The 122,809-nt window shown below is 38.0% G+C and overlaps 2 protein-coding genes across 2 annotated transcripts; both read right to left on the bottom strand.

Moving 5' to 3' along the window:
- Positions 1-6,896: 6,896 nt before the first annotated feature.
- On the bottom strand, positions 6,897-66,788 carry LOC127648417 (LIM homeobox transcription factor 1-alpha-like). The gene is made up of 9 exons (XM_052133085.1): positions 66,606-66,788; positions 64,157-64,242; positions 63,463-63,646; positions 15,225-15,457; positions 14,779-14,942; positions 14,619-14,696; positions 9,072-9,189; positions 8,844-8,999; positions 6,897-7,817 (listed from the first exon to the last, which is right to left on the bottom strand). Exons 1-9 carry the CDS (start codon positions 66,647-66,649, stop codon positions 7,660-7,662), a joined length of 1,221 nt encoding a protein of 406 aa, XP_051989045.1. The 5' UTR covers positions 66,650-66,788; the 3' UTR covers positions 6,897-7,659.
- Positions 66,789-70,711: 3,923 nt separating this feature from the next.
- Positions 70,712-110,303, bottom strand: LOC127648414 (GEM-interacting protein-like). Its single transcript, XM_052133083.1, has 21 exons — positions 110,083-110,303; positions 103,585-103,678; positions 103,346-103,439; positions 103,159-103,222; positions 94,236-94,361; positions 91,009-91,073; positions 90,809-90,916; positions 88,410-88,490; positions 88,161-88,322; positions 87,680-87,817; positions 86,516-86,706; positions 84,533-84,636; positions 84,320-84,382; positions 84,118-84,207; positions 83,848-84,008; positions 82,175-82,351; positions 77,675-77,812; positions 77,301-77,503; positions 74,686-75,013; positions 73,159-73,261; positions 70,712-71,735 (listed from the first exon to the last, which is right to left on the bottom strand). The coding sequence occupies exons 1-21, from the start codon at positions 110,129-110,131 to the stop codon at positions 71,149-71,151; spliced, it is 3,126 nt and encodes a 1,041-aa protein (XP_051989043.1). The 5' UTR covers positions 110,132-110,303; the 3' UTR covers positions 70,712-71,148.
- Positions 110,304-122,809: the final 12,506 nt, after the last annotated feature.

Below are 122,809 nucleotides of genomic sequence, written 5' to 3'. Positions count from 1 at the left end.
GGCCCGCCTATTTGTGACGTAATTATAAAATTGACCAATAAGATTGGAGTAAGTGGAAACACTGACCAATCGAATCCCTCCTACGGGAGTGCGAACGGTCTCTTCGCACATGTACGACCAAGTATCCCTGGCTGCAACTTGCAAAACGGGGCGGTGCAACATATACGGGGCGTGGCTACATGTATCACCACGCCCATAACTTACTCTCATTGGCTCGGTCATCTTTTAGGAGATGCATTTTAAAATTGTGTAAAATAATTTAGATTTTTGTGCTTTACCTCACGGTCATTTTAAACAGATGTAATTAGGAGTCAGACTGAGCAACCTGTTGTTATTTCAATCGTGTTAAAAGCGGAGGGCAAAATTACTAATCCTACTATGGCGAAGATTCAACTCTAATGCGATCGTAGTCAGTGTTTAAATAATTAGGAAAGATCATTTTGGTTTTAGTGCTATGACTCGTAAGTGACTTTTGTACCTCACGTGTCATTTCAAACAAATGTAGTAGGACTGAATCGCATTGACTGATTAACAAATTGTGTTGATGAAATCAAAAATTTGTTCATTTTAACAAAGCCTTCATTATTATGCATGGTTAGAGAACTGAATTATGAATAAAAAAATATAATTTTTATATTTATATCACCATAGAGTGAAAATGAAAAAAGTGTATCAGTGTTTTAATTTAAAACCCAATATATGGGTTATGATACCAATAGCGCCATCTACTGTAAATTACACTCCAATTCACACTAAAGTTAAGAAGATGTTCAGTCATTCGTTCATAAAGCACGCGCTTGTATGAAACGAGCAATTCTCGAAAAAACAGAGAGCATGCATGCACATTTACTCTCATGGTTTCTGCCAAAACAGATCATCATCATGAGTGATTATTTTGCATGATGCAAGTTTGCTTTATGCATGCCGTCTGTATCTGCTTGATCTATTGATTTCTCTGCATTGTAGGAATTTAGTCGTTTTAATGTATGCCCTCAGCAATAGCAAACAAGAGGCTGATTAACTGATGGTAATAGTTTTTTTCATTCTTGAGATAGTTGCGGTGCTTTCACTCATATTCTATATTGATTCATCAAAATTTTTTGAAGGAGTGTAACTGGAGGAATATGGTACCTGTGTTGCCTCCAATCCAACATCATGGCAACTGAAGTGTCAAGAAGGAAGCAAGTTTTCTTCCAAGATAACCTTGTACATGGCTTGATTCATGCGTCCTTCACAAAGACGAATCTGCTTGATTCCAGCCTTGCTGAAGCACCCCCAGGTCATCACTGATCCTCTACCAAATTGGGTACACTGTGGCTTGAAGGCCTCTCTAGGTCTCCGTCTAACTATTAGAATACCAGGAGGAGGATCGATGATGATCTGGGGGTGCTGTAGCGAGGATGCAGTTTGGACAGTCTTTGTGAAGGGCGCTTGAATCAATCCACTTACAAGGTTATCCTGGACTTGCTTCCTTCTGCTCTGACAATGTCCCCTACTCTGAGGATTGTTTTTGCAGCAGAATAATGCTCCATGCCACACAGACAGGTCAATCAAGGTGTGGATGGAGGACCACCGGATCAAGACCCTGTCATGGCCAGCCCAATCTCAAGACCTGAACCCCATTGAAAACCTCCGGAATGTGATCAAGAGGAAGATGGATGGCCACAAGCCATCAAACAAAGCCGAGCAGCTTGAATTTTTTCACCATGTGTAGTGAAGCCCCACTACAATTTAGATTAAGCGGATTGAGGTGGCCAAATATGGACTACATTCCGGTCAGAGAATCAAGAGTTGGTGAAGAGATTCTTAGTTTAGATACATTTATTGAACAGTCTTGATTATTATGCTTCTGTGATATGGTCATTTTGCATAAGCGCATTACACAGAGCAAAACAAACAGCTGCATAGACAAAGATCAGTACTCATCTCTACCCGTGTGCAACACTAAATGGAATGTCCTAGGAAAAAACGATTGGACTTTGGTTCCTATGACAGGCTTTCAGACACCAGGAGTGGCATAAAGTCACCCAACAGCAATGTGGAGAGCATGCCTAGACACATGAAAGGTTTGATTGAAATTCAAGGTTATTCCACCAAATATTGATTTCTGAACACTTCCAAAGTTAAAACATTAGTATTGTGTTGTTTATAAATTAAGATGAACTTGTTTTCTTTGCATTAAAATACACTACATCAGAAAATGCTGCATCTTTATAGTTATTTTGCCCATTTGTCATTTTCTGCAAATAAATGTTCTAAATGACAATATTATTATTTTATTTTTATTTTACATTATCAGTAATTTATAGAATAAAACAAAAATTTTCATTTTACTCAAACCATACCTAATTTTTCCTGGCCTGTGTTGAGACAGTAGACCTTTCAGGACTCGGTGAGCAGAAAAGACACCGTGCTTCTATAATTATACTTTTTCTTTTAAAGATTATGAATGTTGAAAATATTATCTAAAACATATACGTATTATGGGTTTAACGATTCACCTTTCTCACAATTCGGTTCGGTTCATTATACTGAACTCATGGTTCCATCAGTTCACAATTCTTTAAATCAAGAAAAGTTAAGATTGAAAGTTGTTTTTATTATTATTATTACTTTAAAGACATATGCAAAACAGTTTCTTTCCTTTAAAATATAGCTAAAAGTACTGTTCTCAAAAATGCTATGGTCCATCAGATGTACTGGCCAAAAACAGGGCAGTGGTGACTATGAATGGAAATATGTATAAATATTCTTTTCAAAAATACTTATTTAATGGAAGTGCATTCTTATCCAGTTAAATAATAATAATTTACTGATGAAGTCAAATTTGACACTTTGACATTACGATTATATTCCCCTATACAATCATTATAAATAATACTCAGCATTATTTATACAAGTCCAAAATCCTCATAAAAGCAGTATAAAAGTAATCCATAAGACTCCAGTGGTTAAATCCATGTCTTCAGAAGTGATATGATAGGACTGGGTGAGAAACAGAGAAATATTTAAGTCATTTTTGGCTAGGAATGCATATAGTTGTTATGTATACCTTGTCTTGTTTCACTGTTGCCCTTTTGTTTGCCATTTTTGTCACTTTTGCATTTCTTAGTTTTCACTTTAGTCCCTTATGTAACTCCATAGTCTCTTTGTTAGCGTTCGCGTTTTCTGTCATTGTTTTCACCTGCCCTTGTTAATTTGCCTTTTGCTTCTGTTAATCACCTTGTTATCTTGTTTGAGTTCTGTTCTTTCATTGGTCCCTTTTTTCCCTGTCTGTGTATTTATACCCTGTTTCTTTGTTCAGTCCTTGTCTATCGTTGTTTGATGTTAGCCTGGTGTGTGTTTCCTTCCCGAGTCCTCTGTTTGGTTACGGCGTGTTTAGTTTACAGTTTTTATGTTTGATTTCCCCATTGTGGGTTGTTCCTTTGTGTTTACCTGTTTGTTAAAGTTTAGACTGCGTTTGGATCCTCGTCTGCCTCGTTACTCAAGCGTTACAATAGTAGGGGCGATATGCAAGAAGAATGTGATTCACCAAAAATACAAGGAGAAGTGAAAGTTAAAATGGAGATTGACTGAGCAGGGAGGAGAATTTATAGTAAACAATGACTTCAATATTGATCTTTTTCTCACCCACACTTATGCTATCACTTCTAAAAATATAGATTTAACCACTGGAGTTGTATTGATTACTTTTATTTTGCCTTTATGTGCTTTTTGGAGCTTCAAAATTCTGGCCACCATTCACTTGCATTGTATGGACCTACAGAGGTGAAAAATTCTTAGAATCCTTTAAAAAACCAAATAGCTTTCAACTGTGTTTGATATAATAGCAAGAGAGTTTCTAGTACCAAATGAGTAATTTATCATGATTACTCAAGGATAAGGTGTTGGAGTGATGGCTGCTGGAAATGGGGTCTGTCTAGACTTTATCAAAAATGACCTTTTTTAAACTGTGATTTTATTGTTCTTTTGTCACAATTTCAGGCAATTTAAGATAAATATTTTTGCATTTATTTATCATGATATGAAATAAAATGCGCTCCATCTGCCCCTTTGAAGATTGATTCCTATAACAGCAACATGTTACCAAAAAGCAGCATTTTCTAATTTAGAACGTTATTTTTTTATTATGCACTAATAAGTTTAAATCTCTCAGGATGTTTGCCAGCCCTTTAAATCCACAACTTTCAGATTTTCTTCACATGATACCAAACATGTTTTCAATAAAAAAAAAAAATCTCTTTGACTACAAAACATAGAGAAAAGAGGCCATATGGGTAACCATGTGGTGAGAGGATGTCTATCCTGCTTTTAAAAGATTTGAAATTCTATATGAGAATCTACCAGGGACGGATCCAGAATTGGAACTTTGAATATTGTACGTTTATAGGAAAAAAAACAAAACAATTAGGACTCTTCTTAAATGGGTCTTTTATACATTTTGAATATTTAATTAGGACTGTATTACATTTTTTTTAATTCTAAATGGTTGACTTTGTGACAATTTGAACTTAAATGCATTAGAATTTCTATCAAAGTGATACATTGCTTTTTGGATCTTTTTTTTATTTTTTTTTATTATACCCATGTCAGTAACCTGTAGTGAATTAGAAACAGATTTTAGTCCAAAATAAAAAAATACTGTTCTGATTGCTGGCTGATTCATTTGTATATTACATTTTCATATTTATGTCATTTTTAATTGCTTTCTTTTTCTTTGTCAAAAGGTCTGTATACTCTTAACACACCACTACCAAGCCTCACACAGTGCTGACGTAGTGTTTTTCTTCTTACCCTGGCGTTCCTGTATTACATTCAAGTTTAAACCAAAGAATGCAGGCATGAAATTTCCCCTCTCACATGTGCACCGGCTCCCTGCATCCAGGAACAAAAGACTGTGTAGGAAGGCATTAGATGAGAATTTCTTTGACAGCTCATTAAACTAGTGGGAGGACACGGGGTTTGAAGTCTTTGACCAGGGAGCCGAACAGATCTTTCATTTTTTCATGTATCAAAAGTGAGCACTGGCCAAAATAGAGAATTGTGATGTCTCTTACCAGCATTAGGATCACGCCCCCATCAGAGTGTTGTGCATGAGCCATGAATCACATAGCCAGGTTTGTGTCAGTAGTTGAAATGACAGGTTATATTGAAAAACTGATAGCAGCATACACAAATACACATTCGCTGAAAGTGATCATGCCAAAGGAAAAGGAAACATGACAGTATGTTGTGAGACATACCATTCATCCACGAACAGCTGTCATCAATCAGTGCAGTGCTTGGAAGAAATATTATCACACTGTACATTACTATGAAACAGTCCAGTTTCAGCTGCACACTTGATTTACCAATATGTCATGTCCAGTGTACTAAAAAGAAAACTACATTTCAGTTTGTCAGGTTTTTGAGAATGTTATAAGCAGATGGCGTTATAAGTGTGCAGTGCATTCTTCAGTATAAATAATACATTTCACATATACAGTTTATCATGCTGCAACATAAATATTCCAATGCTGGAGTTCTGCCATCAAAATAGTCAACAACAACATACAGAGTAAAAAGAGTCAGTAACTACACTCATAACAATAGTGGCAATTACAGCAACACTCCTTCGACAAACACTTTTAGTATATAACAATAAAGCACAAATAGCAACACTTTGCCAAGTGAACACATCCCGAAACATTTAAGGGGGAATTCTTAATATTTAGTGCTATTGTTCTTCTGCCATATTTGCTATTTTCAACCCTGTAAGGCTCAGTAACCCTGTAACAGCAATAAACCTGATTATTTCCTCAAAGGCCACATCCACACTTATCTGTTTTAGTTTAAAATACTCCAGTTTTAGTTTTCACTAAAGCCAGTTTTTAACTAAAGCCAGTTTTACTAAAGCCAGTTTGCTAATATCATCTTTTTTCAAAGTATGTGGTAATAGAAGGCATTTTCAGGGGAGAAAACCCCTTTTCAAGAGTGGATGAGAGGAGTCATTTGAAAGAAAATGTATTCGTTTTGATGTGGCCTTAGATTAATCTCTGCTTGAAAAATGGAGCAGAAGATATTAAAGAGATTTAACAATCTAAAACTCCTGGCATAAACCCAGCATAACTTTGGAGCAATGCTACTGTAAAAAATACAAGGTCAACAAGGTTGATCATTTTCAAATTTTTCTCTCTTTATATTTTATCAGAGGAAACCTATAAGTTGTTTTTACCCTGTGTCCACATAGTATACTGCTGGACTTAAACCAAACTAACCTGAGATCTAATCAGTATCCTTTCAAACAAAATCAATCTTTTTATATATGCACTCAAAAAAAAATTTGGCCTATCAATTTTTAAAATTTACACATTTCAATTTAATAACACAATCCCATCAAATTGAATTGTGTAATGTTTAACCAAATTAAACGAATAAACCTTAAAATGTTTAGGTTTTTATAAATAATCTTAAAATATTTTTTTGAGTGTAATATATATAAAATAATGCATAAATGTACCATACGTGTCAAATCAAGCTTTAAAAGATAAGTTTTCATATAATCAAGTATGTTACAATGTTTTGTTAGTATGTATTTAGTCGCATGTTCCTCTTTTTTTCTACGATTATGAACCCTGTCATGATTTATTTTCTTTCCCTTCTTCGATTTGTTTTGCCTATTAATTTTATTGGTGTATTGTTTATATATATATATATATATATATATATATATATATATATATATATATATATATATATATATATATATATATATATATATATTATCTTTATTTTCTGTTGTATTTAAATTTTCTAATACACAGTTAATGCGGCTTGCAAACAGGGACAAAACCCACTTCTACTGTACCAGCAGAGCATTTGCCAAAATAAAAAACGTTTTTAAGAAACTGCAAATAGTTAAACAATCTAAATGAATTACACTATTAAATGACTTAATGTGTATAATGGTTATCATTCAAATTATTAGAAACAGATGTTTATTTTGTAACTAGTACAGGCTAAATTATAGCCAGTGTATTTTTTAATTACTGCAATGTCATTTTGTGTGTGTGTGTGTGAAATAATTAAACAACTTATTATAAATTAACATATTCATAAAAACAATCTGATCAATTTAATATACTGTATATTGATGTACAGCTGACGTCGGCCAGCATTAATTTTTTGTTTTCTTTAAATTTGAATGGAAGTTCATTCCTATGCAAAAATGACATTATGCAAAACATACTGAGTGAAAGGCAATTGTTTAGGAAAGTAATATATGAATTACTTATCTTTGTTGGCTGTGTAGTGAAATAAAATTGAGGTAACACATACTTCACGAACAAGCTGCCTGTCAATGTCTGTAATATCCCAATGTCTGTTACATAAAACGTGTACATGTGTAATATACTCCAAAATTGTGTAATTTCAATGAAACTGCCTTGTGCTGCAAACTCTGCCCATTACTTTTTAGGATATGATCAAATCCTGTATCATTTTAATGGTTGTAGGCCCTTTGTCAGATCTTTTTTGGCACAGTTAAGATATTATTCTTGTGTTTGTGGTGTCCAGGTAGGTTTGGTGATAAGATATGCTTCAGTGAGAGTCAATCTATCGTTTGTCCCCTATAGTGATGATGGAGCTGTTTAGGTTGGTGGAAACAGGGTTGTGGAGGGGTCATGAGGTAAAGTAGGAGTTTTGCATGGAGTAGAGGCGATCAATGGGATTTCCTATTCGGCCAGCAAGAACTCCAGCTTCTGCGGTTGGCAAGAGACAATCACCAAGGTGACTGAGACTTCCATCGCTGTCCAAGTCATGAAATACTGTCTCTGAGTCTGAAATAAACAAACTCATCAATTAGAGTTCATTTTAACTTAAAGGGATAGTTCACCCAAAGGTAAAAATTTTTGTCATTATTTACTCACCCTCATGCCATCCCAGATGTATATGACTTCTTTCTTCTGCAGAACACATTTGAAAATTTTTAGAAGAATATTTGAGCTCTGTTGGTCCTTACAATGAAAGTGAATGGTGACCAAAAATGTGAAGCTCCAAAAAGCACATAAAGGAATCATAAAAGTAATCCATACAACTCCAGTTGTTTAATCCATGTCTTAAGAAGCAGCATGAAAAGTGTGAGGGAGAAACAGATCAATATTTTAACTTTTTTAATATAAATCTCCATTTTCTTTTGTTTTTTTGTCGATTTGCATACTTCGAGCATATTGCCACCCACTGGTCAGGGCTGGTCAAAGGTGGTTTATAGTAAAAAAGGACTCAAATATTGATCTGTTTCTCACCAACACTTATCAAACCACTCGAGAAGATATTGATTGAACCACTGGAGTCTTAAGGATTACTTTTATGCTGCCTTTATGAGATTTTGGAGCTTCAAAGTTTTGGTCACCATTCACTTGCATTGTTTGGACCTACAGAGCTGAAATATTCATCTAAAAATCTTTATTTGTGTTCAGCAGAAGAAAGAAAGACATACACGTCCTGGATGACATGAGGGTGAATAAATGATGAGAGAATGTTAATTTTTGGGTGAACTACTCCTTGCATCCATGACATGGAATGCAATGTTAAGGTGAAAAGAGTGAAATAGTTGCATATTGTAAACTTTTAGACATGGTTCTGTCATCCTGCTTGCTAAGCTTTTGTTATAAGTTTATTTACTGATTGGGTATTTACTATACAAGTCAAAATTATTTTCTGTGGTATTCAACAGCATGTTAGATTCAATCCATAGACTGTAGCTTGAAAATAACATGGAATATTTGTTTTATTAAATAAAAAATCAATATAAAAAAAAAAAATGCTTATAAGGCTTCCGTTGGTGACTTGTTTCCATGTCTTACCATAGGAATGCATCTGCTCAGGGCCTAGCTGTGGTGGCGTGAGGCCGTGTCTGAACTGCTCACCCCCGTATATGTTTGGATCCAAAGCCAGCAGTTGCTGGCGTGGCAGAGAGGAATATGAAAGCAGCCCATCCAATCCATGACTGCTAGAGCCATCTGTGGACAGACAGAGAATAGTTCACACCTTCTATCAAGCCACTTCAAACAGTTGTCTGGGCCGTGTCTTACCCTCACTGTCATCATTACTCTGGCGACCCCCTCTGCTCGACCCCCTCCTTGTCCCACCCATCTGCTCCTGATCCTGCTGCTGTTGCTGCTGCTGCTGTCTGCGAGCAATCTTCTTCATCTGAGTCACACACAGAAAAAGTGCCCATGATACATTGCATGATGTGATTTACCCAAGTAGGACACATTCCTGACCTTTGTTGGTCCTAAAGCAGCATTCCTATTCAACGGTCATGCACATATTGTAACCCCTAACCTATCCCTGATGGAGCCGGAAATCGTCAACTTGTTGCTGCAAATTTCTGTCAGTGTAAACGATGCATAAATATGTTCAGGTCCCTAACACAAGCCAGATGTGTTCGCTATCCTTTTCTGCATATCACGGCGCTGTTTTGTGGTCCGGTCTGCATAATGTGGCGACTCATTGTTGCTTATCGCGGCACATTTGGCACGTTTTGCGGCCGAACCACAGGCCAGCTCAGTTGTCGCGATGGACATTCCGCACCTGATTGGCCCAAAAGTGTGTGGCCCACCAGGAAAATGCCCGGTATGCCAGATTAAAAAAGTTTTACTCCTAAAAAAATTAATTGTCATTTTGAAACATATGCATAAAATCACGAGCGCTCATTTACATGAGATGCAGTAGCGTAGTGCAAATGGCAGTGGCCCATCCGCGAGAAAGGAGGTGGGGCCCCTTAATAATTAGTACCAAAATAAAATTCCCATTGTTTCACGGAATTGTTTAATTTTAGCATATAAGCTATGGCCTGTTTATTTGGGTCCAACATTAGGTAGCCTTTAGATTTGCATCTAACAGTCTAAACATCAATATCTTCTGAAATGATAGAATAGGTGTAGGTGAGAAACAGATCAATATTTAAGTCTATGTTTGCTATAAATTCTTCTGCTCAGTCAATCTCCACTTTCACTGTCTTCTTCTTGTGTTTTAGTTGATTCACATTCTATATGCATATCGCCCCCTATTGGGCAGGGAGAGAATTTCTAGCAAAAACTGACTTAAATATTGATCTGTTTCTCACCCACACCAATAATATTGCTTCAGAAGACATGAATTAAACCACTGGAATTATATGAATTGCTTTCATGCTGCTTTTATGTGCTTTTTGGAGCATCAAAATTTTGGCACCCATTCACTTCCATTGTATGGACCTACAGAGCTGAAATATGCTTCTAAAAATCATAATTTGTGTCCTGCAGAAGAAGGAAGTGAGTAAGAGTAAGTAAATTATGAGATAATTTTTGGGTGAACTATTCCTCTTAGCAGCCGCCCTGTTGTTTGACACTTGCTCTCATGGATTTAATTAATCATTGCTGACTGTGAATGGTGAGTTTCTACAATGGCATCTGAAAGGGAAAACTAGTGATTTTGGTCTCACTATTAGTCCTAGAGGACACAAACAAAATACAGTAGTTACTGAGTGCACCTTTAATGCTCTATCAAATTTTGAATGGACAAAACCGACCACCCTAACTTACCCTAAACCCTAAACCTAAGCTTAACTTATAGTGACAGAAAAAACTAATGTGAGATGAAAAACATAATTACTGAAGCAACCACATCATTTTCTGGTGCTTCTATGACACTTTTGACTTCAGGACACATACCCCGGTCATGGGTATGAGTCATGCGCTATAGTAAAAGTGTTTAGATGTCATAAGATAGCATTATGTGGAGAATAGTTAAAAGAAAGTACTTAATGCACACGTTTTTCTGTTTATTTGGTTCTGGGGGAAGTTCGGGTTTTGATTGTCGAACTAATGTTGGAATGTGGTCTTTATAATTTAGTTTTTGACACACAATCTATTTTTTCCTAATATGTCAAAATATCAAATGTTAATATGAGTGGATTGTATCTCTCCACGTGGAATGTGAATGGGTTGGGGCACCCCATAAAAAGAAGGAAGGCTATTTCTTTCTTAAGCATAAGAAATATGATTGTGACAGGGCGGAGGGCTGCCGGGTCGTGATTCTACACACCCGGTCCCTTATCAGGCTAATCAAGCCTCCGAGAGGGATAAAGGCCGACTGCGGACGGTGGTGCGACAGAGAGAGAGAGAGCGTTTACAGGCAGCTGACCGTCATATGTGTGTGTTTGTGTCTTTTCGTTGGGTTTTATATTAAAACTATTATTTATATCGTCGAGGCGGTTCTCGCCTCCTCCTTTCCATGAATCCCTTTACAATGATATAGTGTTTCTTTAGAAAATAATTTTTCTCAGCAGGAAGCTGAAAAATTTGGAAAGATATGGGGTGGGCATTTTATTTTTATAATGCTGGCTCAAGTAAGAGCAGGAGAGTCATTATTGTTTTAGCTGAAATTCAGGGACAGTCTTATTTTGGCAAATATATATGCACCTAACGTTGATGATCAGGGCTTTTTTATAGATCTTGAAGGGATTTTGCAAGCTGCTGGCACCCCTCATGTATATTGGTAGGAGACTTTAATCTTTTGATGGACATATAATATTGGGAGGAGACTTTAATCTTTTGATGGACAGATCACAGTGAAGCAAAAGTGTGTAATCCCCCTAGAGCAACATTGACGCTTCACAGTATGTGTAAAAATGTTGGCCTTACAGATATTTTGAGACTTTTGAACCCATCTGATAGGTACTATAAATTTTTTTCATCAGTCCATAAGATTTATTATAGAATAGATTTTTTTAAATATCTAAGTCCCTCATTTCATCTGTTGTGGCTTGGGAGGCACTTAAGGCGGTTCTCAGGGGCAGGATCATACTGTATGCCTCATTCATAAAACAAAATCCAAAACACGAGAACTCTCGGAATATTAAAAGTGTCAAGGAACAGCTGAAACACAGAATGCCGCCTGATGACCTCAGAGAATTTACTCGATTGAAATACAGATATAATACTCTTGTCACGGAAGGTGGAGTTTTGGCTATTCAGGGCAAGACAGTCATACTTTGAGTCGGGGGACAAAGCAGGGAAGCTTCTGGCTAGATATATAAAACAGAAAGAGTCTTTTTCTACCATTCCCTCAGTGAAATCTGCTGGTGGGTGGTGAAATATTTACCTTAGCCATTGATATTTATGATGCTTTTAAAGAATTTTTATCTTTTATCTTGATCACTATAGTTTCACATCTTTGTCTATTGATGAAGATATTTGAAACTTTGAGGAACCATTAGAACTCCCTACATTGACGACTGAGAAAAATAATTATCTTGATTCTGAGATAACATTGGATGAGCTTGACGAGGTAATTAAGGCAAGGCTTTGTCCCAGACGGCTTTTGTAGATCTTATGCTACAGAACTGGCTTGGTCTTAAAGACACACCCACCTGCTGGCAATGCCAATCAGAAGATGGAAACACAACCCATGTTTTTTGTTGGTGTGTTAAGATCCAAGAATTTTGGTTCTGGTTTCAGTATATTTGTGACGTATTGGGCACTCAAATTGTATTTTGCCCCAGACAAATTGGGTCCTATCCAGTGTTATGATCGGCAGGCAGTAGCTGTCATGCCATCGTCAGTCTCTGTTCCCTCAATTCCATCTCACTCTCCTCAATACTAAATACGCACACCTGGTATCCATCAAGGAAGCATCTAGTAAAATAAATATCTCTCCACAATCTCTCACTCTTTGTCTCATCATTCTCAGGTCTTCCTTGTGTATTCTTCTTGTGAGTTGGTTATTAGTTGGATGTCTCATTCCTCTTTTTTACCCGTAGTAAAAAATGTGAGTTTACCCGTATCTACCCGTGTTTTCTTTGTATCACTATCGTGTTTTCTGCATCTAGGTTCAATCCATTTTCTCGGCTTTGTAGCGGCATTTGAGGAGATGCCTGTTTGGTTTGTTGTATGGAATCTACTTGTGATTTGTGTGAAAGGAAATAATCGTAATGGTTGTTTTAGCACCTCTGTTTAATCACTCTGGACCCCAATCACTCTGAGCAGCAGAACCATCAGGCACAGGAACAGCTTTTTACATCAGACTATCCATCTCATGAACATTTAAAACTGCCCCATTGAGCAATAATTATGTGCAATTCACAGTTTTGTCTTTTTATATTTATCCAACATATCCTACCTCTTCTGCCATTACATTCCCTTGCACTGTATTTGACAGATTTGTATTAGATTTGCACAACGTATGTGTGTATGTATGTGTGTTTTTGTGTATATATTTGAATATATATGTAAGTATGTATGTATATATATATATATATATATATATATATATATATATATATATATATGTATGTGTGTGTGTGTGTGTGTGTGTGTATTTATATGTGTGTGTCTGTGTGTGTATGTATATATGTATGTATGTATGTATGTATGTGTGTATATATTTGCATATATGTGTATGTATATGTATATATATATATGTGTGTATGTATGTATGTGTGTATATATTTGCATATATGTGTATGTATGTGTATATATGTATATATATATATATGTGTGTATGTATGTGTGTATATATTTGCATATATGTGTATGTATGTGTATATATGAATATATATGTGTGTGTATGTATGTATGTTTGTATGTATGTATATATGTATATATTTGCATATATGTGTATGTATATGTATATACATACACATATACATACACATATATGCAAATATATGTGTATGTATATGTGTATGTATATACATATACATACACTATATATGCAAATATATACATATATGTGTATGTATATGTATATATATGTGTGTATGTATGTATGTGTGTATACGTTTGCATATATGTGTATGTATATGTATATATATGTGTGTATGTATGTATGTATGTGTGTATATATTTGCATATATGTGTATGTATGTGTATATATGAATATATATGTGTGTGTATGTATGTATGTTTGTATGTGTGTATATATTTGCATATATGTGTATGTATGTGTATATATGTATATATATGTGTGTGTATGTATGTATGTGTGTATATATTTGTATATATGTGTATGTATGTGTATATATGAATATATATGTGTGTGTATGTATGTATGTGTGTATATATTTGCATATATGTGTATGTATGTGTATATATGTATATATATATATGTGTGTATGTATATATATATATATATTGTCTTATTGTGTATTCTATATATACTTTAGTTTCTATTAAATTTGTATTTATATATTATTATTGTTTTATTATTAAATGTATTTATTTATTTTTACATTTGTAAGTATTTTTTATTATTATCTATGTCTTGTTGCTGTTTTGTATAGTTGTGCACTGGAAGCTCCTGTTACCAAGACAAATTCCTTGTATGTGTAAGCATACTTGACAATAAAGCTGATTCTGTTTCTAGTGTTCATTTCACTTGGAAACCGCTGCAAGGGTTTCTATGAGTCCAGGTTGCTATATATAAACCTACACCTAAAATCTGATTGGTTAAAAGTTGTTGTAAATGTTGTTCCAGGACCAAAATGGACTTGGGTGAATCAAGATGGTAAATCATGATGGTGTTTCAGATTGGGAATAAATGTTAGTCCCTGTTTGATTTATTAAATGTGTGAAAAAGAGTTAATAACATTCTACCTTTGCTCTTTGATTTTGGAACCACACCTGCACAACTCTCACAGTCAGTCCAGTCTCAGCTGCAAGAGTTTCTCTCACCTACAATGCAAAGACAGTAGATGCACAAGGTGTTCTGTTGAACATGAGTGCTGTTTGCACATGCATGTCTGTGATTACGGACCTTTCGACAGGGTTTGGAGGACACTTCGAAGGAGGCCTTAAAGGCACGTCGCTGTTGTGTGGTTAAGATGGTACGTGGTCTCTTGGATCGCTTGTGCTCCTTCCCATCATCCCCGCCTTTCCCCCCAACAGATATACCACCACTCTCCTCGTCCTCACTCTTTACTGCACGGAGAAGGTGAGCGTAAGGACACAAGTGATGAAGTTTGTAATTTCAGCACCACAAGCAAACAGTATTGCAAAATAAACAGGTTTGGAAAAATATAAACTGTGGTTCTGCACCAAAGTTCAAATTTGCCCCACTGGTTGAGCCAAATTTTGTATTTGTTGGAACGCTGGAACATATAAAATATTTTAAAAGTACCATAGAGAGATTAATGTATTTTCACAATTCACCTTTACACATAAAGGACATTGATACAGTGGAGTTGTGAAGGTCACTTGTACCTGACTCAGTAGGAGTCGGACTGAGGGCAGCCAGCATCTCTCTCTCCTTCTCATAGTCTCCCCGGCAGAGCAGCTGTCCCTCCTTCAGCACAAACTCATCACCTCTCTGCAGCCGGCGCTCACACTCGCAGCAGCTGAAACAGCCCAGGTGGTACACCTGCCCCAGCACACGCATGATGAGCTCCGAGCGGCTGATCGCCTGCAGACACGCACTGCACTTCCGCACAAACATCCTGGAACACATACACACATGTTCCTCAGTGATGTTCTTTGAATGTTCACTTCATGCAATGTTTTGACTAGAACACTGGGTGGCAATATTTGACCACAGACCAGGTGTCACACAGTGACAACTAAGTAAACAAAAAGATTTCATTTAATTGACATTAATCTGGAAGGCACTATTATCCAAAGTGACATACAAATAAGCAATTTTTCATACATAACCCAACAATATCTGCAGTATCACACAGCCAAGCTCCAAGATATACATACAGTACATACAGTATATTTGGGATAGTTCACCCAAAAATAAAAAATTCTGCCATCTCTTATGTCATTCCAAACCTGTATGTATTTCTGTCTACTGTAGAACACAAAAAGATCATTGGATGGGGCTAAAGTTGTCAGTCCCTAACATTCTGCCTTTCATCTTCTTTTGTGTTCCACAGAAGAAGGACTTCGGGCTCTATTTATGCGATCTAGCATACATTCAATGTCATTGGGCTTGGCCAGAAGTATTGGAATTTTCGAGCAAGTATGCGCTAAGTCTAGGTGCATGTGGGTTAACAAATTGGGCTGAGTCAATGCAATTTAGTTCTCCGGTTTTCTCCAGTTATTGCGCCGTCTGCGTCCTATTATATTCCATTCCCTGTCAAGCAACGTCGATAAAAAAGAAGACCATTCATCCATTCCACTCATAAGAATTTGGTGTAATTGGCATGTAATACATTAGAATAATAGAAAAATTGACCATTTGTGTCTTACGTTCTTTTGCGCATTAACTATGAATGTTATTATTATTATTATTGATCTACTGACAATCAAATCATGGCTAGTATTAAAATTGATCGATAGCTCTTTGATATCATCTGCTGGTGAAAGCCAAAACTGCAAATGCAGGAATTTTAGACTTTGCACCGAGATTAGATGAGGTTCTCAGACGTCTTAGCACAATATCCTATTTCTCAGGAAAACTACAAATTGTGCTTTGCGCCACCTCACAGTTTGCACATGTACACCCACAGATAGCGCAAACACTTCCAACCACACTCACTTGCACTTTGTGTTGGCACAAAAATTGCACTTAAAATTAGCGCTCTCAAGAAAATTGGACAACACGTAGCGCAAATCGAAGTGTGTTGCACTGTACTTAGCATGCTCACAATGATAGAGCCCTTAAAGTCATACAGGTTTGAAACAACAATATGGTTAGTACATTTTGACAGAATTTTCATTTTGGGGGTGAAAAACCCAGTTAAAGCTACAAAATGTAACTTTGGCCCACTAGCATTTGAAGCAGAAAACGGCAAGTTACTAGCGGTGGAACACTTTACGTCAGTTGTGATTTGGCACTACTCTTGTGGTGGATGAATCTCATGGATTGAGGAGTCATGACGAGCTATTTCCATGTTGATATTATGTTATTCACATAAACGTTTAAAACTGATATTATTAATTACTTTGAGGAAGCTAAACAGCACTCTTAATTAAATTTTAATATGATCACTAAAGTGTTTTATCCACTACACAATACACATTAATGTTTTGTATTGTAGCCTACTACACATATCAGTTTTAAACTTGTGAAATGGCTGATATAAGTTCAATTGAAGACACTTTATTTTTATATTACAATCGAAAGCCTCAGTGGAGAAAGCGAGTGTCCCATTATACTGCAATAGTAGGTCTATGCAATGCAAACAATAACACTTTAATATAAAAACCCAAAACAATGATTTAATAATGTTGAAATACATTCTTGGACTTGAAAATTATTCACAGAAATATGCAATATCACAATTACAATAATAAAATATAGCTGCAAGCAGCAATGCGGATTCCTCCTTAAAATGGCAAATCATTTAAAATTGATCAGTAGAGGGTTGGGGTTAAACCCTCTCAATGGATGAATCCAAAAAACATGTATTTCTGTCTGAATCCTAAACGAAACATTTTCAGTGTACAGGAAAATCCATCATCGGACCTTATGGATCCTTGAGGCTTTTTGTTCCCAATGAGAAATGAGGCATGTACACCAAGTTTCAGAAGAATTGGTTAAATGGCGTGGAAATGGTATCACTTTGAAAATATTTTTTTGGAGCGTGGCCTGTAAGCGCCTCCTATGGGCAAATGTGGGTCATTCTTGGTTTGTGGGTTCCTGTTGGCCTGTAGTATCAATGTACATAATTAGAAAATATTTGACCAGAAAATGGGACTTTTGGGAATTACCTGTAAGCGCCCCTAGGGGTGAATGTTGGCCATTCTTGGTTTGAGGGTTCCTGTTGACCTGTAGTATCAATGTACCAAATTAGAACATTTTTGACCATAAAATGGGAATTTCAAGTGGCCTCTAGTGCCCCCTAAGGGCGAATGTTAGCCATTCTTTGTTTGTGGGTTCCTGTTGGCCAGTAGTATCAATGTACCATATTAGAAAATTTTTGACCAGAAAACGAAATTTTGGGAGTGGCCTGTAAGCCCCCTAATGGCGAATGTGGGCCATACTTGGTTTGTGGGTTCCTGTTGGCCTGTAGTATCAATGTACCAAATTATAACTTTTTGACCAGAAAATGGGAATTTCGAGCTGGCCTCTAAGCCCACCTAGTGGTGAATGTCGGTCATTCTTGGTTTGTGGATTCCTTTTGGCCTGTACTATTAATGTACCAAATTAGAACATTTTGACCAGAAAATGGGAATTTCGGCATGGCCTGTAGTGCCCCTAAGGGCGAATGTTAGCCATTCTTGGTTTGAGGGTTCCTGTTGACCTGCAGTATCAATGTACCAAATTAGAACGTTTTTGACCAGAAAAGCGAAATTTTGGAGTAGCCTGTAAGCCCCCTAAGGGCTGAATGTGGGCCACACTTGGTATGTGGGTTCCTGTTGGCCTGTAGTATCAAAGTACCAAATTAGAAAATTTTTGACCAGAAAATGGGAATTTTGGCTTGTCCTGTAGTGCCCCTAGTGGCGAATGTCGGTCATTCTTGGTTTGTGGATTCCTGTTGGCCTGTACTATTCTTGTACCGAATTAGAACATTTTTGACCAGAAAATGGGAATTTTGGCTTGTCCTGTAGTGCCCCTAGTGGCGTATGTCGGTCATTCTTGGTTTGTGGATTCCTGTTGGCCTGTACTATTAATTTACCAAATTAGAACATTTTTGACCAGAAAATGGGAATTTTGGCATGGCCATTCTTTGCACAGTACTTCAGAGTGATGTCATCTTTAAGCATGTTAGGTTTGAAAAACCATCAGTCAAAATTACATTTGATTTATTGACACGTATATATTGTTAAAATTTGGACATTTACATAAACACGCCCCTTTCAGCCATTTTGTATCGTATTCATTTTTCCTAAGTAGCGTTTTCAAGGATGTCCATTCTACACATGTGTACCAAATTTCAAGTCAATTGGAGCTACGGTTCAGGAGAAGAAGAGTTTTGTAGGTTTTTGCAAATTTTTCAGCGTCTGGGAAAATCCATCATGGCGGAAGTTATGGGTTCTTGAGGCTTTTTGTTCCCCATGAGGAATGAGGCATGTACACCAAATTTCAGAAGATTTGGACAAATGGCGTGGAAATTGTATCACTTTGAATTTTGTTTTTTGGGCGTGGCCTGTAAGCGCCACCTATGGGCGAATGTGGGCCATTCTTGGTTTGGGGGTACCCGTTGGCATGGAGTATCAATGTGCCAATTTAGAAAATTTTTGACCAGTGACTTTTTGAGCTATTGGGGCTCAAGGAGAAGAATAATAATAATAATAATAATAAATATAGCTGCAAGCAGCAATGCAGATTCCTCCTCAAAATGGCAAATCATTTCAAATTGATCAGTAGATGGTTGGGGTTAAACCCTCTCAATGGATGAATCCAAAAAACATGTATTTCTGTCTGAATCCTAAGCGAAACATTTTCAGTCTACAGGAAAATCCATCATACCTTATGGATCCTTGAGGCGTTTTTGTTCCCAATGAGAAATGAGGCATGTACACCAAGATTCAAAAGAATTGGTTAAATGGCGTGGAAATGGTATCACTTTGAAAATATTTTTTTGGAAGCGTGGCCTGTAACGCCTCCTATGGGCAAATGTGGGTCATTCTTGGTTTGTGGGTTCCTGTTGGCCTGTAGTATCAATGTACATAATTAGAAAATATTTGACCAGAAAATGGGACTTTTGGGAATTACCTGTAAGCGCCCCTAGGGGTGAATGTTGGCCATTCTTGGTTTGAGGGTTCCTGTTGACCTGTAGTATCAATGTACCAAATTAGAACATTTTTGACCATAAAATGGGAATTTCGAGTGGCCTCTAGTGCCCCTAAGGGCGAATGTTGGCCATTCTTTGTTTGTGGGTTCCTGTTGGCCAGTAGTATCAATGTACCATATTAGAAAATTTTTGACCAGAAAACGAAATTTTGGGAGTGGCCTGTAAGCCCCCTAATGGCGAATGTGGGCCATACTTGGTTTGTGGGTTCCTGTTGGCCTGTAGTATCAATGTACCAAATTATAACATTTTTGACCAGAAAATGGGAATTTAGACATGGCCTCTAAGCGCCACCTAGTGGTGAATGTCGGTCATTCTTGGTTTGTGGATTCCTTTTGGCCTGTACTATTAATGTACCAAATTAGAACATTTTGACCAGAAAATGGGAATTTCGGCATGGCCTGTAGTGCCCCCTAGAGGCGAATGTTAGCCATTCTTGGTTTGAGGGTTCCTGTTGACCTGCAGTATCAATGTACCAAATTAGAGCGTTTTTGACCAGAAAGCGAAATTTTGGAGTAGCCTGTAAGCCCCCTAAGGGCGAATGTGAGCCACACTTGGTATGTGGGTTCCTGTTGGCCTGTAGTATCAAAGTACCAAATTAGAAAATTTTTGACCAGAAAATGGGAATTTTGGCTTGTCCTGTAGTGCCCCTAGTGGCGAATGTCGGTCATTCTTGGTTTGTGGATTCCTGTTGGCCTGTACTATTCTTGTACGAATTAGAACATTTTTGACCAGAAAATGGGAATTTTGCTGTCTGTAGTGCCCCTAGTGGTATGTGGTCATTCTTGGTTTGTGGATTCCTGTTGGCCTGTACTATTAATTTACCAAATTAGAACATTTTTGACCAGAAAATGGGAATTTTGGCATGGCCATTCTTTGCACAGTACTTCAGAGTGATGTCATCTTGAAGCATGTTAGGTTTGAAAAACCATCAGTCAAAATTACATTTGATTTATTGACACGTATATATTGTTAAAATTTGGACATTTACATAAACACGCCCCTTTCAGCCATTTTGTATCGTATTCATTTTTCCTAAGTAGCGTTTTCAAGGATGTCCATTCTACACATGTGTACCAAATTTCAAGTCAATTGGAGCTACGGTTCAGGAGAAGAAGAGTTTTGTAGGTTTTAGCAAATTTTCAACGTCTGGGAAAATCCATCATGGCGGAAGTTATGGGTTCTTGAGGCTTTTTGTTCCCCATGAGGAATGAGGCATGTACACCAAATTTCAGAAGATTTGGACAAATGGCGTGGAAATTGTATCACTTTGAATTTTGTTTTTTGGGCGTGGCCTGTAGCGCCACCTATGGGCGAATGTGGGCCATTCTTGGTTTGGGGGTACCCGTTGGCATGGAGTATCAATGTGCCAATTTAGAAAATTTTGACCAGTGACTTTTTGAGCTATTGGGGCTCAAGGAGAAGAATAATAATAATAATAATAAATATAGCTGCAAGCAGCAATGCAGATTCCTCCTCAAAATGGCAAATCATTTCAAATTGATCAGTAGAGGGTTGGGGTTAAACCCTCTCAATGGATGAATCCAAAAAACATGTATTTCTGTCTGAATCCTAAGCGAAACATTTTCAGTCTACAGGAAAATCCATCATACCTTATGGATCCTTGAGGCTTTTTGTTCCCAATGAGAAATGAGGCATGTACACCAAGATTCAAAAGAATTGGTTAAATGGCGTGGAAATGGTATCACTTTGAAAATATTTTTTTGGGACGTGGCCTGTAAGCGCCTCCTATGGGCAAATGTGGGTCATTCTTGGTTTGTGGGTTCCTGTTGGCCTGTAGTATCAATGTACATAATTAGAAAATATTTGACCAGAAAATGGGACTTTTGGGAATTACCTGTAAGCCCCCTAGGGGTGAATGTTGGCCATTCTTGGTTTGAGGGTTCCTGTTGACCTGTAGTATCAATGTACCAAATTAGAACATTTTTGACCATAAAATGGGAATTTCGAGTGGCCTCTAGTGCCCCCTAAGGGCGAATGTTAGCCATTCTTTGTTTGTGGGTTCCTGTTGGCCAGTAGTATCAATGTACCATATTAGAAAATTTTTGACCAGAAAGCGAAATTTTGGGAGTGGCCTGTAAGCCCCCTAATGGCGAATGTGGGCCATACTTGGTTTGTGGGTTCCTGTTGGCCTGTAGTATCAATGTACCAAATTATAACTTTTTGACCAGAAAATGGGAATTTAGAGCGGCCTCTAAGCGCCACCTAGTGGTGAATGTCGGTCATTCTTGGTTTGTGGATTCCTTTTGGCCTGTACTATTAATGTACCAAATTAGAACATTTTTGACCAGAAAATGGGAATTTCGGCATGGCCTGTAGTGCCCCTAGAGGCGAATGTTAGCCATTCTTGGTTTGAGGGTTCCTGTTGACCTGCAGTATCAATGTACCAAATTAGAGCGTTTTTGACCAGAAAGCGAAATTTTGGAGTAGCCTGTAAGCCCCCTAAGAGGCGAATGTGGGCCACACTTGGTATGTGGGTTCCTGTTGGCCTGTAGTATCAAAGTACCAAATTAGAAAATTTTTGACCAGAAAATGGGAATTTTGGCTTGTCCTGTAGTGCCCCTAGTGGCGAATGTCGGTCATTCTTGGTTTGTGGATTCCTGTTGGCCTGTACTATTCTTGTACGAATTAGAACATTTTTGACCAGAAAATGGGAATTTTGGCTTGTCCTGTAGTGCCCCTAGTGGCGTATGTAGGTCATTCTTGGTTTGTGGATTCCTGTTGGCCTGTACTATTAATTTACCAAATTAGAACATTTTTGACCAGAAAATGGGAATTTTGGCATGGCCATTCTTTGCACAGTACTTCAGAGTGATGTCATCTTTAAGCATGTTAGGTTTGAAAAACCATCAGTCAAAATTACATTTGATTTATTGACACGTATATATTGTTAAAATTTGGACATTTACATAAACACGCCCCTTTCAGCCATTTTGTATCGTATTCATTTTTCCTAAGTAGCGTTTTCAAGGATGTCCATTCTACACATGTGTACCAAATTTCAAGTCAATTGGAGCTACGGTTCAGGAGAAGAAGAGTTTTGTAGGTTTTACGCAAATTTTCAGCGTCTGGGAAAATCCATCATGGCGGAAGTTATGGGTTCTTGAGGCTTTTTGTTCCCCATGAGGAATGAGGCATGTACACCAAATTTCAGAAGATTTGGACAAATGGCGTGGAAATTGTATCACTTTGAATTTTGTTTTTTTGGGCGTGGCCTGTAGCGCCACCTATGGGCGAATGTGGGCCATTCTTGGTTTAGGGGTACCCGTTGGCATGGAGTATCAATGTGCCAATTTAGAAAATTTTGACCAGTGACTTTTTGAGCTATTGGGGCTCAAGGAGAAGAATAATAATAATAATAATAAATATAGCTGCAAGCAGCAATGCGGATTCCTCCTCAAAATGGCAAATCATTTAAAATTGATCAGTAGATGGTTGGGGATAAACCCTCCCAATTAAGGAATTCAAAAAACATGTCTTCGTCTGATTCCTAAACAAAACATTTTCAATGTACAGGAAAATCCATACCGGACCTTATGGATCCTTGAGGCTTTTTGTTCCCAATGAGAAATGCGGCATGTACACCAAGTTTCAGAAGAATTGGACAAATGGGGTGGATATTATATCATTTTGAAAAAAAAATTTTGGGACGTGGCCTGTAGCGCCACCTATGGGCAAATGTTGGTCATTCTTGGTTTGTGGGTTCCTGTTGGCCTGTAGTATAAATGTACAAAATTAGAAAATATTTGACCAGAAAATGGGAATTTTGGAGTGGCCTGTAAGCCCCCTAGGGGCGAATGTGGGCCTTTCTTGGTTTGTGGGTTCCTGTCGGCCTGTAGAATCAATACACCAAATTAGAAAATGTTTGACCAGAAAATGGGATTTTTGGAATTACCTGTAAGCGCCCCTAATGGCGAATGTTGGCCATTACGTGGTTTGTGGGTTCCTGTTGGCATGTAGTATCAGTGTACCAAATTAGAACATTTTTGACCAGAAAATGGGAATTTTGGCATGGCCTGTAAGCCCCCTAGGGGTGAATGTTGTCCATTCTTGGTTTGTGGGTTCCTGTCTGCCTGTAGTATCAATGTACCAAATTAAAAAAAATTTGACCAGAAAGCGGGAATTTTGGCGTGGCCTTTAAGCCCCCTAGTGGCGAATGTCGGCCATTCTTGGTTTGTGGGTTCCTGTTGGCCTGTAGTACCATTGTACCAAATTAGAACATTTTAGACCAGAAAATGGGAATTTCGACATGGCCTGTAAGCGCCCCTAGAGGCGAATGTCAACCATTCTTTGCGCAGTACTTCAGAGTGATGTCATCTTGAAGCATGTTAGGTTTGAAAAACCATCAGTCAAAATTACATTTGATTTATTGACAGGTATATATTGTTAAAATTTGGACATTTACATAAACACGCCCCTTTCAGACATTTTGTATCACATTCATTTTTCCTAAGTAATGTTTTCAAGGATGTCCATTCTACAAATGTGTACCAAATTTCAAGTCAATTGGAGCTACGGTTCAGGAGAAGAAGAGTATTTTTAGGTTTTAGCAAATTTTCAGCGTCTGGGAAAATCCATCATGGTGAAAGTTATGGGTCCTTAAGGCTTTTTGTTCCCCATGAGGAATGAGGCATGTACACCAAGTTTCAGAAGATTTAGACAAATGGCGTGGAAATTGTATCACTTTGAATGAAAAATCACTTTGAAAATCTCTACTTTCACTTTCACTTCTCTCTTAAGATTTTTTTCTGTTTTTTTGTGTGATTTACATAAGCATATCACAAGCAATTTTATTTGAAAGACTATCTAGGCACATAATAACACTGTATAGCTGTGACTGTTTATAACTATTTCAAAATGTAGCCTACAAGCTCACACTTTAAATGGTCAGTGCTTTGATTTTTAAATCATTAAAATAGCAACAGATCCAGTGAAAAAAATGGAGTGATTGTGTTTACATGCCATTCAAAAACGTGGCATTTTACAAGGTAGAGAGAAATAAAAAAACTTAAAATAATACCATTTGTACTTCTCAATTACTTGGGAATGTCTATGTTCAGGGCGAAGGCTAAATTGTTACTGTCTCTTTAAGAGGCTTTTATCGCATGATACGATACTTAAGGCACAGTTCAGTTTAATCTTTTGAGAACTGAGAAGTATCATTATTTTCGTTTTGTGCCATGCTTGTTGCATTTGTATTCATTGTGAGATGATAAAATACAGACTGCGTGAATGGTTGATTTTGTTCACTTGAATTTTGTGGCGTGTTTCAGAAAAATAATCGCGAAGACAGAGACTGAGCACCCTGTTTATTTATTTTACAAAAGCACAAGGTTTTGTTGTTATTGTAAGTGTACACAAATAAAAGTACACATTTCATAGTTCAGTAATGATGTCTTGCATGTTTCTGTATGGGCAAAAATGGCGCAGTATTTTGTTTAAGTTGTTTCCGCTGTTTGAGAGAAAAATATAGCAGGGCGTCATCTGGAATAATGCCAGAATAAAATATAATTATTCCAGATTTCTTTCTCAACTGTTTGTTCACTTGAGACATAACAGACTCCTCAATATATCATGTATTTTGACACTCTGTTGTATGAAATTGTCCGTTCAGGCGCAAGCAGCAGCGAAAGACATCGAGTCGCGTGAGTTAGGCGCGACGCGGCTCGCTGTGTCACACAAACAGCTTCGCAAACATGTATTTGAGTTGTTTTGACATTTGTTGAGTTGAATAGTGTAAAATCGGCTTGAATGTTCAAACAGGCAAACATTGTATACAACCGACAAACCTTCATGATGATCGCGAGCAAAAATGATCTACGCCTCGCGGTTTTGCGTGTTGTCAGAGACAATTAAACAACATCATTCTCGGAAGTTTTGATACGTTAGGATTGATCAGCCCATCCCTACTTTCTTTAGACATATGTTTCATGTTTGTGTAAGTTTTTGTGGCGTGTTTCAGAAAGATATTAAGCTTAGACAAAAGAGCACACGGTTTATTTTCTTTATTTTACAACAAATAAAAGTACAACTTTCATAGTTTGTGACGATGTATTAAATGTATCTGTATGTGCAAAAATAGCGCAGTATTTTGTTTAAGCTGTTAGCAGCTGTTTCGAGAGAAAAATCTTAACAGGACACCACAGCGGCATCCGTGTTGTTCACAATAATTCATAATTAAATATATTGATACCCAATTTCTTTATCAACTGTTTGTTCACTTGATACATAACAGACACCCCAATATATCATGTATTTTGGTGTATGAAATTGTCCGTTCAAGCGCATGAAGCTGTGGCGAACTCTCATCGGCGTCGCGGCGTTAGTCGCGACGCGGCTCGCTTCGCTGTGTCACACAAACTGCTCGAAAACATTTATTTGAGTTGTTTTGCCTTTGTTGAGTTGAATAGTGTAAAATCGGCTTGAATGTTCAAGCAGGCAACCATTGTACACAACCAACAAACCTTCGTGAAGATCGCGAGCAAAAATGATCTCGCCTCGAGGATTGCGTGTTGTCAGAGACAATTAAACAACATCATACTCGGAAGTTTTGATACGTTAACGCTGTCTCGATAGAGAAAAATCTAACAGGACATCACAGCGGCATCACTAGACCCCTTCAATAATTCATAATTCAATATATTGATACCCGATTTCTTTATCAACTGTTTGTTCACTTGAGATATAGCAGACACCCCAATATATCATGTATTTTGGTGTATGAAATTGTCCGTTGAAACGCATAAGAAGGAAGCGAACTCTCATCGTCGTGCGAGCGTTAGACGCGTGCGGCTCGCTTCGCTGTGTCACACAAACTGCTTCGAAAACATTTATTTGAGTTGTTTTGCCTTTGTTGAGTTGAATAGTGTAAAATCGCTTGAATGTTCAAACTGGAAAGCATTAAGACACACAATTGATTTGACATACCTCCATGCAGGCATAAAATGTCTTCTGTAGTCTAAGTCTGGAGCTCCACCCACTAGGAGACCGAAATGCTTCATTAGAGATTGCTACAGAAGAGCTGCATGTGGTAGACAGAGTTACTCCAGTAGAGGGAGCCTCTTTGCTCAGCCAATGTAAGTGAATGGGATTTTACATGTGGACCATATTTGTCCAGTAGAGGAGCACTTTTGCTCAGCCATTGTAAATCAATGGGATTTTAAAAATTTTGATCATCTTTTGTGTGTACATTTACATAAACACGTCCATTTCAGCCATTTTGTATTGTATTCATTTTTTGCTAAGTAGCGTTTGGAAAGACATACATACTACACACGTGTGCCAAATTCCAAGTCAATTGGAGCTGAGGTTCAGGAGAAGAAGAGTTTTGTAGGTTTTCCAAAATTTTCACTGTACAGGAAAATCCATAATGGCAGAAGTATGGGTCCTTGAGGCTTTTTGTTCCCCATGAGAAATGAGGCATGTTTACAAAGTTTCAGAAGATTTGGACAAATGGGGTGGAAATTATATCACTTTGAATTTTTGTTTTTTGGGCGTGGCCTGTAAGCGCCACCTATGGGCGAATGTTGACCATTCTTGGTTTGGGGGTACCCGTTGGCATGGAGTATCAATGTGCCAATTTAGAAAATTTTTGACCAGTGACTTTTTGAGCTATTGGGGCTCAAGGAGAAGAATAATAATAATAATAATAATAATAATAATAATAATAAATATAGCTGCAAGCAGCAATGCTGGATTCCTCCTCAAAATGGCAAATCATTTCAAATTGATCAGTAGAGGGTTGGGGTTAAACCCTCTCAATGGATGAATCCAAAAAACATGTATTTCTGTCTGAATCCTAAGCGAAACATTTTCAGTCTACAGGAAAATCCATCATACCTTATGGATCCTTGAGGCGTTTTTGTTCCCAATGAGAAATGAGGCATGTACACCAAGATTCAAAAGAATTGGTTAAATAGGCGTGGAAATGGTATCACTTTGAAAATATTTTTTTGGGAGCGTGGCCTGTAGCGCCTCCTATGGGCAAATGTGGGTCATTCTTGGTTTGTGGGTTCCTGTTGGCCTGTAGTATCAATGTACATAATTAGAAAATATTTGACCAGAAAATGGGACTTTTGGGAATTACCTGTAAGCCCCCTAGGGGTGAATGTTGGCCATTCTTGGTTTGAGGGTTCCTGTTGACCTGTAGTATCAATGTACCAAATTAGAACATTTTTGACCATAAAATGGGAATTTCGACGTGGCCTCTAGTGCCCCTAAGGGCGAATGTTAGCCATTCTTTGTTTGTGGGTTCCTGTTGGCCAGTAGTATCAATGTACCATATTAGAAAATTTTTGACCAGAAAACGAAATTTTGGGAGTGGCCTGTAAGCCCCCTAATGGCGAATGTGGGCCATACTTGGTTTGTGGGTTCCTGTTGGCCTGTAGTATCAATGTACCAAATTATAACTTTTTGACCAGAAAATGGGAATTTCGAGCGGCCTCTAAGCCACCTAGTGGTGAATGTCGGTCATTCTTGGTTTGTGGATTCCTTTTGGCCTGTACTATTAATGTACCAAATTAGAACATTTTTGACCAGAAAATGGGAATTTCGGCATGGCCTGTAGTGCCCCCTAGAGGCGAATGTTAGCCATTCTTGGTTTGAGGGTTCCTGTTGACCTGCAGTATCAATGTACCAAATTAGAGCGTTTTTGACCAGAAAGCGAAATTTTGGAGTAGCCTGTAGCGCCCCTAAGGGCGAATGTGGGCCACACTTGGTATGTGGGTTCCTGTTGGCCTGTAGTATCAAAGTACCAAATTAGAAAATTTTTGACCAGAAAATGGGAATTTTGGCTTGTCCTGTAGTGCCCCTAGTGGCGAATGTCGGTCATTCTTGGTTTGTGGATTCCTGTTGGCCTGTACTATTCTTGTGCGAATTAGAACATTTTTGACCAGAAAATGGGAATTTTGGCTTGTCCTGTAGTGCCCCCTAGTGGCAGTATGTCGGTCATTCTTGGTTTGTGGATTCCTGTTGGCCTGTACTATTAATTTACCAAATTAGAACATTTTTGACCAGAAAATGGGAATTTTGGCATGGCCATTCTTTGCACAGTACTTCAGAGTGATGTCATCTTTAAGCATGTTAGGTTTGAAAAACCATCAGTCAAAATTACATTTGATTTATTGACACGTATATATTGTTAAAATTTGGACATTTACATAAACACGCCCCTTTCAGCCATTTTGTATCGTATTCATTTTTCCTAAGTAGCGTTTTCAAGGATGTCCATTCTACACATGTGTACCAAATTTCAAGTCAATTGGAGCTACGGTTCAGGAGAAGAAGAGTTTTGTAGGTTTTAGCAAATTTTCAACGTACTGGGAAAATCCATCATGGCGGAAGTTATGGGTTCTTGAGGCTTTTTGTTCCCCATGAGGAATGAGGCATGTACACCAAATTTCAGAAGATTTGGACAAATGGCGTGGAAATTGTATCACTTTGAATTTTGTTTTTTGGGCGTGGCCTGTAGCGCCACCTATGGGCGAATGTGGGCCATTCTTGGTTTGGGGGTACCCGTTGGCATGGAGTATCAATGTGCCAATTTAGAAAATTTTTGACCAGTGACTTTTTGAGCTATTGGGGCTCAAGGAGAAGAATAATAATAATAATAATAATAAATATAGCTGCAAGCAGCAATGCGGATTCCTCCTCAAAATGGCAAATCATTTAAAATTGATCAGTAGATGGTTGGGGATAAACCCTCCCAATTAAGGAATTCAAAAAAACATGTCTTCGTCTGATTCCTAAACAAAACATTTTCAATGTACAGGAAAATCCATACCGGACCTTATGGATCCTTGAGGCTTTTTGTTCCCAATGAGAAATGCGGCATGTACACCAAGTTTCAGAAGAATTGGACAAATGGGGTGGATATTATATCATTTTGAAAAAAAAATTTGGGGCGTGGCCTGTAGCGCCACCTATGGGCAAATGTTGGTCATTCTTGGTTTGTGGGTTCCTGTTGGCCTGTAGTATAAATGTACAAAATTAGAAAATATTTGACCAGAAAATGGGAATTTTGGAGTGGCCTGTAAGCCCCCTAGGGGCGAATGTGGGCCTTTCTTGGTTTGTGGGTTCCTGTAGGCCTGTAGAATCAATACACCAAATTAGAAAATGTTTGACCAGAAAATGGGATTTTTGGAATTACCTGTAGCGCCCCTAATGGCGAATGTTGGCCATTACGTGGTTTGTGGGTTCCTGTTGGCATGTAGTATCAGTGTACCAAATTAGAACATTTTTGACCAGAAAATGGGAATTTTGGCATGGCCTGTAAGCCCCTAGGGGTGAATGTTGTCCATTCTTGGTTTGTGGGTTCCTGTCTGCCTGTAGTATCAATGTACCAAATTAAAAAAAATTTGACCAGAAAGCGGGAATTTTGGCGTGGCCTTTAAGCCCCCTAGTGGCGAATGTCGGCCATTCTTGGTTTGTGGGTTCCTGTTGGCCTGTAGTACCATTGTACCAAATTAGAACATTTTAGACCAGAAAATGGGAATTTCGACATGGCCTGTAAGCCCCCTAGAGGCGAATGTCGACCATTCTTTGCATGAGTACTTCAGAGTGATGTCATCTTGAAGCATGTTAGGTTTGAAAAACCATCAGTCAAAATTACATTTGATTTATTGACAGGTATATATTGTTAAAATTTGGACATTTACATAAACACGCCCCTTTCAGACATTTTGTATCACATTCATTTTTCCTAAGTAATGTTTTCAAGGATGTCCATTCTACAAATGTGTACCAAATTTCAAGTCAATTGGAGCTACGGTTCAGGAGAAGAAAGAGTATTTTTAGGTTTTAGCAAATTTTCAGCGTACGGGAAAATCCATCATGGTGAAAGTTATGGGTCCTTAAGGCTTTTTGTTCCCCATGAGGAATGAGGCATGTACACCAAGTTTCAGAAGATTTAGACAAATGGCGTGGAAATTGTATCACTTTGAATGAAAAATCACTTTGAAAATCTCTACTTTCACTTTCACTTCTCTCTTAAGATTTTTTCTGTTTTTTTGTGTGATTTACATAAGCATATCACAAGCAATTTTATTTGAAAGACTATCTAGGCACATAATAACACTGTATAGCTGTGACTGTTTATAACTATTTCAAAATGTAGCCTACAAGCTCACACTTTAAATGGTCAGTGCTTTGATTTTTAAATCATTAAAATAGCAACAGATCCAGTGAAAAAAATGGAGTGATTGTGTTTACATGCCATTCAAAAACGTGGCATTTTACAAGGTAAGAGAGAAATAAAAAAACTTAAAATAATACCATTTGTACTTCTCAATTACTTGGGAATGTCTATGTTCAGGACCGAAGGCTAAATTGTTACTGTCTCTTTAAGAGGCTTTTATCGCATGATACGATACTTAAGGCACAGTTCAGTTTAATCTTTTGAGAACTGAGAAGTATCATTATTTTCGTTTTGTGCCATGCTTGTTGCATTTGTATTCATTGTGAGATGATAAAATACAGACTGCGTGAATGGTTGATTTTGTTCACTTGAATTTTGTGGCGTGTTTCAGAAAAATAATCGCGAAGACAGAGACTGAGCACCCTGTTTATTTATTTTACAAAAGCACAAGGTTTTGTTGTTATTGTAAGTGTACACAAATAAAAGTACACATTTCATAGTTAAGTAATGATGTCTTGCATGTTTCTGTATGGGCAAAAATGGCGCAGTATTTTGTTTAAGTTGTTTCCGCTGTTTCGAGAGAAAAATATAGCAGGACGTCATCTGGAATAATGCCAGAATAAAATATAATTATTCCAGATTTCTTTCTCAACTGTTTGTTCACTTGAGACATAACAGACTCCTCAATATATCATGTATTTTGACACTCTGTTGTATGAAATTGTCCGTTCAGGCGCAAGCAGCAGCGAAAGACATCGGAGTCGCGTGAGTTAGACGCGACGCGGCTCGCTGTGTCACACAAACAGCTCGCAAACATGTATTTGAGTTGTTTTGACATTTGTTGAGTTGAATAGTGTAAAATCGGCTTGAATGTTCAAACAGGCAAACATTGTATACAACCGACAAACCTTCATGATGATCGCGAGCAAAAATGATCTCGCCTCGCGGTTTGCGTGTTGTCAGAGACAATTAAACAACATCATTCTCGGAAGTTTTGATACGTTAGGATTGATCAGCCCATCCCTACTTTCTTTAGACATATGTTTCATGTTTGTGTAAGTTTTTGTGGCGTGTTTCAGAAAGATATTAAGCTTAGACAAAGAGCACACGGTTTATTTTCTTTATTTTACAACAAATAAAAGTACAACTTTCATAGTTTGTGACGATGTATTAAATGTATCTGTATGTGCAAAAATAACGCAGTATTTTGTTTAAGCTGTTAACGCTGTTTCGAGAGAAAAATCTTAACAGGACACCACAGCGGCATCCGTGTTGTTCACAATAATTCATAATTAAATATATTGATACCCAATTTCTTTATCAACTGTTTGTTCACTTGATACATAACAGACACCCCAATATATCATGTATTTTGGTGTATGAAATTGTCCGTTCAAGCGCATGAAGCTGTGGCGAACTCTCATCGGCGTGCGGCGTTAGTCGCGACGGCTCGCTTCGCTGTGTCACACAAACTGCTTTCGAAAACATTTATTTGAGTTGTTTTGCCTTTGTTGAGTTGAATAGTGTAAAATCGGCTTGAATGTTCAAGCAGGCAACCATTGTACACAACCAACAAACCTTCGTGAAGATCGCGAGCAAAAATGATCTCGCCTCGAGGATTGCGTGTTGTCAGAGACAATTAAACAACATCATACTCGGAAGTTTTGATACGTTAACGCTGTCTCGATAGAGAAAAATCTAACAGGACATCACAGCGGCATCACTAGACCCCTTCAATAATTCATAATTCAATATATTGATACCCGATTTCTTTATCAACTGTTTGTTCACTTGAGATATAGCAGACACCCCAATATATCATGTATTTTGGTGTATGAAATTGTCCGTTGAAGCATAAGAAGGAAGCGAACTCTCATCGTCGTGCGAGCGTTAGGCAGCGAGCGGCTCGCTTCGCTGTGTCACACAAACTGCTCGAAAACATTTATTTGAGTTGTTTTGCCTTTGTTGAGTTGAATAGTGTAAAATCGGCTTGAATGTTCAAACTGGAAAGCATTAAGACACACAATTGATTTGACATACCTCCATGCAGGCATCAAAATGTCTTCTGTAGTCTAAGTCTGGAGCTCCACCCACTAGGAGACCGAAATGCTTCATTAGAGATTGCTACAGAAGAGCTGCATGTGGTAGACAGAGTTACTCCAGTAGAGGGAGCCTCTTTGCTCAGCCAATGTAAGTGAATGGGATTTTACATGTGGACCATATTTGTCCAGTAGAGGGAGCACTTTTGCTCAGCCATTGTAAATCAATGGGATTTTAAAAATTTTTGATCATCTTTTGTGTGTACATTTACATAAACACGTCCATTTCAGCCATTTTGTATTGTATTCATTTTTTGCTAAGTAGCGTTTGGAAAGACATACATACTACACACGTGTGCCAAATTCCAAGTCAATTGGAGCTGAGGTTCAGGAGAAGAAGAGTTTTGTAGGTTTTCCAAAATTTTCACTGTACAGGAAAATCCATAATGGCAGAAGTATGGGTCCTTGAGGCTTTTTGTTCCCCATGAGAAATGAGGCATGTTTACAAAGTTTCAGAAGATTTGGACAAATGGGGTGGAAATTATATCACTTTGAATTTTTGTTTTTTGGGCGTGGCCTGTAGCGCCACCTATGGGCGAATGTTGACCATTCTTGGTTTGGGGGTACCCGTTGGCATGGAGTATCAATGTGCCAATTTAGAAAATTTTTGACCAGTGACTTTTTGAGCTATTGGGGCTCAAGGAGAAGAAGAATAATAATAATAATAATAATAAATATAGCTGCAAGCAGCAATGCGGATTCCTCCTCAAAATGGCAAATCATTTCAAATTGATCAGTAGAGGGTTGGGGTTAAACCCTCTCAATGGATGAATCCAAAAAACATGTATTTCTGTCTGAATCCTAAACGAAACATTTTCAGTGTACAGGAAAATCCATACATGACCTTATGGATCCTTGAGGCTTTTTGTTCCCAATGAGAAATGAGGCATGTACACCAAGATTCAGAAGAATTGGTTAAATGGCGTGGAAATGGTATCACTTTGAAAATATATTTTTGGGGCGTGGCCTGTAGCGCCTCCTATGGGCAAATGTGGGTCATTCTTGGTTTGTGGGTTCCTGTTGGCCTGTAGTATCAATGTACATAATTAGAAAATATTTGACCAGAAAATGGGAATTTTGGAGTGGCCTGTAGCGCCCCTAGGGGCGAATGTGGGCCTTTCTTGGTTTGTGGGTTCCTGTCGGCCTGTAGAATCAATACACCAAATTAGAAAATGTTTGACCAGAAAATGGGATTTTTGGAATTACCTGTAGCGCCCCTAATGGCGAATGTTGGCCATTACGTGGTTTGTGGGTTCCTGTTGGCATGTAGTATCAGTGTACCAAATTAGAACATTTTTGACCAGAAAATGGGAATTTTGGCATGGCCTGTAAGCGCCCCTAGGGGTGAATGTTGGCCATTCTTGGTTTGTGGGTTCCTGTCTGGCCTGTAGTATCAATGTACCAAATTAAAACAATTTTGACCAGAAAGCGGGAATTTTAGGCGTGGCCTTTAAGCCCCCTAGTGGCGAATGTCGGCCATTCTTGGTTTGTGGGTTCCTGTTGGCCTGTAGTACCATTGTACCAAATTAGAACATTTTAGACCAGAAAATGGGAATTTCGAGCATGGCCTGTAAGCGCCCCTAGAGGCTGAATGATCATAGCCATTCTTTGCGCAGTACTTCAGAGTGATGTCATCTTGAAGCATGTTAGGTTTGAAAAACCATCAGTCAAAATTACATTTGATTTATTGACACGTATATATTGTTAAAATTTGGACATTTACATAAACACGCCCCTTTCAGCCATTTTGTATCGTATTCATTTTTCCTAAGTAGCGTTTTCAAGGATGTCCATTCTACACATGTGTACCAAATTTCAAGTCAATTGGAGCTACGGTTCAGGAGAAGAAGAGTTTTGTAGGTTTTAGCAAATTTTCAGCGTCACGGGAAAATCCATCATGGCGGAAGTTATGGGTTCTTGAGGCTTTTTGTTCCCCATGAGGAATGAGGCATGTACACCAAATTTCAGAAGATTTGGACAAATGGCGTGGAAATTGTATCACTTTGAATTTTGTTTTTTGGGCGTGGCCTGTAGCGCCACCTATGGGCGAATGTGGGCCATTCTTGGTTTAGGGGTACCCGTTGGCATGGAGTATCAATGTGCCAATTTAGAAAATTTTTGACCAGTGACTTTTTGAGCTATTGGGGCTCAAGGAGAAGAAGAATAATAATAATAATAATAATAATAATAATAATAATAATAATAATAATAATAAATATAGCTGCAAGCAGCAATGCGGATTCCTCCTCAAAATGGCAAATCATTTCAAATTGATCAGTAGAGGGTTGGGGTTAAACCCTCTCAATGGATGAATCCAAAAAACATGTATTTCTGTCTGAATCCTAAACGAAACATTTTCAGTCTACAGGAAAATCCATCATACCTTATGGATCCTTGAGGCGTTTTTGTTCCCAATGAGAAATGAGGCATGTACACCAAGATTCAAAAGAATTGGTTAAATGGCGTGGAAATGGTATCACTTTGAAAATATTTTTTTGGGAGCGTGGCCTGTAGCGCCTCCTATGGGCAAATGTGGGTCATTCTTGGTTTGTGGGTTCCTGTTGGCCTGTAGTATCAATGTACATAATTAGAAAATATTTGACCAGAAAATGGGACTTTTGGGAATTACCTGTAAGCCCCCTAGGGGTGAATGTTAGCCATTCTTGGTTTGAGGGTTCCTGTTGACCTGTAGTATCAATGTACCAAATTAGAACATTTTTGACCATAAAATGGGAATTTCAAGTGGCCTCTAGTGCCCCCTAAGGGCGAATGTTAGCCATTCTTTGTTTGTGGGTTCCTGTTGGCCAGTAGTATCAATGTACCATATTAGAAAATTTTTGACCAGAAAACGAAATTTTGGGAGTGGCCTGTAAGCCCCCTAATGGCGAATGTGGGCCATACTTGGTTTGTGGGTTCCTGTTGGCCTGTAGTATCAATGTACCAAATTATAACTTTTTGACCAGAAAATGGGAATTTAGGCTGGCCTCTAAGCCACCTAGTGGTGAATGTCGGTCATTCTTGGTTTGTGGATTCCTTTTGGCCTGTACTATTAATGTACCAAATTAGAACATTTTTGACCAGAAAATGGGAATTTCGGCATGGCCTGTAGTGCCCCCTAGAGGCGAATGTTAGCCATTCTTGGTTTGAGGGTTCCTGTTGACCTGCAGTATCAATGTACCAAATTAGAACGTTTTTGACCAGAAAGCGAAATTTTGGAGTAGCCTGTAAGCGCCCCTAAGAGCGAATGTGGGCCACACTTGGTATGTGGGTTCCTGTTGGCCTGTAGTATCAAAGTACCAAATTAGAAAATTTTTGACCAGAAAATGGGAATTTTGGCTTGTCCTGTAGTGCCCCTAGTTGGCGAATGTCGGTCATTCTTGGTTTGTGGATTCCTGTTGGCCTGTACTATTCTTGTACGAATTAGAACATTTTTGACCAGAAAATGGGAATTTTGGCTTGTCCTGTAGTGCCCCTAGTGGCGTATGTCGGTCATTCTTGGTTTGTGGATTCCTGTTGGCCTGTACTATTAATTTACCAAATTAGAACATTTTTGACCAGAAAATGGGAATTTTGGCATGGCCATTCTTTGCACAGTACTTCAGAGTGATGTCATCTTTAAGCATGTTAGGTTTGAAAAACCATCAGTCAAAATTACATTTGATTTATTGACACGTATATATTGTTAAAATTTGGACATTTACATAAACACGCCCCTTTCAGCCATTTTGTATCGTATTCATTTTTCCTAAGTAGCGTTTTCAAGGATGTCCATTCTACACATGTGTACCAAATTTCAAGTCAATTGGAGCTACGGTTCAGGAGAAGAAGAGTTTTGTAGGTTTTAGCAAATTTTCAACGTCACGGGAAAATCCATCATGGCGGAAGTTATGGGTTCTTGAGGCTTTTTGTTCCCCATGAGGAATGAGGCATGTACACCAAATTTCAGAAGATTTGGACAAATGGCGTGGAAATTGTATCACTTTGAATTTTGTTTTTTGGGCGTGGCCTGTAAGCGCCACCTATGGGCGAATGTGGGCCATTCTTGGTTTGGGGGTACCCGTTGGCATGGAGTATCAATGTGCCAATTTAGAAAATTTTTGACCAGTGACTTTTTGAGCTATTGGGGCTCAAGGAGAAGAAGAATAATAATAATAATAATAATAATAATAAATATAGCTGCAAGCAGCAATGCTGATTCCTCCTCAAAATGGCAAATCATTTAAAATTGATCAGTAGATGGTTGGGGATAAACCCTCCCAATTAAGGAATTCAAAAAACATGTCTTAGTCTGATTCCTAAACAAAACATTTTCAATGTACAGGAAAATCCATACCGGACCTTATGGATCCTTGAGGCTTTTTGTTCCCAATGAGAAATGCGGCATGTACACCAAGTTTCAGAAGAATTGGACAAATGGGGTGGATATTATATCATTTTGAAAAAAAAAATTTGGAGCGTGGCCTGTAGCGCCACCTATGGGCAAATGTTGGTCATTCTTGGTTTGTGGGTTCCTGTTGGCCTGTAGTATAAATGTACAAAATTAGAAAATATTTGACCAGAAAATGGGAATTTTGGAGTGGCCTGTAAGCCCCTAGGGGCGAATGTGGGCCTTTCTTGGTTTGTGGGTTCCTGTCGGCCTGTAGAATCAATACACCAAATTAGAAAATGTTTGACCAGAAAATGGGATTTTTGGAATTACCTGTAAGCCCCCTAATGGCGAATGTTGGCCATTACGTGGTTTGTGGGTTCCTGTTGGCATGTAGTATCAGTGTACCAAATTAGAACATTTTTGACCAGAAAATGGGAATTTTGGCATGGCCTGTAAGCCCCCTAGGGGTGAATGTTGTCCATTCTTGGTTTGTGGGTTCCTGTCTGCCTGTAGTATCAATGTACCAAATTAAAAAAATTTGACCAGAAAGCGGGAATTTTGGCGTGGCCTTTAAGCCCCCTAGTGGCGAATGTCGGCCATTCTTGGTTTGTGGGTTCCTGTTGGCCTGTAGTACCATTGTACCAAATTAGAACATTTTAGACCAGAAAATGGGAATTTCGACATGGCCTGTAAGCCCCCTAGAGGCAGAATGTCGACCATTCTTTACGCAGTACTTCAGAGTGATGTCATCTTGAAGCATGTTAGGTTTGAAAAACCATCAGTCAAAATTACATTTGATTTATTGACAGGTATATATTGTTAAAATTTGGACATTTACATAAACACGCCCCTTTCAGACATTTTGTATCACATTCATTTTTCCTAAGTAATGTTTTCAAGGATGTCCATTCTACAAATGTGTACCAAATTTCAAGTCAATTGGAGCTACGGTTCAGGAGAAGAAGAGTATTTTTAGGTTTTACGCAAATTTTCAGCGTCACGGGAAAATCCATCATGGTGAAAGTTATGGGTCCTTAAGGCTTTTTGTTCCCCATGAGGAATGAGGCATGTACACCAAGTTTCAGAAGATTTAGACAAATGGCGTGGAAATTGTATCACTTTGAATGAAAAATCACTTTGAAAATCTCTACTTTCACTTTCACTTCTCTCTTAAGATTTTTTTCTGTTTTTTTTGTGTGATTTACATAAGCATATCACAAGCAATTTTATTTGAAAGACTATCTAGGCACATAATAACACTGTATAGCTGTGACTGTTTATAACTATTTCAAAATGTAGCCTACAAGCTCACACTTTAAATGGTCAGTGCTTTGATTTTTAAATCATTAAAATAGCAACAGATCCAGTGAAAAAAATGGAGTGATTGTGTTTACATGCCATTCAAAAACGTGGCATTTTACAAGGTAAGAGAGAAATAAAAAAACTTAAAATAATACCATTTGTACTTCTCAATTACTTGGGAATGTCTATGTTCAGGACGAAGGCTAAATTGTTACTGTCTCTTTAAGAGGCTTTTATCGCATGATACGATACTTAAGGCACAGTTCAGTTTAATCTTTTGAGAACTGAGAAGTATCATTATTTTCGTTTTGTGCCATGCTTGTTGCATTTGTATTCATTGTGAGATGATAAAATACAGACTGCGTGAATGGTTGATTTTGTTCACTTGAATTTTGTGACGTGTTTCAGAAAAATAATCGCGAAGACAGAGACTGAGCACCCTGTTTATTTATTTTACAAAAGCACAAGGTTTTGTTGTTATTGTAAGTGTACACAAATAAAAGTACACATTTCATAGTTATGTAATGATGTCTTGCATGTTTCTGTATGGGCAAAAATGGCGCAGTATTTTGTTTAAGTTGTTTCCGCTGTTTCGAGAGAAAAATATAGCAGGACGTCATCTGGAATAATGCCAGAATAAAATATAATTATTCCAGATTTCTTTCTCAACTGTTTGTTCACTTGAGACATAACAGACTCCTCAATATATCATGTATTTTGACACTCTGTTGTATGAAATTGTCCGTTCAGGCGCAAGCAGCAGCGAAAGACATCGGAGTGCGTGAGTTAGACGCGACGCGGCTCAGCTGTGTCACACAAACAGCTTCGCAAACATGTATTTGAGTTGTTTTGACATTTGTTGAGTTGAATAGTGTAAAATCGCTTGAATGTTCAAACAGGCAAACATTGTATACAACCGACAAACCTTCATGATGATGCGAGCAAAAATGATCTCGCCTCGCGGTTTGCGTGTTGTCAGAGACAATTAAACAACATCATTCTCGGAAGTTTTGATACGTTAGGATTGATCAGCCCATCCCTACTTTCTTTAGACATATGTTTCATGTTTGTGTAAGTTTTTGTGGCGTGTTTCAGAAAGATATTACAGCTTAGACAAAGAGCACACGGTTTATTTTCTTTATTTTACAACAAATAAAAGTACAACTTTCATAGTTTGTGACGATGTATTAAATGTATCTGTATGTGCAAAAATAACGCAGTATTTTGTTTAAGCTGTTAACGCTGTTTCGAGAGAAAAATCTTAACAGGACACCACAGCGGCATCCGTGTTGTTCACAATAATTCATAATTAAATATATTGATACCCAATTTCTTTATCAACTGTTTGTTCACTTGATACATAACAGACACCCCAATATATCATGTATTTTGGTGTATGAAATTGTCCGTTCAAACGCATGAAGCTGTGAAAGCGAACTCTCATCGGCGTCTGGCGTTAGTCGCGACGCGGCTCGCTCGCTGTGTCACACAAACTGCTCGAAAACATTTATTTGAGTTGTTTTGCCTTTGTTGAGTTGAATAGTGTAAAATCGGCTTGAATGTTCAAGCAGGCAACCATTGTACACAACCAACAAACCTTCGTGAAGATCGCGAGCAAAAATGATCTCGCCTCGAGGATTGCGTGTTGTCAGAGACAATTAAACAACATCATACTCGGAAGTTTTGATACGTTAACGCTGTCTCGATAGAGAAAAATCTAACAGGACATCACAGCGGCATCACTAGACCCCTTCAATAATTCATAATTCAATATATTGATACCCGATTTCTTTATCAACTGTTTGTTCACTTGAGATATAGCAGACACCCCAATATATCATGTATTTTGGTGTATGAAATTGTCCGTTGAAGCATAAGAAGGAAGCGAACTCTCATCGGCGTCGCGAGCGTTAGACGCGACGCGGCTCGCTTCGCTGTGTCACACAAACTGCTCGAAAACATTTATTTGAGTTGTTTTGCCTTTGTTGAGTTGAATAGTGTAAAATCGCTTGAATGTTCAAACTGGAAAGCATTAAGACACACAATTGATTTGACATACCTCCATGCAGACGCAAAATGTCTTCTGTAGTCTAAGTCTGGAGCTCCACCCACTAGGAGACCGAAATGCTTCATTAGAGAATTGCTACAGAAGAGCTGCATGTGGTAGACAGAGTTACTCCAGTAGAGGGAGCCTCTTTGCTCAGCCAATGTAAGTGAATGGGATTTTACATGTGGACCATATTTGTCCAGTAGAGGGAGCACTTTTGCTCAGCCATTGTAAATCAATGGGATTTTAAAAATTTTTGATCATCTTTTGTGTGTACATTTACATAAACACGTCCATTTCAGCCATTTTGTATTGTATTCATTTTTGCTAAGTAGCGTTTGGAAAGACATACATACTACACACGTGTGCCAAATTCCAAGTCAATTGGAGCTGAGGTTCAGGAGAAGAAGAGTTTTGTAGGTTTTCCAAAATTTTCACTGTACAGGAAAATCCATAATGGCAGAAGTATGGGTCCTTGAGGCTTTTTGTTCCCCATGAGAAATGAGGCATGTTTACAAAGTTTCAGAAGATTTGGACAAATGGGGTGGAAATTATATCACTTTGAATTTTTGTTTTTTGGGCGTGGCCTGTAGCGCCACCTATGGGCGAATGTTGACCATTCTTGGTTTGGGGGTACCCGTTGGCATGGAGTATCAATGTGCCAATTTAGAAAATTTTTGACCAGTGACTTTTTGAGCTATTGGGGCTCAAGGAGAAGAATAATAATAATAATAATAATAATAATAATAATAATAAATATAGCTGCAAGCAGCAATGCGGATTCCTCCTCAAAATGGCAAATCATTTAAAATTGATCAGTAGATGGTTGGGGATAAACCCTCCCAATTAAGGAATTCAAAAAACATGTCTTCGTCTGATTCCTAAACAAAACATTTTCAATGTACAGGAAAATCCATACCGGACCTTATGGATCCTTGAGGCTTTTTGTTCCCAATGAGAAATGCGGCATGTACACCAAGTTTCAGAAGAATTGGACAAATGGGGTGGATATTATATCATTTTGAAAAAAAATTTTGGGGCGTGGCCTGTAGCGCCACCTATGGGCAAATGTTGGTCATTCTTGGTTTGTGGGTTCCTGTTGGCCTGTAGTATAAATGTACAAAATTAGAAAATATTTGACCAGAAAATGGGAATTTTGGAGTGGCCTGTAGCGCCCCTAGGGGCGAATGTGGGCCTTTCTTGGTTTGTGGGTTCCTGTCGGCCTGTAGAATCAATACACCAAATTAGAAAATGTTTGACCAGAAAATGGGATTTTTGGAATTACCTGTAGCGCCCCTAATGGCGAATGTTGGCCATTCGTGGTTTGTGGGTTCCTGTTGGCATGTAGTATCAGTGTACCAAATTAGAACATTTTTGACCAGAAAATGGGAATTTTGGCATGGCCTGTAAGCCCCCTAGGGGTGAATGTTGTCCATTCTTGGTTTGTGGGTTCCTGTCTGCCTGTAGTATCAATGTACCAAATTAAAAAAAATTTGACCAGAAAGCGGGAATTTTGGCGTGGCCTTTAAGCCCCTAGTGGCAATGTCGGCCATTCTTGGTTTATGGGTTCCTGTTGGCCTGTAGTACCATTGTACCAAATTAGAACATTTTAGACCAGAAAATGGGAATTCGACATGGCCTGTAGCCCCTAATGTGCCATTCTTTGCAGTACTTCAGAGTGATGTCATCTTGAAGCATGTTAGGTTTGAAAAACCATCAGTCAAAATTACATTTGATTTATTGACAGGTATATATTGTTAAAATTTGGACATTTACATAAACACGCCCCTTTCAGACATTTTGTATCACATTCATTTTTCCTAAGTAATGTTTTCAAGGATGTCCATTCTACAAATGTGTACCAAATTTCAAGTCAATTGGAGCTACGGTTCAGGAGAAGAAAGAGTATTTTTAGGTTTTAGCAAATTTTCAGCGTCACGGGAAAATCCATCATGGTGAAAGTTATGGGTCCTTAAGGCTTTTTTGTTCCCCATGAGGAATGAGGCATGTACACCAAGTTTCAGAAGATTTAGACAAATGGCGTGGAAATTGTATCACTTTGAATGAAAAATCACTTTGAAAATCTCTACTTTCACTTTCACTTCTCTCTTAGATTTTTTCTGTTTTTTTTGTGTGATTTACATAAGCATATCACAAGCAATTTTATTTGAAAGACTATCTAGGCACATAATAACACTGTATAGCTGTGACTGTTTATAACTATTTCAAAATGTAGCCTACAAGCTCACACTTTAAATGGTCAGTGCTTTGATTTTTAAATCATTAAAATAGCAACAGATCCAGTGAAAAAAATGGAGTGATTGTGTTTACATGCCATTCAAAAAGCGTGGCATTTTACAAGGTAAGAGAGAAATAAAAAAACTTAAAATAATACCATTTGTACTTCTCAATTACTTGGGAATGTCTATGTTCAGGACGAAGGCTAAATTGTTACTGTCTCTTTAAGAGGCTTTTATCGCATGATACGACACTTAAGGCACAGTTCAGTTTAATCTTTTGAGAACTGAGAAGTATCATTATTTTCGTTTTGTGCCATGCTTGTTGCATTTGTATTCATTGTGAGATGATAAAATACAGACTACGTGAATGGTTGATTTTGTTCACTTGAATTTTGTGGCGTGTTTCAGAAAAATAATCGCGAAGACAGAGACTGAGCACCCTGTTTATTTATTTTACAAAAGCACAAGGTTTTGTTGTTATTGTAAGTGTACACAAATAAAAGTACACATTTCATAGTTCAGTAATGATGTCTTGCATGTTTCTGTATGGGCAAAAATGGCGCAGTATTTTGTTTAAGTTGTTTCCGCTGTTTCGAGAGAAAAATATAGCAGGGCGTCATCTGGAATAATGCCAGAATAAAATATAATTATTCCAGATTTCTTTCTCAACTGTTTGTTCACTTGAGACATAACAGACTCCTCAATATATCATGTATTTTGACACTCTGTTGTATGAAATTGTCCGTTCAGGCATAAGCAGCAGCGAAAGACATCGGAGTCGCGTGAGTTAGGCAGCGACGCGGCTCGCTGTGTCACACAAACAGCTCGCAAACATGTATTTGAGTTGTTTTGACATTTGTTGAGTTGAATAGTGTAAAATCGGCTTGAATGTTCAAACAGGCAAACATTGTATACAACCGACAAACCTTCATGATGATCGCGAGCAAAAATGATCTCACCTCGCGGTTTGCGTGTTGTCAGAGACAATTAAACAACATCATTCTCGGAAGTTTTGATACGTTAGGATTGATCAGCCCATCCCTACTTTCTTTAGACATATGTTTCATGTTTGTGTAAGTTTTTGTGGCGTGTTTCAGAAAGATATTAAGCTTAGACAAAGAGCACCACGGTTTATTTTCTTTATTTTACAACAAATAAAAGTACAACTTTCATAGTTTGTGACGATGTATTAAATGTATCTGTATGTGCAAAAATAACGCAGTATTTTGTTTAAGCTGTTAACGCTGTTTCGAGAGAAAAATCTTAACAGGACACCACAGCGGCATCCGTGTTGTTCACAATAATTCATAATTAAATATATTGATACCCAATTTCTTTATCAACTGTTTGTTCACTTGATACATAACAGACACCCCAATATATCATGTATTTTGGTGTATGAAATTGTCCGTTCAAGCGCATGAAGCTGTGAGCGAACTCTCATCGGCGTCGCGGCGTTAGTCGCGACAGCGGCTCGCTTCGCTGTGTCACACAAACTGCTCGAAAACATTTATTTGAGTTGTTTTGCCTTTGTTGAGTTGAATAGTGTAAAATCGGCTTGAATGTTCAAGCAGGCAACCATTGTACACAACCAACAAACCTTCGTGAAGATCGCGAGCAAAAATGATCTCGCCTCGAGGATTGCGTGTTGTCAGAGACAATTAAACAACATCATACTCGGAAGTTTTGATACGTTAACGCTGTCTCGATAGAGAAAAATCTAACAGGACATCACAGCGGCATCACTAGACCCCTTCAATAATTCATAATTCAATATATTGATACCCGATTTCTTTATCAACTGTTTGTTCACTTGAGATATAGCAGACACCCCAATATATCATGTATTTTGGTGTATGAAATTGTCCGTTGAAGCGCAAGAAGGAAAGCGAACTCTCATCGGCGTCGCGAGCGTTAGGCCGACGCGGCTCGCTCGCTGTGTCACACAAACTGTTCGAAAACATTTATTTGAGTTGTTTTGCCTTTGTTGAGTTGAATAGTGTAAAATCGGCTTGAATGTTCAAACTGGAAAGCATTAAGACACACAATTGATTTGACATACCTCCGTGCAGACTCAAAATGTCTTCTGTAGTCTAAGTCTGGAGCTCCACCCACTAGGAGACCGAAATGCTTCATTAGAGGATTGCTACAGAAGAGCTGCATGTGGTAGACAGAGTTACTCCAGTAGAGGGAGCCTCTTTGCTCAGCCAATGTAAGTGAATGGGATTTTACATGTGGACCATATTTGTCCAGTAGAGGGAGCACTTTTGCTCAGCCATTGTAAATCAATGGGATTTTAAACATTTTTGATCATCTTTTGTGTGTACATTTACATAAACACGTCCATTTCAGCCATTTTGTATTGTATTCATTTTTTGCTAAGTAGCGTTTGGAAAGACATACATACTACACACGTGTGCCAAATTCCAAGTCAATTGGAGCTGAGGTTCAGGAGAAGAAGAGTTTTGTAGGTTTTCCAAAATTTTCACTGTACAGGAAAATCCATAATGGCAGAAGTATGGGTCCTTGAGGCTTTTTTGTTCCCCATGAGAAATGAGGCATGTTTACAAAGTTTCAGAAGATTTGGACAAATGGGGTGGAAATTATATCACTTTGAATTTTTGTTATTTGGGCGTGGCCTGTAGCGCCACCTATGGGCGAATGTTGACCATTCTTGGTTTGGGGGTACCCGTTGGCATGGAGTATCAATGTGCCAATTTAGAAAATTTTTGACCAGTGACTTTTTGAGCTATTGGGGCTCAAGGAGAAGAAGAATAATAATAATAATAATAATAATAATAATAATAATAATAAAACCGACAAATACAATAGATTCCCTCCTTACGGAGGAATCTAATAATAATAATAAAACCGACAAATACAATAGATTCCCTCCTTACGGAGGAATCTAATAATAATAATAATAATAATAATAATAATAAAACCATCAATTACAATAGATTCCCTCCTACGGAGGAATCTAATAAAACCAACAAATACAATAGATTCCCTCCTTACGGAGGAATCTAATAATAATAAAACCATCAATTACAATAGATTCCCTCCTACGGAGGAATCTAAAAAAAATGAATTGCTTTTTTGGAAGTAAAGTTACAACAGATGTTATGTTATATGTTATAAAATACTCTTAGTACATTATTTATAATTAATTATATTAACGTTTGTAAACATGTAACAGAAACTTCACCGGAAAAAAGTAAACTTACTGTATAAATGCATAACACAGCATAACAACCCCACCAGAAATCATACCCACGCATTACAGCAGGTAAACAACTTCACCAAACAGTTAAAATACATGAGGAGAGTGATTTCACACTGCTGCTGAACAGCTGTTCTATTCGCTTGACGCTCCTCAGATACTCGCGCGAGTCGCGCCACAGCAGGACCTTCTTACGGACATGACGTAACATGGAAGAACGAATGACGTATGCCTGCTGTTTTGCGTCAAATTTGTCACGGCAGCTCTAAAAAAAAAAAATTTAATTGTAAACTTGCCATTTAGTGTATTGGGGAACGGCAAAAACATGGTTTAGAAGACGGGTTGTTGGTGTGCTTGCTCATTAATGAAATTCTGTTAATTTAAAAATAAATAAATAAATCGTACATAGTGACATTTTTTGTAACTTATATGAAAAAAAAAAAGGTCATTTGCCACTACCCCAGACTGATGGTGTATTCAGAAACAGTAGTTCACTTTTCTTGAGTTAAAATCAGTCTGTGCTTACCGAAGTTTAAAGCGCTGCCCCCAGTGGCCAAAGTGGGAAGTGATTTTGAACGTACAGGCAAGTGTGAGCTTCAGTTTCCATTAAATGTCCACAGAGGGGTGCCAGTGGCAAAACAAGTTGTTTATTTATTAACCATATTCCCAAACCCCAACCCTAAACCTAACCATCAGAGGAGTAAAAATGTAATTTACATTTATGCTTTTATCCAAAGCGACTTACAGTGCAATTATTACAGGGACAATCCCCCCGGAACAACCTGGAGTTAAGTGCCTTGCTCAAGGACACAATGGTGGTGGCCGTGGGGTTTGAACCAACAACCTTCTGATTAACAGCCCTGTGCTTTAGCCACTACGCCACCACCACTCAATCTTAGAGTCACTGATTATGTGAACTTCCTTGTTTCAATGCGAGACAAGAACCCAGGTCTCCCATGCTGCTAAAACAATGTGCTCTTGAACGCACCACAGGAGAAGGTTAACTCACTTGAACTGATGCAAAAATGTCTGATAGAAAGGGGCAGATTTTAGGGTACCGGAACATTTGGTGATTTTCCGTGTGATCATGTTGGCTACCCACACCCCAAATAGCTTGTACTCTCTATAAACTACATTTCCCTTCCACCTTGCTCATCAACATCAAAATGTTTTTAAAAGCACTGCACTTTCAGTCTGAACTCCTTGCCAAACCCTTCATTTTTCCTGCTCTCTATCCTCCCACCCTGGTTGATATTTTCTGCCAGAATTCCCTCTCCTCCCTCTCTCCCTCCCGTCCTCCCTCCCCAGCTCCGTGAAACTAATAAAGACAGGATTAATTAGATTGTTGTTTAAACAGAGCAATGCCTAGACAGACGCTGTAAACTCATAACCAGGGATTGAGGATAGCGTGGGGTTAATCTCTCTGCTCTCTTTTTCACACACTCAAATAAGCACACCACACATGTGCACGCACACACACACACACACACACACACACACACACACACACACACACACACACACACACACACACACACACACACACTTACTTTCAGGAGCATATATACGGCCATGCACATGTACTCTCATTAGTGCTGACAGGTACCCACAGATGTATCTGTAGATGCTCATATAGTGCAGATGAGAGTCTAATCCTTGTGCACACTTCATTGACCCAAAGCAACAGTCACCATTCACTGGAGACATGTGGCATAAAGTGCTATTTGTAAGCAAAGTTGCTGTCAAAATCCTGAAATGGACAAGAATAAAATTAGAATTTTTTTTTTCACTTTCTGAAGAAAATGGTGCTGTCCAGGGAAATCTCAATGACCCAATGCTAAGGTGTTCTGAGTGGTTGCAAGCATGTTGCTCTGCTGTTGCTAAGGGCGTTCAGGTTGGTTGCTAGGTGGTAACTTACTGGTCTGGGTCAAAACGAGCCAAAGTCTCTTTGATATTCTATCAAAACCATCCCTGAAGTTGGAACCATCCAACAGTGAGAGTTTATGGAAGTATTTTTTTGCCAATTCTATCAACTACCAGGTGAAAATAATAAGTCTGAAAACTTAGTAAAGTAACAGCACTCCTCAACAAGCTGCATGATTTGAGGTATCAATTCATGTCAGTAGCACAAACAGTGTGGGACAAATGATATGCCAAAGTTTAATCCTTAAGGTTAAAGGTTTTGAAAAAACCCTAATCCTAAAAATGAGCAATAGTAAGAGTGATGCTTGTACAACTAATGAAAGTAAAAGCGAAGAAAGACAGAGAGGTGGTAAATGTAAGGAAGGAACTGTGACACTTATAAAGATGCTTTGGAGGCGAGACTCTATGACAGTTCAGTGCTGGATGGTGGGAAATCTGTTGAGTGTCTGTAGTGTTTTAAATGTGTATGTGTGTCTGTAGTGCGTTTTTGAGGAACCTTGATTGCATGAGATGAAGGGGTCATGGCAGAAATCTGGTGCAGTGACAGGCAGCCAGGTCCGCACATTACAGCCTCTAATCTGCACAGATATGATGATCCTGTCCGAAACGCAGCTGCTACAGTTAATCTGTCTCAATCCATCTGCCAAAACTGCCAAATTACCCAAATCACCACCTACTAAACCCACAACCAAGAACACCAACACCAAAAAACCCTCAGCAGAATTCATGCAGCAACTTACTGAAAGGGTGAATCTCATTAAACCTGTCCTGGTCAAAATCAAAAGAGAGATATAAGAAAACTATACTAATATAGGGGAATTACAAAGCTCTCACAATGGAGGGTAAAGTCTTTGAAGGAAATAGGGTGTAGGGATGATCACTTCTGAATGGAACGCAACCCATCATTCAGATGAGTTAGAAAAGATTTAGCACAGAACCACCAAACCCATAAGTACATACTGTAGGATTCTATTTGTTAAATTCTTCATATTTAAAGTGTTTGATGGAGTTAAAATATGTCATATTGTATTATTGCCCCTCTAAATATATGCATGTTTACATATTTATTACACATTTTGTTACATTCTTATTTTTTGTATGCTAATTTGTAGTATTTACATTGAGTTTAAATTATGTATATCAAACGTTAAAATGCTACTGTCTCTTTAAGAACAGGGGCTGTTCAGCTTACTTGTTTCTTTACCATAACCGTGCTGTATGTTTGAGTTAATCTGAATGTAAATAACAGAACGGGTATTAAAAGAGACTTAAATCAATGAAAAATGACCGTGTGGATCTCAGCTTTGAAAGATAATTGGACCGGGGTGCCCTAAAATAAAATTGGCCACAGGGCCCTTGATAGTCATAATCAGCCAATGATAAAACATTTTTTGTAAAAGAACTAACCCTAAAATATATGTATACTGTACTATATATTTACAGTATATATAATATTGGTCCCTAAAAATAGGCATTTCTTTATGCAAACAATAATTTATTTTCTCTTCTTGTTTTTCTTTTTTATTTAAGGGTGAAATCTGATCTGGACATGTTTTTATGAGATTCACCCACAAACAGTTTAAAAGCAGATGGGGGAAAATTTTCAACTGAAAGAAACATTGCAAGAAGACACATAACACCTGATGGTAACCAAGGTAATAGCAAATAACGTATTTTAACGTGTACAGATCTGAAAGCCAGAGAAAACTGAGGATAAACTGTTATTACAACCTCTGAGACGGTATGAATCTACCTTGAGGGGAAAGGAATTATTGGTGCAAGAAGGGAATCAGGTAGAATGGAGCCACGAGCTGTGTTGATGATGTCAATTGAACAGAGCTTTACATGAATCTATGGTAAAATCTTTGTGTGGGTGCCTGGTCCATGCATGAACACACATTTTTACATAATTACACACTTACTGTCATACTTACATGAGACTTTGGTGCATCTTTGTTTATTTGGAAGCCATATGTAAATCATCCATGAACATATAATTGCATGGGTTGGTGCTGTGTGTGTGTGTGTATGTGTGTGTGTATGAGTGAGAGAGAAATAGAGAGAGAGAGAGAGAGAGAGAAAGAGAGAAAGAGAGAGAGAGACAGCGGATATTGCTGTGAGGGAAGGTGGCTCAGAGCCAGGGTTCAGTAATCACATCATCTTCTTTTATTAAATCTCACTGCACTGCTTCTACGTTATTAAAATCTCCCAGCATTCCCCACAACCCGCCATCCTCCCTCCCCGACACGCACACACACTAATATTCACAACAATGAAATATGAGAAAACCAACAGGTAACTGATAAACGTACATCAGACCACTCGTATACAAAAGAGAAAGCACAGGTGAGAATCTATCTAAACTGTTCAGTGCTGATAAACATTACACTGTCCCAGTCTTGTCATTTACACACTTGAGTATATTTTTGATAAAACTTCAGCTTGATCATTGTACCAGTCACTATAGTGTACTTAACATTAAAAAAATGTACTGAAAAACCAACTTTAATGATCTAATTATGTTTAATTGTGTTGAGGAAGATCATTACGTTCAAGCCTGTGCTAATGGAGAAACAAAAAGTGTCATATCTATCCAAGGGGCTGTGAAACTTGCAATGAAATGACATTACCAGTCTCAGCTGGATTCTAATGTGTCATTTATGTTTTATTAGTCAAATGAAAAAACACTTCAACAGACTCATTAGGGCATAAAGCCTACTGTCTCATCTTTATGCGTTCTCATCTGTAATAAAAACACAACATAATTGTAATAGAGTATATTATTTTTATTTTTATTATTATTTTTATTTTATAAATTTTTTTTTGGTAAAAATGCAGTTATTTACACCAACTGCAGTCCGTACTGTGAAAAAATATATTGATGAAATCCTGTAATAATGTGTAGACAGTCTTTGAAAAATACACTTCAGTGGGCATGATGGCATATTTCTATTTACCAACCCAGTTTTATAACAAGTCATAACAGCAGTTCAAGATGGCAAAACCTAACCATGGAAAGCTAGGAGTCTACCTAAAATTTGACAGTTGTACTGTATAGATTTTAAATTCTATTTGTTAATTGGTTGGTCTCTATGGGAATAAATGTTGTAAATTTTTGCTCATGGAAAATCGTATGATGTCGCCATCTCGTACGAATTATGGTAAATGGTCTGCACTTATATAGCACTTTTTTAACCTTAGAGGTTACCAAAGCACTTTACACTGTGTCCCAATCACCCATACACACACATACTCATACACCAATGGCGGCAGAGCTGCCATGCAAGGTGCTAACCTGAAACTGGGAGCAACTTGGGGTTCAGTGTCTTTCCCAAGGACACTTCGGCATGTGGAGTTGTGTGGACCGGGAATCGAACCACGATTGGCAGCCGACCCGCTCTACCACCTGAGCCACAGCCACCCCATTTTAACGAGTTATCATGTGTTAGACAATGTAATTACTAATACCATTTGGATACCTTTTGTACTACATTGTTTTGAAAATGTATGTATAAGATCATTATCTGTTCCTATGGACTTGATTCTCACTGGATAGAATAAAATAAAATGCCATTTTCATGTTGTAATTGATTTTGTAATGGAAAACATTTTCTGGATGAAGAGAAAGGATCCGCATATAACAATCTTTTAGTCTCGTATGATACTACTGGATGACCTGGATGGTGTGCTTCATGTGGTATCATCTAAATTAAGTAGTTTCATCCAAGTCAAAACTGGTTTTATCCAAGTCAAAATCAATTTAATAAGACATAATCAACCTGAGAACACATACTGATAAATTCCTTGAATGCACTGTAAGTCACTGAGGATAAAAGCATCTGCCAAGTGCATACAAGTGAATGTAACCTGACTAATTAGGATACACCAACAAAAGTAATTAAGTGTCAGGTCAGGCAGAGCTATTCTCTTAAGGTAACAACTGCCCATTTTCACTTATTATATTGTAGCAATGACTGACCACAATTCTACAATGAATACAAGTATTTTGAAGAATTTTCAAAGAGCTTTGGTGTTGCTTGTCAACAGACCAATCGTTTGATAGAAAAACTGGTTCTGATCGCCAGTGCAGACTGACCTCGGAATTCGAGGAAATGGTAGATTGACTTTTCTTGAGCTAAACTTACTGAAATTTGAAACACTGCCCCCAGTGGCCAAGGCAGGTGTTTTTGAATATTAGGGCATGTGTGAGCTCCTATTTCTGCATGAAATTCCCACAAAAGTTGTTTATTATTAACTATGCCCAAACCCCAACCCTAAACATAACTGTCAATGGAGTAAAAATTTAAAAATCATACAGGAAAACAATCATATCAATGATTATGCGAACGCAATTACTTCCTGGATTCAACACGAGACAAAAACCCGGGTGTCCCACATGCCTGACACAGGAGGAGGTAAATCCACCTATACCGATGGAAAAAAGTGTGATGGGAGATGGTGCTTGTGGGAAACTTGGCATGATGCCGATGTCAAGGTACTGGAACATTCGGAAGCAACACTTTGACTTTCCGTGTGATAATGTTGGCCAGTATGAAGTAACCTATGCTAAGCCCAACATAGTCTCATGACAACTTGTAATAATTCACTATAATTGGTACAGAATTTAAAATCAGTACAATACAGGCATTACATTTTCACTAACCTCCTATCCAACACTTTACTTTAAGAAAGGAAATATAAGTGATATAATAGCCTGCATAATAAAAATATGCTTCCCTCGTCTCGTTCCAAACCCCACTGTTTCTTTCTACCGTGGTCGACTAAAGTTATTATAGTATTAAAATCATGGTTCGGTGCAAGGGGTTAGACTTTATGGTTGGACTACGGTTTGGGTTAGCTGTTAAACTTAGGAAAAATTATAATAATAAATGATAATAGTTGGAGTAAAAGTTGTACATTTTTTTACAATTTCTTATGATTTTGCCATCGCGTACTATAATTACGAGTTGACATGAGACCGGGTTGGATTGACCTCAAGATATCACACCTACTATCATCTCATCTAGAACATTTCACACAATACTACACAATGAATATGCAATACGCACCATGGATGTGCTCATTCCTTATTGTGATACATTTACTGATTGACAGCATTAACTGTCCACACCATTGTGTTTACATGGAATAGATGCACAAGGATGCACAAACCGACAGAATCGATGTGTTGTGTTGTGTGGAGCTAGAGTGAGTCTGTGAATGTATGTGTGTGTTTGGATAAAACAGCTAATCCCCAGGCCACCAGAACGCAATATCCTGTCAGCCAGATTCTCATTTCCTGTCTTTCTGTGGCAGAGCGGAAAAAAAAGACGTAGGGTGGGGGGACTGGGGAGCTCGTTGCCCCAGAAACAGAAGATACGGCAGCCCTGTTTGAGAATATCTATGGCATTCTTCCTATCTCTCACCCAACCACCCCCCACCACCCAACTATCATTTTTTGCCATTCTTCTTTTATTATCTCAGATTTAATAAAGCCAAGGTGAGCAGCTTGTTCTGTCATGAAACATTTATTAGCCGTCTGTAATGAAATTGTTGTGTGAGAGGCGAGGTGATGGGGACTCATCACACATTATGCAAAAACAGTGGCAATATCACAAGAGGAGACACCTCAAGCTCATCTCTGCTCTTTTACCATCATCTTCCTCTCTCTACATCTGTTTGTCTCCTCCATGGCCTTCTGATATCCCCCACTCTCCCTGCTGTCCCGTCCATTTCCACTCATTCCCTTAGAAATGTGATATGTAGGGGTTGAAGTGGACCAATGGGAAAATTAGGTGTAGACACCAATGGCGTGTGGCTGCAATACATGTTTTCCAAAAGTAGCACAGCAAATATTACTGTAAAATGTATGAGGTATGAGTATCATAATGTATTTCTCACCTCATCTGCAACCACATCTAAACAGATTCAACAACAGGACCAAACACATTTCTGCCAAAAACAGGTTTGAAGTGACTCAGTGTCATACATTTTAAACTAGAAACTAGATTTATACATTTTCTGTTAAAACTGTTTGTATTGCAGGCAACTCGCGGACACTATGCTAGGATGTTGTGGGTGGGTTTCTGGGTGTTATAGTTGCTCTGAGTGTTTTAAGCATGTTGCTATGGGTTGCTAAGGTGTTCCAAATGGGTCATTGACAAATAAGGCTGCCTGCGATGATACAAATGAGAAATCTGCTATGAATCTAGAACAAAACACACATACTAAGTTTGTATACATGTAATTTTTGTGTCTATGTTGGTTTCATAGAGTTTTGAAAAACCTTTATAGCATTTTCGAAAAAAAAAAAAACTAAAAAAAAAAACTGTAATGTTGTGTGACCATCAAGTAAAAGTTTTGAATACACTCCTTGAGTGAACTTAATCAATCATTTAAAAAATGCAAATAAATTAAAGAAATATATTTTTTACAAATATATAACATTTAGTCATGAATATCAGGAAGTGTTTCAATAAGTTTTCTAAGGGTTACTCCATTTGACCTTAAGTAAATGTGCATTATATTCCAAATGTCAAAATATCTTCACACACATACAAAAAGATCTAAAGGGCTCTTTTTTTATGGTTTTATGGTTTTCTAGTCACATGGCAAAAAAAGGGCTACCTGCATGGTGGTTACACCACAATGGGTGAAAGGTGCCATCCGTTGTTCCTGGCAGGTTATTCTGTTTTACAGGCTTGATATGGTTAGGATTAGGATGGTGACGGGTTAGAGCATCTGCTGCTATGGGCTGGTTACTCCACCTGACTTCGATTTGATAGACAAAGGTTTTTTTTTATTATGAAAAATAAAAAATGTCAATGCTTTCTACTCTCCCCAAGCGGGGTCTAATACTCTTATAGATAAAATATTAAAATGGCTTTTGAAAGCATGTTTATCTTTGTTTTTGGGTGAATTGCATTTGTAATGTATTTTTTGTAGCTGTCAATTGATTAAATATTAATCGAATTAATCGTAACTAATTACATGTCAATATTTGCTTAGAAAGGCCCCCAAATAAACATAATTAAATATAAATAATACATAACAACTATCATATAAATATTATAGGTCTATAATAAATTTAATTATTCCGATTTTATATTGCTTTATTGCGGCAGGTGATTAAAGCATTGATAAGACAATATATAGTGGCTTTAGATGTCAATATGTTGTTTGTTTTATTCCCATAGGATTGATCAGTTGAGCAATCCATTTTGCAATTGAGTTGGCCAATCTGTCCTGTTCTCATGCATTCTTGCCTTCATCTGTGCTATTTGTAATTGACAGTCTATGTACATATGCGTTAGACAGAGGCTTTTGAATTGTCTTTCTTGTTTTCAGTGTCATAAATGTTGCGTTTTTTGTTAAAAGTAGTTGAAACTTTGAAAATCCCATTACGAGATGCATTCTGTTGTGCTTCGACCAGCTGTCAAGAGTGCCTACTACCCATGCTGCTGCTGCCTTACCACAACTATGGCAGAAAGAGTAAGGGTAGTTTGATCACGGCTGCATTTCACTTCTTATTTTAGATCTTAGTGCTGCCTTCAACATCATAGATCTTGAAGAGGCTAGAGAATTATGTTGGCATTGGTGGACTTGCAATAGCTTGGTTTAGGTACTATATAGCAGACCGCTATCAGATTGTCTTTGTAAATGAGTAATTGTCAAATAAAACAAAAGTTTAGTATGGAGTACCACAGGGATCAGTTTTAGGGCCTCTGCTTTTCTCAATATATATGCTTCCCCTGGGAGATATTATCAGGAATCATGGAATAAGTTTCCACTGTTATGCCGATGATAGGCTAAAATATAATTTGACTCTCGATGGATGTACTGTTACATCATCTTCTACAGTGAAGATATTAGGTGTTATATTTGATACCAAGCTGTCTTTTGAAAATCAAATTACCAATGTTTGTAGAACAGCATTCTTCCACATTAGAAATATTGCTAGTTACAACACATGCTCTCTGTTGCTGAACACTAAAAACTAATTCATGCATTCATGACCTCAAGACTAGATTATTGTAATGCATTACAGGGAGGATGCGCAGCAAGTTTAATAAATAAACTTCAATTGGTTCAAAATGCAGCAGCCAAAGTGCTGACGAGAACCAAGAATATGATCATATTAGCCCCATTTTATCATTGTTACATTGGCTACCTGTTACATTTCATATTAATTTTAAAATTCTGTTAACTACGTACAAAGCTTTGAATGGTCCAGCTCCACAGTACTTAAGTGATCTTCTGCCACGCTATATTTCATCACCTTCATGATTGCAAAATTCTGGCCTGTTAATAGATCCTAGAGGTAGATCCTTTTCCTATTTGTTTCCAAAACTATGGCATAGTCTCTCTAACACTGTTCGAGATGCAGACACACTCCCTCAGTTTAAATCTAGACTAAAGACTCATCTATTTAGTCAGGCATACACCTAATTTATCCTTCAACCCACAATTAGGCTGCTTTAGTTTAGTCTGCCAGAAACAGAAACATTTATCATGATCAATAACTGCAAAATATTTAATGGCTTCTATGCTTATATAATTCTATTTGTTTTCCTGTCTCAATCTTGGGATTCATATCCCGAGGTTACCAGAGCCGGCCAGATCCTGCTTCGTGTTGGACTCCACTGCTACGTGTCGCTGTGTGATGATGACCAATAGCAGCTGGTGCCAGCCAGACATCACTTAAGTCTTTTACGATGGACATCAGGGGATGAACTGATGCCAACTCAAACCATAAGACATGGGATACTTCATATGCCACTACTTGAACCTTGGATTTAGGATTGACTTCAACGAAATTACCGGCCAGTTGAACTGCGATGCACCTCACTGATCTCTGCCTGCATCTCCTTTGTCTATTGATGGACTACACTCTTGAAATGGAATACATAGACTATCAATTAATTTTCCAACAAAAGCCATAATCAGCCAACTAACAAATGACAATTGTATATATATGAACTTCTCCAGTTAATCCAGGATGAACTTTAAAGATATTAGGCATTAATCTTACAGTTCTTACAAAATCTTTGTTTGAACACTGGCCCTTAATACTTACTTAGTTAAATAATTTTAAACCATGACTTGCACTATAAATAATTCATATTGGCATTATATTCATGATGTTAGCCAGAGGGGAACTGGCCCCCACAGTGAGTCTGGTTTCTCCCAAGGCTAATTTTCTCCATTAACCAACATCTTATGGAGTTTTGTATTCCTTGCCACAGCCGTCTTCAGCTTGCTCACTGGGGGTTATAAATAAAATTATTATTTAATGATTTCTTTTATACACAATTTACAATCATATTTAATCAAACTATACAATGATGACTCAAAGAAATTTTAGATATTACAGTTTCATTTTCTGTTCAAGCATGATTTTCTGTAAAACTGCTCTGAAATGGTGTGTTTTGAAAAGGGTTATACAAATAAAATGAGTAGTTTGGTAGTATGCCATTGAGGAACTCAGCCCGGCTCTCATTCTGTGTGGTTTGTTGAAGTGTGTTGACTGCCCCCTGCTGATGCGGCTCATAAAAACACAAAGTTGCATGTATTTGAAGCCTGAATTAATCTGATGGTTGGCAAATAAATATTTTTATTACAGAATATATATTCAGGACAGGGGGCTTGATTAATTATGTAAATTGTTTAACATCATTTTTTATACAAATAACCACACTAAATTAACGTGTTAAATCGTCAGCCCAAATACATTTGAATCGCCTTAATGACCCTTTAGCTTGATGCTGTGTGGTTGCAAGGTGGTTTGCTTACTGGCCCAAGACTCAACTACATTTCCTTATTTCCCTATGTCTCTCTTTCAATGTAAGTGTATTGTAAGTGTAAGGATTTTTCATGTATTTTCTCATCCACCAGGTGAAAATTGCATATCCAATCACTCTGAAAAGTAATAGCATACCTCAACAAAGCTGCACGAATTTAAGATATCATTCATGTCCTTAACACAAACAGTGCAGGGCAAATGGATGTTTAATACCCATGCATTTACAGTACACACAGTATATGAGCGAATGTTATGCTTGCCTTTGCTTATCAAATGCAAGGTACAACAACATCCTCTCACAGAGTCCATGTATCATATTCCTCTCTGACAGTACAACAATTCTCTAACCACAACACAGCTTGTAGTCATGTCTAGGAACATAATTAGCAGCGTTCCCAATCAAGACCCCTCCACCCCCCTCCCCATCCCACAAACACAAAGAGACAGCGAGCTGCAAGATGATTAAGCGAAAATGTGGGATAAATGGAGAGATAAACTGATTGGTGTCATCGCAGCTATAAATCTCAACAAGTATGAAATGAAGTTTGGAACAGAGAAATATTATTAGAAATGAGACAGTGATGGACGAGGTAAAGGCGAGATCCACAGAGGGGAGAGAAAGAGAGAGAGGGAGAGAGATATAAACATAACAGTAATCATCAACCTCAATACTCTTGCTACTATGACTCTGACTGAACAGATAGGTAAAATCTTTTAAATGGTGATTCCCAGAGGAAAAGTTTATTGCTCATTGGTTATTTTCATAGCTCAGACGATCTTATTGAGATCTCAGTTATGTTTAATTTTAGTATCATCTTTGTCTAAGATGTCGCTATTAAAATTCCTTTGGAGAGCTAAAAATAGACACATTTTAGACGGTTTTGGCCATTCAAGTATGGAGCTATAAACTGAGATCTTATTTGTTTTTTTTCTTCTCTACGGGTTCTTTGCATATCTTTACACACAAGGGTCTGATTTCGGCGGGTTCTGTTTCCCACCCTGCAGAGCGATCTATTAAATGTAGGGTGTCTAAAATATCCCATCTCAGTTCGCCTTTGTGGAGGAAGAAGGGTCTTGGGTAAAGGAGGGGGCTGATAGGCACGTACCCTGAGGCTGAGAGCCTTTATTGGTCTGGGACTGGTTTCATTAGGCTGGGTTGCATGGTTATCTACTGGCACTGTGGTGAGGAAGTAAAGCCAGAAAGACAACTATGGAGAGATTTCAACCATTTCAGGGATGTTGGCAAGTGTGTGTGGGTTTAATGAATAGATGTTTGGCTTTGAGTTGGGTTTCTGAATGTGTGTAGGTGTTGCTGGAATGATCAAGAAATTAATAGTCAATAAGAGTCAAATATTTGATGACAAGGACATCAGGGACAGTAGAAGAAACAGATGCAATGTGAAGGTAGGAAAGTTAGGATGGAAAGAAATCAGGAATCTCAGCACACCCGGCACACTGTAAATTATTGAAAGATTCATCAGTGCATGTTCTTTGATGTTTGTAATCTTTTATCAAAATCGACTAACTTGACCCGCCGCTGATGCAACTTTTATTGACTGTGTTTACGTGCACACAAATACGCTGATAAGTATCCAAAATCAACTTACTCAAACTCTGAAGACCGTTTACATGAGACTTGAAATCATCAGGTTATTCTCTGCTTTTAACGTCAAAACATAAATAGGCATGTGCGCAGCACTTGCGCACATTTACATGAGCGAAATCAGGGTAATCTGCAAAAATCTACCTCTGCCGATCTGTTTTTGCTTAAATCGTTTATGACCTAACCATAATAAAAGAAAACTGTTTAAGGCGTTTACATGACCTTAAGAGTTGTCAGCTTATTAAGCATAATCAATGTAATTTTGGGCTGACATTATGAATGCCTCTTACTTTTCAACCCCTCTCCTCCATTCACCTGCCTCCAATCTGGTATGTAACACCCACTTTTCACAATCCAATCAATTCTTGAGCGATAAAGTCAAGTTCCGCTGTGCATTTTTCTTGTTTCACTCAGAGATATGTCAAATACAGAAGAAAAATGGGTTGTGAGCAACATTTTGTGTTGACTTTAATGAGCTAATTTGACCTCACCTGACCCCAAAAAATTACATTCATTAGGCTGGACTGGAAGATAAATCAGCGTCCTTTTCTGCATATCGCGGCACCGTTTTGTTATCTGTTATGCATAACGCGGCGGCTCATTTTAGCTTATTGTGGCCCATTCGGCACACTCCCGATGGCCAGTCCACCCCTGATCGGCCCCAAAGTGCGTCGGCCCACCGGGAAAATGTCCAGTATGCCAGATTACCAGTCCAGCCCTGGTATAACCTAATGTAGTCGGGTTGATTCAGTGCATATTCCTAACATTCAGTCATATGTAAAATATATATATATATATAAAGAATCATGAATCATAATACAAATGCAATACACTGGGAAAAGTGAAAATGTTTAGTTATTAGGTGCAGTCAGAATAAAAACAAAAATTGCCCTAACTGTATGTAGGGCAATAATGTAATACATACATAATAATGTAAAAGGAATGTTGCGGGTTCAGTATAAGTTAAGTAAGGGTAGTTTGATCACGGCTGCATTTCACTTCTAGTTATTTTAGATCTTAGTGCTGCCTTCAACATCATAGATCTTGAAGAGGCTAGAGAATTATGTTGGCATTGGTGGACTTGCAATAGCTTGGTTTAGGTACTATTTAGCAGACCACTATCAGATTGTCTTTGTAAATGAGTCATTGTAACAAAAGTTTAGTATGGAGTACCACAGGGATCAGTTTTAGGGCCTCTGCTTTTCTCAATATATATGCTTCCCCATGTGGCATAATGATGATTGCCACAAACATTTATTTAGAATCTTCTGTCCTTTTCTTTAAATAAAGAAAAAAATCAAGGTTACAGTGAGGCACTTACAATGGAAGTGATTGTGGCCAATTTTTGTTTAAGGTTTTAATTTAATTAAAGCACTCACATACTTCTGTGAAAAAGGTTGTTTAAGTTGTCATTTTTACAGTTGTTTCAGGGTTCTAGGGTTTGTTGACATTAGATCGTCATGGCAACACATTTTTAATATTGGCTATAACTTTACATAGAATTGGTTAATAAGAGATTTTATTACACTTAAATCATGTTTACATGCATATTGTTTGCTTCTTGTGGCTATACTTTTTAAACGGTATTTTAACATTTATGGATTGGCCCCATTCACCTCCATTAAGTGCCTCGCTGTAACCCAGAGTTTTGCTTTTTTTAAAGGAAAGGAGGGACGAGTCAAGTGCTTATCAATATTATGCCACAAATGCTGTCCATTGAGCTTAACTTGTATTGATCCTGCAGTATTCCTTTAATGCACGTTCCTTGTCTAATTGAACATCATTCAATGTTGTACATTATTCCAAGTGAAAAAGATTTGTTTTGTGTCAATTTTACTCAAAATATATTAACTTTTTACTTTATATGCACCTTTCATTGTTCAACCCCTCCCCTGCAATCACCTGGCACCAATCTAGTGTGTAACTCCCACTTTTACAATCCAATCAATTCACATTGGATAAAATCAAGCCCACCCTATTGTTTCCAAAAGAATATCCCCTATATTGCTAAGAAATATGTCAGATTATGAAATATAATGGGTTGTGAAGAGTACAACAATGCACGGCCACTTTCTGGTTCTGCTTTGTCTGGGTTCCGGAAGTATTTTCCACATTCATTTCTTCCAAATTCTTTTCATAAAATCCTTCATTAAAGAGTTGTACGCCATGAACCAAACCAATCAGCTCTGAGGTGAATCAAAATATTAGAAGCTTTGTTCTCAGGCAAAAAAGTATTTTAAAATCGGACACGATGTAAAATATTCTGATATATTCATTATATTAGTAGTACAAAAGATTTTTACCACGTACTTTCAGCACAAGATAAGAAAAATTATTTGATTCCCGAATTTTATTTTCTACACCACCAAAGATTCCTAGGCACCCCCAAAATGGAGCAAGCACCTGCTGTAGACTGAGCAGTGGTAACGGGCAGGAGTGGTGGGTGCTGATGGACAGACAGCAGAGAACACAAGAGACATTGTTTTTGATTCACTCAAGGTCACTGGCATAAGACTGTGCCAAGTCTCCTTCACAAATACAGTACATACCATGGAGCAGACTCAATAATCACAAACATTATCTGCAAACGATTTGCATCCAAGCTCTGCAAAAAAAACTTTTGTTTTTAAAATAAAAATTGCAACTTTCTGTACATACTTTCGGTATAAGATGAAAACTTATAGCTTGAAAGGAAACCCCTCTTTTGGAGATGTGCTAGAGGAAAAGGTTATAATAACTATATTCTATGTATTATAAATTGATCAAGCTACAGGGTATTACATTGCAGACATACACTATACAGTTAGCAGCAAACACATAAATAATATAAATGATTTCACTGATAAATAATGATCCCAGAGCAGTCATCTCATTTGTAATGGTTGATCACCTTTAGCCTTATTATGACACCTTTGCTGCCAGCCTCCATGCAAGACTATTATCAAATCAACGGTTCAATTTTTCTTCGGTCTGAAGAAAAATGATCTGAAAAACATTGCCAATTAATGCGGTCATTTCATACCCTAAAATCTCAGACTCTCGGGTGATTTATCTTCCCAGGAACATTTATAGAATTATCTTCAAATTCATGGTTGGAATTCTTCCACCTTACATTTCCTTCCTCTTTAATTCTCTCATGCCTCTTTTGTCTTTTGTTTCTTTCTGTTTTCTCTCCTCCTTGAGGTCGGCTGCAGTGGGAGTGTCCACACAACTCAACGGAGTCTAGCACTTCTCACAACAGTGATAACCGGACACAAAATTGTCCTTCAACTGTCCGCACTCCCTGTGATGTCACTGGGGAATTACGGCTGCTCGGAATCTCCCTCTGACAAACATTGATACTGACTGATTCACCAGTGAACCAGCAACCCTGGTTCACTACAATTCACAGATTTGAACCCACAACCTTAACCTTATGGTTAAATATTGATCTGTTTCTCACCCACACCTATCATATCACTTCTGAAGACATGGATTAAACCGCTGGAGTCATATGGATTACTTGGCACCCATTCACTTGCATTGTGAGGACGTGCAGAGCTGAAATTTTCTTCTAAAAATCTTAATTGTGTTCATACACATCTGGGATGACATGAGGGTGAGTAAATGATGAGAGAATTTTCATTTATGGGTGAACAAATCCTATTCCTTTAATTCCTTTAAGTCTAACTTAAAAATGTCTGAAAGTCTTTGCATTAGATGTAAAAGCAAGTGTCTTTTTTTTTAAAGACTCTTTTCAAGTAAAACATTTCACATTACTCTGGTAGGACACCTGTGTGAACCTGAGGGCCGCTGACTTCATATATTCACAAAAAATTACCTTGACACTAGTTGTTTAAAATTCATAGTAAATAAGGCTCAGAAAAGTGTTCAGTTTGTTCTGAGAAATGTTGTTATCTATGCAATAACATTCAGATTTGTATTTTTAAGTGTGATATTTAAGTGTCCAAATACTTTATTGGTATAATACATCCACATATATAAATAATTGCTGTCTTACTTCTCATAATCATGCTTGCAGTAAAGCAAGCGGTCCCGACAGTAGCAGGTCCCACTCAGCGCGCTGCGACATACTGTACACTTGACACAGGTCTCATGCCAGGACAGTTCATTCACACGCAGGAGGAAGCGGTCTGCGATGGGAGACTCACACCCTGCACACACCTCACCTCCTCCCAAATGCTCTAATGGGAAAGAAAAGAGAAGTGATATTAACAGATAATGATTTACCGAAATAATGTTAAATGAACTGATGACTATTGAAGCTGATGTGTGTAATTTTTTCAATGTTACATTTCTTCTCACATCCCAGTTTAAAGTGTCAAGTGTCAATATGTAAGTAATTTTTGGTTGATTTTGCCTAAAAGCGTTGCATTGCAACACTCTGTTTGTTTGAGCGGCCTGCGGGTTTGGGGCAGGACTATCTGTCTGTGCACTTAAAAAAAGAATAACACAATTAAATTTGAAATTTAAAGGAGTAAATCTTCAAAATAGAAAATTACACACTTAACTGAACATTTAAAGCATGAAAAATCAATAAAAGAATATTTGTTATTTTATATTTTTGCTGGTATTTGTTAATATGTCATGGTGTGAGCCATTTGTTTAAATAAGCTTTGCAAAATGGAAAGACTTCTGTTGATCTGTATGTGGTATGATGCTGTTGAATAGTCAGAATAATCATGGTGTCTCACCATAAGGAGTGGTGGAGGGGGCCTGCTGAAGACATGATTGGTTTTCTTCTGTTTTCATTCCGTTCCTTCCTTCTTTGGAGTGCTGACTGAAGTCAAACAACATGTCAAAGAATTTATTTATAAATAAATAAATCAGATAAACACAAAAAACATCCATGTTCGTGCAGAAGGTTGCATTTTATATTAGTGTTGATGTTACAACTACATATGTAATAACTGAAGAATAGTCTACTAATGAATGTGTACTTACACTTACAAAAGTGGCGGTACTATGGTAGGCAACAGTGATAATTATCAGACGGTAATATCATGGTACTTCAGTACATATAGGCTACAGGGTAAGCACAAACATACCACACATGGTACTTAATAAAGGGATCACAAAAGATCGCATTATGGTGATGTGCCCCTTAAAACCTTTTGATTTTTAATAACATAGGCTAATTTTGTGAGTTGGGTTATTTATTAATCACGAGCTTATAGGCTAATTAGTCTAATATATTTTAGTGTAACATGGTAACTGTAATAAAATGTTACCGCGAAGGCTTAAGTTTCAAAAAGCCCGTGTTCTAGTCAAACGGATCCATCTCGCCGTGTTGTTTTTAATTGGTCTGATGTGCTTTGAATATTGTTCATTAGATTTGATTCTGCATTGCGCTCAAAGCGTGAAGCGCGCGCCGACAGTGAGCAGACACCTGAGATAAATCCATCCCATCCTCTTCGTGTCTTCATCAGGAGCTCGATCAGCACACATTTACGCTTTGTTATGTGATCAAACGAAACAATGCAATACTACTAATAATAATGATTAAAAAAAAATCTACATTTTGCAAACCAACCCAAGCCTATGTGGAAATCAAATCCAATCCAGCGTAGACTGGAGTCGGCCATCAGATTTAAAATAGGAAAAGGTCTAAACCGTTTTGAAACAATATGAACATCATTTTTTCATAATTTGCCTGCATTTTTAATGTGTGATCAAAGCATTGGTTTTATAGGCTTGCCATATATTTACAGAATTAACAAATGTATTTGAGTCAAGGCAATATAGTAAACTGGGTTGACTAAAAAAACGGACGACTAGTTAAATAAAAAAAAGAAGAAAAAAGAAAATGTAATCTGAACTGCAAATATAAAATAAAATAAAATATTATATGAAGGCTAGAGTTATATGAAGGCTAGAGTCATTTTAATTTATTATTAAAATGTATTATTATTATTATTATAAACTTCGTTTATTTACAAAAAATTAATAACACAAAATCTTGAAGATTTAAGCTTGAATGATTTGAATACTTCATGATTAAAAATGTCGATTATCTTTCTCTTAAATGATGCAGTAAATTGAATAAAAACGCAGGCTGTACACTCACTGACGGATCATTGAATCATGACATTTGCGTTTAATGTTTGTGCGCTGATTTGTAGTTTTTAAATTTGGGTGAAAAATGTGTGCTAAATAATCAAATGTACCCTATAATAATGGGAGTTCAACTGATGTGTTATAAAACCTTCAATCCTCTTTTAACGGAATATAACAGGCTCCAATAGGCTATAACGGAAGGTCTGATATCTTGAAAAGAAAAAAGGCTCAAATGCAGCATTCAACTTAATATTTAAATAAATAAAAACTCTTAATCTACTATAACACTGAAAATCAAGGGATGCTTGTGTAGCATTACATTTAATTAAACTGTTTAAATAATAAAATAATGTTTCGCATATAAATAACAGGTTTTTGAAGATACATGCACGTGTCGAATGAGATTCCGGAACTCTCTGATGTGATTATGTGATGTGTCCGTGTTATCATTTAAAGTGTAATGTAAATACGAACTGTATGTCTCTAATAGCAGGCCTATTTTATTTCTTTTGAACAGAACAACGTCATTCTGATCATCGAGAACAGATCTGTGGGATAATGGAGCTTTAGATGATCAGATTTATCCTAAAGATTTTTTTTTTCATCCAGATGAATTAAGTAGTCTAATCTTTAATAATAATAATAACAATAACAACAACAACAACAACAACAATAATAATAATAATAATAAAATATCCCACTAATAGCCGAATGCCTGTTTTACTTTAAACGTATAGGCTAATGTTTTGTTTGGCATTGTTGATATTAACGGAACTCAAACAAAAGTTTCTTCTATCTCAACTTATAATTGACAATTTTACTACATGCAAACGCAAAATTTAAATATCAAATATTTATGTTTATGTAACCAAGAACAGAAACTATGCACTACTATTCTGCACAACCAAAAAGTGTGCAGTTCAGTAAAATTACAGAAGTCGACAGCATGTAAAAGTGTTTATTAAAGTGGTGAGAAAATATTGTAGATAATGTGAGCACAGCAGTCCACATAGAAAGTTGTCATGATGAGACGTACTGTAGCAGACGCAGACTACCTGCTCATGCGTCCCGTCTGCTCGCACTTACCTTGTGCTGAAACACACTCCACCTGAGATTTCTGTTGGTAACATCAAAATACCTTTGAAGAAAAGGACGGTCAGCGATGCTCCAACACGTAAATGTTAGTACTATATTCCCAAACTCACGCAGTGGCACGTGAATAGCGAGATACTGAGGTGATCTCCAGGGCGCGAGCGCTTTATAGCAGTGATGGACCGATGAGTGAAGGCTCGGGGCTGCTCGTGCTAGAAGAGGAGAGCAGGGAGGGGTAAGAAGAAGTAGAAGAAAAAGACAGACATCTCAAGCACATGGCCTATTGTATCAGAGCAACTAGTCTACTCTCTCTCTCTCTCTCTCTCTCTCTCTCTCTCTCTCTCTCTCTCTCTCTCTGTGTTTCAGATAAACAGTTTATTGTCTGATAAGGCTATATGTAATATAGCAATTATCATTAAAGGAATAGTTCACCCCCAAATTAAAATTCTCTCATCAATTTAATCACCCTCATGCCATCCTAGATGTGTGTGACTGATTTACTTACTTCTGAAAAACACAAATGAAGGTTTTTAGAAAAATATTTCAGCATGTCCATACAATGCAAGTGAAGGGTGACCAAAACTTTGAAGCTCCAAATAAATAAATACATAAATATAAATAAAAAATAAAAACACACTCACATAAAGGCAACATAAAATTAATCCATACGACTCCAATGGTTTAATCAACATCTTCTGAAGCAATCCAGTCAGCCAAAATATACCTCCTTTTTCACTGTACATCTTGCCATTGCAGTCTCAAGGCACGATCATGATTTCAAGCTCGATTACACTGTGCTTAATGCATGTGCAGAGCACTAGATGGCGCTATAGGAAGTGTAATCAAGCTTGAAATTATGATTACCAATGATACTATTGTCAAGATTTATAGAAAAAAGGAGATACATTTTGGTCTGTTCTCACTTAAAACCTATTGGATCACTTCTGAAGACATGGATTAAACCACTGGAGTCTTATGGATTAATTTGATGCTGCCTTTATGTGATTTTTGTAGCTTCAAATTTCTGGTCACCATTCACTTACATTGAATGGACCAACCGAGCTGAAATATTCTTCTAAAAACCTTCATTTGTGTTCTGTAGAAGAAAGAAAATCAGACACATCTGGGATGGAATGAGGGTGAGTAAATGATGAGATAATTTTCATGTTTGGGTGAACTATCCCTTTAAATTTAACATGACAGAATTTATTTTAAAAATTTTTGCCCTATTGTACTTTAAAAGAAAGAACATTTTAGATGTAGAAGAACGCATGCACTTGTCAGGGCACAGGCCCTGTAGCTCACATCAGTGTCAGCCCCCACATTTTAAATTCTGAGGACATTATTGGTGGCATTTTTTGTTCTGAGTCCCCCTTTCTAAAGCTGGCTCACACATAGGCGATAGATCATCAATGAGTAAAATGTGTCCATTCGTCTGGCAATAATTCAGGCATCGAGGTTTGAGGACAGAAAAATAAACAAGCGTGTTTTAAACGTACACAATGTGCCAACGTTTAACTTTGAGATTTAATTTCCCAATGTTTTCCTCCACATAAATCTTGTCTAAACGTTTTACAGACATTTTACTTTTTACAACTTCTGCCATCTAGTGGCCAAATACAGACACCAGCGTATTGCATCATTAACCTTAAATTAAAAATAGAAAAAGCTTGCCAGCCCATTTGAGCTTATCAAAAGTCACTTAATGTTCAGTAAGGGTGACGCAAAAGAGTCTTCTTTGATATAAAATGCAATATATTTAACAAGAAGTGTAATAATAAGCCTATTCTGCAAATGTTCCAACGTAAAAACCAAATTGTTTCAAGATTTTCTACTGGGAGTCTTTTATTGAGAGTATAGACTGGAAGAAAGCATGGTTGTTGCCTCATAAGTAATGTATTCCCAATAAGGCCAAAGAAGTCCACTTTAAGATTTTGCAAAAGATATGTCATGTCTAAAAATGCGGATGCTGACAGCACCTGCTCATTTCTGTGAGGATCATGAAACATCAATACGCTTATTTTTTTTCAAAGTGAACTCAGAAGCTTTGGTCTAATTTATATCCTCAAATAGTTAAGCATCCTGAAACGACCCAATGCTTTCATTTATAAATGTGATGTCTTTTTTAAATTCCCAACAATTTACTAAAAACTATAAAAGTGGCAGATTCCTGAAACACTGTGAGAAATGTTTTCTTAATTCCACTGATTTTTTTTCCCCTCTCTGCATGTATATATGTTATTTATTTTAACTTATTTATTTATTATGTATTTTTGGGCATGTGTGTTTCATCCCCCTTTACTTGATCATAGGGATAGTTCACCCAAAATTAAAATTCTCTCATCATTTACTCACCCTCATGCCATCCCAGATGTGTATGACTTTCTCTCTTTTACAGAACACAAACAAAGATTTGTAGAAGAATATTTCAGCTCTGTTGGTCAATACATGTGAATGGTGGCCAAAACTTTGAAGCTCCAAAAGGCACATAAAGGCAGCATGAAAGTAACCCATAAAACTCCAGTAGTTAAATCCATGTCTTCAGAAGAAAATCATTTGGATTTTGGATGAAAACAGACCAAAATATACCTCCTTTTTCACTATAAATCTTGACAGCAGTCTCCTTGGTGATCGTGATTTCAAGCTTGATTACATTTCCCATAGTGTCATCTAGTGCTCTGTACATGTATCACATTTTGGTTGGTTCTCACTCAAAACAGATTGGATTTAACCTCTGAATTTGTATGGAGTACTATTATGTTTCCTTTATGTGCATTTTTGAGCTTTAAAGTTCTGGTCACTATTCACTTGCATTGTATGAAATATTTCACAGAGCTGAAATATTCTTCTAAAAATCTTTGTTTGTGTTCTGTTGAAGAGAGAAAGTCATACACATCTGGGATGGCATGAGGGTGAGTAAATGATGAGAGAATTTTTAATCTTTGGATGAATTTTCCCTTTTAATGTAAAATTTTTGAGCTCATTAGTTTTCCTGAATATATTTGTATAATTTATGCTTTAATAATAATAATAATAATAATAATAATAAATGATTTAGCCCTTTAGTTCTCTAAATGATCAGGTAAAAATAGGTTTGCTTTGATTAATTTTTAATTAATAAAAAAATAGGTTTGTTTAATAATAGCGGGTAGGCAAGGGGCCTTCTACCCCACACTTGTTGTAAAAGCCACCCAGATGGAGACATATAATGGGAGCAAAAGTTATATGGCAAAATTTGTCAACTAATGCAAATACTTTTAAGACAGCAATATGCTTTTTTGAGTAACAAATTAAAACAATGCTTATTATTATAATAACCACTACCTGTGTTAATTCCAGTCATATTTGGCATTTCATAACATCTCATTCCATTGTGATTGGATCAGTCAGCGTGAACCAACTTTAAACATTCTTCATAGCAAATCTACAGTATTCTTTTCATGAGAGGCCATTAGCCCCTGAAACAAGGGGACTACTTTTCTCCTTTAAATTGGACAGTTACTGAAAAACCTTTGATTTAATCACATTGAACAAAACTGAAAAGGTCAAAGAAGTCAAATAAATGTGATTAGCAACATTAAATTGCAAGTTATTGTTAAGTTATAAGTTTTGCAGTGCATAGTGACAAAACTTTGCAAAGTGTTTAGGAAAGTACTGTGGTGGTTTTTAATAGCTATTTAGTGTTTTGGAGGAAAATAATATCAAAAGTGCCTTTTACTCCAGAAGGCCTTTATCCCTGTTGTACCCTACCAATAACAGTTTGATAAGGATTCTTTATTTATTTATTTTTTTAATAATTTTCAGAGATTGCTGGGTCAGATTTCCATTTATACCAATGAATAGATTTAAATGATTGTACTTTTTATTGGAATACATTTTGGAATATTGGAGGATTTAGCTTTCTGAGCCCCCATTCGCCCCCTGGAGGAAGATAACTTTTGATAAAAGGAATTCCATCTCTACTATGCTAGAAAGCCGTAAATAATAAATTACAATTCATATTTTATTGCATACAGAATTCTGATTTGGTAAGAATACTATTTAGGCAACGTTTGCCCCTATTTAAGTGACAAAGGTTACTGCGAATTTCAGTCTAAATGTTTATTAGTATATACAGGAAATGATTCTAAAGATTTATACAATATTATAAAACACTCAAAATTAAGACTGTTTCATATACAGACTGGTTAGTTAAGGATGTAACTTTTTATTTAAAAAAAAGAAGAAGAAGAAAACAATATATGTTTCCATATTTTGCATGTTCATCCCAAGGGAGTCATGTTCCAGCATCATATGAACAGGAGAGGTCGAGGAACAGTACTTTGTCTATGTATTACACAAATAAACAGGTAAATCTGTGCCTTAAATGTCCAGTGAGAGTGGTGTTATTTTTGACTACGGTGCATTTCACACACCACAAAGCAGGAAAACAAGCGTACTCAAATATTGTGACTTTACAGCCTGAAATGGGATTTACTCCAATGAATTTGTGAAACACCATCAGCAGGTAAACACTTTAGCTTTGCTTCAGTCAGTGTCAAACAAAATGGAGCTGCTCGCCCTTCTCTGAGTCACTGCGTTTCAGCTTTAGTCCAGACAGAAACTTGTGGGCTGTTTTCTCCTCTGTCGGACGCCTCCTTAGGGATCGGATCAAAAGCTGTCTCTCTCTCCCCCCTAGGGTGTTATTCGATTGGTTGGTATTTCGTTTGGCCATTTGGTCCAAATGTTCCTGGGATGGAGAGGCTACTGCTTTAACTACTTCCCCTGATTCTGTCCCTTTCCTCCCTCCATGGGGTGCAGTCTGACTTTCAGGGGTGTTCCCAGTCTTTTTCTCCAGGCTGGGAGACTCTGGAGTGTGTAGACGGCAGTGAGTTTTCATGGGGGTCTCGGGCTCAGGAGAGGAGCTGTGACTGCTGTCGGCACTCTTTGACTGTTGTACTTCCCTGCCATCAGAAGTCTCCTCCTCCATTGGAGAGTCTGCTTTGAGTAATTGTGCTCCTGTCGAGCCCTGTCTGTTGTACTTCACTGGCTGCCTGCTGAAGTGACCCCTCGATTGACTTTGCAATGTTTCTGCAGCCCATTCCAAATGCCCCTGAGGAGATGCGACAGCCCTCATAGCCAGGACTGAGAGAAAAAAGCAACAATGAGACAGTGACTCTATACCAGATCCTTGCTGTCTAGTGCCTACATAGGCAGCTGCCTTCTAAGGCAGCATACTAACTGAAATAGAAACTCAAAAGTGAATTATTTGGAAAGTTTTACTGTATTTTTGCCTCTGAATGCTCTACATAAGCCTGCAGAGGCAGCACAAGCATGCACTTGGGGTCATTCAGTGTCGACTCAACCAAAAGTCCCAGCTCAAAATTATTATTATAATTTTTTTTTTCATTTTTCTGAAATCTATAAAGATATAGGTGTTGCTTATCCTTAATAAGCAAGTGTATTTGTGGACTCCATGCGACCCACATTTGGCTTTCTCCCATTAAGGAATATTCCGGGTTCAATACAAGTTTGTGGCTTTTTAGCGTTACGTCGTCATGGCATAAAAGTTTTCAAATTGGATATAACTTTACACAGAAAAGGTTAGCTAGTGATTTTATCATGCTAGAATCAAGTTTACATGCATATTGTTTATGTATTTCTGCTATCATTTTGAAATAGTGAGTATTTTACAATTTTGGATTGGCCCCCATTCAATTCTAGTGCCTCACTGTCACTGACATGCACAGAATGGGGGCTACAGGGGCGGAGGTGCCTTTAAGAGCACGCAGAGATTTAAGCAGACGTGTCTTTACTACAGCACAACCCCCATTTAATCATTTCTGTTTATCTTTCTTCAGAAAAATCATAAACAAAATAAAAAATTTCAGCTGGGAACATTCCTAAAATTTGGTTGATTTGACCTGACAGAATGACCTTCTGGGATTGTCCTTTCTGCAAAGGATACATGTGATGCTGCTTTAGAATTTGGCTATGGCCAAGGATGCTTTAAAATGCTGTCTATGCACACTAGGTTTTGGAACAGAGCCATTTCTTAAAAGAAGAAGAAGAAGCGTTTATTAACAAATAAATAAGATTTGATTAGTTCTAATTACAATAGTTCACGTTTATAGATTGTAGCAAGTGTAGCCAAAATTATGAAGACAGTAGAGAAAATAGTGCAGACATAAAAATGTTTAGGTTGCTTGGCATTGCCGCAAAAACACCAAAGATTTGTGCAAGCAGCCAGCTGATTTAGACTTAATGAACGTCACTCAAAACCAACCTTACAAAAAAATCTAGAGTTCTGGCAAACTTGCTGCTAACTTGCTGAAAATTTGTCACTCATCATTTTCACATGCAAATGAGCTTGCGATTTGATGCATATGTTTGCCAGAAGTTTGAAGCTCTACACCGGTAGTGGTGAACCTGCAACAAACCTGTGGTAACAATGAAAAGTTTACCACAAAGCTCATTTGCATGTGAAAATAATGAGTGTTTGCCAGAAAATGTGCAAGCTTGCCAGAACTCTCGATTTTTGTTAAATGTCTTTTGAAAGCCAGCCTACCTGCTCTGTCACTGGCTTCTGGGCTCAGCTGGTCCATTGCCTCATTGGACGATGACTTGTCAGAAATATAACCCTCGCTTGAATCTCTCTTGATACTGCGATTCTGTTAAAATGAAACATTCTGAATATAGAGCCAATATGGCAGGGGCAAACGATCATTAATATTTGTAGGTTATTGTAATAGCATTATACTGTCAATAAATTGTCAGTGAATTAAAAGTAAGATGTATTAGTAAGCATTACAGTAAATATACTAAAAGGCTGTAACCACTATAGACAATCATGACGTTTAGTTTAGTGCCTGACCGAAATAGGTTTTTGCCTTGAACATGTGCATAAATCCTTGTCCTATCATAGTTTGTTATATAGGAATGCTTTTATAAGGATTTATAATAATAATATTAATAATAGCCAATGTTGGGAATGTTAACTGTGTTGATCGAATACTGTGGGATTTGAGTATTTTGCAGCTAAATACAGCACTAAGACAGTCTTAACGTGTGGAAAACGTTGATCTTTCTGTTCTGTTTTGGTTCATGCTTATCCAAATTCTTAGATAGTCGCACTGTTCCTGTTAAAAGAGCGCTGCTATTAGCATGCTCTTTCCTCTAGTCCTTCCTGAAGTAACTAAGCTGGTCAGGGGTCAACTCTGGCCTGACAAGCACAGTGTAAGAGGGGTAAGACTCTGCTTAAAGCACAAGCAAACAGGCAAAGCACAGTAATCTTCACAGCATAAGCGCTTAATCCCTCTAGGCCTTTCCACGGGCATGACAGGACAATTTAAGGCACACAAACAGGAAAAAAGAGGCTCAAGATGCTCGAGATCCACCTGAGGTGAGCTTTTACTATCGTCATGACAACAGCTACCTCAAAGCAAAGACTGCTCATGGAGAATTAAGCCCTGTTCAAACTGACAGCGACATGTCGCAACAAAGTAACCAAAAGTCATTCATTTTAAACGAGAGTTGGCGATTTCCTGTTACATGAGTGACAACGATCAGTGCGGATGCTCTGTGAGCTAGTAGAGTTTCGTTTGTAATCAAATAAGTGTTTTTGAATGAATCTATTAAGCGAATCATTCTCGTTTACTTCCATTGTTTTGGTCATGAACGACTTGGTGTTTTTTAATATATCAGACCAATCAAGGATTCAATGACTCACTCATAACACATTAAAGATGCACATTTGTCGCCACCTACTGGTGTATACTGTATAAGCAATCTGCAGAAATAGTGACTGAAGGAATCAGTGAACGAACTCCATTGTGAGCATGTCCAGCTACTTATATTTTCTTCGTGTTCATGATAACATGCATTATGCACTGCAGCAATTTACAGTATATAAAATCGCCCTACACCCTACCCACCAATAATGTTCGGGGAACTAGCAGCACGAAATGCCCTACTTACGACCTCCAGTTGAGTTAATGTCAGTGTGAACAGGGCTTTATGCAGATTATGCAGACTTAGCAAAGAATTACTTTTTGTGCAAAGTAAAACGAAAGGTCCATGGGCTGTTATTTCCTACCTCTAAAGAGCGTGGACGTTCTCTGGATGAGGCTCCAGGGTCCTGAGGGGAACTGTTGGTAGGAGAAAGGGGGCATGAAGCTCTGAGTGGGGTATCTGGGAGGGGTGCTGTGGGGGGAGGTGGAGGGGGTGTGCTGGATCTTGTTGTGGAACCAAATACTGTGTCATAGTGTGAGATCATGAACTCCACAAGAAGAGCCTGATAGCTGGTTTCCAGAAGTGCAATCATTGACACGTCCCCTGACACCAGAGGCCGCATGAGGGTGGGGCCAAACACAATGCCCAGGTTTCCTGGAGACATCTTGTTATCTTCAAAATGTTCTGCCACCCTAAACAGACAATGCAAGAGTCACAGATTAGTAGAATTGAATGCAATGTAGAACAGTTGTTCTCTACTGGTTTTGCTTCAGGACCCAGATGTTACATAGGACATCAAATGGCGACCCAACATTGTCCCAAAATTGTTTGTTGTGCCAAATTGAATTTCTATGGTTTCATGTTCTCAGTAGCCAATAACTGTGCAAAACACACTGTGTTCACCATAATCTATGTTTATCTGGCATGTAATCTGGCCTTTAAAGGAGAGTGAGAGAGAGTGAGAGAGTGAGTGAGTGTGTGAGTGAGAGAGTGAGAGAGAGTGAGAGAGTGAGAGAGTGAGTGAGTGTGTGAGTGAGAGAGTGAGAGAGAGTGAGAGAGTGAGAGAGTGAGAGAGTGAGTGAGTGTGTGAGTGAGAGAGTGAGATAGAGTGAGAGAGTGAGAGAGTGAGTCGCACACAACTGTCTTCGTGTGTTATGCTGGAAAGCATATTTTGATTTATGTTTAACTAAAGAGTGTAAAAATAAAAATCTTTGCATTGGATTGTTTGACCGGCTCCTGTTTCCTCCTTGGTAGAGAATTACGAACCTGCCCCTAGAGTTGGGGTACTCGAGTTTGGACTCGGACTCAAGTCTGAGCCACGAGTCCAATTTTTCCAGTTTTTCTTAGTTGTGAAGTTTAAAATAAGCTTAAAATATTGAAGTTGAGTTTATGGTTACAATTTTTATTCAGATTCATTAACAAATTAATTCGGACTTGGCCTGTTATGGACTCAGTCTTGAGTCTGACTCGACCACTTTTGGACTCAGACTCGACTCGGACTCAATTGTTTAAAGACTCAGACTTGACTCAGACTCGACTAAGGTGGGCTTGATCCCAACACTACCTTCCACAGTCTTGTCACACTAACATTAACAAAGATTAATGAATGCTGTAAAAAATATATTGTTAGTTGTTTTTTCATGATACCTAATGCATTAACTAATGTTACACAATGGAACCTTTAATATGAAATATTACCATAAAGTGTAACCGAATAGTGTTACCGTTTTGTTTGAAGGGTTTTGAGTATGAATGCAACCTGTCCATGTTTGCACCTACCTTAAAGGGATAGTTCACCCAAAAATGAAACTTCTCTCATCATTCACTCACCCTCATGCCATCCCAGATATGTGTGACTTTCTTTCTTCTGCAGAACACAAATTATGATTTCTGGAAGAATATTTAATCTCTTCAGGTTCATACAATGAAAGTGAATGGTGACCAAAACTTTGAAGCTCTAAAAAGCACATTAAGGCAGCATAAAATTGATCAATACATCTCCAGTGGTTTAGCCCATTTCTTCTGAAGCGATATGATTGGTGTAGGTGAGAAGCAGATACATTTTATCTCCACTTTCAAATTCTTCTTTTGTTTTTGACAATTTGCATTCTTTGTGCATATTGACACCTACTGGACAGTGAGGAGAATTTATAGTAAAAAAGAACTTATCATATCACTTCAGAATATATGGATTTAAAAACTGGAGTTTTATGGATTACTTTTATGCTGCTTTATGTGGATTGTGGAGCTTCAAATTTTGATCACCATTCACTTTCATTGTATGGACCTACACTGAAATATTCTTCTAAAAATCTTTGTTTGTGTTCTGCAGAAGAAAGAAAGTCATACACATCTGAGCACTTTCCTTTTTGGGGGAACTACCCCTTTAGGTGACAGATGAATTTGCACCAAAATACTTTGACGTCAACAACAGTCAAACAGTCAAAAAGATATGGGGAGGATTGTCCCCTCCCTTTTTATTTTATTGTAATTATTGTCTAATTACTTCATGATTTCAAAATTGTAATCAAATAACACTATTCATTACTTCATGGGAAAAGTAATCAATTTACTAATTACTTTACTTTTAAGTTAATTTCTAAAAATACTTTCACAGGAATGTTTTTCCGCTGAACAAGTTGAAAATAACGTCTGTATTTCCTCTTTGTTCACTGTCGCACTAAAGTCATACACTCAACACCACATGTTTCCCACACATCAGTGACTCTTCAGATTTCACAGAAACTTAAATAGACATACATAATGAACATAATTCATATTTTATATGTATTCTACATAAGTAATATTATTTCAGGAATATATATATAATGTACTTATAATGACATAGTAATGTACTTTAAAGTAATTAACCTAATTAAAATTCAGTAAATGTAATCTGATTACTAATTTAAAGTGTAATATGTTACATAATGTTTTGAGAACCATTGGTTTACAAGAGTGCCGTTTCACATGCAGTACCTGTTTAAGTGGGCCATCATGTGTTGCACTGTGTTGTAGTTGCACAGAGGTAATCGTCCAATAAGCTCTTTGAGTTTGACCACAGTCCTCTCCACAATCCCAACAGTCTCAGCTGCGTGGTCCTTTTCACTGAGCCTCTGAATCTCCTTACCCACATTGATAAAGTCATTATAAAGATCAAAGGTCAGTAATGGGTCTGGAAGCTGTAAAAGAGGAAGATGAGGTGTTGGCCATGTGAGGGTTTTCTAGACCATTAAATGTGCTTTAAGTAATCTAAAATATTAGACACTAAATTCAAGTCAGATTACATAAAATCCATCTATTTTACAAAATGTAAACTATACACAACAAATATAAAACACTTTTTGTTTTACCTCTTTGAAAAAGTGCTTGAGAACAGAGGTGATGTCATGAGGTGAGAGGTCACCAAGGTCAACTTGGTCTTTCTGGATTTCAAAGGCCTGACATAACTTCAGAATCCTAGGCTTGGACCCACTGATTCTGTACACGCCCTTGGAGGCAAGAACAAGAGGGTAAACACAACTAGAGTTTTACAATTTCTGAAAAAAGTGAGGGTTGCTTGCTTGTGTAAAACTCGCCAGCACGATGCTAGTGCATTGATAAGTGGTTGCTAAGGTGTTCTGAGTGCTTGTAGTTGTTGCTTACTGCCAGTGGTGGACAGTAACGAAGTAAATGTAATTCGTTACTGTACTTAAGTAGCTTTTTTGCGTATCTGTACTTTACTGAAGTATTTAAATTTGGGGAGACTTTTACTTTAACTCCACTACATTTCAAAGTGAAATATCTTACTTTTTACTCTACTACATTTTCAAAATCAGTCGTTCCTTTTTATTTATGAGTGGATAAAAACGTAACTGGTCAAACGAGCCACCAATCACAGTACAGCGCGTGCGCTTTGTTTTGAACTTGCCTTGGCGGCATCTACTAAGCGCGAACCAGGGGTGCGTTTCCCAAAAGCATTGTTAGCCAACTGTGGTCGCAAGTTCCGTCGTTATCATCATAGGTCAGGGTATATTCTGGCAAACCGTTTGCCAATCGAATACGTGGAACGTGAACGAATACGTGGAAGTGACCGTACACTTTGGATTTATAATGTTCCAAATATAGCCAGCAGATTGTTTGTGTTCTACTTTAACACTGGATTTAGCTATAAACAATCAATATTTATTGACTAAAACTTGTCTATTAATACCTGTTTGCGTGAACTTTAACTTTGAAATGTTTTAACTGGTGCCCCACCTCTTACTTCTCACCCCTCTTTATGCCGTTCTATGGTATCGTGCTGGGAAAACGGGAAGGAACATCGTGCTTTGCGAGTTACCCATCGCTTGTTGGTAAATGGCGTGTGCCACATTTTGCTTTGCCGATTGCTAGATGTGATTGGCAAACGGTTTGCCAGAATATACCCTGACCATCATAGTTCAACGAGTCGGTGTTTCCCGAAACCATCATTCCAACGAACATTCGCAAACAGCATCGCAGAGTTGTGTGGTTGGAACGACAGCTCTCGACCTGAGGTTAGAAGCAGAGGTTCTTGTTATTATAACATGTGGGCTTAATAAATTATTATCTTGAGCCAAATAAGCAAGATGACATTCAGTACAATCAGTATCATTTATTTAGAAGACATACAAATGTCCTTTATGTCTTTTAGTTTGTCAATAGATTTAAAGCACCGTTTTTGAAGAGTGCGCATGTGTGAACGTGCTCTAGTGCGTAAGAACGAGCCTATGATTGAATCTGGAAATAAAGCAAATAACTGAGAAAAATATGAGATAGTCCTCAGATGACATGTCCGTAATTTATAGCAAAACATCTAGCATTAATTCGATCGCAAACAGATTCATTAAAAGTAGTTTTTACTCCACCACATGTGTGACATCATTAACCAACGTGGTTGAACAACCAATTTGCGGTTTCGGGAAACAGTCGTGACTAGCAAGTTGATTTCTTCAACAGTGCATCGTACTACGGTAGTGGAGCAGCAAGTTACGTCGTTGTATGGGAAACGCACCCCAGAGCCGTTAAATATGAGAGTTGCGAACATAGACGGTTGCGACAGTGATCTCGCCGCCGCGCGGTCACGTGATTCGTGTAGCTCTCAATAGTTCCAAACAAATTGCATTGCCAATGATTTTAAGCGGGGCAGAGAGCAGCAGCTATTATTGCAGCAATTATTGGTACGCATAATGTACATTGCTTATTATGTTGACACTAAAATGACTTACATATAATAGCATTTTTTTTTCTGGGGAGTAGCAGAAACACTGCATTAATACGTTTTTGTGTTTAATTTTGAGAGAAATTGGCTGCTCCCATAACATAGATATATATATATATAGATATACACTCACCTAAAGGATTATTAGGAACACCTGTTCAATTTCTCATTAATGCAATTATCTAATCAACCAATCACATGGCAGTTGCTTCAATGCATTTAGGGGTGTGGTCCTGGTCAAGACAGTCTCCTGAACTCCAAACTGAATGTCAGAATGGGAAAGAAAGGTGATTAAAGCAATTTTGAGCGTGGCATGGTTGTTGGTGCCAGACGGGCCGGTCTGAGTATTTCACAATCTGCTCAGTTACTGGGATTTTCACGCACAACCATTTCTAGGGTTTACAAAGAATGGTGTGAAAAGGGAAAAACATCCAGTATGCGGCAGTCCTGTGGCGAAAATGCCTTGTTGATGCAAGAGGTCAGAGGAGAATGGGCCGACTGATTCAAGCTGATAGAAGAGCAACTTTGCCTGAAATAACCACTCGTTACAACCGAGGTATGCAGCAAAGCATTTGTGAAGCCACAACACGCACAACCTTGAGGCGGTTGGGCTACAACAGCAGAAGACCCCACCGGGTACCACTCATCTCCACTACAAATAGGAAAAAGAGGCTACAATTTGCAAGAGCTCACCAAAATTGGACAGTTGAAGACTGGAAAAATGTTGCCTGGTCTGATGAGTCTCGATTTCTGTTGAGACATTCAGATGGTAGAGTCAGAATTTGGCGTAAACAGAATGAGAACATGGATCCATCATGCCTTGTTACCACTGTGCAGGCTGGTGGTGGTGGTGTAATGGTGTGGGGGATGTTTTCTTGGCACACTTTAGGCCCCTTAGTGCCAATTGGGCATTGTTTAAATGCCACAGCCTACCTGAGCATTGTTTCTGACCATGTCCATCCCTTTATGGCCACCATGTACCCATCCTCTGATGGCTACTTCCAGCAGGATAATGCACCATGTCACAAAGCTCGAATCATTTCAAATTGGTTTCTTGAACATGACAATGAGTTCACTGTACTAAAATGGCCCCCACAGGCACCAGATCTCAACCCAATAGAGCATCTTTGGGATGTGGTGGAACGGAAGCTTCGTGCCCTGGATGTGCATCCCACAAATCTCCATCAACTGCAAGATGCTATCCTATCAATATGGGCCAACATTTCTAAAGAATGCTTTCAGCACCTTGTTGAATCAATGCCACGTATAATTAAGGCAGTTCTGAAGGCGAAATGGGGTCAAACACAGTATTAGTATGGTGTTCCTAATAATCCTTTAGGTGAGTGTATATATATATATATTCTATGTATGTGTGTGCGCGCGTGTGTGTGTGTGTGTGTGTGTATATATATATATATATATATTTAATGGTGTTGTGCAGGTTTTTGTGAATGTATCATGACATTAGGATGTTAATAATTATTAATATTTAATAAATTAATATTTATTAATAATTAATAATAATTATGACCATAGACACTCGAGAAAAATATATACAGTAAATACTGTAAATGTATTATACCTTATGGGAACAGTCCCCTTCCCTCCAAAATTAAACACACAAAAAATGTATTCAATTCAAATATATATATATATATTTACATTTACATTTATGCATTTGGCAGACACTTTTATCCAAAGCGACTTACAGAGGCCAATTACAGGGACAATCCCCGGAGCAACCTGGAGTTAAGTGCCTTGCTTAAGGACACAATGGTGGTGGCTGTGGGGATCGAACCAGCAACCTTCTGATTACCAGATTACCAGTTATGTGCTTAGACCACTACATCACCACCACCACCACCACTCCGTCAGTATATATATATATATATATATATATATATATATATATATATATGACTAATTAATGTCATTTTATTAATAGATTGGTGTGCCAAGAGTGACATTAGTCTTCATGTAGACTGAGTTAAGCGTCTTAAGAGTCTTGTGACAAATTATAATAGGACATTATGGCCATAAAAAATCATAGTACTTGGATACTTAAGTACATTTGAAGGCAAATACTTTTGTACTTTTACTCAAGTGAATGTTTAAAGGCAGCACTTCTACTTTTACTTGAGTAATATTTTACCTTGAGTATCTTTACTTTAACTCAAGTACATGGTATGTGTACTTCGTCCACCACTGCTTACTGCCCCATCCACCAGTTTATATGATATTAAGGTCCTTAAATATTACTCTGGTCCCTCCTTCAATGTAAGTCTATGGGGTTATTTCAATAGTTTTTCTTCAGGTGAAGATAAAATTAAAATCACTTAGAAAAGCAATAGTAAACAAACCACATGATTTTGTATCATTCATGTCTGTAGCACAAACAATGCTGGAGGATGAGTTATGCACCAAAGTTTAATACTTAGGGTTAGGCATTTGCTCAAATCGCTAATCGCTATGTATGAGCAATGGTAATAATGATGAATTCATTAGCAAGCACCACTAATAATACAGAACAGTGTAGAAGCTGGTTTAGTGATTTAGCTGGTTTGTTTTTTTTGTCAGTCTCTTTATAACATTTTCACAAGATCCATTTATTATCTTTTTAATGGGTTCCAACCTGAACACCTATAGCCCTGCTCTCAATCTCTTCAGTGCATCGCAGGACAACGAAGGGCACAGCATCTGGACTGTCTCTGGGCAGCAGGGAGAACTCGACCCCAAAGATAAAGCCCCTCTTGTGCTCACACTCTATCTGGCACACCTCCAGGCACTTCCTGTGGACTGCAAGGCCACACTGGCAAGAGAGGAGAAGCCTACCATCAGTCTACCATTTCCTGACAAATGCACACAGAAATCAGTGGCTCTTTTTCTTTTACTAGCTATTCATTCAGATGACAATTTAATCCAAAATTTTCAAAATTGACACTTTAATCCAGTACACTTTTTACAGGTACAGAGCACCTGGAGTAATCTGTGTTAAATGCTTTACTTAAAGGGATAGTTCACCCAAAAATGAAAATTCTCTCATCGTTTACTGAACCTCCTGGCATCTCAGATGTGTATAACTTTCTTTCTCCTGCAGAACACAAATTAAGATTTTTAAAAGAATAGTTCAGCTGTAAGTGAATGGGTGCCAAAAAATTGAAGCTCTAAAATCAATATAAAGGGAGCATAAAAGTAATCCATAACACTCCAGTGGTTAAATCCATGAGTTCAGACAAGATATTATAGGTGTGGGTGAGATATTTAAGTCATTTTATCATAAATTCTCCTCTCTGCCCATTAGGGGTGATATGCAGTAAGACTGTGAATCACCAAAAGCAGAAGAAGAATGGGAAATTTAAACAAAAGTGGAGATTGACTGAGCAGGGAGGAGAATTTATAGTTAAAAAGAACTTAAATATTGATCTGTTTCTCACCCACACCTATCATATCACTTCAGAAGATATAGATTAAACCCTGGAGTAGACTGGAGTACTTTTATGTTGCCCTTATGTGGATTTTGGAGCTTCAAATTTTGGTCACCATTCACTTGCATTGTATGGACCAACAGAGTTGAGAAATACAACTAAAACTGTTCATTTGTGTTCTACAGAAGAAAGAAAGTCAAACACATCTGGGATGGTATGAGGGTGCTTAAATGACGAGAACTATCCCTTTAAGCAATGATATGCTTCTGTTGAAGTTACAAGTCAATATGACTTAAACTTTTTTTTTCAAAGATGTTTACTTGTCATATATCTGACAAAGAACTACACTACCCACAATCCTAAAGCATTATAGCATGTCTTCTTAAACTCTCCAAAAAAGACATTTTCATATATATTGGAATATTCTGCAATAAACTTTAAATATGTGGCATTTTAAACTTGTAATCAATTGACTATAAACAGTTTTATATTTTGGCGAGTTATTTCACATTCAAATATGTCATTCTCAATAATTCATGGGGTGAGTTCATGCCTCCATAAAAGACGTATACAGTCTTGTAACTTTGTCCTAATTTTCAGGTTTTCACATTTAGTTTCAAATACATTTTTACAATGTCTTGACTGGAGCTGGTCATTTTTACATCTGAGATTAGAACTCTGTTTTGAAGAATTCTTTGAAAAGCCAATGGAGAAAATGAATAGGGAAAATACTTCCAGAACCCAGAAAAAGTGTGCACGACTGTGACACTCTACACTGAAAATTCATAGTTCACTCCTTACAAGACAAAACTCTTTAAGCTTTCAGTTTCAGCTCAAATCTTTAACCAATAAGCTAAACCACCCCTTTTCCAGCACTCACCTCTTCACACTCAATCCCATTGACCAGAATGTAGTTCTCGCATTGCTTGCATTTGACCATCTTGCTCTTCATTTTCCTCAGTCTGTGTGTCACGGCTGCACGTGACGCAGTTCGTGGTTTACTCAACATTCCGTTGCTGTCAGCTAAAGAATCTTCACTCTCTGCACACAGATCAGGAAGAGTCCAACAACTGCAATTTCAGCTATAAAAAACACTTGCAGGTTGTGGAAAGTGTAGCATGTCCCCAAGCAGGAGTGACTCATATTGTACCTGCGTCTTGCAGAGTGTCTTTCTCATCAAGATCGTCTGAAGACATGGTTCCTGTGGAGGAGGTTTTTGGCAACTTACGGCTCCCATGAGCTTCAGGAAAGTTATAAAGACATATTAGTACCTAATTTACAGTAGCTAGGTGGTACAGTGATCAAATGTTAATTGATAAGGTACAGGTACATCAATGTAGTGGTTTTCTCACCTGGACTGGACAGAGATTCGAGACTCCCTCCTCTGCTGTCACTGTCACTGTGGCCAGGTCGTCCTGAATTTCAACAAACATTCAAATGTTCAGGTGCCATTCAACTGAACTGAGGAGTCTTTTTTAATGCTCCTCTACACATTATATGACGGAGACATTAGATCCTTGTTTGGTTTCTATCTCTTTGTTTTTGACAATGGCATTTAGACATACTTCCATCTACTAAACTGCTGCTGTGTTTGAAATCATCGAGTAGTGCATATGAATCTTGGTAACTTGGAGCATTGCTTGTTTTTCGCCTGCCTGATGTTGGGGATCTGTGAACAATAACGGGACAAATACATGTTAAATTGGTATATAAAATTCCACTGCAATTATGTGGTTACATTTAAAGTTTGCACCCTTAAATGCATTTAATTGTATGCACCCTTAAACTGTCTGCATAAGACTGTCTGCTAGCAATTCATTTATTCCCACTAGGATTTTCACAATACCAGAATTTCAGCAGTCTGTACCAATACCAGTAAAATTTCACAATTCTCGATACCAATTTCGATACCACAAAAAAATAGGTAATATGCTATTGAATACACTCCTTTAGCCTATAGTTTTTTTTTCCGACATTTCGCTTTCTCCCCCCAAATTCTGTTTTCCGTTCCATATGATTCAATTTCATCATCAAAAATTATGTATAATCAAATGAATTCATAAAACTTTAATCAAATGAAAATATAACATAACATTGCATTTTATTTGTCAAATATAGTGCTTCAGTAAAGATCATAACAGCATAATTTAAAACACAAAATTGGCCTTATTTTGATCAAATAACGTGCTGCACAATAGAGCATCTCATTATAAAAACTCTTGCTTGGGAGATACTGGTTCAATATGATTATTATTACAGTATATATTATATTCTACTATACAGTAGTGATATGTTTCTATTGCGATTTCTTCAATTTCACACATCAAGCATATATTTTGAATCGAGCATTTATTTCAACATGAAGACTTTTCCGTTTCTGTGTTTTAATGATGGTAGATTCACACCTCTGTATAAGACGCTGGTTCTATGGCCCAGTGTAATTATTAAAGCACAAAATGCGCGATTTAATGATATAAATACATATTGTCTGCATGCGCTGCAAGCTTCACAGTGAATGAGTGCTCCCTTCTGTCATCTACTTCAACAAGTACAATGTGCGATACTCATAAAATGTGTTTTCTGCATATGAGCAGCTTCATACATTCACTTTTAAGCGCGCAGCACATGCAGACTGCATATTTATTTAATTAAATGGCATCCTTTTGTGGTTTTATAATCACACTTGAACATAATTGTCCATTTCAGTGTAAATGGCGCAACGGCATGTGCTCACGTAAGCATGTGTGCATTTGGAATCAGTTGTGTGTCAGTCAGAATTGAGTCGCTTGGTAGAACTCGTACTGCTTTTTTGTTTTAGTATCGACTTGGTTCTGAAGGACCTGTACTTTCCAAATTAAGCTTCAGTGTGTTTTAGCAGCTGGTTGATGCAGGTTTGCAAGTGTTCCTCGGCTGATACTATACCTTTTACAATAAAAACCATAATGATGTAACCTAAAAATAAGTTTAAAGTTCAGTAATGAAATGAGATTTAACTAACAAAAAAGTTTCATGGTGTTACAATGTATTTTGTGGACACTGCACCATGGTACTACCATGTTTTTGGACATGTACTATGGTAGTATTCTTTGAAGTACCTTGGAATATCCTGTAAATACCACAGTACATGAATATAGACCAGCATCAATATGCTAGAATTATCATCATCACCATTGCCTTGAGATATTGAAAATTTGCTACAGTGTGAAATCATCCAATGATTCAGTTTAACTGCAGATATCAAGCATTGCATTAGATCTAGCAGGTCATGTTCGTCAAGCTTACTTACTGATACTCAGCTGATCATGAAGTCCACCAACTACAATTCAGACACATATCAGAGAGGTTATTTTTAAGTCCACCATTCATTATTTTCTGCTGTCTTTGCATTGCATGGACGTAAGCTGCACTAATCACCCTCTTCCATCCCCAGCTCCACCTCTTGTTTGACAGCTCTCCTATTCCTATTCATCTAATTATCTAGTTGACTGAGTGGTCTTGAGTGAATGGTGAATCCTGAAGTCTCAAATAATATCTACAAGTGCTCTCACCTCTTGCCCTGAGTGATGAACTCCTGGAATATGAAGTTCTGGAGAGGCTGGTCAGGCAGATGCTTCCCAAAGATGTAATTCAGGTAGGGTTCACCTGGCTCACAGGGCCTGCAGGTGAGCTCCAGGTTCTGGTACCCCAGAGGAACAGGCTCCGTCTGCTGCCGCTGGTAATAGAACATGTTCACTGTTGCCTGAGAGAAGAAAATGAAAGAGCCTGTGAAATTTTTCTAAAGGCAATGTGAGTGATGCTTTCCCAGGCAAAACTCGCCGCCATGGTGTTGCGAGCTGTTGCCAGGGCATTGCTATGCAGTTACTATGGTGTTCTGAGTTAATTTAGCACATTGTTATGCAGTTGCTAAGGTGTTAAATCAAAAGAGCACACCTCAAAATCTCCATGATATTCTCGTACCTATAAATGGCAAATGTGCATGTGCAAATCATGTCCATTTTATCGTCCTGCAGTTAAAAATCTTAAAGGGATAGTTCACCCAAAAAGGAAAATTCTCTCATCATTTACTCACCCTCATGCCATCCCAGATGTGTATAACTGTCTTCTGGTGAAATATCCCTTTAACACCCAAACGTGCCAAACTTATTAATTAGTATTTCAGCATTTATTATTGTTTTATTACTATAACTATACTGGTGTTGGAGTAAAAACTAACTTTAACACCGTACTCCAAGACTAACACCCATTCTTCTTATTTGTTTTTGGTTGATTTGCATTCTTCATGCTTATTGTAACCTACTGTGTAGGAAGGAGAATTAACAGTAAAAAAGGACTTAAATAATGATCTGTTTCACACCCACAGATATCATATCTCTTCAGACAACATGAATTGAACCACTGGAGTCGTATGGATTACTTTTATGCTGCCTTTATGTGCTTTTTGTAGCTTCAAAGTTTTGGCCACCATTCACTTGCATTGTATGGACCAACAGAGATGAAATATTCTTGTAAAAATCTTAATTTGTGTTCAGCAGAAAAAAGAAAGTGCATGAGCGAGAGTAAATAATGAGAGAATTTTCATTTTTCAGTCTGATAGCTTTGCAAAGTTATAATCACACTTTTCCTCAATAAAGCACCCAATTTAAGGTACCATTCATGTTCATAGGACAAACTGCAGGACGAGTTACACGCTGAAGTTTAATATACGAACCAACCTCCTTTAACACAGTATCTCCTTGACAGATGAGCTTGCGGGTGTGGACAATGATTCTCTCCTTCACCTTCTCCAGCACTTCATGATGGTTGTTAGCATCACGCACACACTGCTTGTACAGAAGCTCAGCCTCCATAACCTAGACAGCAGAATACTGATGAAAATCGTATTGAAGAGACCATAAGGAAAAAAATACATTTACATGTTTGTTTGTTTATTTGAATTGATGAAGCAAGAAATGCTTGTGACCAGTCTGACAAATAAGAAGACCTGCTGAGAAAAACATCTTCAAGCCAAGACTGGTTTGCAGGACTTAGCTGGTTTAAGCTGGTCTTTCTGCCTGGCCAAGTTGGTGCTCAGCTGGTTTAGCTGGGAGGCCAGCTGAAAAGTGTCCCAAACAGCCTGACTAGCCTGGGAGGCCAATTTACGCTGGTTTAAACAGATTTTCTTTCCTGCAGGGAATATAAATACTGTATCCTTACCTTGGTTTGGGCGTCATCTCTTGACTTCCTCCTCTTGTCCAGAGTCTTGTATCCCCCTGTCTCCTCTTCAGCTTTTGCAGTCATGGCTTTGGCTTTCTCCAGATCCTCACAACGCTGCAGGTATTGCTGCCGCGCTCTCTTCAGTGCAGACACTGTTTCATTCTAATGCACAAAACATTACATCAGACACATTACTGGAAATTCTGGCCACAACAAATGTACATATCAATCTCAGCGCAAAGAACTGACCATTCTCTTCTGTTCTTTGGACCACTGCTCTTTGAATTCCCGCCGCCACTTGTCGATTTCGTTCTTCTTGGCAGAGAGAGCCTTTGAAATGCAAAGAATGTTAAAACTAGGGATGTCCAGATACTGATACCATCTGCTAACATTCAGCATATTAAAATCACTTTAAATAGTAGTGAGATTATTTAACTGCAAAAGCTGTGATTTAATGAGATACAGTAAATAATGTATATAGTTTGCATGTAATTCAAATGTTTTGGTCCCTTAAAAAGTGGGAGGCACATATACAAACTGTTGTAATTCCTACACCGTTCACCTGATTTGGATGTAAATACCCTCAAATTAAAGCTGAAAGTCTGCAGTTAAAGCACATCTTGTGTTTCATTTCAAATCCATTGTGGTGGTGTATAGAGCCAAAAAGATTAGAATTGTGTCGATGTCCCAATATTTATGGACCTGACTGTACATAAAGGTACATTTATAGGAAAAAGTATGACAGAAATATATCACTACTGTAATGTTATGTAAAATTCACTGTAATACTTCTACTACTACTACTAATAAATCAGTAGTAACTGTATTAGACTTAAGCAGTATCTAACATCTGTGATATTCTGTTATGCAGAACTTTATTTGACAAAATACAACTCCAATGTTGTATTTTCATTGTGCTGTGAGGTTCTGTATAAAAGCACTACAGGTATCAGAGTCGGTATCGCTGAGTACCAAAAATGAAGTATCAGTACTGATACTCGTTCTAAAAAAAATGGTATTGGGACATCCCTATTAAAAACATTAACTATGTTTACATTCGCATCATTTTCCGATTATGATCCAGATTCTGATTAAGCGCTTATGCTGAAAAAGACATTAAATATGCTGCACAGCTATTGGAACATTCCTGTTTGCATGTAATCCGAATAAACCAGGACACGCATCTGCTATTCTATTCAGGAAATACAGGAGACTCCATTTATTATGCTGCATTAATCTGCTCTTTAATTCTCATTCATCTCCTTAACAATGACACATGAGAATGCAATGAATTAAAAAAAAAAGCAAAAAAAAGCTTCCTTTTGTTAACAATAGTTATAGTTAACATTAAATAATAATGAACAATACTTTTACAGCATTTATTAATCATGGTTAATATTCATTACAACATATACTAAAACATTTTTAACAATCAAAAATTGTTTATATTAACATTAGTTAATGCATTATGAACTAACATAAACTAACAATGAACAATTGCATTTTGTTTAGAATAGTCAAGTTTAATGAACACTGTAAAAATATATATTGATCATTGTTAGTTCATGGTACTTTATGCATTAACAAATGTTAACGGATTGAACCTTATAGTAAAGTGTTAGCAACATATGTCATGAGACCTCTACACATGCCAATTCTTATAAAGGAATATTCTGGGTTCAATACAATTTAAGATCAATGGACAGCATTTGTGGCATTATGTTGATCACCACAAAACAATATATTTGAATCGTTCTTTCTTTTCTTTAAAACAAGCACAAATCTGGGTTACAGTGAGGCACTTATAATGGAAGTGACTGTGACCAATTTTTGGAGGGTTTAAAAGGAGAAACGTGAAGCTTATAATTGTATAAAAGCACTTAAAAGCACATTAATTCTTCTGTTAAACTCATGTATTATTTGAGCTGTAAAGTTGTTTACATTTACATTTTAACAGTTGTTTCAGGGTTTTAGGGTTTGTTGACATCATATGTTGTCACAGTAACAAAGATGTAAAATCAGCTATAACTTTACAGATGCGGTTAATAAGTGATTTTATCACTCTAAAATCATGTTAACACTCATATTATTTACGTCTTGTTGATAAACTTTTGAAAAAGTATTTTAACCTTCAAAAATTGGCCCCCTTTGACTTCCATTGTAAGTGCCTCACTGGTTTTTTTAAAGAAAAGGAGGAATGAGTTCAAATAATATTTTGTGGTAATCAACATTATACTGCAAATGCTGTCCATTGAGCTTAACTTGTATTGAACCCGGAATATTCCTTTAATGTTTGCAAAATGTTACAAAAAATAAATGAATTAAAATAAAGTCTCCCTCTAGCTTCAAAAATGTGTTTCTTTAATAGCTTGAATTTTAACATCTGTTTGTATGTAAACATGTGGAGATATTTGGACATGTGGAGATATAACTAAATGATCAGTTATGGAGGTTATTCTGAATAAGGTTTTTACATGATACAATTGCTGATATTAAAAGTATAGATAGGCATGCGGTTTTTGACAGTTTTCTAATAAACCATAATAACTGGCTTAATCTGGTTTATGGCAATCATGCAAATGTGTTATGATGCTGATATATTCAAAATATGACCAAATTCGGAATACTATCGGAATATTCTTATGTACCTGGTAGCAGCGCTGTTGCAGAAGTTCAGCAGTATGTTTGGCTGTTGTGCTGTTCTTAATATCGTGCTCCAGAGCCAGAGTGTAGATATACTGCAGAGGCATCATTTCCTATGGAGAAACATGCATGAGGGTGGCTAACCATGAATTCTATGCAACAGAAAATAAAACAACAGTTACATTTTATAGTTTTTTTCTTCTACCTGTTGAGCAACGCATGATTTGGCTGCATCTGCTGCCCTCATTATACTCTTCGCGAACTCTTGCTCTGTAAACAAAAAAATTGTTTCAGAATCCTGAACTGCATATAATGCTCAGAATCAGACCATAATACATATTCATAAGGGTGTCTGTTATGTCACATTTTTTATATGTGCTGAGACTGACATCGAATAAAAGAAGCATTGCCATCTACATTGTCAAATGTTTGGACTTACTTGTTTCTCATCATCTCCTCAAATTTTTAATCGAAAGATTTACATTTAAATACTTATTTAAAAACTATTTAAAATACCAGCATCAGAGGTACCTCATGAAGTTGGATGAGAAAATGTCAGAGATGTTATCTAGACCAAGGGTGGCTACTTTAATAGAAAATCTTTTTTTAATCGCTTAACATTTTTTTTCCACTGCATAATATGTGTTATTAATAGTTTCTATGTATATTCAAATGTGGAAAATAGTAAAAATAAAAAAAAGGAAGTTTTGTCCAAACTTTTGACTGTAAGTGTACATTCAAATAGATTAATGTAAGCAAAAAATACCAAATGGAAAATACGACTGACCAATAGAAATAGTTTGCATCTGTATTGATAGATACTCAACAGAGTGCTTCTAAATATCAATAAAGCCATAACCCATTACCATTACAGCTTCAATGGAAAATAGGATATTGAATTTCTCGTGGGATAAACACTGAAGGAATCAGGCCACAGCATCATTGTTTCCAGGAATTCTGCACTGGTGGTGTGGCAATGTACTGGATGCATCCACTGTTGTATTTTTTCATTATTATTGACGTTTGGACTTGGCACTGTCTCATATTCTAAGCTAAGTACTGTTTTATATTTGAGTGTCAAAAAAATCTGCTGTGAACATAAAGTGTATATTTCAGACACTTCCAGTAAAAAGATTGGAAATTGGAGATTTTAAAACCCCTATCATCTAAAGGCGTATGCTTTAATGCAATTCTCTACAGAAATATCAACTGTGCCTATAATAATATCTTTGATTTTTTTAATTATTCTTCCATTTGTGTTATTTCATAGTTTTGATGACTTTAAAATTATCCAAAAATGTCATACTATAAATTATTAGTGTGTCCAAACTTTTGGCTGCTAGTGTATTTAGCATTAACATCTAAAAACAAGCAAATTGCTGCTTCAGTTACAAGGGAAAACATTGGAATGGATCCTTATTGGCTTGCATGTATGTGAGGGCATAAACAGGGCCCATTAATGCCTGATTCATCTCTCTCACCTGCCTGGTCTGAAACCTCAAAATCTTCCTGTTCATTTTCTGTAATTTGTCTCAATATTGGGTTCCAGATCGACTGCTCCTGTAGTTACAGAATTGAGACGTGTGATTGCAGTAACTCTCCACTAGGGGAAGCTCTGAGGGATGTGTTAAAGGCTTCTTAATCATATTACAGGTGTAGTTCAACACAAGTCAAACTTTCTTAGAGAGCCAAATTTAGATGCTTATGCCGTTTCCTGGAAGAGGTCTCTTGGCTTCTCTTCCAGGCAGAAAATAACTATGATTACTCAACACTTGCAAAAAAATCCAGCCTAAACATAACGTGTCAGCAAAAATTCAAGACCTCTTACTTGAGATTTTAGTTTTCTCTGGTTTTAGGGCCAGTAAAATAATAATGGATGTATGTTCCTCTATCTAAAGGTGAAGTGTGTAATTTTTAAAAAACATTCTCCTGCCCCAGCTTAAAGGGACAGTTCACTAAATAATGAAATTCTCTCTTAATTTAGTCATCCTCATGCCATCCTAGATGTGTATGACTTTCTTTCTTCTGCTGAACACAAAAAAAGACTTTAAGAAGAATATTTGAGCTCTATTGATCCATACGATGCAAGTGAATGATGACCAGAACTTTGAAGCACCAAACAAATACATAAAGGCATCATAAAAGTAATCCATACAACTCCAGTGGCAAATCTTCTGAAATGTTATGATAGGTGTGGGTGGGAAACAGATCAATATTTAAATCCTTTTTTACTTTAAGTTTAAAATTTTGCTCAAAGAATGCAAGAATCTCCAAAAACAAAATAAGAAGAATGTGAAAGTGAAAGTGGAGAATTATCATAAAAAGGACTTAAATATCGATCTGTTTCTCACCCTCACATATCATATCACTTCTGAAGACATAGATTAAACCACTGGAGTTGTATGTATTATTTTTATGCTGCCTTTATGTGGTTCTGGAGCGTCAAAGTTTTGGCCACCATTCACTTGCATTGTATGAACCTACAATGAAATATTCTTCAAAAAATATTAATTTGTGTTCAGCAGATGAAAGTAAGTTGTACACATCTGGGATGCCATGAGGGTGAGTAAATTATTAAATTTACTTGATTAATTACATATAAAATAACGTTAAAAATGCAAAGAAAATTATAAATAACACAATTAATTATGCCCCCTGACTGTACAGACTTTCTGAAATAAGGAATTGTCCTACCAACGCTTCAATTCAGGCTTCAAGTGCCACCTTCATGTTTTGCGAGTCTCAGTCAGCAAGGGGCATTAAGCACAGCTCCAGCAGAACAGACAATGCGCAGCTGTCCATGCAACAGACTTGGACGAAGCAGGGTGCATGGGTCTCCAGACGCGTTTTTTAACGTTTTTAAAGTTGCAGACTGCATTCTACTAGACACAGCCCCCTAAAAATGCAACGTTTATGGCTAGAAATTCTGAAAACCAGTGAAACACGACACAACCACAGTGAGATGCTCGAAAAATATCTAGAAATGCAAGAACGTGTCCTGTGAGAACATCCCAAGTCTACCACGGACAGTTGCAAAATAGGTTGTTGTTGACAGTGCATCTGTTGCTTATGTTCAGTGATATGAAAATAAAACATTCAATATATTGACTTCTAATGTCAACTCTCATAAATGCTTTACTCGTCTGCCACAAAAATGCAATGTTTTTGAATTATCTGAATTATTATCTATTATATTTATAATAATTTAGAAAATAATTTATTTTATTTTCATTTTATTTGGAGGCCTATTTATTTAACAAATATTGATTTATTTTATGCGATTAATTGCAATTAATTCAATAAATATTTGTATTGATTGAGAGCCTAATTTTTAGGTTTCCAGTAATAATCAATAATTAAAAAGCAATAATTATTTGTCAAATCATAAAAATAAAATGTGAAACAAGTAACAAATATAATGTAAAAACTCACCCAGGCTGATTCTTTTATCCATCCAGGTCAGCAGGTCTTTTGCATATCGGCACCACATTTTGGCATACTGCAGGGCGAGTTCTACGCCACCCTCGCAGCGACAGAGGCTCACGTCCGCATCCTGGGCTGAGAGAGAATACATCAGCATCACTGGAGCCTGAACTAAACCCGGGTCAAGGCTGACAGGTGTCTTGTCCTCCAACAAAAACACAGATTTATCGGTCTCGTAGGCTGTCACCTACAGGGTGATCACTTATAGCCTTTTCCATTACTCAGCGTATAAATCTCCTTTATCCTTGAAGGATGAACAAGCAAAGCAATGGTAAAAGTTAACTGTCAGTACTTGCCCAAAAACTCAACTGATTAATAAAAGAACAGCATTAATTCCAAGATTTATTTAAAAACAATGCAGAAAGGTGCCATTCTCGTGAAAAACTTCCGTTATAGGTGTAGGAATAAGGATAGTATTAAAACATCTTGTCTATAAGTGTCCATATGATCACAAAAGTAATTCCTGCCACTCCCCATCACAATATTCCAGATTTATATTTCAATATCCATGCGAAATCTCCATTTAAGGAACTCCTGGGCTTGCTCAATATTGTCCATAAGGCTTAAGGATTCAGCTGCAACTGCGAGAGGATTTTACGGAGACCGAGACAGTTCACCCTCCTCCCTGTCCATTAAATGCCAAGATCCAATCGCATCAAAACATCACAAATGAAATGTGCAGTTTCTCCATCATCCTTCCTGTTTGCGCTGGGGTTCTGTATCCCAATCCATCCCCCTGTACATGATCTGTCATGTCATGTGAAAGCATATGTGTGTGTGTGGTTTTGGTGCCAAGGGGAGGGAAAATAATCCAGGACAGTAGCAGACTGTAGGGCGATGGTTTTTAGATTAGGGTGGGGTTCACTTCCATAATCACTTCCTGTATCTTCAATAGTTACAGTATATAGATACTCTGTTATTTCCTAAGGGTAGTATATGCCAGTGACTGATCAGATCTGAAACTACAGTATATTCTGTAAAGGAACAGTAGGCTACTGTATGAATGGTTGAACCCTGTGGACATCATGGTTATACACATGCCTCTTTTGATTGTCACCCCTCACACATGTACATGTGCGGAAACTGTCAATGCCATGCTTTGCTATTTATGACACTATTGGTTAGGTTTAGGTTTTAGGTTAAAGTTAGGGAGGTATGTTTTATTAAAGTAAAGCTCGATTGAGCATTACCTCAAAAACCTCATCTGTGGGGCCTGGCTATCTCAGCGAGTATTGACGCAGACTACCAAGGCTGGTGTCACAAGTTCGAATCCAGGGCATGCTGAGTGACTCAATCCCGGTCTCCTAAGCAACCAAATTGGCCCGGTTGCTAGGGAGGGGAAAGTCACATAGGATAACCTCCTCGTGGTCGCTATAATGTGTGTGGTTCTCGCTCTCAGTGGGGCGCATGGTGAGTTGTGTGTGGATGCCGCGGAGAATAGCGTGAAGCCTCCACACGTGCAACATCTCTGTGGTAATGCGCTCAACAAGCCACGTTATAAGATGTGTGGATTGAAGTCTCAGACATGGAAGCAACTGAGATTCGTCCTACGCCATAACTGAGAGTCACTACGCCACCACAAGAACTTAGAGCGTATTGGGAATTGGGCATTCCAAATTGGGGAGAAAAAACAAAAATAAAGTAAAATAAAAACCTCATCTGTTTTGGAACAAATTTACTTGCTTTTAGCACCACACAGTGGACATTTCACCTCAGAACTGCTACTATACGTGAAAGAGCCATGTTATAACATTTTCCATGTCATACAAATTTTACAGAATATGTTTCAGGGGAACACATGAACTGTCGCACCTTAGCCAGTCTATTTGGCTGATTACACATCAGATTGTCCACATTAGGGGTCAGAGAACTAGACTAATGAGGTTGGCTATTAACGGCATACAAATAAATGGATGAAATTGAAGTCTGTCTCATGCCTGAAGAATAAAGGTGATATGTTTTGTACATGTAAGCCAGGGGACAGCCATGAAGGTTACTGTGCGGATGTTTTATTTAAACTTTGAGTGTTAGTGTAATCCCTAATCTCAGCTAGCAAACAGTATGATCACAGGGCAAGTAAGTCTAGACCGATCAAGCAAGGCAGCATTCAGGAAGTTGATGTCAATATGAATACAATCACCTGCCTTTTTTATTCATATAGATCTTCTATTACTTTGTTACAAATATCTTAACTTCATCTATCTATCTATCTATCTATCTATCTATCTATCTATCTATCTATCTATCTATCTATCTATCTATCTGTCTGTCTGTCTGTCTGTCTGTCTGTCTGTCTGTCTGTCTGTCTGTCTGTCTGTCTGTCTGTCTGTCTGTCTGTCTATGTACATCATCGTTCACTCACCCTTATGTCTTTCGAAACCTCACAAAAAGTTATTGAGTGGCTTCAGAAGACTTAGGTCAGTGGTCATGTGGACTACTTTCATGATACTTATATAATATATATTTTATATATCCCATCCACTTTTTATTTTATGGATGAAAGCAGCTCGGATAAAATGTTAAATTTCTTCTTTGCTGTTTTATGGAAGAAAGAAATTCATATGGCTTTGGAACAACATGAAGGTAAGTAAACAATGAAAGAATTTCCTTTTTAGAGTGAACTGTTCCTTTAAAGTCTTCCTCTCTTCCAAGTTCTCGCTCAGATAGATGAAAAACAGAGAGCAGCTGTCTGTTGCTTTAATCTGCTCTCTAACCCCCTCTGGTGCTAATCTTGTTAACGATGGGCAATTAGTCCATGTGGCTAATTACACGTAAACAGTACAGGTTGAAGAGTAGAGATTTAGTGTTGTGATATGATGCCTCCGGCCCTGACTGCTCTTGCTTTGATTTCCTCCTATCACTGATATCGATGCTCAAATGATGGACAGTAGACCATATACATGTATGAGCAGAATGGGAAGAAAACAGCACTGTTATCCACTAAACCCTAAAAAATCGAGAGTTCTGGAAAACTAGCTGCAAAATTGCCACAAAATTTGCCACTCGTCATTTTCACATGCAAATGAGCTTGTTATTTGCTGCAAATCTTTACCAGCAGCTATTTACCGGTAGTGGTAAACCTGCAGCAAACCTTTGGCAACAATGAACAATGTGCTGCAAGTTTGCCGCAAAGCTCATTTGCATGTGAAAATGATCAGTGGCGAATTTGCGGCAGGTTTGTGGCAAATTTGCCTTGAACACTCCATTTTTGTAAGGGTATACCTCCATCATTATGACATTTTGACCTGTGGCCTATAGGAATAGAAGTCCCATATTTCATTTACAACAGCCATCTGGCTTTTTGAGCCATTGCCTGTTTGTTTACTCTAGAAAAGTGTGTATGCGCATTAGCAGGACAAGACTGAATAATACAGCTTTATAGCATGATTTGAGTGAAAGAAGCTACATTTGTGACTGTTGTCAGATTTCATTGCTGATTATTATTTAAATATACTCTTGACAAACAGCTTTATCATGTTTTTTCAAGTGGAAAGAAGCTTGTTTTTCCAAATGATCCCAAAGGAAGGCTTTGATGTATTTAGCTAACTTCTGTGGATTTTTAGAAGAATATTTCAGCTCTGTAGGTCCATACAATGCAAGCGAATGGTAACCAGAACTTTGAAACTCCATAAAGCATCTAAAGGCAGCATAACAACAGTCCATACGACTCCAGTGTTTTAACCCAAATCTTCAGAAGTGATATGAAAGGTATGGCTGTGAAACATAAATATTGAAGTCCTTTTAATATAAATTCTCCTCCCTGCCCAGTAGGTGGCAATATGCACAAATAATGCAAATCACCAAAAACAATAGAAGAAGTATGTGAAAGTGGAGATTTACCAGCAATAAAAAAAAAAACAAGGCTGAGCATAGAAATCTATTCCTCGACTTCAAACTCTTCAGACATTTTAATAAGTTTGGTTCTCTGGTTTGTGTGCAGCTGTGCTGTGTTCTGTTGTTACTGTTGATCTATGTAATTGTATATGCTCTCTAATTGACTGTGATCATGATGTGGGTGGAGTAACATACACAGGTGTGCAATCAATAATAAAATGGCCGCTGCTCTCTTGTGCGGTAGTGCAGGCTAAACGACAGATAAAGTCTGAGTTGTAAATCCTTCGTCATGTACTACTATTACCGGTTACCTAGCTCTAATTGAGATGGCAGCGCCAACAGGTTATGGGCCCAGTAAAGAATATGTGAACCGATGGAATCGTTTATGTTTCGACGGAGAGGAAAAGAATTACGAACTGTGGGAAACGAAGTTCCTGGCACATTTGCGTCTTCTGGGTTTGAAATCCACCATATTGGGTGAAGCCTCTGCCGTGGACGATGAAGGTGAGGAAGACGACAGTAAAAATGAAGAGGCATATGCAGTGCTGATCCAATTATTAGATGACAAGAGTATGTCGCTTGTGATGAGAGAGTCTGCTGATGGTGGTAAGAAGGCGTTACAGATTTTGAGAGATCACTACGCTGGTAAGGGGAAGCCACGTGTGATAAGTTTGTATACGGAGTTGACATCTCTTCAGAAAGGTGTAAATGGAAACAGTTACGGATTATATTATTCGTGCGGAGACCGCAATCACAGCATTGCGAAATGCGGGAGAGACTTTGAGCGACGATTTATTGACTGCCATGATTCTAAAGGGTTTACCCGATACTTTCAAACCATTCTCTATTTTTATTACGCAGAGTGATGAAAAACTAACATTTGCCGACTTTAAAGCAAAACTGAGGAGCTATGAAAGCACAGAGAAGTTTGGCACTGCTGGTTCGGTAGAGGACAGCGTAATGAAAATTAAAGGAAGAGACAATTGGCGTATGAGACTCACCTGTTACAATTGTGGACAGAAAGGTCACAAAGCCGCGGAGTGCACGGTGGTTGCTGAGGAGCGCGGGGAACGGAGACAATGGTGTAGTTTCTGTAAAAGCACCTCACATAAAGACGTGCACTGTCGTCGAAGAAAGCGGGATAAAGTGAAGCAAATGATGGATGAAGAGGAGGATCACACATTTGCGTTTATGGTGGAGCAGGTGAATAAAGTCCCAATTGGTGGAGTGGAAATGAAAGGTCTCATGGTGGATTCTGGAGCTACTAAACACATCGTTACGGACATTGAGAAGTTCGTGGATTTCGACTCAAGTTTCAAGCCTCAGAGCCACATACTGGAGCTGGCTGATGGAGAACGGGCCAGTGGTCTCGCGTTGAAGAAAGGTACCGCAAAATTGCGTTTGAGAAATAACAATGGCCGCATTGTGGACATGATGTTGACAGAGGCACTTTATGTGCCATCATTTTCTCAAGACATCTTTTCCGTCAAAGCGGCAATTACACACGGAGCGACAGTAATCTTCAAAGAGGGACAGAACAGGCTCATTCACAAAAATGGTACAACTTTTGATATTCATAGTATGACAGATTGTTTTACTTGAGTACTGTAGCTAATGAGATTGATGAGTGTAACGCGTGCTATGATATTCAGACATGGCATGAAATACTGGGTCATTGTAATTATGATGATGTGTTAAAGTTGGAGAATGTTACAGATGGGATGAAAATTAGAGGTAAAATAGACAGATCCAATTTGAAATGTGAAGTGTGTGTAAAAGGCAAATTTGCTCAGAACAGAAATAGAGATATAGATGAGAAAGCAGAAGATGTATTTGCACTTGTTCATGCAGATCTGGCTGGTCCTATAGAACCAGCTGGGAAAGGTGGTTTTAGATTTGCCTTAGCATTCACAGATGACTATTCAGGAGCTGTGTTTACCTATTTTTTGAAGAGCAAGAGTGACACTGCCGTAGCCACCGAGAAATTAATTGCTTATGTTGCACCATATGGTAAAATTAAATGTATAAGATCAGATAATGGAACAGAGTTTACATCTACTGTATTACAGTCATTGCTCAGCAAAAATGCTATAAGACATGAAACCTCAGCTCCTTATTCACCCCATCAAAATGGGACAGCTGAAAGAGCTTGGAGGACTTTGTTTGAAATGGCAAGATGTATGCTAATTGAGAGTAATTTACCAAAGGAGTTGTGGACATATGCGGTACAGACCGCGGCTATAATTAGAAAAAGATGTTATAATAGACGTCTGGGACAAACTCCATACTATCTGATAACTGAAAAAAACCCTGACCTATCCAAAATGAGAGTGTTGGGGTTAGAGTGTTATGCATACAAGTATGACAAGAAAAAGTTGGATGGCTGCGCGATGTGAAAAGGGTATATTTGTTGGTTATGACAAAAATAGCCCTGCTTATCTTGTTTTCTATCCAGACACAGGGAGAGTACTCAAAAGTAGTCTGGTGAAGTTTGTCAAAAAAGTACAAATGAAAGAGATCCTCAGACAGAGGAGGATGTGGATAAATATTTGGAATATAGGAAGGAGGTTGAAATCCTAGTACCAAAACTAGATAAGACTAAAGTAATTCCACAAGAAATGAAAGTTGAGGATGAAGTCAGTAAAAAGGGTGAAAAAGAGAATGATCTAGGTACTAGATATCCAAAAAGAGAAAGAAGACCCCCCCAGCACTTTGCAGACTATGATTATGAGGTTAAAGATGATGCAGATCAGCCATTGACTATAGATTATTGTTATCGTGTTGCATGTGATGTACCTCAGACACTGAAGGAAGCCTTAGGCTCTTTAAAATCAGAGCAGTGGGTTGAAGCTATGGAAGATGAGATGAATTCTCTAAAAGAGAATAATACGTTCACATTAACAACACTACCAGAAGGTAAACAGGCAGTAGGGGGAAGATGGGTTTATAATATAAAGGAAAATCCTGATGGGGGATTATATAAAGCCAGGTATGTGGCAAAGGGTTATAGTCAAGTGGCAGGTATTGATTATAATGAGACCTTTTCACCTACTGCCGATATAACTTCAGTACGTGTTTTAATGCAGCTTGCAGCACAATATGATTTAGAGTTACATCAGATGGATGTTAAAACTGCATATCTGCATGCTCCTATAGATTGTGAAATTTATATGAAGCAACCTGAAGGATTTGAAGTTAAGTCAAAAACAGGAGAAGAATTGGTATGTAAGCTCAATAAATCACTGTATGGTCTGAAACAATCAGGACGAAATTGGAACAAGATGTTGAATGATTTCTTAATTGAAAATGATTTTGTTCAAAACTCAACAGATCATTGTGTTTACAGTAAACAAATTGATGAAGACAGAATCATACTGATTATTTGGGTTGATGATCTTATTGTTGCAGCGAGTAATGATCAAATACTCAGAGATGTGAAGGAAATGTTGGGAATTAAATTCAAAGTTAAAGATCTGGGAAAACTACGACATTTCTTAGGCATTGACTTTACGCAAGAACATGGTAAAGTAAAAATGAATCAGGAAAGATGCATTTTAAAAATTTTGGAGAGATTTGTTATGACTCACTGCAAACCAAGATCAACCCCATGTGAAATCAAAGTAAAATTTGACAATGACGGTGAACCTGTTGACTTAAAAAGGTATCGTGAAGTGATTGGTAGTTTAATCTATATGATGACAAGTACTCGCCCAGATTTAAGCTTCATAGTTAGTAAATTGTCACAATATCTAAGGGCACCAAAAGAACAACATTGGGTGGCTGCTAAACATGTGTTGAGGTATTTGAAAGGTACAGCAGACTTGGAATTATGTTATAAGAAAAGTGATGTAAATCTGAAACTTGTGGCTTATAGCGATGCAGACTTAAATGACAGGCATAGTATTACTGGCTGCTGTTTCAGTTTGTCTAAGAATGGGCCTGTTGTCTCTTGGAAGTCTAAGAAACAACAAACTGTTGCTTTATCCACATGTGAAGCAGAATATATGGCTTTATCAGCTACTGCACAAGAAAGCTTGTATCTGACCAATCTAATCAATGGAATGGATAATGTAATTGAATATGCACCAGTGACTATTTTTGGGGACAATCAGGGTGCTATTGCACTTTCAAAGAATCCGGTGTGTCGACAAAGGTGTAAGCATATTGACATAAGGTATCATTTTGTTCGATCTGTACTGAATGACGGCAAAATAATTCTTTATTATTGTCCTACAGTTGATATGGTGGCAGACATTTTAACAAAATCTAGTGTCTAAAGCTAAAATGGATAAATTTATGTGTTTTTTATTTGGAGTGTGAATTAATTGTAATTCGGAGATGCATGTATGTGACTCATTGTGTTATATTCTGTCAATTTAAGAACAAGTGGGGGTGTTGATCTATGTAATTGTATATGCTCTCTAATTGACTGTGATCATGATGTGGGTGGAGTAACATACACAGGTGTGCAATCAATAATAAAATGGCCGCTGCTCTCTTGTGCGGGAGTGCAGGCTAAACGACAGATAAAGTCTGAGTTGTAAATCCTTCGTCATGTACTACTATTACCGGTTACCTAGCTCTAATTGAGATGGCAGCGCCAACAGTTACTATCGCAGTGGCAGACCTGTTTTTAATAAAATGAGGCTTTGTGTGAATGCCTCATCTCACGAGTGGGGGCAGCGAAACTGTTGCTCTTGTGCACTCTCATTAATGCACACAGGACAGAAATGTTTGGTGATGATTTCCACTAAATAATCCATTAAATTTTGGGTTGTTTTTCACCAAACCTTATCATATGCCTTCAGAACTATCATGAGTCTCATGGAACAATTTATTATACTTCTGAATTATACTTTGCGTCCTTTTGAAGAGGGGGTCACCATATACTGCTATTGTATGATATCACTGAGCACAACATTGTTTCACAATTTCTCACTTTGTGTTAAGAAAAAGAAAGTCGTATGGGGTTATAGCGACATGGGCTGCATTTTCATTTTTGGGTAAACTATCTATTTAAGTTCTAAAGGACAATTACCATTCACGCCTCCATCCTTGTCCTCCTCATCATGGCAGATCTTCATGGAGTCTACATCTTCACTCTGGAAAACACACAGTGTTTACTATTCACCATATCATTTATTGAGTCCTATGAATTCATGCTCAAAATTGTCAAGAAATATGAGATCCATGCAGTAAATGAAAACAGTTCATTCATTTCTTACGGTGATTTCGTCCAGATCAGCATTCAATGTGGTATCTGCTGAGATGTCTGTTATTGAAAGCGAGTCTGAATCTTGTAGCAGCTCATCCACAGTCCTGAGTAATCAAATCAACACAGATGCATTGATATTAAGACTTAAAGGTGGCAGCTTTTCACAGAACTAATATTCTTTCAAAAGTTCACATCATTAATTTTAATTCAGCTGATTGAATGGTAATAATAGTGTTTAATTGTACATACGAGCATGCTAATGACGGGTCAAAACTTGCATCAAAATCACGCAAGATCTCGCTGTAACGCTTTGTTTCCAAGGATTTGCGTTGGACACAACCATCTGAAACAAGAGAGCAGGACAGGTGATAAACTATTATCTAAATAGTTTTGTTTTAGTTTAAATGAGAATTTGAATGCTAAAAAAGGTTAACATTTTTATCACAGTTGTTATGTCACAGCATATTTAAATGTTATCACAATTAATACTAATGAGCATGTAATAATATTGAAATAATGTAATTATTTAGTGGAGAACCTAACCTCTAAATGCACTTTGTTACTATTCTTACACGTATATATGGACATATAACACTGCACAATGTATTATAAAGTACCAAAAAATCGAACAAAAAGTAAATAAAGAAAACTAATGATAACATGCATGATAATGACATAAAAATAAAAAATACATTTATAACGATGAATCAAGATTACCATGATAAAAAGTCTCCTTCTTTGTGCCAAGTGAATAGCATAAGTTAAATATGATATGAACAAGAACTGACCATGTTAACTTTAGATTCCACCAAAATAATATAGCAATTACAATTAAACTTTCTGTAACTTGGTTGTCAGTTCAGTAACTTTTTTTCTTTAAAAAAAAAGCAATAATCCGGGTTCCCCTTCTGTCACTAACTCAATGTTGTCGATGTAGTGACTCTAGGTGTCGCTCTTGGAAGCCCCAAAACACCTCCGATCTTTGAGAAAAGGCCAATTAAAATTGGCTAGAGGAATTTGCTTTCCACTCCCCCGGACATATGGGTATAAAAGGAAAAGGACTGCCCACTCTCATTCAGATTTTTTCTTCGGAGGCGAGCGGTTGTGTATCAGCGAGCTGAATACTACTGCTGTTCCATTCACCACAAAGAAGCGTATGCTGTTGGATATACGGCGCATTCCAGCGTCTTTCTCTCCTTGTGCATGCCTAGTGCAGATTATGCCCCTGGGCACTTCGACAGCGCTACTAAGAGAGTATATTTCTGCTGAAAGAGTACATATCCTCTTTAAGAGCAAACACATTGACGTGAATGTCTTTTTAAAGACACGTCTTTATAAAGATGCCTTTCCGTCTTTGTGTGATTCCTGAATGCAGTCGTAATCTCGCCGCCTCCGACGGCCCCCGCGCTGCACCTTCTACCTATGGGTAATAGACCGGCCCGGCTGGCGCTGAAGGCGATTTGGGGAGTTCAATAGGTGCGGTCTCACCGGGTAAATCCCGGCGGATCTCCCGTTCTCCAGCATGCTCGTTTGCCCCCGTTGAGTTCCGAGACGAGGCCAGCTCGCCTCATGGCAAGCTTAACGTCTCTTTTGGGGCTCGCGAGCAGGATAAGTTCTCAATCACTGCATCATAGAGCGCACTGGCGATGTCAGATGCCAAGGACTCAACTGAGCTGCCACTTTCAGGTCCAGTATGAGGCCGACGCAGAGCTGACCACTATGCTTGCCTGGGCCGCTGCGAGTATCGGGTTGGACTGGAACCCTCCATCCTCCCCTGAGCCCTTGCGGCTAGATGATTGGTTTGGAGAGCCCCGTTCAAGCCCCTAGAGTCAATTGAGTTAAAGGCCGTCTCATTAAAGACCGCCCTCCTGGCCGCACTCATTTCCATCAAGAGGGTCGGGGGCCTGCAAAATTTATCTGTCAGTGAAACGGGCCTGGAGTTCGGTTCAGAAGACTCTCACGTGATCTTGAGACCCCGACCGGGCTATGTGCCAAGGTTCCCATGACCCCTTTTAGGGATCAGGTGGTGAGCCGGCAAGTGCTGCCCTGGGAGGATGCAGACCCAGCCTACTTGTTTCCGTGTCCGGTGCGTGCTTTGCGCATTTACTTGGATCGCACGTAGAGCTTTAGACGCTCTGAGCAGCTCTTTGTCTACTTTGGTGGACAGCAGAAAGGGAATGCTGTCTCCAAACAGAGGCTTGCCCACTGGATTGTGGACTCCATCGTATTGGCCTACCAGACCAGGGCCGTGTCTGCCCCCTTGTGGGTTTGAGCACACTCTACAAGGAGTGTGGTATCCTTGTGGGCACTGGCCAATGGCACCTCTCTAGCAGACATCTGCAGAGCAGCGGGCTGGGCAACACTCAATACCTTCGCAAGATTTTACAATCTCTGGGTTGAGCCGGTTTCGTCCCGTGTTCATTCAGGTATAGTTTGGTAATACAGAACTGCTGGCCGGGTGTATCACTTGCGTACAGCGCCTTTCCCCTCCCCTGAGGCGAAAATGTGCGCTTGTACCCCAGTCAAGTTTACGAAGTCGTGGACCATGGATGTCCTTCCTCCCTAGCCCTGTGGCTCGTGAATTCGTTCACTCGTGAGTTCCCAGCCAGACCCACTACGGGTACTAATATGCCATGTACTGGGATAGGTGCTCCACAGGTGCTGATTACTCTGGTAACCCCTGTGATGTTTTTTCCACGTTACGGTCTCCCTGTCAGCAGACCCGCGTCTCCCTTGGGCAGAGCTCTCTCAGCCCCTGGTCGGTGTATTTGTAGAGCTCCTCCCCTACGAGGCAGGACCTACCACCTCGCCTCTTCCATGTGCGGCTGGTGAGCCCATGTGTCATATTGCCACATGTTGACCTCCCCTTTTTGGCAGGATATGGTCTCCGCAGGGTGTTTTACCCCTGAAAGAATTGGAAAGGAAAAGAACACCTTTCTCGATGCGTATAATAGCGTTAGATGGCCCCAGTCAAATCGAATACTCTGTGGAGAGAAAACATAGAGAGAAAAGGCCATGACTGCATGCTCCCATGCAAGTTACATTGCTTCCCCCCCTCAAGGATATGGGGAACTACATAACGTCTTCTGGGGCATTGGGGGAGGTTACGTGCAGTCTGATGCACCTGCTATTACGCATGCGGCAGCTTGCTTGCACCTGCATCGGCAGTTCACGTAACAAGGTTCAGCTGTTGAGCTGTTTTTCTATAGGGATCCCTAGTGTCACAATATCGACACAACATCACTCTTGCCACAATGCTGTACTAGCCGCTGAAATGGCCAGGACCTTGTCTCGGCTCCTCAGCACAAAACCTGAATGAGAGTGGGCATTCCTTCTCCTTTTCTACCTGTATGTCCTTGTGGCTTGCAAATTCCACTCTGCAAATTTCATGGGCCTTTTCTCAAAGATCTGAGGTGCTTTGGGGCTCCCAAGAGCGACCCCAAGTGTCACTACGTCGACACAACATCTCGTTCCCTCCATCATGGTATGGAGGTTATGACTGTAACCGAGACGTTACAGAGGCAACTTACAATTGAAGTTAATGGGGCCAATTTTTTTATGTTAAATATTCACTGTTTCAAAAGTATAGCCACAAGCAGGGTTGGGGAGTAACGGAATACATGTAATGGGAATACGTATTTAAAATACAAAATATAAGTAATTGTATTCCAGTACAGTTAAAACTGAAATAATTGGTAATTAGAATACAGTTACATTCAAGTATTTTGATTACTGAAGAGATTTCTTTGGATTTTATTGTAATTTGTTTCATTTAATATTTAGTTCTTTCAGATGGAAAACATTTATACATATGAATGATGTGATCCAAAGTGCATTTGAACAGTGGTGAAACACTTTCATATGATGTGTAACATTCATACGAGCAGACAGAGAAGTAAGTTTGGAGCAGAAGAAATAGAAATAAACCTTGTGTAAATTGTCAGCTTTACGCTAAGCTAAAATGCTATTTCTAGCCATTTTACATACACGTTACTAGAAACTATTTATCAAGAAATTACATTGTATCATAATTTCTTTTTTTCTAGTAAGTCTTCTGATATTAGGGCAAAAATCAAATTTTCATGTGAAAATATCTAAAATTCCTGAAAACAAGATCAGTTTGATTGATCTTGTTTTAGAAACAACACTGCATAAGATAGTAAGGTTTTTCAGAGAATGTATTTTTAACATGTGTATTTTATCTTACAGTACTGGCAGAGTTTTTATAGTCAAAACAAGTGAAACAATCTTTCAGTGTTGAAGAAGTAATCCAAAGTATTTAGAATATTTTACTGACCTTGAGTAATCTAACGGAATATGTTACAAATTACATTTTACAGCATGTATTCTGTAATCTGTAGTGGAATACATTTTCAAAAGTAACCCTCCCAACCCTGGCTACAAGACATAAACAACATGTGTTTACAGGATTTTAGTGTGCCAAAAGCACATCTGTCTTCACTGTTAAACACTGAAAAAGGACCAAAAAAAAATAAAAATTCCATCTAAACATGAAATCTAAAAATGAGCAGGAAAACAGTTAATTTAAGTGAGGTCAAGAGTGTGGTTATATTAGCTTTTGTGTGAATGCTTGGAAACTGGAACTTAAAACTCAAAAATAATTAATGACACCATGAAATGTGCTTTTGACATCAAGACAGGAAGTCACAAGACCGAAGTTCTCACAAACACTATGTGCAAGAAACAATAAAGAATATAGCAGTAACTTAGTCAGACAATAACACTATTTATGAATCACCTCACAGAGAGCATTCAATTGCATTTATAAAGGCATATAAAGGTATATCTTATTGTCAGTGCAGTGTAGTAACAGATTACATGCAATATGGATTACATAATCAGATTTAAAAATTCAAGTTCTTAAATTCTTAAATGACATTTTTAAATATTTGTAATCAGATTACATTTAATTTATATGGATTACATGTTAATCAGGCAACTGCAGTAAATTGTTCATAAATTATTGATCCTTCTAAATTTTCTTTCAAAATTAAAAAAGAAGGTTGATCTAATTTCACACACAAGTTGCTTTTGTGACAACTTTTAAGACAACAATGTTGATTAACTAATATAACTGGTCTGATCTGTTACCACATATGGATGCCGTTTGAAATACCAAAATTACCAGAATAAGCTTTTTTTATTGAATTCAGAAACAGGCATACACTGAGTAAAACACACACGAATTTAATCAATTCTCATATTTTTATCCATTAAGTGTGTTCTTTAAAGTATTTAAGTAACATTATGTAAAAGTGGTACCAGCTCATCCAACTCAAATGCAAATGACATCAAATTAAGAAGAATTAGGTCAAAAGTAATCCAAACTTAATATAAATCAGTCAGATTCGATTACTTAATATAATTCAAGAGATTACATTACTGAATACATTTTAGTCATGTAATTTGTAATCTCAGTACCAGATTACAAATAAAAAGTAATATACCCAGCACTCATTGTTTTATTATAGACCTTCTCTCTGCATCTCTAGCTGTTGTGTGCGTCACTAAACATGAACTTGCCCAACCCTACACTTGCTCGACCCTTTGTGTACCACCAGCAAACATTCTTTGACCACGTAATACAGCAGAGATGGCTCTGAACATGCAATATGGCACCCTTGTAGTGTTCTTATAGAAAATGTCTCTGCCAATCTTTCTCTTTCTCTCTGTGACATGCTCCATTTAGGTCAACCACATCCTGTCTTGGTTTTGTAGCATGGTTTGCTACAGGGACAATAAGGACTTGCTTGTGATCATGAGATTAGTTCACAACTTTGAGGATAGCAAAGGGCATGGAAACATTCTCTGTTCATCTCCATTTTGCTTAGCAAAAATAACTACCGGAAGTCAAAGCCATTTTAAGGATAGAACTTTATTTATGCTGTTATGTGTCATTGCGCTGTAACTTGTTACATAGAATATTTTAATTTAACATTTTTGAAACCACGCGCATTTGATTTGGTTTCTTAATTAAACATAAATTACTTAATCCCATTAAATGTTATAAATCTTAATCGTATGGACTTCTAATGTAGGTTGTGTAATATGTTAGTATTACACATATATATGCATTTCTTTTTAATAAAAAAACAAATATATATTAAGACTGCTTTAGGTGTGTTGGATTTGTACATTTGTGTGACGAAAACTTCCTTTAGATGCAACTTTGCACAAAGTCAAAATGGATATGACAGGAAGTGCTCTGATCGTGCACTGACTAAGAGATCATTGCATGCAACACAAACAGGCAAAAGTGCTCACACGCACACACACACACACACACAGACACACACACACATACATATATGTTGGTGCAGCTATCATTATGAGGACTCTCCATAGACATAAGGATTTTTATACGGTGTGAGCTATAGATTCTATCCCCTAACCCTCACAATGTTTAATAAAACAATTGTTTAGTATGTTTTTTTTTTTTTTTAAGCGATTTGAATTATGGGGACACTAGAAATGTCCTCATGAACCAAATTTATAGCATAATACCCTTGTAATTACCAGTTTGTAACCTAAAGGAAAAGTCCTTGTAAACCACTTAAACTTGCCCAGACACACACACACACACACACACAAACTGCCCATATTCAACAGAAAACTGTGGCACACATGATCTGATACTGGTTACAACACACATTATGTTGGCTGTATACAAGTCTGCAAATGCACTTTGCATGCATTAGGTTTCTCTCAAAGACTGGTAGAACTCACCTCGAAGTTTGGGTTGCCTCAACTCTGCAGTCTCTGATGCCTCCTCCATCTAGTTCTCAATTGATAAACCCCCAGACCAGACCAACTCGTCATCCAGCAGTTACTCCATCCACCCCACTGAAGATGATGTGGTCAGAACTTGCCCAGGTTCCAGCCAGACTGGGTCAGCCCTCAACTCTCATCGAGCATTGACACAGGACATGTAGACATAACTCTGCCCTCTCTTCTGTCACAGTGTCACTTCTCTTCCTCTAAAGCGGAGGTTGGCCAATGTTCTTTCACCAGAAGATGAAGAGGAAGTGTGTCTCACTATCACTCTCAGACACACCTAACACCCCCAACTTCTCCTAAAGCCCGAGTGATTGCCAGTCATATATGGCGGCATTTGTCTGTCTTGTCTGTCTGCATCTTGCTTTTGTTTTTCTTATGATTAGATGATGAGATTAAATCTCTCCTGATTAAATCAAGGGCAATTAAACTTTTGAGCTTCAGCTTTTTGAGCTTTCATTTCTCTATAGTCTCAAAACATTGATATCAGTTCCATGTCACTGTGAGAAAGTCATACTTCGAAGTATGACTTTCTTTTAACTGTGGAACAATCCTTTTGTGTTCCACAAATGAGAGGAAGTCATATAGGTTTGGAACAACAAAGACAGCAAGTACATGATGAAAGAACAGAACAGATTTTAAGTTTTAGTAAATTGCCCTGAAATCAGTTTTTGCATTCATCCAATGAAATGTAACCTCATTGCAGTGCCCCCTACTGGCTGATGATGGTTAGAGAGAGGAAAGACATTGGATTTCTGACATAACTCTTTGATGGCTGACCCATGTGACTCAATGATATGATACAGGATCATTTCAATTCAACATCCTCTGTACACCTATTGAGGAGGTCAAACGAGTCAAACAAATTGACAGAAGACAATGGCCCCTCCCCTGTATTTTGTGTTTTCTCAGCAACATCTCTGGATGATCAGGATATCTCTACATGGGTTTGCAAAATTGGCGTACAATTACGGATAATATATAAAAAAGACAATATTGTTCTTTGGAAGAAAATATAAGTGGTTTTTACCCATGCATTACTCGTCATCATGATGCAAGAGTGTTCTGGGTGGTACTGCTAAGGTGTCAGATGTTTCACTTCTGAGTCCATAAATGCATCCAAAATGTAACATGTCTGCACTGTTCGAAGCCTTTTTGAAGTGTTAGTAGTGCTAGTATGTTCAGACTGAAAATGCAACACAAAGAAGAGTACATGAGCACCTGGATGATGTCTACTGAAATAACAGAAGCTCTGTCCCAAATTTACAAAAAATCGAGAGTTGCCTCCAACTTGCCGGACATTCGCCACTTAATATTTTCACATGTTATTCGCCACAAATGTTTGCCAGAAGTTTGCAGCATTTTACAGGTAGTGGTGAACCTGCAGCAAAACTTTGGTGACAATGAAAAGTTTGCCGCAAAGCTCATTTGCATGCGAAAATTAATGAGTGGCAAATTTGCGGCAACTCTAGATTTTTTGTAAGGTCTCAGCCATATGATGTATGCGTTTTCAAAGTGTAGTATCATCCTAAATGGAACACAAAATGTTTTTTTAAACAGAAGTACTCATTGTTTTTCATCTGACGGAAATGATATTTCAAACATATGCAATCATTACCGCTAGCTTTAGTGAATTAACAAAACTTAGTCCAACTCTTATATCTCAAACAATGTACATTAGCATTGCCATCAGCCATGTAACTCCACCCCTTCTGCTACGTACAGCAAGCCATGTGCGCTGAGTGCATAAAGTGTCCAACATTCCACTCTCCACACATTTTTTCACACATCATCATTCGGTTACATGTAGTACACTGCTTATTGTTGCAATTTTAGTGTTAACATACTGCAATGGTTACAACTCACATCAAATGGCACAGAATAGTACTGAAGTGTGCACTTATGGTGCACTTAGATTGTGGAATGTTAGACCCTTCGTGTACTCAACAGTCGTGGATTGCCCATACATAATTTGTGATATACTGTAAGTGTTGGACATAGTTTGGCTGCAACAGGTTATGTACATTTAAAATCCAACTTGAAAAACAGCAAACACTTCTCAAAGTAAAAAATGATAGTATTCTATTTGAGATTATACTACACTTTGAAAAGTGTTACACTAGATGGCCAAATGCATAGTGTAATTGTGTACAGTGTGTAATTTGAGATACAGATCAGGTTATGTTTTAGCATTTTGATATGCAGTTGCTAGGGTGTTCTGGGTGCTGGATGAAGGCAAAAGTATACTACAGTTGTCCACATGCTGCTACGTCTCGCAACCTGTACATTTCTTCATGCACACAGTCCGAGTGTCTACATATGGGCCTGAACCGATGTAGCTTGCTGAACAGCCATTCTAAATAAAGCAAATATGAACTCTTATTGCTTATATTTGTTTATACCATGGTCTGTTGAATACTCTATTCTGATTGGATGGAATGTGTGAGTTAAAACCATTTAATGCACAGGTAGTTCCAGTCAAAAAAGCTATATCAACATCGCCTCGAGTGGTTTTTCGCCTCCATATTGTGCATTAAATCATTTAACGAACACCTATGTAACGTTGCTGGCAACAGGCAAGACGAAGAGACGATGGTGCGAAGATGAACCCAAGTGCAGTTTATTTCCAAACGTGATATCTCTAAAACCCTGACTACAAATATGAACAAAACAAAACATAAACTTGACTTGACATAAACGAAACATGACTTGACTAAAACTTGACTTGGCTAGACTAGACTACACTTGTGCATAACATCAAAGTTACATTCACACAATACCTGACAAGGGACAATGGCAAACACGAGGTCTTAAATACACAGACATTGGTAACAAAACAACCAATAACAGACAGAACTATAAAACTAGAACTGATAATGAGTAATAAGACAATAAACCAATGAAAACAAGACACATGAACATGGAGGGAAACAGGATGACCACATGACCCGGGAACCACATGACATGAGACAAGAACTAAACTTTTCAAAATAAAAGACATGAACACAAAACATGAACAAAATCACATCTAGATGTGACAACCTAGCTGTGGATTATCCCTTACATAAATTCTGAAAGAGGCTATGCAAACTTATGAGACAAAAGGTGCATACTTATGCACTCAACTATATTTGTGAACACTCAAAACATCCTGACAATGCGATTGCTGTATGTGATTGTAATCTTTTCTCTAAAATACTAAGTAACACGTCACTTGACTTTCTTAAACTAAAAATTTATGAAAAATAGGGAATTAAATAACAGGTACATTGGGTGACATTGGGATCTATTCTCATTTTAAAGCAGCAGAATTTAAATTGTATCCACTTTCTTAGTAACAATTCCATCTTTGTCTGCGGTTGGCATCTCATACGAGCCTAGTATCACAAAGCTGATTTAGTGTGTATGCACTGAATGCATCTGTATGGGGTTGCATTAAAACAGTATACTTTAAAATGCTGAGTGCTCATTTGTTTGTAAATGTAAGGAAAAACAGGAACATCTTTTTACATATCTGATGCTTTAAACTAATTTTACCCACCAATAAATTGAGAGTTAGACTGACGCAGTAGTCACATAATTATTCATCTATTTTAAACACTTAATGCCATCATTTATGTCTTGTGGCTACGCAGCTGTGATATATTTAAAACTGCTAGATATAGGATGTTGATATGCCTTCCAAAGTGGTTGAGTTAATTTAATGGCATGTTATTCATGCTGTTATAACAGAATACAAAATCACATATAGCCCATATCTAAGAATACTGCCAAATCATAAAAACAAATAGAGATATATTTCTTTAAGAGAAACATGTTTAAACCATTCTTTTTATTTGTCAGGCACTACTCCTGACATCAATAACACCTAAAACAGCGCAATCGCACTTGATGGTACCACAGTACAAGGCAAGATATAAAATCCAAGACTCTGGGAATGATGAAATATATGTATATATGTGTATATATATATATATATATATATATATATATATATATATATATATATATACACACAACACTTAGTTCCGGTCCTTCAATCTGATTGGACGAGAGACGTTCCATGAGCAGTGATGGTCTGACAAAATCGTTGTCCTAAACTAAAGTGTAAAAGCAGTGCAGAAGAGCTACTGTATGTGTCTCTTTTTAAAATGTTCTTTGTTTTGGCATTACATGTGTAAGCCGGGAGGTGGTGGCAAAAGATAATTTTTATGTGTAATATAAGCAGTTGGTGATATGAAGTGAACCCCCATCAGCCGGTAACATACAACACTATGATCACTTCCTAAAGCTAGGAAATAACTTTAAACGAACAACTTAAGCATTACGGCTCATCACAGCTTAGAGACACAACAGACTGATTAATTACACAATGGGTGCCGTTTAAAATGGCGGAGGACATTGTGGTTTCTATAGTGATCGACACTTTGAGACACTTGAGAATTACCCCCGCTTGGACCCTATTTTTCCACTGAGAAAGCGGATCTTCAGAAAGCTGACTGCATCTCTGCTTGGGAGTGGCAACAGGTGATCACACACGCTGCATCTCTCTCTCTCTCTCTCACTCACTCTCTCACTCACTCACACACTCACACACTCACACACACACACACACACACACACACACACACACACACACACGTAGTGTTTCCAAGTTTTATGGGGACTTTCCATAGACATAATGGTTTTTATACTGTACAAACTTTATATTCTATCCCCTAAACCTAACCTTACCCCTAAACCTAACCCTCACAGAAAACTTTCTGCATTTTTACATTTTCAAAAAACATAATTTAGTATGATTTCTAAGCTGTTTTCCTCATGGGGACCGACAAAATGTCCCCACAAGGTCAAAAAATTCGTGTTTTACGATCCTTATGGGGACATTTGGTCCCCACAAAGTGATAAATACACGCACACACACACACACACACACACAAACACACATCCTTGTTTATCCAATAACTTGGTAGAAACAGCACAAGCTTTTTGGATGCATAAATTGTTTTGAACCAGGAAAGGCAGATTGTGATCATTGGTGTAAGAAAATACAAGAAAAAGTTGGCTGTACTTTTGAATGAGTGAAATACTTAAATATACAGTTCAAACAATCCACAAAACAGAATTTGTGGTAGTAGTTTCATGCACAAATGCGTTTTTTATGCCCGTACTCAGTTTTTCCTAATTTTTTAAAATGTACTTGTTCATTGAACTGTTGTATATAAGCAATATCACACTCACAATCATGCTATATGACCCTACATCAGCACTGCTGCACTCGGCCTGTGGCCAAATCACAACAGTGCTGATTTAGGGCCATATAGCACGATTGCAAGTGTGATATTGCTTATATATATATATTAGTCAATGGCACTTTTCAAGGCCTGCTGTGCTGTTCTGTATCCAAAAAATAAAATAAAAGGCAAAGACTTAAGGGCCAACAGTCTGGAAGATTGCAGTGTGGAATGTCTGTAGATATTTAATTGCTGCTCTGATTATATGACAGCAAAGCCACTTGTGTACACTAGTTGACTTTGATGAAAGTGACAGCCTGAAACTCCATGCATCATGATTATTTTACAACAGGAGTGAATCTCACATTAGCTTTATATTTCACCACAAAATAATTTTGCATTAAGAACATTTTATACAGTATAAATTATTTATCTATTTATACAGTAGTACTATTTGTAGTACTAAGATTTTTGCATTATTTTGACATTATTGTCATGACAATGCAACATATTGGTTGCTTAAGAGACCAGGCTGGAGTCACTCAGCACACCTTGGATTCAAACTCACAACTCCAGGGGTGGTAGTCAGTGTCTTTACTCGCTGAGCTACCCAGGCTCCCCTTTGGAAAACCTTAAATTCACATTAAAGGTGCACTAAGTGACATTTTGCTTGTGTCATCTTGGACTTACAGTGACACCTAGTGGTGTGAATGCAGCATCATTCAAAATCAACAGATTTCAGTTACAGATGCCACTGTAGAAATTCACTAGTCACAATCAGCCATTATTAATTTAATCCAATAGTGAAAGTGTCCAATAACAAGATGGTTACCGAGATTAAGTGAGTAGTATTCAGTTAGTCATGTGATTCTAAAATGGCTGCCCCCATGAGGGCGCCCCGTCCCATGTAGAGTAAAACAGCTTTTATAAGGTTACTGATATGACTGAAGTCTTCATCTCATGTGAGCGGTCATGATTTTATACATATGTTTCAAAGTTACAATTAATTTCTTTAGGAGTAAAACTTTTTTAATGGGGAAAAAATTACTGAGTGCACCTTTAAAATAGTGTAAAAATGTAATGGTCCTAAAACTAGGCTTATTCTGGGTTCGATACAAGTTAGGCTCAATCAGAAGCATTTGTGGCATAATGTTGATTATCACAAAAATGTATTTTGAATCGTTCCTCCTTATCTTTAAAAAAGAGCAAAAATCGAGGTTAGAGTGAGGCACTTACAATGGAAGTGAATGTGACCAATTTTTGGGTTTAAAGTCAGAAATGTAAAACTTTAGATTTAATTAAAGCACTTGCATTAATTCTTCTGTGACAATAAAGTTGTTTATATGGCCATTTTTATAGTCATTTAGGGTTTGTTTACATTACATCGTGGTCGTGGTGACTCTCTGTGGTCATTAAAAATCCCAGGGCACTTCTCGTAAAGAGTAGGGGTGTAACCCCGGTGTCCTAGCCAAATTCCCCCCCATTGGCCCCTATATATCATGGCCTCCTAATAATCTCCATCCCTGAATTGGCTACATCACTCTACCATCTCCTCTCCGCCAATAGCTAGCAGGTCATGTTTGTAAATGAGAAGTGGTTCTCAAACAGTTTACCTGGATAAATAAAGGTTAAATAAAATAAATAAATAAAACATTGTTGTAAAATTAATTTTACAATAATTTAATTAATTCTAAATAATTTTTTGTGGTAATCAACATTATCCAACAAATGCTGCTGGTTGAGCTGAACTTGTATTGAACCCAGAATATTCCTTCCTTGTGGATTGTCCAAAAAACTGTTTCTCATAGTTCGTCACAGGCTGTTCTGTCCAGTGGAGACTGGAGCACATTAAAGTTCTGAGCTTCTGAGCTGATCTCAGCCTGTTCTCGCATCTTACCAGAGCCCTTCCTGTCCCTGTCTGTGCACACTTTCTCATTGTCCCACACTGTGGAGGTTTCTGTGTCTCTGATGTAGCCTGGTTTGTCCATGTAGTGTGTTGGGAACACTAGCAAGGGCTCTGCTGAAAATGCTTTCAGGTCCCTCCTCTCAAACTGCTCCATGTAATCCGATCTGAGGAGATTGATATGAGAATGAAACCAAGGCAAAACAACAAATAAATATCTGGATTTTAAAATGTGAGTGGTGCTTGCCCATGCAAAACTTTCCACCCTGATGCTAGAAAGTTCTGAGTGGTTGCCAGAATATTGCTATGCTGTTGCTTAAGTGATTTTAGCATTTTTGGCATGTTGCTATGCAATGTCTATGTTGTTCTGAGTTGTTGTTAATTCGTTGCTATACATTTGCAAGGGTGTTCTAGGTGGTTGGTAGGGCATCACTAGGTGGTTGCTTACTGGTTCAAATCAAAAGAGCCCACCCTAAAGCCCAAAGTAAGGTTTTGACACAAATGGTTAGCATATGTGTACAGTCGAACACAAGCCTTTCAAATTATACTTCATTTGACTGTGCGCGCATACACAGACGTGTATGGCAGCTATGCGATACTGGACAATAGACTCAAGTTATACAATTGCAGGTATCTCCTGACCTCCTCACACACGTGCTCTTGACGTGCACATTCTTCATCTCCTGTTGTTTAGCGGCGATTACATCTTCAATGCTTTTTTGGGACGTGTAACCACACCAAATCATTTGTGAAAATAATTCCAGGCGCATGCGCTTTCTGTGCGTTCAAATTATGTGCCGCACACGTTCAGTGCTAGAGCACACTATGGAAATAGTATCACACGTCCTGTACGCATACGCCTCATTTGAGTCTTAACCAAAGTATACTACGAACACCATTAGGCCAAAAGAAGGTGTTTTTTGAGTTTGTTGCGGTGGTTCAAAAAAGCTTGCCAGTGCAACTTTTCTGAAAAAACTTCGTACCAGCTGCTAAAAACCCTCTTACTGCCATTGGTCGACCTAATCGGTGGGTTTGACCCAATGCTCCATCTACCCTGACAGCACCATCTTTTCTGGTTGATTTCATCACTATAAATGACAATTTTAAGTCTATAAAATACAATAAACTGGTGTAACCGGTGTGTATTATGGTCACTTATAGCATGCTAGCATAAGCGCCATGAATGCCCAAATTATCTACTGCATATATTTTACTTTAAATCATCATTGAGTGGTCAAAACAGCTTCTTTGACTGATCTTGTGTGAATTCTACTCTTAGAATGAGGCATGACGTTATTGATAACAAATTTTAATTTCACATTACTTTAGGTTTTACATGTAGTCTTGTGCGTCCTTATATTTAAATGATCCTCTATATGCCTCCCCCAGCTGCTTGGCCGGTGTCCAAATATTTGCAAATAGTATACCGTTGCTCAGCAGTTTTTAACTCCTTATTGAAGAAGTTCACAGTAAGTGTATTGGAGACTTAATAATTCTCTGAGATATTCTAGTCCCTAGATATTGATCCTTCAATGTAAGTCTATGGGGTTTTTGCTCATTTTATAATCCATCAGTCGAAGACAATCGAAAGCCCAATTGCTTTGAAGATCAATATCTTTTAAAAGCTTATTGAAAAAACACTAATCCCTACATATGTGTAATACAGTAGCATGCACAATTTTTATGTTTTTATACATTAAATTCATAATAACTATAAAACAGTAATGCTATTCAAATGTACGGTATGTGTGATTTCCTCAATTTGTTGTACGTCCACAGGATGCTTGTTAAACATAACAGGTAGGTACTCGTCCACAGGTAACTGTAAAGGGATCAATGGAAAGGAGGAGGTGAGAACCGGCTTGACAATATAAATAATAGTTTTAATGATAAACTTAAAAGACAAACACACACATGACGGACATGTCAGTAAACTATCTCTCTCTCCCGCACAATCCACCACAGTCAGCCTTTATCCCTCTCGGAGGCTTGATTAGCCTGATAAGGGACCGGGTGTGTATGATCACGACCCGGCCCTGCCCTGCCACATTCCTCCCTCGTTCTCTCAGGCAGGGGAGCCCCCGGCATGACGTGCCTTTTTGCCCCGTCTGCCGGCAGGTTATCCCAGTCTACCTGGACGAGGGAGGGGACAAGGGGAGGGAAAAGGTTACTTCCTGTAACAGTGTAGTACCCCCCCAAAAAACACTGTAAAATTTAAACGAGAGGGAAAAGGCCAATGCGGAGCGGCAGTGAGAGAGGAGAGAGAGATTAAAAAAAAAAACTTACTCGCCAGTTCTCCGATACGCCGTAGCTTGTTCGGCCACTCCTCCACCCTCTAATGGATGACAGTCGCGCCTCTCCGTGCGGATCGGAGGCAGTCCTCCAGCCCCTGGTGGACAGAAAAAAGCCTGCCGCGTTCTTGGGGAACAGAAGGGGTCTCCCCCGCCCCTGGCAGCGGTTCTCCCGTTCCAGGCGGTTGGCAGCGATCCCCTCCCCGTTTGCGGTTGGCGGTCTTAGACCCCGCCGCGTTTCAGCGGCTGGTAGGTGACTCCTCCGCCCCTGGCAGTAGCCCTGACCTCTCCAGTCGGTCGGTTAGGAGCCCCTTCTCCCCTCGCGGTCATGCTCCGTTGGGGTGGACGGTAGTGGCGAGAACTCTACTACGGCGTATCCCTCCTCCTTCCCAGATTTAGGCACCAGCGTAAAGGGATCAATGGAAAGGAGGAGGCGAGAACCGGCTTGACAATATAAATAATTGTTTTAATGATAAACTTAAAAGACAAACACACACATGACGGACATGTCAGTAAACTAGCAACCTTCTGATTTACAGTTACGTGCTTTAGTCCACTACACCACCACCACTCCATATTATTTGCTTGATTAGCCTGATAATGGACCGGGTGTGTATGATCATGACCCGGCCCGCCCTCCACCCTGCCACAGTAACATTTTGCTGAGTGGTTCTGCTATGAGGAGCTTTGTTGCTCCTTGTAATGACATCTTGTAACCCAGGGTCCAGTAGGAATAATCCGCCTCCACCAAGTTGTGAATGTTTGGTACTGCTTTTTCCTCTTCCTTCCGATGTAACTGAAGAAGGAGTTTGACAAACAATAACTAATAAGACCAAATCTTTCACCTATATACATATAAACCTTTAATAACCAGGTCCAAAGGATCGACTTACATGAGGTCCCAGTAAAGATTATTTTTTTCCACCCCACGCATCAGATTCTGCAGGCGCCGTTTGAAGAAAATTTTGAACCGCTAATCATCTTCAAGCACCAGTGAGATCTTCAGGGCTCTGTCTACAATCTGTATTTCAAGACACATACACATAAAAGCATTGGATTGTAACACAAACCCTACTCGATGCACAGTCATTTCCAAAACCTAGTGACCTTGCCAGGCAGCATATGTATTCTCATAGCATGGATCTTGCTGACGTTTATAGCTCTGGTGAAAAAGGAGAGGATGTGAGCAAACGTTTTGTCCCAGAAATGAATGTTGCATGGTTTGAAGGTAACTGAAGTGAACTTGCTTTCCATCAACAGCAGCAATAATCTTGCATTCAATCTCCTGCTCTCTCAGCGCTCTTATCATGCGCTCACGGCGGTCGGCCTGCCGCTTCAGGTTGATCATAAACACCTACTATGACCATATATAACACACGATATACACGGTGTTAACACAAATAACACATTGATAACAAAGAGACATTCTGGTACTTATAATACACAGACAACGTTACCTCGTCAAAGCCCATTTGGTCAGGTTTTCTGACAGGTTTGGGCAGATATCTGGATGGCTCAACTGGAGGATTTCGCACTGTAAATTATAAGAGATTTAAAGTGGTGGTTATTTTTCATATACTGACAGTCTGTAAGTTTAAATATATACATTTAGCTTGTGCAATTTGTTTCACTGGGGTCTAATGGTAAAATGAGGCCATATGCACACTGCAAAGTTTTAGGAGTGACAACTGCATTTATATGTGGAAGTGAGTCCCCTAAGTTATCGATTTGCATGTGTATACAGCAGTCACCCTTACTATCCCTTGCCATAGTTCACATAGTGATATCACATCAATATTGTAGTTTTGGTGCTGTATGAAAAAAATGTGGATGTTTGCCCTTGAGACTATTAAACATTAATTTTGGAACTGTCTGGAAGCACAAGCATTTTGGAAAGAGTTAAAATGATATCCAAAGAGAAGCCAATTGTTACGTATGCAGACAAGGGCAGACGAGGAGTGGGGATCTAATTGCGGGTTCTTTATTGAAAACAAAGTGAAGGCAAACAAACAGGAACAAAAGAAACTTCTACGAGGGGAAATAATGAAACAAAAACATGAAAAACATCCAAGAACACAGGCTGGGGGAAACATCCACGAAAGGCAAAGATAACATACATCAACATTCACATTCAATGAAACATACACATTCCGTGAAACATACAACGATCGACCAGGAGTGGAGAAACAGCAGGGTTTAAATACACAGGAGACATGATGATAACAAACGACAATCAGGTGAGAACAATGACACAGGGCTGGCAGTGATGAGGGCCGGGAATTGTGGGAAGTGTAGTTTTTGACAAAGACTAGTGAAACAGGGCAGACAACAAGGGAATCGTGACACTAATGTTGTATGAGATAGGTGTTATGTTAGAGTATGTTTCAATGAATTATTACTCGGGCTGTCAATCGATTTATATTTTCAATCGAATTAATTACACAATTATTAATCACATATCAACATTTACTGTGAAAGGCCCCAAAACAAAGATAATTTTGTATACAGTAATTATAATGATTATAAATAAATTAGGACAGATTCTACAGACATGACTGGAATGGCCATGGATAATGAGCAAAGGATCCTTAGGAAATGCAGCTGCGGGTGGACGAGGGTAACGACTTATAAGGGGCTGCGGATTCATCAAGAAGGAAGGTGAGTTTTGATGTAGCACCATATAAGTTAAGTGAGATCAGGCTAGTGGTAGATAAAGCCAGGGCAACTTCAGCCTCGGGCCCGAACGGGATCTTGTATAGGCTGTTAAAGCAGTGCCCAACAGTTCTTAAACTGCTATGGAGACTAATTAGAGTTGCCTGAAAGAAGCAGTGCATACCCCTGGAATGGCAAAGGGCAGTGGCCATCATCATTACCCAAATAACCATCCATCAACATAAGTTATTTAGGAGTATTGCTCTATTGAATTTGGAGGGAAAGATTTTCTTTTCTGTGGTAGCAAGGAGGATGGCTGATTACTTCTTGAAGAATGGATACATAGACACAAGTTGCCAGAAGGCAGGCATACCAGGTTTTCCCGGATGTGTGGATCATGCATCAGTAATATGGGAGCAGATCCAGTCTGCTAAGAGAGACAAGAAAGACCTCCATGTAGTCTGGTTGGACCAGGCAAATGTCTATGGATCGGTTTCACAACTCATCAGCTATGCACTGGAGTTTTTCCATGTACGAGAGTGTATTAAAGAGCCCACATTATGCTAATTTACAGGTGTAAAGCAGTTCAATGGAAAGCA

This window comes from Xyrauchen texanus, chromosome 8 (genome assembly GCF_025860055.1).
Source record: "Xyrauchen texanus isolate HMW12.3.18 chromosome 8, RBS_HiC_50CHRs, whole genome shotgun sequence".
Classification (NCBI taxonomy): Eukaryota; Metazoa; Chordata; class Actinopteri; order Cypriniformes; family Catostomidae; genus Xyrauchen; species Xyrauchen texanus.
Note: the sequence above shows the minus strand (reverse complement) of the source record. Positions and strands in the feature narration are given on the sequence as shown.

What these genes read in the sequence shown, in the direction of transcription:
- LOC127648417 (XM_052133085.1), bottom strand. Translation starts at nt 66,649, where the DNA reads ATGTTACCAACAGAAATCTCAGGTGGAGTGTGTTTCAGCACAAG. An exon ending in GGAGTGTGTTTCAGCACAAG is followed by an intron (nt 64,243 to 66,605) that starts GTAAGTGCGAGC and finishes GTTTGACTTCAG; the next exon opens with TCAGCACTCCAAAGAAGGAA. An exon ending in TCCGACTCCTACTGAGTCAG is followed by an intron (nt 14,943 to 15,224) that starts GTACAAGTGACC and finishes TTCTCCGTGCAG; the next exon opens with TAAAGAGTGAGGACGAGGAG.
- LOC127648414 (XM_052133083.1), bottom strand. Translation starts at nt 110,131, where the DNA reads ATGGAGGAGGCATCAGAGACTGCAGAGTTGAGGCAACCCAAACTTCGA. An exon ending in GAGATACTGTGTTAAAGGAG is followed by an intron (nt 86,707 to 87,679) that starts GTTGGTTCGTAT and finishes TTCTTCTCTCAG; the next exon opens with GCAACAGTGAACATGTTCTA. An exon ending in TTCATCACTCAGGGCAAGAG is followed by an intron (nt 84,637 to 86,515) that starts GTGAGAGCACTT and finishes TATTGTTCACAG; the next exon opens with ATCCCCAACATCAGGCAGGC.